General features: G+C 35.8%; 3 protein-coding genes across 6 annotated transcripts in view; all 3 read left to right on the top strand.

Moving 5' to 3' along the window:
* The window catches only part of adgrd1 (adhesion G protein-coupled receptor D1), an 85,000-nt gene extending 35,968 nt beyond the window's left edge, over positions 1–49,032 (top strand). The window contains exons 14-25 of the mRNA XM_073819413.1: positions 25,255–25,328; positions 27,131–27,254; positions 33,064–33,167; positions 33,629–33,740; positions 36,534–36,687; positions 42,473–42,539; positions 42,656–42,722; positions 42,812–42,903; positions 42,992–43,118; positions 43,327–43,368; positions 43,630–43,722; positions 46,831–49,032. Of these exons, the coding sequence (XP_073675514.1) occupies positions 25,255–25,328; positions 27,131–27,254; positions 33,064–33,167; positions 33,629–33,740; positions 36,534–36,687; positions 42,473–42,539; positions 42,656–42,722; positions 42,812–42,903; positions 42,992–43,118; positions 43,327–43,368; positions 43,630–43,722; positions 46,831–46,926 (1,152 nt within the window). The 3' untranslated portion in view covers positions 46,927–49,032. The remainder of the gene's footprint in view (positions 1–25,254; positions 25,329–27,130; positions 27,255–33,063; positions 33,168–33,628; positions 33,741–36,533; positions 36,688–42,472; positions 42,540–42,655; positions 42,723–42,811; positions 42,904–42,991; positions 43,119–43,326; positions 43,369–43,629; positions 43,723–46,830) is intronic.
* Positions 49,033–53,909: 4,877 nt separating this feature from the next.
* On the top strand, positions 53,910–83,865 carry ulk1a (unc-51 like autophagy activating kinase 1a). Its single transcript, XM_073819539.1, has 28 exons — positions 53,910–54,336; positions 54,438–54,530; positions 54,788–54,829; positions 61,528–61,560; positions 61,834–61,870; positions 65,314–65,487; positions 65,864–65,937; positions 67,087–67,188; positions 69,688–69,746; positions 71,498–71,580; positions 71,661–71,711; positions 71,801–71,889; positions 72,156–72,279; positions 72,382–72,427; positions 75,092–75,163; positions 75,455–75,562; positions 75,665–75,774; positions 77,267–77,335; positions 77,421–77,539; positions 77,695–77,870; positions 78,033–78,145; positions 79,129–79,257; positions 79,370–79,536; positions 79,825–80,000; positions 80,076–80,194; positions 80,338–80,495; positions 82,087–82,222; positions 83,808–83,865. Exons 1-28 carry the CDS (start codon positions 54,247–54,249, stop codon positions 83,843–83,845), a joined length of 2,787 nt encoding a protein of 928 aa, XP_073675640.1. The 5' UTR covers positions 53,910–54,246; the 3' UTR covers positions 83,846–83,865.
* Positions 83,866–85,738: 1,873 nt separating this feature from the next.
* Positions 85,739–138,179, top strand: ep400 (E1A binding protein p400). Of its 4 annotated transcripts, none has more exons than XM_073819536.1 (52): positions 85,739–85,866; positions 90,391–91,751; positions 93,750–93,857; positions 94,069–94,153; positions 97,068–97,465; positions 97,624–97,929; positions 98,026–98,211; positions 99,331–99,471; positions 100,197–100,275; positions 100,369–100,427; positions 100,527–100,581; positions 100,659–100,748; positions 101,606–101,719; positions 102,424–102,611; positions 102,715–102,892; positions 103,011–103,147; positions 103,305–103,474; positions 104,992–105,166; positions 105,283–105,419; positions 105,518–105,704; positions 105,785–105,954; positions 106,389–106,579; positions 110,026–110,187; positions 110,332–110,469; positions 111,938–112,011; positions 112,104–112,402; positions 112,488–112,690; positions 115,623–115,792; positions 116,051–116,247; positions 116,324–116,435; positions 116,590–116,883; positions 117,911–117,985; positions 118,078–118,212; positions 118,298–118,342; positions 118,499–118,649; positions 118,745–118,980; positions 119,074–119,247; positions 119,324–119,374; positions 119,443–119,579; positions 119,690–119,746; positions 119,901–119,979; positions 120,077–120,271; positions 123,305–123,350; positions 123,445–123,557; positions 123,694–123,886; positions 124,057–124,193; positions 126,106–126,318; positions 126,402–126,576; positions 133,085–133,236; positions 133,326–133,469; positions 133,614–133,667; positions 136,629–138,179. In XM_073819536.1, the coding sequence occupies exons 2-52, from the start codon at positions 90,423–90,425 to the stop codon at positions 136,953–136,955; spliced, it is 9,021 nt and encodes a 3,006-aa protein (XP_073675637.1). In that variant the 5' UTR covers positions 85,739–85,866; positions 90,391–90,422; the 3' UTR covers positions 136,956–138,179. The 4 variants fall into 4 exon arrangements, with proteins under 4 accessions (XP_073675637.1, XP_073675638.1, XP_073675639.1 ...); XM_073819537.1 differs by having other exon boundaries at positions 100,524–100,581; positions 110,026–110,178; XM_073819538.1 differs by having other exon boundaries at positions 100,524–100,581; positions 123,694–123,853.
* The last annotated feature ends 6,000 nt before the right edge of the window (positions 138,180–144,179 follow it).

Genomic DNA, 144,179 nt, shown 5'->3' with positions numbered 1-144,179 from the left:
AATTATAGTCATGCACTACCAGTCAAAGTTTTTGAACAATAAGATTTTTAATGTTTTTAAAGAAGGCTCTTCTGCTCACAAAGCCTGCATTTATTATCTTTAGTGTCACATGATCCTTCAGAAATCATTCTAATATGCTGATTTGCCTCTTAAGAAACATTTTTAGTATTATGATCAATATTTAAAACAGTTGAGTACATTTTTTGAGGTTTCTTTGATGAATAGAAAGGTCCAAAGATCAGCATTTATCTGAAATACAAGCTTTTGTAACATTTATATACCATTCAAAAGCTTGGAGTCAGAATAATATTTTTTTTTTTTAGCAAGGATGCTTTAAATTGATCAAAAGTGATTATAAAGACATTTATAATGTTTCAAAAGACTATGTTTTAGATAAATGCCGTTCTTACTCAGCTGTTTTCAACATAATAATAATAATAAGTTTTTTGAGCAGCATATAAGAATATTAGAATGATTTTTGAAAGTTCATGTGACTGGAGTAATGAAAATAAAATAAATAAAAATAAAAAAGTTGGCTTTGAAATCACAGGAATAAATTACATTTTAAAAAATATTTAAATAGAAAACAGTTATTTTAAATAGTAAAAATATTTAAAAATTTTACTGTTTTTGCTGTACTTGAATAAAATAAATGCAGGCTTGGTGAGCAGAAAAGGCTTCTTTAAAAAACATTACCAGTCAAAAGTTTTTGAACAGTAAGATGTTTAGTGTCTCGTTAGTATTTTAGGCCTAATTTATGATATATATGTCTAATGGTTTTGGAAATCTCATTTTTAAGCTTTCAATTTGTATCTTATGTTTCCATGGCAAGTGGGAATTTAAAACAGTGTTAGGCATGTGCAGAGAGACTGATGAGATTTCTAATGTAACCGCACATATTTCAGGTCATTTGTAAGTGTTTATTCTGAACATTGAGGTTTGATTGATACATAAATTTTTTCGGAGACATTTGTCTGACCAGAATCATCCCTTTATACTTCTTACACAGAACAGAACAGTAATGTTTCTTAATTTGTTGGAGGAAAACTTTCAAACACCTCTTTTTTTTTTTTTTTTTTTTTCCTGCTGTGTTTGGGGTTCTTGTGTAACACGGCTCACCGAAAGACAAAACCGCAGAGTTCAGAACTAACCATGGAAATCCATTTTGGTTTGCATCATCCCTTACATCCCTTTTCAGCTCTGAAACATTGAGAGCTTTCCGCCAAAAGAAAAGTGGTTCTGAATGCTGGAACCATAAGCCTTGAGGTCTTCTGAGATGGGAAAGATGATTTGGTTTAACAAGGAGCTTATTTGGCGTGTGTGCGCAGATGCTACGACTCAGTTGAGGATGCGTCTGTCTGCCAAATTTCCATGGGAAAACGATCAAAAATGGATACAGATGGCATGTAGACAAGTTAACCAATACAGCATGTTTTTGGAGAGTATTTGCTGTAAAAAAAAAAAAAAAAAAAGAACAGCAAGGAGTTCACCGTAGCATTGGATTTTACACACCACGTTACACACGTCATTCATCAGCTAACCCACATTTGACAGCTCACCATACTTTTGACCATTACATAAGATCTGCTAACCTTTGCAGTTTGTCATAACCCTCCTAAACAAAGACTTTCATTAAATAAACAAGAAACTCATATACAGTGTAATTCCCTCAAAGAAGCAAATTATTTAAATGAGCAGTCATTTCTTTTTTCATTGTTCTTTTTAAAGCATTTTTAAAGCCTTCCAAATCAAAACCATGCTGGCATGCATGTAACTATAGAGACTAAGGTTTGTTTTGCTGGCTTTTTATGGTTTTGTGAGGGATGTTTATTTCGGTGATGTTTGTTGATGGAAATAAGTCTTTGTACAAAGACCATTAGGCTAAATGAAAGGAACCTGCTAAAAGAGTAAATCCAGAAACATGCTAAAAAGGATAATTTGTCCCAAAATAAAAATTCTGTCATTATTTACTCCCCCTCCACTTCATGTTCCAAACCTTGTACGAGTTTCTTTCTCCTGCTGAACACAAAAGAAGATATTTTGAAGAACGTTGGTAACCAAACAATCAACAGTAGCCGTTGACTTCCAGTATTTGTTTTACAAGTCCCTATACTATACATTACTCAGGCATTTTAATTTCCTTTGGTCATGGTTTGAGTGATTATCCAATTAATCTAGGGACACTGACTTCCTGTGCGTGGGACTGTCCAGAACAGAAGCATTAGTGTCAGGCCAATGTTTCATGAGTAATGTATGTGAGCTGAATCACTAGATCAATAATCTGTCACTGCATCTGTGATGGAGTACTGTGATAAGACTGCTTAAGATAATGGTCTCGGTGTTGTGTTTTAGCCAATGTTAGGTAGAATGGTTCAACAACAGTTAAACATTAGAGAATGAATTATAAGTTGTTTTTGTGTTGTTGTTGGAGTTTTTTTTGGAGGATTTTACCGCTTCCCACGGTAAGTTCCCCCTGTGATCAGAGCAAGACTTATTGGTCTATAAGCTACATATTTTTAAAATCAACTGTTAGGGAGTTGTTTGAATGACTAGTCAACTATTTGGTCTTAAAGGAACAGTTCACTCACAAATGAAAATTACGCCATGATTTACTCACCCTCAAGCCATTCTAGGTGTGTATGACTTTCTTCTTTCAAACATGTACATCAGAATTATATTTAAAAATGTCCTGGATCTTCCAAGCTTTATAATGGCAGTGAATGGGTGTTAAGATTTTGAAGTTCAGTAAAGTGCATCTATTCATCATAAAAAGTACTCCACACAGCTCTGGGGGTTAATAAAGGCCTTTTGAAGTGAATCCATGCATTTGTATAAGAAAAAAATATCCGTATTTAAAACTTTATAAACCGTAATCTCTAGCTTTCGCTAACTGTTGTACACGTGTTTACGAGAAAGTGGCGTTCGAGTGGATAACGTTGGACGCAGACGTAGCGTAAGCTCCGGTGAGAAGTGACGATTGCGGAAGCACAGAGAAGAGAGCAAAACAAAACACTGATCATGAATTAGAAGTACAAAATGAGGATTTGTAAAGAAGGATTTCAAGTCAAGAGGAGACTAGTTTTCCTTTGATGTAAACAAAACTCAGTTCTCGCGAGACTAGCATATTCTCACCGGACTTATGCTACTCCTACATCTGGAATGCCACTCTCTCAAGAACGCACGTATGACAGTTAGCGGAAGCTGGAGATTAATGTTTCTAAAGTTTGAAATATGGATATTTTTCTTACACAAATGTATCGATTCACTTCAGAAGTCTCTATTAATCCCCCGGAGTCGTGTGGAGTACTTTTTATGATGGATTTATGCACTTTATTTTGCTTATTTTGCTTCACTGTCATTATAAAGCTTGGAAAAGCCAGGACATTTCTTAATATAACTCTGATTGTATTTGTCTGAAATAAGAAAGTCATATACACCCAGAATGGCTTGAGGGTGAGTAAATCAATGTTAATTTCATTGACGAATAATTTTCGTCAACCACATTTTTTCACAGACTAAAACGAGACGATAACTAAACAAAAACTCGCTTCAAATTACAAAATCTACGACAAATCTATTGACATTTTCGTCAACGAATAAAAATGAGACAAAAATTGGGAAGAGATTAATTCAGAACAAATCTGCTGCGTGTTTAGGACTGTATCATAGCCTATTGACACTCTTTTGTGTCTCACGAACGGAGAAATGCACACACAATGATGTCGAATTGTTCGTTTTGAGTATTCACGTAACACATTTGGTTACGTGTTAGGTGAACGTAAACATTTGGGAGACTATGGGACATGTATCAGTACATTGCATACATGCATTCGGTTTTAAAGGGACAGCAGCCTAATTTAGTTGCTATTGTCTGTGGCATTGATGTTAATTAAGCAACAAAAGTAAGACAGAAAATCACTCGCTGCTCTTGACTGAATCAGTTAGTAGCCCTATTAAAGATTAATCTAAATGTATTCATATGAATACATATGTCTGCTTATAGAATGAAGAATGTGGTAAACATGCTATTATAAAGAATGCATAATTAGTCTGTATAACCATTGGCTTTTTGTTAAAAAGACCATATTTTTGTTTCTTCATGAGAAGTGGTTTCATTTAATTGTAATATGAAGCATGTTGCGTGTCACATCAGTTAAATCTGTGTCTATCATGATAAAACCTTAATATCAAACCTATACATTTTAGAAAAATGCTTAATAAATGCATTACACTATAAATAAACCCATTCGTTTTTAGCTGACTGAGTCTACTGTAGATTTCATTGACTAAAATTGTGATATTTAGTCGACTAAAACTAGCGTAACTCAAACAATTCAGATGACTAAAATGTGACTAAGACTAAATGGCATTTTAGTCAAAAAACTAAGACTAAATCAAAATGTGCTATCAAAATTGACACTGGTGTAAATCATGGGGTAATTTTCATTTTTGGGTGAACTGTCCCTTTAAGGAAGCTTTTTATAATCTAGTTGATTAAAGATCTAGTTCAACAGACACTGTTCAGGTGCATTTCTTTGCAATAAACACTATCATGTAGTGTAAATTAATTAAAAGTGTTTCTTATGCTCATTAAGGCTGCATTTTTTTTTTATTAAAAGTGATCAAAATGTTAACAGTTGATATGAACACTAAATACAGCCATTCATGTAATTTATTGTTCAAGGCAGTGGATTTGTTACAAAACAGGTGCTTTGATGGCTATAGCTTGTTGTCTGGCAATAGACCAGCTTACTCTGCTAATTGTTTAACAACTAATCTGTCATTTCATAAATTTAAACAAAGTAGTGTCTCAATGTGTTTTATGCCTTAAAGCGCTGCCAATAAAATATTAAAGCGAAGTTGTTGGATGACTAACCCATCCCTAAACTACACAGACATCAACCTAAACAACAGTTGACCAGCTATAAGTGGCAATCTCTTCTTTTTGTCTTCCCTCTCCACTTCTCACCTGTCTGTTTTCTCACTGTTGAATCACATGGTACGAGGTGAACAAATGGAAAGAGTGATTTCATAAGGAACGCTGGCGATGCTCAGTGTCAAAATCAAGAGGATTAAAAAAAAGATTTCTGACAAGCTCTCACTGCCTTTACAACCTAATAAAGCTTTAGCTGAGCGGACATGAAACAGAGACGCCACGCATACTGAGCGTGAGCGCATGTCTGTCGCTCTGTGTGTGAGCGTGTACTTGCGCTTGTATGTTTACACTAACCAAAGACATTACTAGAGGCTGTTATTGTACTTATTTTAATACAATGAACCTCCAAATTCAGTGTATGTGAAGCAGCCTGGACTGGATTAATGTAATCATCCATTGTGCTGTGTTCATGTGAATGTGGTTTGGTGTCCAGTAAAGATGTTTATGAGTGAATTACTGAACCACAAGCGGCTTTTTGTCAAGAAAGTATTTCCGCTGTGGTTCAAATATAATCACAGATTCACACAGCCCTAATGGTATTACAACATATAAAAAATCTCAGCAAGTCCAACACACTTTTTGATGGATGACTGAGGACTTTTGTTGTCTACATATTATAGTACCTTTAAAAACAGCAACTGTACTGAGTAGTGCTCACCACCAGACACTTTTTATAACTCGCACACCCAGTTCCTGTCTGAACTCACTCACTCAAGCGCCTGTTCACACACTCCCTCACTCACCAGTCACTAACTAGGTCACTCGTTCACACAATATTTAATACTAACTTAATGACAGCCACTCATTCACTTAATTCAATCGTTCACTTACTTGCACATTTACTCAAATTCACTTATTCATTCAGCTACATATTCACTCACTCATTGACCAACTCACACTTAAGCCTCATTTACATGGACACTTTGTTTCATTCAGAATGAAGTCATTCATAATGATTTAATCTTTTGACATGTACACACTGCACAAATATAGAGTTTCCGGATTTTTCACAAAGTTTTGTGTTTTTGCATAATAACCATCCTCCTTTTCTGTTTTTAAAGGTGATATATCATGAAAATCAGATTTTTTTTCTGTGTTTAGGTCATAGACTGTAGAAAATATGGACGTCCTTGACGTCATCCGTAGGTTTCTGAAGAGCGATTTTGAAGCTCATAGTGGGCGGGATTCGGCCGTCGCCATCTTGGAATTGCGTCATCGCGCGTCACTCCCGGATAATCGAAAATGGGCAAATAGGCGGGATGTGGGTGGAGCTGGTTGCTGAAACCACGCCCGCCTAGCGCGACAGTGGTGACAGCAGCGGCATTCCCCTTTAACTCAAGTGGCCACGCCCTTAATTATGCAGAACTTTAAGGCTTAATATAACTTAAAAGGATGAGTTCTAAAAAAAATTCACCCCTCTCACAGTTGACATGAAGGCCGAAATTAGCTATATAGACCGAAACCACTTTTTGTACCAGGCTGTAAACATATTTTTTTCTGCTGTAAAGTTGGGCATTTTAACATGGGGCGTCTATGGGATTGACTCCCTTTTGCAGCTAGTCTCTAGCGGCCAGTCGATGAATTGTCACTTCCGTGTTGGTTTCAATAGAGAGAGCGGGAGGTTGCCGCTTGGTTTAGGTGCTATAATCAGGTCCCCATTGCCTCTACCAAACCCTGAAAACATTAAAAAAAGAACAACCCAGTAATTTTTTTTTGATAAGCCATTCTCAGCAAGCTTGTGAAAAACATAGAAAGGCGGATCTTAGTACAGTTCTAACCTTCACAGACATAACCAACTGTTTTTGTAATTCATGTGTGTTTTTAACATAAACTTGTGTGTAGTTGACAGATTAAGCACAATAAGACATGAAAGAACATAGTTTAGTACTTGTACGCCATATGACAGACGTTTTCTGTGTGCATGCTTCGGATGTTTTTTGGGAGAGTATCCGAGGTACAAGCTGTAAAGGCACAGCTCTATTTTGGAAAAGGTGGTGGGGAGCAACAGCTCATTTGCATTTAAAGAAACATGCACAAAAACAGTGTGTTTCTGCTTCCACTCAAAATAGGCGTTTTTAAAATTATATAATAGATGGTCGATGAGGTATTTTGAGCTGAAACTTCACAGACACATTTGGGGAACACCTGCGACTTGTATTACATCTTGTAAAAAGCAGACTTTAAAAAACAGACTTTATCTATTTCGTGTCCTAATTAGAAGACAAACATTTAAGCTTTGTGTAATGATTCCCGTGCCCAATGTTATCCTACAGCAGGTCACAGATGAGTGGAAAGAGAATTTTAGATTGACACGACAGTAGTTTATTATATTTAACAACAACAACAACAAAATTGTCTCATTCTGTGTGTCATTTCTACATTATTGCATGTGCGCAAAATTGTCTAGTTTCGCTTTTCAATCCAATCAAGTGTTTTAATGAGTGGATTAGAAAAGTCAATTTGGGCATTTCTATTCCAAAGGCGTTTACATGAAGCGTTTTCAGATTGGACTTTTGAACCAATTGGAATACAATGCTCCATGTAAACAGATTTGCTGACAGTGTTGGGAAAATAACTTTGGAAATTTAATATGTTACAGATGACAAATTACCCTATTTAAAATGTAATAAGTAGTGTAACTATTTCAACTACTTTATTAAAGTAACATAAGCCTCTTTTACACAGCGATTACGGAAAATACACAGATAATGTGTCCTGTGATTTGTTCTGGAATCATTTGATTTTGGTTCATTCACACTGCCAGTGATTTTCCGGAATCTGTTCGTGTGTTCACGCACAACCCATAAAGATCCCGTAAAGACATGTGACATTTGGATGTGACATGTAATGCGATGCGTACCGTTAAACTGGCAAACGATCTTGGCTTCAGCGCAGATAGTGAGGATCTCCCTGATCTCTGGGTCATTCCTGTTTACACACCCATTTTTTTGCCTGAACGTCGAACAGTGAGCTTTTTACAGCATTGGTTCTGCCTTTTGTTCACACAGAGCTCATTCCGGGACTGATCCCAGCATTGTTACTAGGTATCCATCCCAGGATCAATCCCAGAACGCGTTTGTGTTCACGCAGATAGCACTCTGGCAATTTTCTGGAATCAGCGTGCAGTCCAAAAGAGGCTATAACTGATTATGTTTGATTACTTTTTGATTACTTCTCTTTTACATTTATATTTAGTAATTAACCAGACACTTTTATCGAAAGCTACTTATAAAGGAGAATAGAAGCAATCAAACCAAGTTACCAAAAAACACTAAAAGACTTTAGCACCTCTACTTTGATATCATTCTGTGGATTAACACAGATTTAAAATCATAACAAGAAACAGTAAATATAAAAGCAAGAAGTATTCAGATGTAACCTTTGTAATCATTAACATTTTCATAATTAACTGTATGTAACTGTAACAGATTACAGTTACATTTATTTTTTAATTCAGTTACATAATGCTGTTACATGTAACCAGTTACTTCCCAACACTGCTTACTGATTCACTCATTCACTGACTGATTTCAATTAGTGGCAAAAATGTCATAACACAACTCTTTCAATCAAGGATCACAATCTACAGTTCTTTTTAATGTTAATTTTACAGACTGTTTTGCAAGTTACTGAGAAGTACAGCCAAACCAGTTTCTCTATTTAAAATTTTTTGCTGTAATACTAATGAAAGATTAAAGAAAAAAGCATGAGAAACTATTTAGGTTTGGGTTGGGTGATCAAAAGGTGGCCAAAAACTTATTTCACAATATGAGTACATTTCTCCTCTCAAAAATGTGGAATTACCAAGGCTGAATGTATTTGATCTGACATAATATTACAATTTAAAATAACCGTTTTCTTTTTAATATATTTTAGAATATTATTTAATTCCTGTGATGGAAAGCTGAATTTTCACCCTTACTCCAGTTTTCAGTGTCACATGACCCTTCAGAAATGATTCTAATTTGCTGATTTGTTGCTCAAGAAACATTTATTATTATTACTATCAATGTTTGAAACTGCTTTTCTACTTCATATCTTTGTGGAGATCACGCTCTGACTCACTCATTCACTCACTGACTCATTCATTCTCGCCTTCATTCACCTACTTAATCACAGATTCCTCACACACTCATTTATTCAAATATTAATCATTGATTCAACCTACCGCTCAGCTACTCATTCACTGGCTCACTCGCTCATTCTACTCCAGTTTTTCTTTGAATGTGTCTTTGAGTTGGTCTGACGTCCCCCTCTGTCTTTATTTCCCCTCCCTCTCTCATGCTTTCTCAGATGAATCGTTATAATCTATAGCAGATGGTCTGGCTCAAGCAATTCTGTTGTAGCCAACGGCTGCGGATTGTGTGGCCTCCTCCTTTTCTCCGTATCTCTTTCTTTCTTTCCTTTTGCCGCTCTTGTATTCTAAAATGCCTGCAAATTTAGCCTTTAAACTGTTAGTTCTGCCTTACTATGTTACTCTAATAGTTATATCTTTCGACATCTCTCCTATTATGATTTACAGTTAACAAATCCTCCAGCAAGCTTGTGTTTTCTACAAGGTTCTGATAGAAATACCAGTAAGCTCTTAAAACGTCCCCACGCGATCACCTGAGCACGTTCCACTGCATATTTAGCTTTGACTGGATCCAGGTTTTTAGTGTTCCACAGAGGTTTCAACCATTTCCTAGCTTTTTCCAGAAATCCGGAGGACGTCCGACATCAGCTAACCCCCTAAGCACCTCTCTGCGTTTTTTCTCTGACTATGCACAGATCCTATGCAGATGTTTTTATATGTATTTAAAAAGACATTTTTTAACTTTAACTTTTAAAATAAGCTCTCTCTCTCTTTTAAAGTGTTTCTCATGCTAATGGCATGTTTTTCCTACAGTGCATTTATATTCGAAACCCTTATATGACTGCAGTTTGTAAAAACGGGAATCACTTGTAATAAGCCCATACAATTTAGGTTACATTTACAATACAAAATGTGTCACGTTGGATATATACACACACACACACACACACACACACACACACACACACACACACACAAACAAATTAAACAAATTAATGTAGCATATATTTTTCACACTGGAATCACAGTCATAGGAAATAAAATTTTGTGTGCTAAAAATCTGTATCTTATGACTTTATCTCACAATACTGAAAAATTAAGTCAGAATTGTTCATGCTGTATTGTTTTCCATGTGAAACGGATGTTGAAACCCACTGAAACAGAATTCCCCCAAGGGGATAATAAAAGGTACTACCACTAATACAAAAATGTAATTTCTGACTTACAGTTCTGACTTTTTTCTCGCAGTTGCAAGTTTACATCTTGCAATTCACACTTTTTGTCTCACAACTACAAGTTTGTATCATGCAATTATGAGAAAAAAAAGTAAAAATTTACTTTATCACCGAATTCTAAAACAAAATTGTAAGTTTGTCTTACACAATTCTAAAAACAAAGATATAATTGTGAGTTTGTGTCACTCAATTCTGAGAAAAAAAGTAAAAATTGTGAGTTTGTATCTCGCAATTCTGAGGAAAAAAGTAAAACGTTTGTAGCAACGCAATTTTGAGAAAAAGTCAAAACTGTGTTTGTATCACGCAATTCTGAGAAAAAAAAGTAAAAATTGAGTTTGTATTACAATTCTGAGAAAAGTTAAAATTGTGAGTTTGTATCACGCAATTCTGAGCAAAAATGTCCAAATTGTGGGTTTGTATCATGCAATTCTCAGAAAAAAGTCTTAATTGTGGGTTTGTGTCATGCAAGTGGAAAAAGTCAAAATTGTTAGTTTTTTTTTTTTTCATGCAATTCAGGGGGGAAAAAAGAAAATTGTGAGTTTCATGCAACTCTGAGAAAAAAGTTACAATTGTGAGTTTGTTTCACGCAATTCTGAGAAAAAAAGTCAGAATTGTGGGTTTGTATCATGCAATTGGAAAAAAGTCAAAATTGTTAGTTTGTTTCACGCAATTCTGAGAAAAAAAGTCTTAATTGTGGGTTTGTATCATGCAATTGGAAAAAAGTCAAAATTGTTAGTTTGTTTCATGCAATTCAGGGGGGAAAAAAGAAAATTGTGAGTTTCATGCAACTCTGAGAAAAAAGTTAAAATTGTGAGTTTGTCTCACGCAATTCTGAGAAAAAAAGTCAGAATTGTGGGTTTGTATCATGCAATTGGGAAAAAAGTCAAAATTGTTAGTTTGTTTCACGCAATTCTGAGAAAAAAAGTCTTAATTGTGGGTTTGTATCATGCAATTGGAAAAAAGTCAAAATTGTTAGTTTTTTTCCATGCAATTCAGGGGGAAAAAAAGAAAATTGTGAGTATCATGCAACTCTGAGAGAAAAAAGTTAAAATTGTGAGTTTGTTTCACACAATTCTGAGAAAAAAAGTCAGAATTGTGGGTTTGTATCATGCAATTGGAAAAAAGTCAAAATTGTTAGTTTGTTTCATGCAATTCAGGGGGGAAAAAAGAAAATTGTGAGTTTCATGCAATTGGGAAAAAAGTCAAAATTGTTAGTTTGTTTCACGCAATTCTGAGAAAAAAAGTCTTAATTGTGGGTTTGTATCATGCAATTGGAAAAAAGTCAAAATTGTTAGTTTTTTTCCATGCAATTCAGGGGGAAAAAAAGAAAATTGTGAGTATCATGCAACTCTGAGAGAAAAAAGTTAAAATTGTGAGTTTGTTTCACACAATTCTGAGAAAAAAAGTCAGAATTGTGGGTTTGTATCATGCAATTGGAAAAAAGTCAAAATTGTTAGTTTGTTTCATGCAATTCTGAGAAAAAAAGTCTTAATTGTGGGTTTGTATCATGCAATTGGAAAAAAGTCAAAATTGTTAGTTTTTTTCCATGCAATTCAGGGGGAAAAAAAGAAAATTGTGAGTATCATGCAACTCTGAGAGAAAAAAGTTAAAATTGTGAGTTTGTTTCACACAATTCTGAGAAAAAAAGTCAGAATTGTGGGTTTGTATCATGCAATTGGGAAAAAAGTCAAAATTGTTAGTTTGTTTCACGCAATTCTGAGAAAAAAAGTCTTAATTGTGGGTTTGTATCATGCAATTGGAAAAAAGTCAAAATTGTTAGTTTTTTTCCATGCAATTCAGGGGGAAAAAAAGAAAATTGTGAGTATCATGCAACTCTGAGAGAAAAAAGTTAAAATTGTGAGTTTGTTTCACACAATTCTGAGAAAAAAAGTCAGAATTGTGGGTTTGTATCATGCAATTGGAAAAAAGTCAAAATTGTTAGTTTGTTTCATGCAATTCAGGGGGGAAAAAAGAAAATTGTGAGTTTCATGCAACTCTGAGAAAAAAGTTAAAATTGTGAGTTTGTCTCACGCAATTCTGAGAAAAAAAGTCAGAATTGTGGGTTTGTATCATGCAATTGGGAAAAAAGTCAAAATTGTTAGTTTGTTTCACGCAATTCTGAGAAAAAAAGTCTTAATTGTGGGTTTGTATCATGCAATTGGAAAAAAGTCAAAATTGTTAGTTTGTTTCATGCAATTCAGGGGGAAAAAAAGAAAATTGTGAGTATCATGCAACTCTGAGAGAAAAAAGTTAAAATTGTGAGTTTGTCTCACGCAATTCTGAGAAAAAAAGTCAGAATTGTGGGTTTGTATCATGCAATTGGGAAAAAAGTCAAAATTGTTAGTTTGTTTCACGCAATTCTGAGAAAAAAAGTCTTAATTGTGGGTTTGTATCATGCAATTGGAAAAAAGTCAAAATTGTTAGTTTTTTTCCATGCAATTCAGGGGGAAAAAAAGAAAATTGTGAGTATCATGCAACTCTGAGAGAAAAAAGTTAAAATTGTGAGTTTGTTTCACACAATTCTGAGAAAAAAAGTCAGAATTGTGGGTTTGTATCATGCAATTGGAAAAAAGTCAAAATTGTTAGTTTTTTTCCATGCAATTCAGGGGGAAAAAAAGAAAATTGTGAGTATCATGCAACTCTGAGAGAAAAAAGTTAAAATTGTGAGTTTGTTTCACACAATTCTGAGAAAAAAAGTCAGAATTGTGGGTTTGTATCATGCAATTGGAAAAAAGTCAAAATTGTTAGTTTGTTTCATGCAATTCAGGGGGGAAAAAAGAAAATTGTGAGTTTCATGCAACTCTGAGAAAAAAGTTAAAATTGTGAGTTTGTCTCACGCAATTCTGAGAAAAAAAGTCAGAATTGTGGGTTTGTATCATGCAATTGGGAAAAAAGTCAAAATTGTTAGTTTGTTTCACGCAATTCTGAGAAAAAAAGTCTTAATTGTGGGTTTGTATCATGCAATTGGAAAAAAGTCAAAATTGTTAGTTTTTTTCCATGCAATTCAGGGGGAAAAAAAGAAAATTGTGAGTATCATGCAACTCTGAGAGAAAAAAGTTAAAATTGTGAGTTTGTTTCACACAATTCTGAGAAAAAAAGTCAGAATTGTGGGTTTGTATCATGCAATTGGGAAAAAAGTCAAAATTGTTAGTTTGTTTCACGCAATTCTGAGAAAAAAAGTCTTAATTGTGGGTTTGTATCATGCAATTGGAAAAAAGTCAAAATTGTTAGTTTTTTTCCATGCAATTCAGGGGGAAAAAAAGAAAATTGTGAGTATCATGCAACTCTGAGAGAAAAAAGTTAAAATTGTGAGTTTGTTTCACACAATTCTGAGAAAAAAAGTCAGAATTGTGGGTTTGTATCATGCAATTGGAAAAAAGTCAAAATTGTTAGTTTGTTTCATGCAATTCAGGGGGGAAAAAAGAAAATTGTGAGTTTCATGCAACTCTGAGAAAAAAGTTAAAATTGTGAGTTTGTCTCACGCAATTCTGAGAAAAAAAGTCAGAATTGTGGGTTTGTATCATGCAATTGGGAAAAAAGTCAAAATTGTTAGTTTGTTTCACGCAATTCTGAGAAAAAAAGTCTTAATTGTGGGTTTGTATCATGCAATTGGAAAAAAGTCAAAATTGTTAGTTTGTTTCATGCAATTCAGGGGGAAAAAAAGAAAATTGTGAGTATCATGCAACTCTGAGAGAAAAAAGTTAAAATTGTGAGTTTGTCTCACGCAATTCTGAGAAAAAAAGTCAGAATTGTGGGTTTGTATCATGCAATTGGGAAAAAAGTCAAAATTGTTAGTTTGTTTCACGCAATTCTGAGAAAAAAAGTCTTAATTGTGGGTTTGTATCATGCAATTGGAAAAAAGTCAAAATTGTTAGTTTTTTTCCATGCAATTCAGGGGGAAAAAAAGAAAATTGTGAGTATCATGCAACTCTGAGAGAAAAAAGTTAAAATTGTGAGTTTGTTTCACACAATTCTGAGAAAAAAAGTCAGAATTGTGGGTTTGTATCATGCAATTGGAAAAAAGTCAAAATTGTTAGTTTTTTTCCATGCAATTCAGGGGGAAAAAAAGAAAATTGTGAGTATCATGCAACTCTGAGAGAAAAAAGTTAAAATTGTGAGTTTGTTTCACACAATTCTGAGAAAAAAAGTCAGAATTGTGGGTTTGTATCATGCAATTGGAAAAAAGTCAAAATTGTTAGTTTGTTTCATGCAATTCAGGGGGGAAAAAAGAAAATTGTGAGTTTCATGCAACTCTGAGAAAAAAGTTAAAATTGTGAGTTTGTCTCACGCAATTCTGAGAAAAAAAGTCAGAATTGTGGGTTTGTATCATGCAATTGGGAAAAAAGTCAAAATTGTTAGTTTGTTTCACGCAATTCTGAGAAAAAAAGTCTTAATTGTGGGTTTGTATCATGCAATTGGAAAAAAGTCAAAATTGTTAGTTTTTTTCCATGCAATTCAGGGGGAAAAAAAGAAAATTGTGAGTATCATGCAACTCTGAGAGAAAAAAGTTAAAATTGTGAGTTTGTTTCACACAATTCTGAGAAAAAAAGTCAGAATTGTGGGTTTGTATCATGCAATTGGAAAAAAGTCAAAATTGTTAGTTTGTTTCATGCAATTCTGAGAAAAAAAGTCTTAATTGTGGGTTTGTATCATGCAATTGGAAAAAAGTCAAAATTGTTAGTTTTTTTCCATGCAATTCAGGGGGAAAAAAAGAAAATTGTGAGTATCATGCAACTCTGAGAGAAAAAAGTTAAAATTGTGAGTTTGTTTCACACAATTCTGAGAAAAAAAGTCAGAATTGTGGGTTTGTATCATGCAATTGGGAAAAAAGTCAAAATTGTTAGTTTGTTTCACGCAATTCTGAGAAAAAAAGTCTTAATTGTGGGTTTGTATCATGCAATTGGAAAAAAGTCAAAATTGTTAGTTTTTTTCCATGCAATTCAGGGGGAAAAAAAGAAAATTGTGAGTATCATGCAACTCTGAGAGAAAAAAGTTAAAATTGTGAGTTTGTTTCACACAATTCTGAGAAAAAAAGTCAGAATTGTGGGTTTGTATCATGCAATTGGAAAAAAGTCAAAATTGTTAGTTTGTTTCATGCAATTCAGGGGGGAAAAAAGAAAATTGTGAGTTTCATGCAACTCTGAGAAAAAAGTTAAAATTGTGAGTTTGTCTCACGCAATTCTGAGAAAAAAAGTCAGAATTGTGGGTTTGTATCATGCAATTGGAAAAAAGTCAAAATTGTTAGTTTGTTTCACGCAATTCTGAGAAAAAAAAGTCAGAATTGTGGGTTTGTATCACGCAATTGGAAGAAAAAAAAAGTGAGTTTGTGTCACGCATTTCTGAGAAAAGTTAAAATTGAGTTTGTTTCACGCAATTCTGAGAAAAAATGTCCGAATTGTGGGTTTGTGTCATTCAACTGAAAAAAAGTAAAAATTGTGAGTTTGTATCATGCAATTCCGAGAAAAAAAATTGAGTTTGTATTGTGTCAGAATTGCAGGATACAAAAGTCGCAATTACCTTTAATTTTTTATTCAGTGGCGGAAATTGGCTTCCAGAGTATCCTGTTTCTCATGCATAATTGGCGAAAAAACAAGACCGCAACTTTAAAAATTCCAGATTGTATCTTTTTAAATGACCTAAATCCATGAGGATTAAACATTTTATGGCAAAAGTAAATGAAAAGTGGGATAGATTGCTCAAAATAACACTATTGTCATCAATGCAACTCTTTTATCTATGTTTATGCATCATGTCACTGTTTGTGGGCAACTTTTCTCATGGTTTATCATTGGTTGCGATCAAGAACAGCCAAGTATAAAGCAATCACAATGGCATATATTGACGTTAAATTTAGTTGTGTGGCTTGGGCCTCATTGGGATTTAGTGGGAATCGGATTAAAATTTGTGGTTAGCACTTCTACACAGTGATCCATGTTTATTTCAGTAACACTAGTTCAAATCTGGCTTGCGATATTTCCTATTCCCGTCTCATTTCCAGGTTTTTGATGGAACAGGTCTCTACATTTTTTACTGACTTTGCACATACATTATTCTTTGTCTGCAGAAGCAGCTGCTCTAAATTACAGCCCAGCCTGTCCATAGACTTTGTAATTACAGAGCCTGTGAATAGAACGGGAGAGACCGAAAACCTACATTTACTTTTCACCATTTATCTTCTGTGTTAAGCTTGGACTACGCTCCTCTGCACTGTCTTTTTAAATTTAGCCCAGCCAGGCTTTATTTAGATTGAGCAGTGCTTTAAATATACCCAAGCCCAGTGCCATTAACCAGCATACCTCACAGAAACCAACAGCAGCATGTTTCATACAGTGTGTAACAGGGTTTGGTCGCAATCAGAAAGAATGTGTGAGGAGATGTTTAGCAGGCCATTCCCAACATGTGCTCTTACGTATGTGTGTGAGAGAGAAGGAGAGATATTATGTGAATAAGAAGTATTTTAAGACACGCCAAACCTTAGCATTTCCTAATTTACTTTACTTACCTAATATAAATCTTATTGATCCAGAAGAATTATAATATAGCATATGAGACATTTAAACAGCTTTTCTGCTGTTTTTTGAAGATAAAAAAGACCACTATTTTACTGCTCTTTTAACACTTGTGAAATACTGTAGGCTTCTTGTGTTGCATAAATGAAATATAGACTTTATTGTATTGCTGGTGCTCAGTTTTTCCTTTAGTTAGTCAGTGGGTTAGTCATAAAAGTCAGGAATCAAGGGTAATGTCCCAAAAGTATAGACACAGTACTCCCACTTCTCCATCACACTGTCAGCCCTTCAGATACACACTGCACCCTATTGCCTTTTTCGGGTAAAGTTGTAAATTGCGAAGATAAAAATTAAGTGTACAAGTTTTACTTCAGTTACAGTATGCCTCTCATATTTAAAGCCAAAATATTACGAAAGTGGTAGATGTAGGAATGAAGTCAGATCAATAAATTCAAATTTATCTATTAAGTTTATTTGAGCACTTGAATAGGTCAGTGCAATGAGAACTAGCTTTATTTAAAAAAAAAAAAAAAAACAATATGCTGTTTCAATTATTTTATTTAAATATATTATACTAGAATATTTCTGATATTATTACAACATTAATAGTTACACTAAAGATATTTATAATCTTTTAAAATATTTCTAATTTAAAATAAATGCTGATCTTTTGAACTTTCTGTTCATCAAAGAATCCTGAAAAAATGGATATCCACAAAAATATTAAGCAGCAACATTTTGTTGTTCTGTTTTCCACATTTATATTAATAAATGTTCCCTGAGCAGAAATAATTCTAATATTTGAGCAGTAGCTTAAAATGCAGCTTTTGAATCATGCAATTTTAAGAAATTCTAATATAAGTTTGAATAATGCAATTCTGAGGAAAAGTCGTAATTGATAATTGCGAGTTTGTCACGCAGTTCTGAGAAAAAAAGTAAAAATAGTGAGTTTGTATCATGCAATTCTGAGAAAAAAAGTCAAAATTGTGGGTTTGTATCATGCAATTCTGAAAAAAAAAAAGGTCAAAATTATGAGTTTGTATCACGCAATTCTGAAAAAAAAAGTAAAAATTGCTAGTTTGTATCTCGCAATTTTTGCAGAAAAAAAAGTAAAAATTGTGGATTTGTATCACGCAAATTAAAAAAAGGCAAAATTGTGGATTTGGATTACACAATTCAGGGGAAAAAAAATGTAAAATTGTGGTTTTGTATCATGCAATTCTGTGGGAAAAAAAAGTCAAAATTGTGGGTTTGTATCACATAATTCTGAAAAAAGTCAAAATTGTGGGTTTGTATCACATAATTCTGAGAAAAAAGTCAAAATTGTGGGTTTGTATCACATAATTCTGAGAAAAAAGTCAAAATTGTGGGTTTGTATCACATAATTCTGAGAAAAAAGTCAAAACTGTGGGTTTGTATCTCGCCAATTTTGAGAAAGACGGTCAAAATTGAGTTTGTATCAAGCAGTTCTGAGGTAAAAAAAAAAGACATTGTGAGTTTGTCATGCAATTCTGAGGGAAAAAAAGTTCAAATTTTAATTTTGTATCACGCAATTCTGAAAAAAAGTCAAAATTGTGAGTTTGAATAATGCAATCCTGAGAAAAAAAAGTCAAAATTGTGAATTTGTAAAAAAAAAAAAAAAAATCTTACCAACCCCTTTTGAATAGTAGTGTTAATGGCAGGGTTATTATTATAAATCTTAATGTTAAATAATATGTGCATGTTTTAAATAATATTCACAAGCCTTTGCCATGTTGTGATTTTACAGCCAGCACATCTGTGCACCTCCCACCCTCAAACAGTCCCCAACAAACAGTGACACAGATGGAGAGATCACTCAGGCGGGTGTGAAGTGTGAGGAAGTTTGGCACCCACTTGAAGCTTTGAGGGGAACTTTGAAAAAGACCCAAATAGAGCAAAGCTGTGAGGTTGTTTTCTATTAACGTCTGGCACATTCTGGTGGAAGAAGTCTCATATTTTGACAAGAGAGATGAGAGGAGGGCTAAAAGAGACTATTTTACTCAATTGTTGTGACTTTTGGTGATTTAGAACAATTTTAACCATATTAAACCAAATCTGCAGGGCTCAACCCAGCTTACATGCCTTATGGTCCTCGATGGTTGTCCAAAACAGTCAGTTTAATGCAGAATGCTGATACGTATTCACGTTATTGTCATTCTCCACATACCTCTCAGCGACAATACAGAATTCGCATATGCTTGGAATTACACACGTCGTCCAATCAGAAGAGAATCTAAAGCGCCAGTTGGCAAAGTTGACTGTGTAAACCATTCCATCAGCATGACAGGGATGAGTGTTTTCTGCTTAATTATGAACACATGTCAGTCAGGCTGAATAGACCTGATGTGTGATTACACAACCTGCTGCCATCTGATAGGCCGGTGAGAATGATGTCATAGCAGCTGCCAAATACCCCAAGCACCCCCCAAAAACCGAAGGTTACGTAACATCTAACCAACATTTAACCCCTACGATGAGTTGTACCAGTACAGTTCTGAGCGGCTATAAAAGTTCTGAAACTCGAGGACTCCTTCCAAACCTGTACGAGCTTCTCATAAAAACCTGTACTTAATCACCTACCTGTGATTTTGCATGTATTCTAAGTGTAATTTCGTTCTATCTGTGTCTTAAGATTAGAAAGGGAGCTCCTCCAATACTGCATGCTCTTTTGCAAGCCCTTTGTTGTTAATAAAGTGTTGGAGTGCTTTCACGCTCCTCTGGCAAGTGCAGAGTGCTGCGGGGCAGGGGGGAGCCGCAAACACCAAGCCAACCCCATCTGTGTTCATTTGACTGGAGAGAGAGAGAGAAAGAGACTTGCTGATAGAGCTGTAAAAATTACCTGCTTTTTTTAGTAATGAGATTTTGGCCTGGAGAGAGAGTGTGTGACAGCGATAGACTCTGAAAGAGAAGCTTTAGCGAGTGAAAGTGAGAAACTTTGGGGAGCGCAGAGGAGAACCGCACTCATAGCCGCTCCTCTCTACTCATCACACAGCCTGTCTTGTCCCTGTCAGGATGGCTCAAACTTTCCATCTACTCGTGCTTAGACTTTTGACACGTGGAATATTGTATTCTGACCCAAAACTGTCTACAAATTTTTTATTCAGAAATTGCTAATTACTTGGTGTTAATATATATGTATATATATTAGGGCCGGGACTTTAACGCGTTAATTTAGATTAATTAATTACACAAAAATAACGCGTTAAAATTTTTTTTCCGCATTTTAATCGCAATACGTTTTGCACCGCGGAACGTTTCTCACTAGATGAGATTCGGCGGACCGATTGTACTGGAGCACAAACTAGCGTTCAGACAAGCCAAAGACGTCCGTCCTAAATAGTATTGTATGTCCCAAATCGTAGTATGTTTAAAAAAGTATTCCAAAGATTCCCGGATGGTCTACTACTTCGATCAATGCACACTCTTAACTGCTTATATTGCCCGCAACACACTGCGCCGTGAACGAGGATTCGATTAGAACTACAAACACGCATAAAAAGTGTTAAAAAACTACAAACATGGAGGATATACGCGACCAACGGACAGATAGAGAAAGGGGTTTGAGTGATAAATAATCAGTGTGTAACCTGATAAAAACTATTTTTTAAATGTTATCCGCGTTATATTCCATGTGCAGCAACATTTATAATGATAGGTTTGGTCATTAAAGTTTAAATGCATAATTAAGCAAACACAAGAGCTGAGTTCTCGGAATGAAAGACTCGTTAAAGAACGTGCCTCTTGCTACACTTTTAATGGCAATATTGTACTGGTCTGTTGGACTTGGTTGAACAAAAATAAACAATATTTTGTTGCTTAAGCTTATGTATTCAGTCATTATTCAATGGTATACTAAAAATCCATGTAAAAATCTTAATTCTCACTGTTCTCAGGTCAAATATTTACATGCGATTAAAATGCGATTAATTTCGATTAATTAATTACAAAGCCTCTAATTAATTAGATTAAAATTTTTAATCGAGTCCCGGCCCTAATATATATATATATATCTATATATATCATTTTGATATGTGAGAAGTTGTGAGAAAAATATAGCTTTTTACCACAGAAATAAATTATAATTTTGAATATATTAAAATAGAAAAGAGCCATTTAAAAAAATATTTTACAATAGTATTGTTTTTAATGTATTTTTAACAAATAAATGCAGTCTTAGTGAGCATAACAGGAATTTAATTTTAAAATATATATTATAATAGAAAAGAGCCATTTAAAATAATAATCTTTTACAGTATTACAGTTTTTACTGTATTTTTCATGAAATAACGTAACAAATTAACTACATTTTAAAATAATAAATAGAAAATAATAATAAATAAAATAATAAATAGAAAAGAGCCATTTAAAATAGTAATATATTACAGTATTGGAGTTTTACTTCATTGGTGAACATAACACGAATAAATTACATTTTAAAATATATTAAAATAGAAAAGAGCCATTTAAAATACTATTTTACAATATTAGAGTTTTTACTGTATTTTTTTTAACAAATAAATCTGGCATTGGTGGACATACCAGGAATACACTATATTGTAAAATATATTAAAATAGAAAAGAGCAATTTAAAATAATAATATTTTACAATATTAAAGTTTTTGCTGTGTTTTTTGAACAAACAATTGCAGCCTTGGTGAACATGGCACGAATACATTACATTTTAAAATATATTAAAATAGAAAAGAGCCATTTAAAGTAATATTTTGCAATATTATAGTTTTTACTGTATTTTTGTAACAAATAAATGCCACTGTGGTGAACATAACAGTACTAAATTACATTTTAAAATATATTAAAATAGAAAAGAGCCATTTAAAATAATAATATTTTACAATATTACTGTTTTTACAGTTTTTTATTTTATTTTTTTTTTACAAATAAATGCAGCTTTGGTGAACATAACAGGAATAAATTACATTTCAAAATGCATTAAAATAGAAAAGCCATTTAAAATAATAATATTTTACAATATTAAAGTTTTTGCTGTGTTTTTTGAACAAACAATTGCAGCCTTGGTGAACATGGCACGAATACATTACATTTTAAAATATATTAAAATAGAAAAGAGCCATTTAAAGTAATATTTTGCAATATTATAGTTTTTACTGTATTTTTGTAACAAATAAATGCCGCTGTGGTGAACATAACAGTACTAAATTACATTTTAAAATATATTAAAATAGAAAAGAGCCATTTAAAATAATAATATTTTACAATATTACTGTTTTTAGTTTTTTTTTACAAATAAATGCAGCTTTGGTGAACATAACAGGAATAAATTACATTTCAAAATGCATTAAAATAGAAAAGCCATTTAAAATAAGATTTTACAATATTACTGTTTTTACTGTATTTTTTTAACAAATAAATGCTTTTTAATAGTATTAAATATAAAGTTTTATCTTTATAACATTTCACATTTTTACATAAATTTTCTGTTCAAATTAAGATTACAGTAATCATTTATGTATTAGACCTTTTAAAAAAATCATTATTTTTATGTATCTGTGTTTCTGTTTGTTTCCCTTAAAATGGTGCGTGCGTGCGTGCGTGCGTGCGCTAGAGCTGGGCGGTATGACCAAAAATTTATATCACGGTATTTTTTTCATAATTATACGGTATGACGGTATTTATTTATTTATTTATTTTTTTTTCCCCATGCATGACTAGGTGTTAACCACATTTCCTAATAAATTAGAGAATAATTACTGCAGTATATTGGCTTACATTGACCGGACTAGTATTAACTCAGGTTTGATTGGTCTCACAAAATGCTGCTGTTCACAAAGAAGTGACAGTGGCACTCATAATTGTAATGAGGTGAAGAAATCAGAATTCATGACTTGCAGTCAAAATACACAACACTTTATTGTGCATTCTTCATATTCCAGGACATGTTTGTGGCGGAGGTGGTGAAGCAAATTGCTTGTGTTGCCTCCTGCGGCTACAACTTTAACCTGACCACATTTACATATGATGTAGTGATGCACCGAAATGAAAATTCTTGGCCGAAACCGAAAGAATTCAGTCAATTTAAACAATTATTATCAATCAAGTATTATATTACTTAAATAACATATACATATATTTTACTGCCTTTGTTTAAATTGTTTACATTTTTATAACACATTATCTTGTGGATCCATCAGTTCACATTTACAACTCTACTGTTTCTCTTCCAGCAGGAGGCGCTGTCAGAATGGTAGTATACAAAGCAGCGCGACAAATGATTTTGAAACGTGCAGCGCTCATATTTATTCAATGGATAGGCTTTTGAAGTTTCATCGCAATTCTTGTCTTTCAGTCCCCACATTTTAGACCACCTGAAATCATAATTATGACTTTCATAACCTCCTAATAACACTGCAGTCATCAATGAAAATTAAGAGCTTTATTTAAGACTTTCAAAAACAAACCTTACACAAAATACGTTTCTTTTTATTTTTTTCCCCACCATGTTCGGGGCACAAGAAAAATATTAAGGGACTAAATTAATATCAGCATATGAAGTATAATCGTCTCATTGTCTCTGAAAGAATACACATCAGATGCTGAAAGTCAGTTTTTACTTTCACTTTCACATATTGCGCAGTTTTCACGTTGCATGTGTGATATCCATTGGCTCACCTCCATGGTTTAAAACATAAATATTTATAATACAGTATATAGAAAAGACACATTTTAAAATATTGCGACCTAACTGAAAGCTACATCTGTCTGCGCCCAATGCGCCGGTCTCTGCTCTCATCACTGCACGCACGACTGCAGACACACCCCCTCTTGAAATTTCGGCATTACAAGTTTTGCAGATTGCTAACCCTGGGTCTTTCTCAGATATACTGAAATACGTCCACACCGCAGATGTGTTGCTTCAGACAAGCACGTGCAGGCTGCGGTTTCTGTTTGCGTCAACATACCTGTTCTTGACGCTTTGTACGCACACACTCACCGGTATTGGGGTATATGAAAAATGAATATCATTAAAAAAAAAAAACACCGGTATTCGGTATGAAAAGGTATACCGGCGCCTAGCCCTAGTGTGTACCTGGTATTCATCACGTTATTGGGACCAAATGTCCCCACAAGGATAGTAATACATTTAGTAATACAAGGACATTTCTCAGGTCCCCATGAGGAAACAGGCTTATAAATCATGCACAATGAGTTTTTTTTTGAGGAAGTAAAAGTGTGCACAATCTCCTGTGAGGGCTAGGTTTAGGTGTAGGGTAGGTGTAGGGCCATAGAAAATACGGTTTGTACAGTATGTAACTTTAATTACATTTTAATCACACATTTCCCTCTCTGAAACTCTTAGACACCCTTCTGACCATTTATTTCAGCCATACAAGTATTACAAAATTGAAAAAACTAAGTACCAGGTTTGTGTCTCCCAACACCCCTGCAGTCACACTGTTCTTTCCTTTTAGATGTTAATAGTTTGTTCTGTTCCCTTCAGGCAACAACACAATTTCCCACTTACATTTAAACCACCATTTTATTAGTTTACCATCTTCTTAAATTAATTAACCGACTTAGTTTGTAGCATTTTCCAAATCTCTTTTGCCTGGACATGGCTATGAACTATGCTTATTATGACCAAACAATTTGTTGTGACCATTAGGGGTTATTATAGTAAAAAATAAAATAAAAAACATAATAAACATTAACTTTAAAAACTTGAATAAAAAACGAATAAAAAAACTACAAGCACATATTTTAAAATAAACACAATAACAAATATAACAGCACAAAACAAAATTGCCAAAAGTTTAACTAAAAATAAAAATTAATAAAAAAAAAACAAAAAACAATTCAAAACATTAAGAAAAACTGTCATCAGTAACTGAAAATGTCATATTATCGTTTCACTTGTCATCCTCAATGTTCCTCAACACTCACCACATTAATAATATCTTTATTTCCACCTGCTGTCAAACGCAACCACGACTGGTTTACATTTTGAAAGTTCAGGGTTGGTATGTTCTTCCGATTCTCTCAGTTCTTTCCTGTCTTAAACTATCACCAGTTTGACCGGATAATATCCTAGAGGTAAATTCCGAGCTGTTTCCGAACATCCTTCATCCACTCCACCAGCTCGTTTCCATTCATGTCTGAAATATGGCTCTGTTCTTTACTCCATCCCAATAAAGTCATGCCATTCATGCAGTCATTGATGTTCTGAGAATCTGACTATTGGAAAGAGATGAAACGCGTTCTTGTTTCTGAGTGTATATTTGGTTGAAAGGACTGTGTTTGTGTGTACATTTTAAAATGTCACCTATTGATATATTTAGCAATATGGTACCACTGATTCGGAAATACTTATTTCAAACCTCTTGTGTGACAAAGTAAACCTTTCTAACTCAATGAGTCTCAGAAGGACTTTACTGTGTTAACTTACAACGTATCAGCTGATATGATGTTTCATTCTTAACTACATTGTTCCCTGTCTTTCAGAGTAAAGAACAGCAGCTCCAGGCCTTAAACAACAGCAATAAAGTGTTCCTGTACTGCGCCTTCCTGGACTACAGGTGGGTCTCACAGCTTCAAATATGTATTTATGCACACAAATGTTAATTTCATATGGCATGCAACAGTTATTTGTTTGTAACTTGCAAGAATAGTTAAAACATTTATATTGGCCTTCATGCACTTTAAAGTTTGGGATCAGTAAGACTTAAGAATTCTATGCTCATCAAGGCTGCATTTATTTGATCAAAAATCCAGAAAAAACTGCAATATTGTGAAATATTATTACAGTTTCAAATAATGGTTTTCTATTTTAATATATTTTATAATATAATTTATTCCTGTGATGCAAAGCTGAATTTATATCAGCCATTACTCAAGTCTTCAGTGTCACATGATCCTTCAGAAATTATTCTAAAATGCTGATTTATTACTTTTATTATCAATTTTGGAAACATTTGTGCTGCTTAATGTTTTTTTGGAACCTGTGATTCTTTTTTCAGGTTTTTTTTTTAAGAATTCTGCTTTGCATCAAAGGAATAAATTACATTTTAAAATATGTTCACATAGAAAACAGTTATTTTACATTGAAATAATATTTCATGAGCATGAGAAACTTCTTTAAAAAACATTAAAAATCTTACTAATCCCAAATTTTTTAATGGCAGACATTATGGGATGCCATTTGGTGCTTGTATGTTTTTTTCTTTCTCAATATAATGTTAAAATCACAACTTCCTTGAATTGTTAAAATCTGCTGTGTACTTTAAAATACATACTAATAACCACCGTGGTAACAAAATAACAATATTTGATTTAAATAATAACTATTTAAATAACATATAAAGCCAAATGTGATGATGACTTTTTTTTTTTTTTTTTTTTTTTTTTACATACAATAAACATACAAAAACGTAAAGTACTTAAACATAAAAGTTTATGGTAGCTTTTTAACATTCTTTTAAAACGATTAAGATTGCAGTGTGGGATTCATGTTTACATTTTTTGATATTTATAGACATCTTTCACTTTATTTATGGTCTTTTATGTTTCTCTCTGAGTGTGTCCCAACTTTCACTGTTCGAAGATATTTATGCAGTCCTTCCTGTATATTCTTTCTCTCCCATCTATCTCTCTCAATCTGTCATTTTTAGTGTCTCATTTCACATTTCCTGTTAAAGCTTGTCAGGTAGTGCTTTATTACATCAGTGTGTGTGTGTCTTATATTTATGTCCCACTGTTATCCCATTACCTACGTAAGGGCCAGAAATATGCTACGTTTAGGATATTTAGCACAGCTACATTGTGTTATCCAGCTATTTTTATGTTGACTATTTAAAGAACAGAATCTGCAGTCTCGCAGTCTAAATCTTTCTGTCTGTCTTCCAATTCGTCATTCAAACATGTCTTTTGGAAATCGTGAAAGTCTGTTTTTAATAAAAAGCAATTTTATACCATAATAGCTATGCCCGAAAAATCACTTAAAGCCAATGAACAAAGCCAGTTTTTAGGATCATGTGAAAAATGTGAATAATTTGAAATGGAGCATGTTTGATTTGGATTGAGAGCCCTTCCTCTCGCTCTCTCTCATTCTTTCTTATGCTCGTTTGTTCTTTCTCCCATGTGGGTATTTAATAAATGACTGCATCTTTAATGGAATGATGAAGCTGGAGTATTGGCTCTCGCTGAGATTAATGGGGTCTTGCGTTAGTTTTGATTTAGTTTGGATCTGATTTGATTAATAACTCGCTGGTAATTGCATTAACGCTGGGCGAGGGTGTGAATGTGTACGGTTTCAATATAAACAATGAACAACTCCAGCAACTGTAATGCTCAATTAAACCTGTATGTATGTGTGTTTCAGCTCCAAGGAAGGCGTGTGGTCCAATGAGGGCTGTGTGAGAGCTGATGGAAACCTGTCCTTCTCTATTTGCTTGTGTAACCATTTGACAAACTTCGCCATCCTTATGCAAGTGGTTCCAATGGAGGTGAGACACTCTCAGTGTTACTATTTCTGGTGGCAACTTTATTTGGCGCTATAGATGAATTACCATTCGTCTTGCTTGTTTTGGCAAATTATTCGGTATTTAAATAATTCAAGAGCTTTACAGCTCATTGTGTGTGCATATATGTGTGTGTGTGTGTGTGTGTGTGTGTGTGTATTTAGGTTTTACACAATTCTGTCTGGATGCTCCATGGAACATTAAATTGAATAGTGTGACAGTAAACCCATTTATATTTCTATTTTAAATAAATGCTGTCCTTTTAGACTTTCTATTAGTCCTGAGAAAAATCTTATCGACCCAAACATTTGAACAGTTGTTACTTTTGCAGAGTACATTGTTAGGAAAAACACATTTTACTGATTTACTGTACTATTTAGTTGCTTTCATTATTATTGATTCTGCTAAGTTTCACTGTGACAGCCCCATTCTGTTTCAAGTAAAACAAGCATTCAGCATAAAAAAATGCATCTTGAGACTTTCTCCATTCCATCAGGTTACATCTATCTGGTACCAATGCAAGAATGCATTTTGTCTAAATGGCCTCTTTTAAATAAAACGTGCAATATGAAATATTTCTAATTTCAAATGCAAATAAAAGAACTGAATACTGCTTTACAGAGATATGCAAAAGCAGACATCTTTGCATATTCACCTTTAGTGGCTAGGGTTGGGTACTGAACTCTGTACTTTTAAGGCTCTGCCAATTTTGATTAATTTAATGCATCCTTGTTGAATAAAATGATATAAATACACTTCTTAAAATAAAATATATATTTATATTTATATATCACTGACCCCACACTTGAACAGTACTCTAAGTAGGGCCCTATGAAACTCGTTATATTTTTTCCAAAATTCCATTTGGTTTATTTATATGTTTAAAATTCTGTTTTTTTCCCCTTTAAATATTTCTGGAATCAGTTTTTTTTTTTTTTCCTTTTTAATTTTTCTAGACTCTGTTTTAATGGTTAATTTAAAAAATATTAATCAAAAAGCATGTCTAATTAATTTAAATCATGAAATGTACACTATTTAACAGACTTTTAATTTACCAGTAGTTACATTTTTACCAAAGTCTGTGTTTCCATCCATTTTCTGTATTCCAATTTAATTGTTTCATTGAATTTTAATAATCAAAAGCATCACTAATTAATTTTATAAAAAAAATATAATATTATTATTATTATTATTATTATTATTATTATTGTTGTTGTTATTATTATTATTATTATTATTATTATTATTATTGTGTGTATATATATGTATGTATGTATGTGTGTGTGTGTGTGTGTATATATATATATATATATTTATATTAGGGGTGGAACGGTTCACAGAAGTCACGGTTCGGTTCGTACCTCGGTTCAGACGTCACGGTTCGGTATGATTTCGGTACAGTGGAGGGAAAAGCAAATCAAAAATGCAGAAGGCAATTAGATGTATTTCCACTCACATACCCAACAACCGCTGAACAGCGGCGACACACAGTCCTCGTCTTTTCCACCACTCTCTCGCCTGTACTACTGTAACTGACTGGAAAAGCGAAGTTTTCCCAAACTTGCGATCTTAAAGAGGCCGGCGGATCCTCTAACTCTTGTGGAACACCACCACTTGCCATACTCGCTGTCGCTGCTATCTCTGACTCACTCACTGGATGGACCATCGAGCTGACAAAAAATTGCAGAGTGCCAGAGAATGTAGACGGGCTCTGATAGAGCGCATACATAGGCGGAGCTCGGCTGCATCGACTTCAATCAGAGCTTCAAAGCTAAAGCGGGGCTAAATATTAGCTGTCCCTAAAGAACCCGCGTACCTAACAGTAGTTCCGCATTACATTAATTATTTTGCAGGCAAGTTTTTTTTTATTTTCATACCGTGTATTCTCCGTTTAAATTCATGCACCGAACCGTGACCCCCGTACCGATTCGGTTCGAAACGAATACATGTACCGTTCCACCCCTAATATATATATATATTTATTCATTCATTCATTCATTCATTCATTCAAAAATACTGTGTAGTGTATTTACATTTTTCTGGTAAATAATTTTTGGGGTAAATATATTCCTAAAAAAAAATTGTTTTAATAATTTAATTTTTAATTAGTAGTAGTAGAAATTAAATTAAATCATATATTTCTGTCACAGATTCTTTAAGTTAAGCTGAACTTTTATTTTGACAGGTTGCTGTGAAGACCTTTAAGTCTCTGATTGTAAATGGTATGATGATAGTTTTTCTCAAAAGAAACAGTAAAATGCTCATAAAATGACTCTCAGAGCAGTTCCAGAGATTGTTTATGTGTTCATATACACCGCAAGCCCCACACGCGCTTCAGTATGTGTGTGCCCTGCTGAAAAAAACAGCTAAAACCAGCCTTGGCTGGTTGGCCGGTCTTAGCTGGTTTAAGCTGGAAGTAGCTGGTTTTAGCTGGTCTCCCAGCCTGGCCAAGATGGTCAGGCTGGTTTTAGCTGGTGGTTTCCCAGCCCGACCAGCCTGGCCAGGCTGGGAAAGTGGCCAAAACCCCTCTAAAACCAGCCTGTTGACCAGCTAAAACCAGCCAACCAGCCCAGTTTGTGTTTTCATAGGGCCCTATGTAAGGTCTAACTTATACATATTATACTCCAAAAAATATTTAAGAAATGTACCATGTTGCTAGTATATTGCAACATTATTCTAATCAGTAAACCACTCATTTACTCATTTAGTCTGACTAGCTAAGCTTATCCAAGCTGTAGACATCCAGAAATATGCATGTATAATACAAAACTGGCAGCGAACTCTGATGTTAGTGGAATTTCTCAAGATTCCTTGATTGAGCATGTAGGTCATTTCCCAGCAGGGATCTCTGAAAACACCAAGGCACTGCGATGAATGCGATGCTAACTGTGTTTCTCGTCTTCAGCGAGCCAACAGCATGCAGGGCTTGAGGTTTTGTTTGGCCGGGGCTCTCAGTAAATCAGCAGCAGAGCTTTAAGAGAGAAGACAATTTGGACGTAGTTAAGACACTTCTCCAAGGGTGACGTGCTGGATTTTGTTTCCAGGTCATTCGAAACCCGTCGTTGTGTGTGAAAGCGTCTCGAGGGAGGCCGCTAGTCCCAGGCTGTGCGGGTCGAAGACTGTGGGCTGGGTTTGGGCGGACAGATGGATTGTCATTTGTCAGAGAAAGCTTGTAAATAACATCTGCCTTTGAAATAGCGAGCGACAGGAACAGCTAGATATTTTGGTAACCCTTGTCCTGTTGATTTATTTAAAGGGAGCTGAAGAGCGAATTTAACTCAGGGTAAAGACCTTGTCAGCTACAACTACGCGCTAAGTAGGGACATGTTTGTGTGTTTGTGAAGATGAGAGACGTATTGCTTCACACGACGGCAGGTTGCCGTTTCGAGATTTCGAGATGCGTGAGCCAAAACCGAGGCACCCAGGTGCAGCTTGGCTCTTCTGCGTCTATCATCTGCATGTGTTTGTTGAGAAAATCTGTCCTCGCTCAGTCATATAATCATCTCCTCTGGAGCTTTGATGCTGATGCCCGCCTCTGCCTGGGCCTCAATTAGCGGCTCACCTCAATACTTCAAGCCTGGAGGAAATCGTGCTTTCTCCACCGCTCCGCAGATCCTCGATATTCTGGGCCCACGATAATCACAAGGCAGGAAGCGGAGTTAATGTACGATCGAACCCACGCACGGAAATAGAATTATGGGGGAAAACAACTGCCGATGGGTCCGGCGTGCAGATGCAACACTGAGTACCAATTACTGGCACTGGGTCAGAGAAACCGTAACAATACAGCTCTATATCATGACAGATGTTCGGGAATTAATCAGTTCACTCTTTACCGACACATGCGTAGAAGGTGTCGTAGCATGGAAATCTTTCCACCTGTAGTGTTAGTTGCAGCATAGGCTTATTGGAAATACGTGCCTCTATATACATTTCTGCAAAACTTAAAAAAACATACCTATATGTACAAATCACTGCAGTTTCCAGTTGAAATGAACACTTGAGGCAGTAAAACTACTACAACTTTTTTTTTTTCACACAAAGTATGATTTACACACAGATTTTTGATTAATAAAGCAGAATTTTCACACAATTACTTAAGAATATTAGACTAGGATAGAATAGAATACAGAATATTACATTATGGCTTCAAAATAATTTTTAACATCCTGAGTGATTTGAAAACTGATACTTCTGAATCGTCACACATACAGCTTCATATGGTTAGTTTTCTAATTTAGTAGGTTTGCTCGATAGCTCACGTGATACGACGTTGCACTTAAATGATGAAGAGCTCCGGTAAAAAAAAACTGGTAAAACTACGGTTCGACAAAACAGCTAAAAAAAACCCAGCTTTTTTATCAGGTAAGTTTAGGGTTGGGTGTCGGTGTATAGGGATATTTTCACCACAATAGAGAATTAACTTTTAGCGACACTACCTGGATATTTGAATTCTGAACAACCACAAAATGTACCTCAAACACAATATGTACCTCAAACGAATATGTGCCATATTGCTATGCGAATATGTGCAATGTGTTTTTTTTTCATGAACGCGCTCAGGACAGTTAAATGTTGCGGTGGATCAGAGGTAAATAATAATATAAATACTGTTCAGTTTCTTGCACAGACCAATCATTTTGTGTCTTAACACCTCAATGTATCGTCACGAGCCACAGGGTTTAATTTGGTTTTGTCTGTGTATGTTTTTTTTTTTTTTTTACTCAATGATTTGGTGCCCATTGACTGCCATTATATGACTGACAGACTGCAACGGTTTGAGTTAAAAATCTTTGTTTGTGTTCTACTGAAGAAACAAAGTCACCTACATCTTGAATGCCCTGGGGGTAAGCAGACAATCCAATTTTCTTTTTTGGGTGAACTATCCCTTTAAGGTATTTCCAATGAGCTTGGGTTGATAAGTTTTTTTGGTGCCAAAAATGTGATAATTTATTTTTTATGATCATTTTACAATTTCTTATTTAACTGGTGATAAACAAAATCGAGTTGTGAAACGTTTATGAACCATCTGTTTTTAAACCAGTTGTGATTTCAGCAAATGTTTTAGTAGTAATCTTTTTTTGTTTGATTGTTTGTTTACCAAGGCTGCATTTATTTGATCAAAATTGCGCCCAAACAATACTCTCGTCACATGGACTATTTTAGCGATGTCCTTACTACCTTTCTGAGCTTTAAACGTTTCAGTTGCATTGCTGTCTATGCAGGGTCAGAAAGCTCTCAGATTTCGTCAAAAATCTCTTAAAATGCGTTCTAAAGATTAATAAAGGTCTTACGGGTTTGGAATAACATGATGGTGAGTAATTAATAACAGTAAATAATTACATTTTTAGGTGAACTATCCCTTTAATGTGCAAAGAGACTGAATATAGAGATATTTGTTTACATTAAGAAAGACTGAGGCTGTCACTAATCATCTTGTCTCAACCGTTGGTCTACCATGTCTGTGAATAGTTAGTGCGCTCTATGAAAAGCGACTCTTTCCAAGAATTTATTGGATTGATTGTCAGGCTCATGCAGGTCTGTTCTGATGATATGATCTTGAAATTTTCAAGTCATTTATAATTATGCGAATGTCAATCCCAGTGCAGCTGGTCTTCGGTAACCTTTGACTTTTCAATCAGTGCATTGTTGCTGTGGTATTCAGTTTTTCTGATTTGTGGTTACATCTGGGGTTTTCAATTCCTTGAAACCTCCTTCAGTGTTGTACAATAGTCCAACTTCAATCATTTTCATCATCTCATTGCCTGTGCTGTCATTTTTGTCTCCACCTCAGCTGTCAAAGGCCCACCAGGTTGCGCTGTCCACTATTAGCTACATCGGCTGCTCTATCTCCATTTTCTGCTTGGCAATTACACTGGTCACCTTTGCCGTGCTGTCGTAAGTATCCCACAACAATCTATGGTCCCACTATATAGTAGGTGGCCTTAACTACTATGTACTTACATTTAAATGAATCATTTGATACAGTTCACTTAATGTGTACATTGTTGGCCCATCCCTTACACTTTAACCAACCCATAACCCTACCAATACCACCAAACCTGTCCCTGTACCCATATCCCACCTTAGTAGCAGCAAAAGTTTGTGTTTTGCAAAACAACATGAACACAGAAAGTACATTGTATTTATTTTTGATGTAAGTACATAGTAGTTAAGGCCATCTAATATAAAGTGGGACCCAATCTACTATTTAAATATGGTCAAAAATGTTTTATTCACATGGCTAAACTTCTCAGTTCCTTTTGGATTTATTAAATATAATAACTTGCAATTTCAATTAATCAAACACTATACGCTTTTAATGTTTCTGCACAATTTCTGTTTTTTTGTGCATACAGGTCCGTTAACACCATACGTAACCAGCGTTACCATATTCATGCAAACTTGGCATTTGCAATCTTAGTCGCTCAGATTCTTCTGCTCATCAGTTTCCGCTTCAATCCCGGCACGGTGAGTCTATCTAACTCTCTGTTACAGGTTAAACCTAAATCAGTGGTTCTCAGCTGTTTTGACTCGAAGGCCCTCCGTTGTCAAACACAATAACAGATAACATAATAATGATGACTCTATGTTCTTCACCTACAAATAATAGAAATATAGGCAAAAAATTGTATCTATTAACCCTTTCACACGTGAGTTTAAAATATTCTATCTAACCCCAAAGAGAGAGTTTTTTTAGGCGACCGTTATTTTAGAATGTTTAGCATTACTGTTTCAATGTCGACGCGTCATGTGACACACCGCAGCCACAACAGCACTGTAAGACACATGGATCGCTTTTATTTCGTTTTTCCTTTTTTATTATTAATATTCACAAGCATGCTCACTATATTATGAAATATCTGATATTCCGATTTCAAAATATGTACAAGTAAATGTATTTAAAAGTTGAAACACTTTTATAATGACCGCGTTAGTTAATCTATACCGGGTGATGGGCGCCGCCATGTTTGTTCGCGCTGAATCCGAGCTGTGGGATTTACAACACGCAAATTCATTCTCTCCTCCCGAAAGACATTAAAGTAAGTCTCTGGTGAGCTGGGAGAAGAGGAGAGTGAACTTTGTAGTTACCTACATAATCTGTATATGATATCAATAAAATATGTTGTCAGAATATATTTGTAGGATCATTATTGCCGCTTCCATAGACATCAGTGTGTATTTTACAAACTATAAATGTATGGTTTTGCTAGTACGTATGCGTATTTAAATGTCTGAAACCTAAAATAAGCATTATGTGGTTGAAAACAGCAGCCGATCACGTGATGCGGCGAACGTTCGAATCACACCGGTGTGATCGTACGCTTCAGGGACCAGCCAAGACAAATCGCACGGGTGTGATCGTACATGCTAAAGGGTTAATAATAATGTATTAATTTATTATTTATACTAGCAATATTTTGAATTGGCTTTTATTTATTTTTATGTTCTGTTTTCATGGTAATTTTAGTTACATTTTTAGTCAGTTTTGTTATGTGCTTCTGTCCTTTAACTCACAACTGAGTTTATATCTCACAATTCTGACTTTATATCTCACACTTGCGAGTTTATATCTTACAATTCTGACTTTATAACTCATAATTGTGAGTTTATATCATAATTCTGACTTTATAACTCGTAATTTTGAGTTTATATCTCACAATTCTGACTTTATGTCTCAAAGTTGTGATTATATCTCACAGTTCTGACTTTATAAATCACAATTGTGAATTTATCTCACAATTCTGACTATAACTCGCAATTGTGAGTTTATACTTAAATTCTGACTTTATAACTCACAAGTGCAAGTTTATATATCGCAATTCTGACTTTATAACTCATAATTGTGAGTATATATTACAATTCAAACTTTATAACTAACAAGTGTGAGTTTATATCTCACAATTCTGACTTTATAACTCACAGTTGTGAGTATATCTCAGAATTTTGACTATAATTTGCAATTGTGAGTTTATATCTTACAATTCTGACTTTAACTTACAATTGCAAGTTTATATCTCACAATTCTGACTTTATAACTCGCAATTGTGAATATATCTTACATTTCTGACTTTAACTCACAATTGTGAGTTATTATCTCACAATTCTTTATAACTCAGTTATCTTAACTCTATCAAACTAGTTATTTTACTAGTCAATTGCAAGAAAAAAAAGTCAGAATTGAGATAAAGTCTCAATTACCTTTTTTATTTTTTTAATCGGTTGCGGAAACGGGCTCACTGCAAAAAAAATGCTTTTCTTACTTAGATTTTTTTGTCTTGTTCCCAGCCAAAATATCTAAAAATTCTTAAATCAAGAATTATTTTCTAGACAAGTAAAAATTACTGTCTTGTTTTCAGAAAAAAGAAGTCAAAATTAAGTGAATTCTTGCTTAAAACAAGCAAAATAATGTGCCAGTGGGGTAACCAAAATAATCTCATTTCAAGCAGACAACTAGATTATTTTGCTTACCCCATTGGTAGATTATTTAGCTTGTTTCAAGCAAAAACAAACTTAATTTTATCTTCTTCTTTTTTTTTTCTGAAAACGAGATTTTTTGTTTTGCTTCATCTTACAGTACACTAAATGAAAATTAGAAATGAACTTAAAGAAAGTGTAGATTTTCATCTAATATTTATATTTTTTATTTAATCTCTATTTTAAATAACAAAAATGTTTTAGTTTTAGTTAATGATAATAACCATTATTAAGTCATACATGTTGTAGAGTGCAGTTCTGCACTAAAAACAGCAGGGGGGGGGGGAATTATTAACTACAAAAAAAACTGACATTATCCACACAAATATTGATAGAAGATACTTGCTTATGAAATGTTGGAATTACATCAGCCTCTCATTTACAATGTGTGATTGTGTTTAATTTTGTTTGTTGTCTGTGGTGATTATCGTATCCTCATCAGTATCAGAAACAGCATGTTGTCATTACATAAAGAAATCTAATAAGCTGGAAAGAGCCGATGACTCCACTGATCTCCTAACAAGCCTCCGGCATTACGGTCAGATTCATTTGATTGTGCTTCCTCTGTGTGAGGACTTGGCTGAAATCTTGCTATGGTAATGTCATTGTTGAGATCATCGAGCTCAACCACGCTGTCGCCCATATGTTTATTTTAACATCATGTTATGCTTTAGCTAAGATTCACAAAATAGATCAGTTTTCACTGCAGTGCATTTCGTCTAGACGCTTGTCCTGATCCGAAAGGCCACAGTGAATGAAACTGTCCTCTCTCTCTCTCTCTCCCAGCTCCCGTGTAAGATTATGGCCATATTGCTGCATTTCTTCTTTCTGTGTGCGTTCGCCTGGATGCTGGTGGAAGGGCTGCACCTCTACAGCATGGTGATCAAGGTGTTCGGCTCAGAGGGCAGCAAACACTTTTATTACTATGCCATCGGATGGGGTTAGTACACCACAGAATGGCCACAGATTCATATAAACTACACACTTCATCTGAAAAACATGCTTGAACTGAATAACAGAATCACACATGCTGAGAAGGAAAACATCAGATCACTTTCGTTTGCCTTAAACGACCCAATACGGCGTAATGTACAAACCCAAGGGAGTCAAATGAGGTTATCCCACGGCAGGCATTAGCACTAAGAGAAATCAGCCTCCTCCCTCAGCCATGACTGATGTGGCAGTGTCATTGGAAAAGGGAGGAAAAGAAGACATTTGTGCGTTATGGTCTGTCTGAGATGTCAATAGATGAAAGGACAGTGAGTCTTCAGTGGGTCATCGCTAATGATGCCGTCACTGTTATTAATTGACCTGATCTCAAATGTGCATATGTGATAATAGACAACATGTGCTCTCCCGTGCTTTTGAGAACAGTTTATGATTGGCCTTTTGTGTTTTTTTTTTCACATAAAATGAGATTGCCAGAGCTACAAGAGGCCTTGAAGTAAATCAATATACTTTTAGTTTTATTAGTACATGCGAAGTTGGCATCGTGATAACCGAAGGTGTTTTTCATTATTACATATGATAAAGTGTTGAATAAATAGACGTGTTTATTTGTATCCATAGTGACACTGGTGATACGCTCAGTGTGGATGAAGAAAACAGGCTTTGTTAAACTTAAGTCATTACTTTAGATTGAAGTTTACTCCCTTTCTAAAAGCCTTTGGCACAGCCAGACTGCTCTTTATTTATGGTGGCACGAAACAAGCGGCTACAGTCCAAAAAGTTCTTATTTTAGTTCCTACGACATAATCTGAAAACTTCTATGCTGGGTTTTACAACAAGGTATTTTTAGCTCCAATGCGTTCCAGGTTTTTTCCCACAAACATTTGTCTTTTGACACGTCATTCCTATATAACAAAAACATATGGTGTGAGTGAGAGAGGGATTTGACAACACTACTAAGCCAGAAACTTTTTATACTTTAAAGTGTAATTTATTCCTGTAATGCAAAGCTGAATTGAAACTTAAATGATTCTGAAATGAGGAGGCAAATGTACAGTTGAAGTCAACTTTACACTCCCCTTTCAGAATATGCAAAATGTTAACAAACAAACTAATTAATTATTTTACTAAAATAAGAGGGATCGTACAAAATGCATGTTATTGTTTATTTAGTACTGACCTGAATAAGATATTTCACATGAAATACATTTACATATAGTCCACAAGAGAAAATAATAGTTGAATTAAAAAAAAGAACCTGTTCAAAAGTTTGCATACACTTGATTCTTAATACTGTGTTGTCACCTGATGTCACGCGGGTGTGCAGGACGAGACGAGACGATAGACGAGATTAACAATCAACAGTAAATTTAATAGAATTCTCCAAGATGAACAAGGCAGGAACAGGCAGGAACACAGAGGGCTTTCACACACATCCAGATAACGTTAAAGACCGACAAAAGACTAAACTCAAAGACAGACTTATAAAGGGCAACTAATTATCAAACACAGGTGACACAGATGACTAATGATTACAAGGACAGGTGAAACAGATAATGGCTAAACACAGGGCTAAACCAAATGAACACAGAATGGCAGGGGAAGACAATGGGAGAAACCAATGACAGACAGGGTTGTGACATCACGCCCCCCTCCGGAAAGGCGCGTCCTCGCGCCGTGGAAGAAACGAGAGGGGCGGAAAAACAGAGTACATAAGGGAGGAGGCTTGGGCGGAGGACGGTACCCCTGGAGGGGGACAACAAACAAAGTCATTAGAGTCCAGGGGGGCGACGAAGGTGGGAGGAGCCAGGGAGGAAACAGGAGGGACCTGAAGCAGGAGGAACTGACCCAGACCACAGCCATGATGATGGCCCACGGTGGAGCCGACGGAGGGAGGAGCCATGGTGGAGGAAGGCGTGCCGACTCCATGGGGCCGACCGACAGAGGCGGAGCAGATGGCGGAGGAGCCCGAGGCGGAGACGGAGAGCCGATGATCCGGGGTGACGCCGAGGATCCGGAGGGCCAAGGTGGAGCAGGCTCTGGCGCCCGAGGCGGAGGCGGAGTCCCGGAGATCCGCGGCGGAGCCGGAGCGACAGAGGATGGAGGCTGTGCCCGCAGGAAGGAGGAGTCCCAAGGAGCCGGTGGGACGGCGCGACGAGGCACAGCCGGAGGAGCAGAGTCCTGAGGAGCCGATGGGGTGACGACTGACCAGGGCGGAGCCGGAAAGACGATGGAGCCCGGTGGAGCTGGTGGATCGACGGGCGACGGTGGAGAGGAGGGCGTCGAGAGCCGTGGTGGAACCGCGGGGTCGAAGGGCCGAGGCGGAGTCCAGGACTCGGAGGCTGGAGGCGGAGCTGAGGAATCCTCCAGCCGAGACGCCGATGGAAGCTGGCAGTCCCGCGGCGAGCCCACTGCACAGGTGGATGACTGAGGGTGAGCAGGGGGACTGACAGGTGATAGCGGAGATTCAGGACGGCTGGACGGGACCAGCGGAGATTCAGGATGGCTGGACGGGACCAGCGGAGACTCAGGATGGCTGGACGGGACCAGCGGAGATTCAGGATGGCTGGACGGGACCAGCGGAGACTCAGGATGGCTGGACGGGACCAGCGGAGACTCAGGCATAGGCAGAAGAGGGCGGGTGGGTGGGAAGTTCAGGCAGGCCAGTGGTTCTGTGGAAAAGTCTATTAAGTCCCCAGAGTGTTGCTCATTCTCACCCCCAGTGGTGGTGCAGTGGGCAGGGCTCTCTGTAGCCCTCTCTTGCTCCACGTCACACTCCACCGTCGCGGATGTAGCAGTCGGCTCTCGCACCTGGTCCGATGGGTCCGGCTCTGGCTCTGTCGCTCTCGGCTCGGGCTCTCCATCGTCGGTGGGCTCGGGCTGCAACTCCGCTTGTCGGGGTGATGTTGGGCTGGGTTCTGGGTCTGGAGTGGGGCTGGTGTCATCCTTCGCGGTCAACAAGGCTCTGCTGGACACCAGCACCCACTCGATGTAGTCGGCGAGGCTCTCTCGAGGACCCTCCCCGGACAGCTGCCTCTGGATGTTATCATTAAGTCCCACGCGGTAGAACGTGCATAGGCAACTGTCCGGGTAGTGCGTAAACGGGGCGAGGAATATAAAGTCTCTGGTGTGGTCCTCGAGAGAGCGGTTCCCCTGCTTCAGGAGGAGGATGAGGACGGCGGGATCATTCATGACGGGGGAAAAAAAAATAAACTAAACACTGATACAAAAAAAAACGGAAAATAAACGCAGGGGAAGACGCCGTGAATTTTTTTTTTGGGTCGGTCTTTCTGTCACGCGGGTGTGCAGGACGAGACGAGACGATAGACGAGATTAACAATCAACAGTAAATTTAATAGAATTCTCCAAGATGAACAAGGCAGGAACAGGCAGGAACACAGAGGGCTTTCACACACATCCAGATAACGTTAAAGACCGACAAAAGACTAAACTCAAAGACAGACTTATAAAGGGCAACTAATTATCAAACACAGGTGACACAGATGACTAATGATTACAAGGACAGGTGAAACAGATAATGGCTAAACACAGGGCTAAACCAAATGAACACAGAATGGCAGGGGAAGACAATGGGAGAAACCAATGACAGACAGGGTTGTGACACCTGAATGATCCACAGCTTTTTTTTAGTAATAGTTGTTCATGAGTACCTTGTTTGTCCTGAACAGTTAAACCTAAATCCTTTAGGTCCCACAAATTCTTTAGTTTTCCAGCATTCCATTCGGTACAAAATTTTTTACCCCCTCCCCAGATCTTCATGTTTTATAATTCTTGTTTTTTTTTTTTTTTTTTTCCTTCTGAAGCATCAGTGAGCATTTAAACTGAAAAAATTTTGTAATAGTTGCATATGAGTCCCTCAGTTGTCCTCTGTGTGAAAAGATGGATCTCAAAATCATACCTTCATTGTTAGAAAAGCATTCAAATACATAATGCTGGAAAACCAAATCATTTGTGGGATTTTTCTGAAGAACAGCGGGCAGTTTAACTTTTCAGTACAAAACAAAGGACTCATGAACAACTATCACTAAACCAAAAAAAAACACACAGAGCTGTGGATCATTCAGGTAACAACACAATATTAAGAATCAAGGAGATGTCGGTGCCGATAGCCTCGTGCACAGTGCATCGACATACAGCACCGGTGTGCTTTGGGCGTCCCGTGTTCGAGTCCCGGCACGTGGACCTTTCCCAATCTCATCTCCCCTCTCTTTCCTACTTCATTTCCTCTCACTACTGTCCTATCAATAAAAGGCAAAAACACCAACAATAAATCTTTAAAAAAGAATGACTTTTGAACAGGGTAATTTTTATGAATTAAATCTTATTTTATAAATCTTATTCAGGTCATTACTAATTATTCCATGGAATGTCTGGATACTGGATTCTGATTGGCTGGCAGGTGTGCAGTAAAACCGTTTAATGCACAGGTAGTTCCAAGTCAGTTTAATCACCGTTCTATATTAATGCGCTGCTTTAATTGATGCACACAAACGCAGAGAGAGAGACAGAGAGAGATCAGAGATCGCATTGTGCTGCGCACATACATAAACTTCTTGTCAGCACTTCCCCGCGATTCTGTCATCTCTACCTCTCTCTCGGTCGATGGATAATTTACTGAAACAAATGCTAGATTTCATTCAAATAAATGTGATCTTACCGCACTATTTCATGTCTGTGTCTGATTTGAAGCAGGCAGAATGCTAGAGCTGCGTGTCATAACTGACGAAAATAACCGTCTTTTTTTACCTATTCAGTCAAATATTGCGCTGCAAAGAGCAGGACTAGTTTTAACTTGCCTATAACTTAGCAAATGACCATGGAATAAGCGGGATAATCAACGGCTTGCCGTGCATTAAACTAAAGGATTTAAAATGCACTTCGCGGAGGCAACCACCCTCCGCTTCGCGTCGGGCGGTTATTAGCCTCCACGTCGTGCATTTAAAATCCTTTAATGCACGGCAAACCGTTGATTATCCCTTACATAAACAATAACATGCATTATGTATGACCCCTCTTATTTTGATAAAATAATCAACATTTTGCAGATTTTCAAAGGGGGATGTAAACTTTTGACCTCAACTGTAAATTAATGTCCCAGTCAAATTTTATTGGTTAAATAAACATCAAGTACAGTATAAGAAAACTAACTATTTCTGATTTTTTTAGATCATCAGTCATCAAAGGTTTCTAAATATTGGTCACAGACATGGAGATTTACTTTAAATTTCACTAAGCTGATAACTCACTAAAAACTCCCACAGATTATGTTTCCATGCCTTTTTTTTTGGGCCACATTTGCCTGCAGTGTGAACATAGCCTCAGATTGATTCACGAACACAGAACGCGCACAAACAAAAACAAAAAAACAGTATTTATCTTATCAGAACCAGTCATATCCAATCATATCGCGATGGAGGCATTCTCAATTGCCCCCAACAAACCCACTACACACTTTAGGAGGTCCTTTAAAACTCACAGTAGGCTCAGGGGAAGCAAAAGAGACGCGGACTGCCGCTTTCTCTTTAACTGCTGGCGTCGTTGTTGGGCAATGTTTCCTTAGAGAAACAAGTGATTATACATTTTTTAATGTTATATTTTGTAATTTTACTTTTGTACAAAAGTTTGTAAAATAGTCTGTGTATAATAATTATAAATTAATTAGAAAAAAATGGTTAGAAATTCTTTTCAATAAATTACACTGCTTAAAATTCATACGTATTAACCTTCCCTCTAAAACTGTTCATATCTTTACTCAGGTTGTCCTTTGGTCATATGTGTGGTGTCTATGACCTCATCACTAAACAGCTATGGAGAGGTTGGCAAGTAAGTTACCATTTCAGCATCATGGGTCATGTCATGGTAAACAGATGTCCAGTCTGAAGAAAAAAGATGACTTGTCTGACATCATTTGTCTCTCGTTTTGTCCTTCTCTGTATTAGTTGTTGGCTCTCACTGAAGAATGGGGCGATTTGGGCTTTTGTAGCCCCTGCTCTGTTTGTTATAATGGTAAGCAGCTGTTAATGAGGTGTGTTAAATACACTACATTAGGTAACCACGAGAGAAACACTTGTAATGTTGAAATCTCTGCTGTCCAGGTGAACATTGGCATTTTAATAGCTGTGACGCGGATCATATCCAGGATCAGCGCTGAGAACTATAAGGTTCACGGAGACGCCAACTCTGTAAAGTGAGTTTATCTCATAATTGTAATAGCCATCATGCATATTTTTTTTTTTGTTGTTGTTGTTTTCCCACATGCGTGTTTGTCTTTCTAGGCTCACGACTAAAGCGGTGGCGGTACTCTTGCCCATTCTGGGCATATCGTGGATCTTTGGGGTTCTGGCAGTGAATGACCACTCTCTACTTTTCCAGTACATGTTTGCAGTGTTTAACTCACTACAGGTCAGATATCACTACTGTGTAACATAACAATTTCACCAGCAAACTGATTGATTTCCAGGCTCCAATGTCAGTCACAGCTTTACAAAATATGGGACATAACAATGTTTGAAATGACTTTGGACCTGGACTGACTTGTAAGAACTTTCGCAGATGTGAGTTGGAGCGCAACATTTAGTGTTATCTGTTGTTTTTCTTTTATTCCTCAAAGGGGTTCTTCATATTCCTGTTTCACTGTCTGTTAAACTCTGAGGTAAGAGTGTGTTTGTGCAGCTGTGTCAGAAGTCTGTGCTGTATGTCAAGGGAAAATGTCTGACGTAGCAACAGCAGACTGATGTAAATAATAGTTAAAGTGTCGCCATCTAGTGGTGATGATTTGATTCTTCATTATGTGAATGTACTTATAGAGAGATACTTTCAAACTATTACAATCTCCTTTCAATATTAAAACCAGAGCAAATTTGTCAAGCATGCTGTTTGTTAACAGAATTAATGTCTTGTTACTGCTCTTCAGGTGAGGGCTGCTTTCAAACACAAAACCAAAGTGTGGACTTTAACCAGCAGCTCAATTCGCAACATCAACGTCAAACCTTTCAACTCAGATATAGTGAGTAATTCCATGCTTTTCATTTTTACACTACAGATTCATTTCAAATAAATGAGCAGCAAAACAGAATATTAAAATGATTTCTTAAGGATCATGTGAATGATGCTAAATATTCAGCTTTGAAATCGCAGGAATATTAAATGCAGTTAGTTAACCTCAAGAGTGCTTTTTGACCTACTCGAGTTGGACTTAAGTTCATCTCATGTACTGAAAAACATTTATGGTAAACAAAAAATATACTTTTATGTCATTCCTATTGAAACTTGTATCATGTATTTAAATGTATTTGTGGTCGTACATTTTTTTTTAATAATGTTGTAATTTAGAACATTCACAAAATGAACTTTAATATCAAATAATACACTGCAGTTAAAATTATAAACAAGTGCTTCACATGTGCTTTACTATGTTAGTCAACACATCAAAATATGTGTACTTCTTTAAAGCTTAATTTAAATGTACTTTACAGTAAATCTTTAAATTTTACAAGATTAAAAATGCACGTTTTAAGTGTGCTAAAAAACATAGTTATAAAAGTGTTCTCTCTTTACTTAAAGGATTAGTTCATTTCCAGAATAACAAGGTCCAAATTGCAGTTTCAATGCCGCTTCAAAGGGTTCTACACGATCCCAGCCAATATAGGTCTTATCTAGCAAAATGATCAGCCATTTTCTTTTAAAAAAATTTAAATCAAGCCCGAAATTATTCATACCCCTGGCAAATTCAAATTCTTAAAGTTACTTTTATTCAACCAGCTATTTTTTTTTTTTTTTTTTTTTTTTTTTTAGAAATGACAGACGTCTCCTAAAAGATAAGACGATGTACAAGAGGCATCATTGTGGAAAAAAATATTAATCATCTTTTGTTTACATCTGAACAAAAAGTGGCATGTCCAAAATTATTCATACCCTTCTCAATAATCAATAGAAAAGCCTTTATTGGCTATTACAGCAATCAAACGCTTCCTATAATTGTAATCTTTAGCGATCTCTTACAGGTTAGAGGGTCTTCTTGCCATCACCCTGATCTTTAGCTCCCTCCACAGATTCTCAATTGGATTTAAGACAGGACTAATGTTTTTGTCTGCTAACCATTTCTTCACCACTTTTGCTGTGTTTTGGGTCGTTGTCATGCTGAAATGTCCACTGGTGCCCAAGGCTAAGTTTCTCTGCAGACTGCCTGATGTTGTTGTTGAGAATTTTGATGTATAGCTCCTTGTTCATGCTGCCGTTTACTGTGATTAGTTTCCCTGGTCCACCGGCTGAAAAACACCCCCAAAACATTAGGTTCCCACCACCATGTTTGACAGTGGGGATGGTGTTCTTAGGGTTGAAGGCTTCTGCTTTTTTACGCCAAATGAAGGCTACATCATTGTGGCCAAACAATTACATTTGTTTCATCTGACCATAAAACAGAACACCAGAAGTCTTCTTTTTTGTCCAGATGAGCATTTGCAAAGGCCAAGTGGGCTTTTGTGTGCCTTATCTGGAGAAGTGGTGTCCTCCTTGGTCTGCGTCCGTGGAACCCAGCGGTGTGCAGTGTCTGTTGGACTGTCTGCCTTGAGATGTTGCCACCAGCAGAGCCCAGATTCATCAGGATGGCCTTGGTGGTGATCCTTCGATTTTTTTTTTTTTACCTCTCTCACTATCCTCCGGGCCAGCACAGGTGTCACTTTTGGCTTCCGACCACGTCCTCTGAGATTTTTCACAGTGCGGAACGTCTTGTATTTTTTAATAATACTTTGCACTGTAGCCACTGCAACTTCAAAACATTTAGATATGGTCTTATAGCCCTTTCCTGACTTGTGAGCAGCCACAATGCGCAGCCGCAGGTCCTCAGTGAGCTCCTTTGTCTTAGCCATGACTGTCCACAAACCAACAGCAGAGAGCTTCTGTTTTTCACCTGTTGAGTTGATTAAAACAGCTGTTCCCAATGAATCATGGTAATTAGGATACTTTAGAACAGCTTGGACTATTTGGAATGGTATAGAACTTTGGATTTTTCCATAGACTGTGACAGTTTGCAATAATTTTGGACATGCCACTTTTTGTTCAAATGTAAATAAAAGCTGTGAAAAAATTTTTTTCCACATTGATGCCTCTTGTACATCATCTTATAATCTTTTGGGAGATGCCTGTGTCATTTCCGGGTGAACGTGATTTAACCAAGTACAACATGTTACTGGATCAACATCCTTGTTGATCCTGGAACAACATTCCAATCAACCAATCAGAATTAAGGGATAACTTTTCAGGAAATGTCAGTTTTAGGCTTTCGATCAGGGTTAGGTGCTTGTTAAACAGCTATCATATCATTTTAGGAATAAATTATAGGTAGGGTTAGGTTTAGGGGTAGGGATTGGGTTAAGTCTATATTTTGGACAGTAATGTTGATCCAGGATTAACAAAAGATGTTGATTCAGGAGCATGTCTTACTTGGCAAAATCACAGCGACTGTCATTTCCAGTTAAAAAACACTTGCTGGTTGAATAAAAGTAACTTTTAGTTAAAATTTGCCAGGGGTATGAATAATTTCAGGCTTGACTGTATATACCATTTAACCATAAATGCTCGTCTTGCATTAGCTCTGCGTTCCGCATCTGCAACTTTACGTATTACGTAATAACGTTAGAAAGGTCACACATGGTTAGTTCTTTATCTGTGTACTTTGCTTCAAAAAGGTAGGGTAGGGTGTAAAACTCTCAATTCCTCCAACTTTAAAATTGTCTGTCATTTTAACTGTCATTTTTTTAAAGGGCATTTAACTTTTTTTGCACGCTCACTTTGTAAACACTGGGTCAGTATTTCCACCTATGTCATGCATGCATGCTTTCCACTGTGAATGTACTGCGTGAAGTCGAGCTAATGCAAGATGAGCATTTATAGTTAAAAAGTATATAAACAGTATATATTTTGAATGAAATTTTTATTCTGGAAGTGAACTAATCCCTTTTATTTCATCACTGTTACTTTAACCGTAGCTATTTTACAAATACTTTTTTTTAAAGATTTAAAGAACACTAAAAGTGCACATTTAATCAAATGAAACGCTTGTTTTTCATAAGCATATTGGAACCCAAAGCTGTATTAATCTGGTTTTCTTTCGCAGATGAACGGCAACAAGGGCGGCGTGACTCCCACAAAGATGAACACATGGGACAAAAGCACCAACTCAGCCAACCGCATCGATTTGTCAGCAGTATAATGGCTTCGGGCCCAAAGAAAGCAAGAAGACAACAGCGCAGCATTTCCTCTAGAAGATGTGACCCTCTGACTTTCCAAGTATTGAAATGGCTACAAACACTTGCAGCCAGTTGTATAATAGTTAACTCACAACATGAAGTTCTCTGATGTCATTTCCTCCTGCTGATGATCTCTCTAATACAAACATAGGACAAACCGCCCATTGTTGGGATAAAGGAGAGTGTGACTTCTTTTTGATTGTTTGCTAATAATGTGGTCTGCTAAGGAATCTGCATTCAAGAAAACACATTAACTCTCACAGACAGGAGATTCAGTACCTGTACTGTATCAGTGTTTCCTTGCTTTGATTTGTTTTTTTGGACAACACACTAGACCTGTGCTACATTTGGACCACTGTTTCGCCGTCCCTTAAACAGAGGAATCATCAAGTACAAATCTGGAGTGTCTCAACAACAGTGAGAACGCTTCTTTGCAACCAGTCCAAGCAAACTAGCAGCTTCTATTAATTCCTGTCCATTTGTTTATCTGCTGTGGCTTTAAATAAGACATGGAACAGAAGTACAATACGGGGCAAATTCTCTTTTTTAATCTAGTATTGCAAATGGAACTTGTTTTTAACCAAATAGGGTTCAAATGGGGAATGATTTCCTAGAACAATAAACATGGGACATGTCTCTTTTAAAACACTAACTGAACACCTAAATTGTACTCTATTCATGGACCATGCCAGATAGTTTCCTCATGATCTCATGTATCAGTATGCGTCATTTCATAAAGGTGGACACTTGTGTAGTGATGTACATAGCACAGAACTGACACTAAGTGCCTTAAAGCCAGTGTGTGACACACACAGCAATGCAGTGTCTGTAATTGTGACATATTTATTGGTACCACAACAGGTCAGTGTATTATTAATGTGTGACCACATACAGTATATCTTTAAATTATTGTCGTCGTCGTCGTGTTCCAACAAGACTTTGATACTGCTTGAAAGATCTTATACAGTATCATAACACTGTTGTTATCAACATTATAGCTTAATCAGCTATTGTTTGTAGATTATAAGTGGATGTCTCAGTGTTGATGCTTTCTGCCAAGAACAAATTGCAAGGTACTTTGAAGACCAAAGTTTCTCCCAAATTAACATTTTAAAGGCCAAGTGCACTTCTTGATATTTAATATTTGAAAATAATTGTTTATGTCTCTCAATCAATGGACGTTCACTATATTTGTTTGTCTTTAACACATTCACTAGATGCTTTTCTTATGAAAATGCTGACATGATAGTACACCAGATTACACATGCTTCATAAGTATTAAATAACACAGTATGATCTCAGAATACACACACACACACGGCCATAGCAGTGTTTTGAGATTATGCGGTATATATATAAATATTAAGAGACTTTTACAGAGGAAGTGCCTTTGCTCTAAAAATTCCAGTTAAAGGAGAAGTTCACTTTCAGAGCAAAAATGTACAGGTAATTTACTTACCCCCTTGTCATCTAAGATGTTTGTGTCTTTCTTTCTTCAGTAGTAAAGAAAATGTTTTTTGAGGAAAACATTTCAGGATTTCTCTCCATATAGTGGACTTCTATGGTGCCCCCGAGTTTGAACTTCCAAAGTGCAGTTTAAATGCCTTTTCGACTTACTCTGTCTTGAACCAAGACGAGCATTTGAGGTTAAAAAGTATATAAATTGTAATATTTTTTTTTAGAAAATAACTGATTGTTTCACTAAATAAGACTCTTCTTTCTCGGCTGGGATCGCTTAGAGCCCTTTGAAGCTGCATTTTGGAAGTTCAAACTCGGGGGCACCATAGAAGTCCACTATATGGACAAAAATCCTGAAATGTTTTCCTCAAAACACATAATTTCTTTACGACTGAAGAAAGAAAGACAGGAACATCTTGGATGACAAAGGAGTAGTTCTGGAAGTGAGCTTCTCCTTTAAGAGTGTTGTTTTTCAGTGTATAATGTGAGAAATCTTTCTGTGAAGTTTTTATTTGATTGATTCCGTTTTCTTGATCTCTTCTGTTCTAATGCAAATGGATTTTTCACAGTTTTCTTTTATGCGAAATAAAAACTTTATTTAAGTCTAAAAACTACTGTGATACGAGTTGTACATATTTGTAAGTCCTATATTCCAACATGAATCTTTTATGAGAGTGTCATTTATTTAGAGATCTGATTATTAAAGGATTAGTCCACTTCCAGAATAAAATCCTGATCATTTACTCACCCCCCATGTCATCCAAGATGTTCATGTCTTTCTTTCCTTAATCAAAGAGAAATTAAGGTTTTTGAGGAAAACATTCCAGGATTTTTCTCCATATAGTGGACTTCAATAGGGATTAAGGGGTTGAAGGTCCAAATTGCAGTTTCAATGCAGCTTCAAAGGGCTCTACACAATCCCAGCTGAGGAATAAGGTTCTTATCTAGTGAAAGAATGGGTCATGTAGTATTTACTGGCACTAGCTCTGCAATGCCCGTCCGCATTATGTAATCACATTGGAAAGGTCAGTTCGGTTAGTTCTTCGTCTGGGTACTTTGGTTCAAAAAGGTAGGGTAAGGTGAAAAACTCCATCTCATTTTCTCCTCTATCTTCAAAATCATTCAATATCATTGTTTTACCCTTTTTTTTGTAAAAGGCGTTTGACTTTCTTCACACATTTGCTTTGTAAACACTGGGTTGATACTTCTGCCTACGTCATGCGTCGAGATAGTGCAAGACAAGCATTTGTGGTTAAATATATTTTTTGAAAATTAGTTTCACTAGATAAGACCCTGATTCATTGGATGGGATCATTTAGAGCCCTTTGAAGCTGCATTGAAAGTGCAATTTGGACCTTTAATCCATTGGCTCCCATTGAAGTCCACTATATAGAGAGAAATCATGTAATGTTTTCCTCAAAATCTATTTTAGATTTTTTTCAACTGAATACGTTGTTCTGCTAATTTATGCTGTCTAAATCACAGAAAAAATGTGCGGAAGCTGCTAAATCATGTAGAGAAGGACTTAGTATGCAGGAAAGGGTGGAATATTAGGGTGGAACTAAAGTTAATAGGTGGTAAAGATACGTACAAGCAGTATTAATAAAGATATTAGCCTAATATTTCTCCTACCTGACCGGGTGTAAGAACAAACACGAATGTTGGCAAGATTCTTGCCCTGGAAGCTGGTTTAGTTTGGCCAATTACAAACGCCTTTTGTTCCTCAGACAGTTTTTTTTGCACTCTTCTCATTGATTTGTTATAACGTCTGGCAGTCTATAGTACTCCAAACATTTTTCCCGATTAGTACAGCCCAAAACATGACAATAATTGACCATTTTCAGCCGCAGTAATCAGCAAAGTATGCGAGTTTTGTTCGGCTGAGTGGCATTGTTTATGTTCAGTGCCGCCAATATGGCTAATTAATGAGGCGTCTGAAAACACTCTGGAGAAAAATCCTGGAATGTTTTCCTCAAAACCGTAATTCTTCTCCACTGAAGAAAGAAAGACGTGAACATCTTGGATGACATGGACAATGATACATCGAAACCGAGCCCATGCTGACTGTCTTCACATGTAAAAGAAATACTGATGATTTTCATTGTCTTTGCCATCCATTACATTTTTTATGACGGTCACTGTGCCCTGTACAGCGCTGTTTTGGATTAAATTGTCAGTAGAATGAAAAACAAACAGACAGGCTGGACATTAGTCTCATTACGTTTTCCCACTTTTTCGCCAAGAGAGGACTGGAGAGAATGACGCTTGTTCATCAGGAAGTGTCATCGATGGCTCAGAGTTAGTGATACACATTTAAAACCTCTTACATGCTCAATGTCTCATAGATTTGGCAGATGAAAGCGTGACCGGGTGGAGTCCAGATGAGATACAAAAGCAGATTATGCAGATTCATCGATTACGTTCACTGTACATGACAGATGAAGCTCCCAGGCGGCTTTTTCAAATGGAAGTTTTAAGGAGTGCTGCTTTATCATCGGCACGTGTTTTATGGGCAGAAAGGGAGCAGAAGATGAATAATGATGCACCAAGATATCATATATCGTTAGGTTTGGGGTGGAGGTGGTTTGATGCCAAACGTTCTATTTAATACTATGAATGATATAATAACCTAGGCACAGTGCTCACATAATGCTCTTATTCATTCAAGACAATAAACAGGGTGATGCAAACAGCATGTGACGTCCAAAGGAGAAGACAATGACCAGGACTCCTTAATGTGATTTACTGAAAAACAACATGGAAAACGCTTTCTGATCCTGAAGTGGATCGTTCGGGAATACTGCCTCTTTTTAATGAACTCCTTATGGACTACATTTCCTGTTACATGGATGGGGGAAAGATGCCATCAGTCTAATTCCTTCCAATTAAAATAAAAAGGCAGAGCGAACACGATTATAAACTACATTTATAACTAGTCCTACAGCATATCTCTCACAAGGCTAGAGATTTTCTGCCCTGTCATTTCAATAGGCTTTAGCAAAAACACCATTATCTTAATAATAAATATTTTTATCTTAATAATAGGCCTATCTGACAAATCACACAACTTTTCATTGGCTAGTAGTACATGTAGTAGGCTGCACTAAACGAGCTTTTGTTTGATAATTTTTTACATTATATTTACTGATTAGTGTGTACTAGTGTAATAATGCGATTTTACCACAAGAGGGCAAGGTTTTCATGTCTAAATGGCCTTAAGTTACGTCATGAAAAGAGGAAAACTGCCTTTTTGTTTAGACTCGTGCTCCACAAGCTGTTATGCTTGTTATGTTATTATATGATTTCATAATTTGTTATCCCTTGAGGGCATCTTGATAATGTTAAATTTATATAATCTTCTGACTCTATCTCCTGTGATGTTAATGTGTAACTCTCTAAATGGCACACAGACAATATCATTTAACATAATGCACATGGACAGGTTATGTAACATTTGTTATAGTGTACAAAATACACATATATAGATACGTACATGAATACGTACATAAGCTGGGGTTTGGTTGTAGCTATATTTGAATGGAAAATAATAGGTTAATTGTTCATTAACTTTACTGTTTTTAATCTGTAGTTTATTCATGATGTTTATGTACATCATGATATATTAATAAATGAATAACTCCTGTTAAATTTGTATTATTATTATTGTAATTTATTCATGTGATGGCAATGTTTTCAGTGTCACATCATCCTTTAGAAATCATAATATGCTGATTTGCTACTCAAAAAACATTTCTCAATATTATCGATGGTAAAAACAGTTTATGCTTCTTAATATTTTGTGGAAATTGTCATACCCAAGTTTTGAATGGCATTAAATTGATATAAAGTAACAGTTATTTGGACTAGGCCTATCCGTTCATCAAAAAACTTTAAAAAAATGATCATGGTTTCCACCTAAATTTTAAGCAGCAAAATCTGTTTTCAAATGTGTTTTTAATAAAAAGAAATGTTTCTTGAGCACCAAATCAACATATTATGATTTCTGAAGGACTGAGTGACACTGAAGACTGGGGTAATGGAATAAATTACATTCCTAAAATATATTACCATAGTAAACAATTATTTAAATTGTAATAATTACTGTTTTACTGTATTTTTGATTATACAACACTAGTCAAATGTTTTTGAACAGTAAGATTTTTACTGTTTTTAAAGAAGTCTCTTCTGCTCACCAAACCTATATTTATTTGATTCAAAGTACGGCAAAAACTAAAATTCTGAAATATTTTTACTATTTAAAATAACTGCTTTCTATTTAAATATATATTATAAAACATAATTTATTCCCGCTATCAAAGCTAAATTTTCAGCATCAATACTCCAGTCTTCAGTGTCACATGATCCTTCAGAAATTAATCTAATATTCTGATTTGCTGTTCAAGAAACATTTTTTATCATTATTATAAATATTTAAAACAGTTGAGTACTTTTTTCAGGATTCACCATTTATCTGAAATAAAAAGCTTTTTTTTGGGACAGAAATGATAGAAATGAATACTTTTATTTAGCAAGGATGCTTTAAATAGATCAAAAGTTATGATAAAGACATTTATAATGTTACAAAAGATTTCTATTTCAGATAAATGCTGTTCTTCTGAATTTTCTGTTCATCAAAGAATCTTGGAAAAAAGTATCATGGTTTCTACCAAAATTTTAAGTAGCAAAATTTGTTTTTAAATATGTTTTTAATAAAAATAAATGTTTCTTGCGCACTAATACAACATATAATGATTTCTGAAGGACTGAGTGACACTGAAGACTGGAGTAATGGAATAAATGACATTCCTAAAATATATTACCATAGTAAACAATTATTTAAATTGCAATAATGTTTTACTGTATTACTGTTTTTTTCAGGATTCAGCGTTTATATTAAACAAAAAGCTTTTCTTGGGACAGAAATGATATAAATAAATACTTTTATTTAGCGTGGATGTTTTAAATTGACCAAAATGGATAACATTTATAATGTTACGAAAGATTTCTATTTCAGATAAATGCTGTTCTTCTGAATTTTATATTTTTTTAGATTTTTTTTACTCTATTCTAAAAAAGCTATACTAATGATGCTTTAAAATCACAAGAATAAATTATATTTTAAAATGTATTCAAAAATAAAAAATGTATTTTAAATAGTAAAAATATTTCAAAATTGTACTTTTTTTCTGTACTTTGAATCAAATAAATGCAGGCTTGGTGAGCATAAGAGACTCGTTTAAAAAACATGAGAAATCTTACGGTTCAAAAACTTTTGACTTATAGTGTATGTAGTCTTGGTGAGCATAATAATTCCCAGTATTTTAGCAGTAGTGTCTATTTGTCCACATATAACACTAAAGAGAAGGCAACCTCAACAGTTCATTGGGGTTAACATTTTGACATGCGCGGAAGTGTCGATAGAGCGGTAGTGCGCATGCGTGTAATGAACACGCCAGTTCAAGCTTTGTTTGGAAAGTGACGACCAAAACAGCGCAGTATACAACTCTGAACCCGAGGCGTCACCGACCGAGTCTGTTTCTGACAGTTACCAAAACTAACTCAGTTCACTTTTGTACACTCGGTGACATACTTTTGAACAACAGCGTTTTAAAATAGTACGCTCAAGATGACAGTGACTTCGTTTTTATTAACAAGTAGGTAGCGAATACCGATCATGACCGAAGTGTCAGATTGTTTGGGTGCAAAGCAGCAGCGGGTGGGAAGGGATAGACGGGTCCAGTTGTCCTGTGCTGGGCACACACACGGATCCCTTACACCTTGAACTCACCTGTGGATTTACTGAGCAGTTTTAAAGTCTATACGCGATGGAAAGCGTTGGAAAATACGAGTTCAACAGGAAGGACTTGATAGGACACGGCGCTTTTGCTGTGGTGTTCAAAGGAAGGCATAAACAGGTAACGCTAAGAAGCCTGTGAAACTGTATACCGTGGCTTTTTACGTGTTAATAATTACTCCACACGAATGTCATAAGGTAAATCAACGTCTTTATTCACAGAAACATAATTTTGAAGTGGCGGTGAAATGCATTAACAAGAAAAATCTCGCCAAATCACAATCGCTCCTAGGAAAAGAAATCAGAATATTAAAGGTGAGTTTCCTAGTTACACTTTGACGTTCGCTTGCTATACTTTTAATGTTGTTTGTTTATTTATTTACCTCAGAAGTATAGTAAACATTGCGAAATCCGATTTGCGAAGTCATTTGAGTGTTTCTCGCTATGTGAAAGGCTTAAAGGACGTTCAGCTATTGTTATAAACAGTGTAAGCGGTTTAGCAAAAACCATCACCTTCTTATTAATGACTTCTGCTTACTAATATAGTGAATGTGTGTTTGTGTTTTCGCCAGGAGCTGAAACATGAGAACATTGTCAGTTTACTGGACTTTCAGGTGTGTATATAACTTACTAATTGTTTGCTAACTCGATTTTTAAGTTATCAATTTTAAGTGGTTTCGATTCTGTTAAAACATGGCGCTTTGTCCATGTTACTAAAGATATTTATAACTTGAATATCGCATGGCTCGTTGTTGATATTATGGGTGCAGTTCCTTTCACCTGATTGGTTAGAAGTTAAGCCCCGCCCCGCCCCGACGTCACGCACTGTGGGCACTTTATCAGCAATTTTAGCCATGGTGAATAGATGAAGTCTATATATGACTCACTATGAGTAATGATTTCACGTTGCATTCTCTTGCATCAGAAACCGGCGAATCATGATCTGAAATCTCCATGATTTCAAGCTGCATGAGAGAGGCTGAAAATCTCTTGTGGATAAAGTACTAAAAGTTAACAGGCAAGAAACAATGGCAGCTGTGACAGGTGTCTATATGTCTGTTGGACTATACACCTGACACCTGTGCATGCATTAGGCAGCAGCTGCCAGCCCAGCACACCCTTTTAACTGCCTGTCTGTATCATTTGCATACAGAACAGACGTTGTCTGATGTAGGATACCCTTATCAATGTATCTTAATGAATAGAGGACAGGACTGCAGCCAGTCAGGCTGATCTGATGACAGGTGGTTGTCTCAGGTGTGGAGAGATTAAGAAACACAACACAATGTGTTACACCTGCGATCCTGCGGTATTGTGCCCTTGAGCAAGTATGACAGGTTTGCTTCAAATTGTTTGTACTTGTAAAATACCATAGGACAAGATGAAAGATTTATATTAGTTTAATCCCATATAAAAAAACTTCTCCTTCTATATTTATAATATATAATTGTGTTTATTTATTAAATCAAATATATAAATGATACATGTATTTAAAAAATACAAGTAAAATCCAAATATTTTATTTTTATATATTTATATAATTTTATTTACTATTTATTAAATTAAATATATATATGATACATGTATTAAAGAACAAAATACAAGCAAAATCAAAATAAAACACTAAATATTTTTATTTGTTTACCTGTCATTGATGTCATAAGTTTAAAGACATATAAAATTCTATAATATAATTTATAATATTTAATTAAATGTATTTATTAAATTAAATATCTAAATATTATATATATATATATATATATATATATATATATATATATATATATATATATATATATATTAGGGCTGTCAAAATTAACGCGTTAATCGCGCGTTAACGCAAATTCATTTTAACGGTACTAATTTTATTAACGCGCGATTAACGCAGCGCGCATTTCTGTTTGACCCACTACCTAGCCCATAGTTAAAGAAATGGATGCAGTGCTGCCAACCTAGCAAAAAGTGTCTAGCAACAATACATAAACACATAATTGGACAAACCTAATATAGTTTCTGAGGCTCTTCGGTTTTGCTGAACGTGCGTGAGGTCTCCCAATGAATGCGCGCGCACCTCCCTCTCTTCATATCTGCGTCTGCTCTGTTCAGCGAGCGGCAGTGGAGCAGCGCTTTCAGTTAAAACTGATGTTATGTTCATTCCAGTGCTTGAAGTGGGCCGGTACGCAGGTACTTCTGTATTTTATCCTTTTGCGTACACCGGCACTTCTGCCATATTTAATGAATGCAAGCGGAGTCGGGCTACGTTAGGATTGTTGCTGTGGGGTTGATGCGTAAATCCACATACGAGTATGCACGTGAAAACGGCGTATTAAATGCACGTCAAACACATGCATAATTGCATATCATATGTACGCCAAAGTTAATTTCAGCTTGTTAATAGCACGCCAAATAGAAACAGAAAGTCGTGCTAGTGCGCATTTGCATGAGACCAGGCTCTCCAATCAGTACATTATAACCAAAACAATACATTAAAACATAAAAGAAGCAGGTTTTTGGGATCACATAACTTTAAATGGCTAAACTCCTAAAAAGTCAAAGGATCCTGAAGGCATTCAAACAGGAAGTTAAAAACAATGATAATAATGCAGGGAATAGTGACTTATGTCCAGATGCCGGTAAATGATTCTTTTCAGTGATTGAATCATGATCATAATTCAGGATTTTTTTTCAGTTATTATTTCACAATACTTTGGTTGTCTGATAACAGAAATATTACATCAAAACAATGGAAACAGTTTTGTTGAGAACTTGGCTGCATCAAATGACAGTATGTGGGCACCGAGAGGCAAACAAATGTAATAATAAATGTAGATTTTGCATGTTCAGAAGAAGTGAGCTGCCCTGTCCGGCAAATAATGTTAACAGGCTTGTGTAAGTAAATTGCTCAGTGCAAAGAAAGAGAAGTAATGGGAACCTGGTGTTTCTATGTTCTTTTTTTCATGTGTCTAATAGACATGAACAAGTTATTTGAAAAACATCTATGACATTTGAAACAAGTTAGTCTAGTCAAGTATGGTTTCACTGATAATAAACACATATTTGCTTAAAGCATCCATGCCAATGTTGATTAGAGTATTAAAAACTTTAAAAAGTGTTAATTTAAGGTACATTTAGAACAGATAAAAATGTGTGATTAATCGCGAGTTAACTCAAGACAACCATGCGATTAATCGCGATTAAAAATTTTTAATCTATTGACAGCCCTAATATATATATATATATATATATATGTGTGTGTGTGTGTAAGAATACTGTATATATAAGAATATAATACAAGTAAAATCAAAATACAACACTTATGGCAAAATATTTTATTTGTATATATTTATAGAATTTTATTTTTATTATTCATAAAATGAAATATATAAATGCTACATATATGTGTGCGTGTATAAATAAAAGAAAAATTACAAGTAAAATCTGAATAAAAATATTTTATTTGTATATTTTTATATAAATTTATTTAATTATTTATAAATTAAATATATAAAAAAGAATACAAGTTAAATCTAAATAAAACACTTACGACAAAATATTTTATTTGTATATATTAATATAATTGTATTTAATTTATTAAATTAAATATATAAATGATACATGTATTAAAGAAAAAAATACACGTAAAATCAAAATCAAATTTACGACAAAATATTTTATTTATTTACCTGTATGTCATGATGTCATTAGTTTAATCACATATAAAATTCCTCTTCTAGAATTGATTATATTTAATTATATTTATTTATTTGTTAAAATATATCAAAGAAAAAAGTAAAATGAAAATAAAACATGACAAAATATTTTATTTATATATATTTGTATAATGTAATTTAATTATTTATTAATTATATATATAAGTAATACATATGTGTTTGTATAAATTAAAGAAAAATACATGTCAAAATGAAAATAAAACACTTACGACAAAATATTTTATTTTTATATATTTATATAATTTCACTTAATTATTTATTAAATTATAAAATTTATATAGTAATATGTAATTTTGATTTTGATAAATTATCGAAATATTAAATTAAAATTTCAATGGGAAACAAAAGTTCGGAAATCTCAGATCTAAATTGAGGTTAACAATTAAAACAAAATATATATATATAGTGTAACAGCAGTACTCCTCTACACAAGACATCCAGTTTAAGATTGGTCTTTTAAATGCTAACTTTTAACTGAATTGCAGTCAGTTGAACCGCATTGCATAGTTAGTCAAACCTCTCACCACAATATCCTTAGCGAATGACCTGACAGTGAATGCACACTAATAATTCATGCTCACTCTATCATGCTTCATGCACTGTTAGAACCGACACAGGTGCATTTGATACTACACAAGCCTGCGATTATAGGACCACCCCCTTTAACTGGCTCCAATATCAGTCTAATTTACATCTGGCCAGCACTACAGCATTTGCCATGGCTTCATCCACCAGGGTCGACCAGCAGCCCAGCAAACAGCCGCCAAGCAGTGGGTTCACCTGATGAAACAATGTGCACAGGTGGCTGCCTGCTGTCCTGAGTTAAAGCTAAACAATAGCACAAAAAAAGACACTTCTGCTTAGTCAGTGAAACCTAACACTGGTCCCCGATCTGACACTCACGGAAACCTTTAACTGTTACGCTTCATGTTGTCTTTTGTTGTTGCGAAACTCCTTTCCTTTGTGTGTTAATGGCTCACAATGTTTTGACACTCGTCTCCAGGGACTGGTAAATATGTCTGGAGAAGATAATTGAAGTGTATTTTGCCCTGTGTGTGGTCTATAGCCTTGGGCAGGGCTTACTTAGTTTACTTTGCATTACTGCTGATGGCCTGGTTTAGTTTCTCAAGGATTCTGCACACACACACACACACACACACACACACACACACACACACACACACACGCACGCACGCACACAAACAAGGGAAGCTTAACGTTAAGCCTTTGTCCACAATGATTGTCACACTTATAAAATTAGCTGTTACACAACTTTAAAGTCATAAAGGGGTTGTTGTCTTTTATGAAACAAGTTTTTTTGCTTGTGTAAGATGCTATTTAAACACACATGTTCACGAAAGCACACTCTGTCACGCCGGCCGGCTGCCGTTCTGTGTGTCAGTCAGCTGTGGGTAATGACACCTCCTGCTTCTGTCCTGACTGTGGCAACACGCAGGGCCTGTATGGAAATCAGCCAAATGGGATTTTTGTTGCACAACAAGTGGGCCATGTAAATGCCTCTTTCAAAAGTGGTCACTATGGCACTTGGCCTGTGTGTGTACATATTGATCTGCTCTATTAAATCTTTCTGGAACAGAAACAGTAGAATTTATGGACATTAAGGGGTAACAAATCACCTAGAATGCACATTGGGTTTGATTATGCAGGCTAGAGGACAAAGGCCATTTTTGAGATGGTTTCACCTAGTGACTGCTGCACTTTAAGAGCCTCTCAATATTCTTGATTTGGCCAGGACCATGATGTTGCACTGTGTGCTTTTATTTTAGGCACCAATTAGCATAAAAACATAATATCTTAAGTAGTCTTAGTAGCTTTCAAAATTGCTTGGTAAACAGATGGTGGTTTGAAATGTGGCCAAAAAGTAATTTATTAATACTACTACTACTACTACTAATAATAATAATAAGTAATAAAAATTAATTGTTTTTATAATTATGTAAATGAGTTTATTATTAATTATTTGTAATGGTTTTTAAGTATAATATTTATTTTTAAATACATATTTTTATTTATATAAATATTAGTATCATATTTATTTTGTAAAGATTATTGTAATTACTTTATAGAACATTTTATAAGTAAATAATTTAAATTGTAATAATAACAGTTATAAGAATTGTTATTATTATTATGTGAACAAATATTATTATATTTAGTAATTCATACTTTTATTATTTATTTATTATAATTTATAGAACTTTATAAGTAATTTATTTTATAATTAGTAATAATAACAAATATTTATAATAAAAATAATAATTGTGATAAGAATAAGTATTATAATTTTGTAAATGAATTTCATTATTGTTAATTATTTGTCATTGTTTTAAATAAGTATAATATTTATTTATTTTAAAATAAATATTATTATAATTAGTAATATTTTTATTGTTATTAATTAATACTAATATAAAATGTATATTGTTCTCATATTTATTTTGTACAGGTTTTTGTAATTAAACATTTTATAAGTAATTCATTTTATAATTATTAAGTAATAATAATAAAAGTCATATTTATATTAATAATAATAATAAAACTTGATTGAATTATTATTATTGTTATATAATTTGATTTAATTAATATTATTGATTATTTGTAGTAAATAGTAAATAGTAATATTATTATTAGTAATATCATTTAGTTATTAATTAATGCTATTTTTAATTTTAGTAATAATTATTTAGTAATAATAATAATAATAATAAGAATGATTATTATTATGAATGTGTAAATGAATTTAATTAGTATGAATTATTTGTAAGTTTTAAAATAAGTAAAATATTAATGTTATAATAAATATTATTATAATTACTAATTATTTTACTTTTTTTAATTAATACTTATTTTAAATTCATATTATCATATTTATTTTGCAGAGATTATTGTAATTAATTTATAGCATTTTTTAAAGTAATTAATTTTATAATAATTATTATTAATAATATATAATAATGATAACAGTGATAAGAATTGATACTATTTTTGTTGTTGTTGTTGTTGTTGTTATGTAAATGAAGTTAAACAATAATTCTTTGTATGTTCATTTATACAACTTTTTATAAGTAATTCATTTCATGAATAATAATAATTATTATTATTATATTGTTTGGACTTTACACTGTTAAGCAGTTTTATTTTTAGCTTTAACTTAAACAAAAACTGCTATCAACCTCCTGTGCATGACTTTTTCAAAGTTTTCACAAAATAGAAAAATTAAACTTACTAAATAAAAATAAATAACTCAAACATAAAATGAGAAATGTCCGCACCTGAAAGAGTGCATCAAATTTAACCTGTCATGAAATGCAGGCACACAATGTGATTTGTGTTGCTTGTGAGCTCACTCTATAATGACAGACTATTCGTAGAAAGTCTGAGTAATTGTAGGCTTTGTATGATGAGTCAGTGTGACTCACTGGCATCTGTTGTGAGTCCAGCCCGAGGTCCATCCTGATCTAAACAATGAAGAGTTTGCGTCATGTGGCATGTTGGAGCGTGTTTCTTTCACATAATCAATTGTAAATGCTTAATAATGTGTCACATGTCTCTCCCTACAGGAGATATCAGGATGTGTCTATCTTGTCATGGAGGTGAGTCCAGATGGCATGCTGCACCTCTCACATACCCACTGTAAACCTCAAAATAGACTTGCTGTGAAGTAGAGAAAAAAAAATCAGAGGTCAAATGTCACCTCGCCTAGCAGAATGTCCTTAATGCTAAGCTTTAAATTCACACGGCTCTGTTATTATTGTCAGCACAAAGCCATTTGAAGCCCAGGTGTTATTGTGATCACTCTTTCTTTTGATGAGAGTTTGTTTTGTGTTGACTGGACACTGACAGTGTTTGTCTGTCTCCTCTTACAGTACTGCAATGGAGGAGACCTTGCAGAGTATTTACAATGTAAGTACACTAGCCTCATTTCAACATGTCACCTGCACTTTATTATATAAGTCACTGATTACTACAAATTAGGTAGTTGTTATTGCAAATTAAGAAATGGATAATTATGCAAAAGAGGTGTATCATTTTCCCATGTTATTATGCCTGCTTCTATATGCTTTGTTTTTGTAGACATATTTTAGTGCAGATTTTTTCTGGAGTCTTTGGATGCAGTGTATGCAGTTGTTGCAAGAATTAAAATTCTTTGTTATTTTATCTAAATATATAAAAATATGTGCACTGATTAGCATAAAAGCATTATATCTTTAGCAGTCTGAGGCAGAAATGGTTTAAAATGTGCCCAAATATATATTATTATTAAATAAACACCATAGAACATCCACACAATTAATAATAATAATATTAATAATAATAACAGTGATAAGAATTATTATTACTATGAGTATTTTTTTTTTATATTTAATCATTTAATATATATATATATATATATATATATATATATATATATATATAATTTTTATAATTTTAAAATAATTGTATTATTATTAATTATTATTTGTAGTTTTAATGTGGTTTTGTGGTTTTAAATAAGTATAATATGTATTTATTTTAAAATAAATATAATTTGTTATAATTAGTAATTTTTTTTGTTATTACTAAATACTATTTTTCTAAAGGTTATTGTAATTAATTTATAGAACATTTTATAAGTACTTTATTTTATAATTAGTAATAATAAAAATAACAATCATATTATTATTGTTTTTTTTATTATGTAGTTGTTGACAAATTGAGATGCATCAAGAATTAAAATTCTAAATAATGCTGATAATTATTTATTTCGTGGTTAATGTTAAAAGTGTATGTTATTTTATGTAAATATCAAAAAATATGTGCACTGATCAGCATAAAAGCATAATATCTTTTGCAGTCTGAGGCAGAAATGTCTTTGTATACGGACGGTGGTTTGAAATGTGGCCAAATAAATTATTATTGATAAACACAGTAGGACATCCACACAATTCATTATTAATAATAAAAATAATAAATAATATCAGGGGTAAGAATTATAATTATAATTATGGAATATTTGTATAAATATTTATAATGATTTATTTAATATTTTAATATTAACTTTATCATGTATTATTTAATTATTCTTAATTATTTGTAGTTGGTTTTAAATAAGTATATTTATTTATTTAAAATAAATATTATAATTAGTTATATTTTTATTGTTATTACTTAATACTATTTTTCTAAAGGTTTCGAAAAATAGGTAATTAGGTAGTTAATTTATAGAACTTTGTATTAATACTTTATTTTATAATTAGTAATAATAATGATAACCATGATTTTATTATTATTTATTTTATTTATTATTTATTTGATGTAGTTGTATGCAGTTGTTAATTGAGATTCATCAAGAATTAAAGTACTTGATAATGCTAATAATTATTTTTATTTCAATTTAATTTCAAAATTGTATGTTATTTTATCTAAATATATCTAAAATAAAAAATATTAAAAACTGAAAAACTAGTCATTTTAAATGCTACAAGTAAATTTAGACATCACAACATTTAATGTACATTATGAAAAATGTATATTTATTTTAAGAATTTGCAATGTAAAATAAGCATGAACAATTGAATATCCAATACTAGAAAATATATTCAATAGAAGCTGATACAAAATAAATATTTTATATTGTCCTTGATATAGTTATTTTAGTATGTTTAATATGCTTGTGTATATATATATTAAATAAAATTTTATAATTTTAACTTTATAATTGTTTAAAATATAATTGCTAACTTTTCTATACTTTTTTTAATAAACGTTTGTTTTCCTTTTCTTCGTTTTCATTTCATAGTCATTAGTCATTTTAGTGCTTCAGTTAAGTCACTAAGTCAAAATTAAAAATTTCCGTGTAATATTTACATTTTATTTTATTTTAATACAAACATTTTGATAGTTTTGATAGTGAATGATAATAACCATGTTTGATATATTGTCCATCCGTATCCTTTTTAGTAATCTAACTATTCTATTTTTCTAAAATTCGACTTATTAGGATGATCCATTAAATCGACAATTTTAGCATTGTTTATTCATCAACATTGTGTTTATTCCCAAAGGGATAAAGTTTGTATGATAAAAATAGATTGTTAACAGAATTGTAGAGTTTAAGTCCATTTCTCAAAGGTTGAAGCCTTGAACTTGCTTTAGTCTTGGTCTCAGAGACATTCACCAAACAAACAACTTGCCTGATCTTTCCTCAGAAAGATAATTCAGGACCTCTGAGAATAGCTCGTTTCACACTTGTGCCACAAATAGAGCCCCTTTGGAAGTGGTCTCATCTGAACACACACTTCTTGGGGGTTAAAATACACCTTCATCTAACCACAATATTTCCAGCATGCCTATATTTACCATGTTTGCGTTAACCGCTCTATTTTAAGCTGTCAGACTTTGTAGCGTTGTTAGGTTCCATGCCAGCCTCATCCGGGGTCGTGTTTGCCTTCACCCGCTCACCGCTTGCCACAGATTTGCTGGCACAGAACCAAGATCCCCTGCTGAAACTCAAGCCACAGTCTGACCTCATCCATCTGTCAGTCTGTTATCTGCCCTGTCCTGCATTGGAAAAACATGAGGGCTAAAAATAAGACTCCATGAAACAAGCATGTTTTGAGGGGAAGGAAAGTGGTGACCTGAGAGATGGGGGGGGGGCATGGGTTTTTGGAGTTGGATGGCAGCTGGAATTTGTTTTTGATTAATTGCTAACTCAATGATGTAATATCCCACAATTCAAAGTGTTTTCATCAGAATAATCCTTAAGGTGAATATGGTAAAAAAAAATTAACTAATAGTTATCACCTTTCTGAATGAGGTCACTGAATGAAGTCAGTTTCAAAATTCTTGTTTAATATTTTTGACATTAGAGTCATAAGTTTTTACCGAGGGAATTTTGGGAATCTCATTTTGTCACTCCTTAATTCAGAAAATACTTAGTACAGACAGAAAACAATATATTTTTTTACATTTTAGGGGGGAGTAAAATATTTTATAAAATCAAGCAAATTATATATGAACAAATCCCTCTGTAAAAACCTTCTGGATATAGGCAGAAATAAAGATGTAAAGTTTGGTGTGTGTAAGTGCTACTGAAGTGGAGATTTATGGCTCAGTGTAGGAGAAAAACTAATTTTGATAAAACGACCATTAAAAATATGTATTGTATTTGAAATCTATTGAGACAAAAAGATTAAGTGCTATAAAAGAAACAATTAACAGTGTCTTTTTGATGTTTCAAAACACTTTATGAAAAACCAAAAAGCCCAAAATCTCAAACTTGACAGGTGCCTAAAAAAACTGCAGTGTCTGCCCTTAAAGTACTAAACTGAAATTAAATCTGTTGTTGTTCTTAACTTTCTCCACAGCTAAAGGCTGTCTGAGCGAGGACACGATTCGTGTTTTGCTACAGCAGTTGGCAGGAGCCATGAGTGTTTTAAGGAGTAAAGGCATCATCCACAGAGATCTGAAGCCCCAAAACATTCTTCTTTCATACAGCGCAGGGCGCAGGTCCAATCCCAACAACATCTGCATTAAACTGGGTGAGTGCTCCAGGTCAAAGTACACCATTTCGAACCCTCTACTAAAGGAAATGCTAAGACTGGTTATGGATCAGTGTGTACTGAATACTGATTATGAGGCTGTGAGATTATGAGTTATCAGTTTTGGCAGTGCTTGGTTGGGGTGTGTTTGTTCTTGTGTTATGACTGTAGTTTTAGGAGTCGACCACGTTGTTCCGTTTGCTCTTGAGTGTTTTGAAGACACTACGTGTCACTACACAGCTGTGCAAAGTCAAACAGCTGAAAGACACTTTCTGTAAACATTTGTGCATCACTTTTCATTACAAAAACAAGCGCTTAGATTTAGTTCTCAGCAACGTACATTAATTTTTCTTTCTTTTTCTTCCTCTCTCTCCAGCTGATTTTGGCTTTGCGCGGTATCTGCAGGGAAACACGATGGCTGCTACACTCTGTGGCTCTCCAATGTACATGGTGAGTGCTTCACTTCATGTTCTATTATCCAGATGTTCAGGGCTGCATGAGTTGGGGAAACAATATAATTGCTTAAAAAACAAAGTATTATTAAAAGTAAAATATTTACTGTCATTATAGGGATAGCTCACCCAAAAAAAGAAAATTCTGTCATTTATTACTCACCCTCATGTCGTTCCAAACCCCTAGGACCTTTGTTCATCTTCTGAACACAAATTAAGATATTTTTGATGAAATCCGAGAGCTTTCTGACCCTCCATAGACAGCAATGCAACTGAAACGTTCAAGAATCAGAAAATTAGTAAGGACAATGTTAAAGTAGTCCATGTGAAATCAGTGGTTCAACCTGAATTTTATGAAGCTACTAGAATACATTTTGTGTGCATAGAAAAAAGGACCGTTGCTGTCTATGCAGGGTCAGAAAGCTCTCGGATTTCATCAAAAGTATCTTAATTTATGTTTCAAAGATGAATGAAGGTCTTACGGGTTTGTAACAACATGAAGGAGAGTAATTAATGACACAATTTTCATTTTTGGGTGAACTATCCATTTAAGATTATTATTATTATTATTATTACTAAATAAAATTATTAAACAAAATAAATAATAATAATAAATATTGTAACATTTCACTGTAAAGTAAAAAAAAAAATATTTAAGAAAAATAAGAATTTTATTTTACAGCACAAATATATACAATATTTATGGTCTTAACTGAACCTGACCTTAAAGCATTTATAAATCGGTTGTTGCCAACCAAAGCGCACGACACATGTATTTCTGTAATTAAATTGCATCATTTTTGTATTATGTACAGTACATTTCATAACCGGGATAGTCACCTTAATTAGAGTTTAGCAGAGTTTAGCTCCAACCCAAATCAAACACAATTGCCTGTAGCTTTCTAGTGATCGTGAAGACCTTGATTAGCTTGTTCAGGTGTGTTTGATTAGGGTTGGAGCTAAACTATGCAGGACATTGGCATTCCAGGACTGAAGTAGCCCATCCTTGTGTCATAACAAAGTACCGATTTTGTTTGTCAAAATAATCAAGTATTAGATAGTCAGATTCTGTATGACTTACTACAGATATTCTTGAGTGAATAGAGCAAAATACTGAGACTGCTACTTGTCTTGTTCATCTTTACAGGCTCCTGAGGTCATCATGTCAAAGAATTATGATGCCAAAGCTGACCTGTGGAGTGTAGGAACCATCATCTACCAGTGCTTGACTGGCAAAGCCCCCTTTCAGGTCAGTAACATAGACACACTAGTAAAAATCATGTATGACCCTGAGAGAGAAAGTGATACATTCACACTCACATCTCCCTCTTTCATTTGTGGATGCTTCTGTGGTTTTAAATCCTCTGCTATATATTCCTGGACTTCGTCTTTAAACATTGTGGATTGATTTAATAGAAGCCAAAATGAAAATCTTTTCATCAATTACTCATCCTCATGTCTTTGGAACAGACAAGAATTTAAGTTATTATTCACTGAAAATGTTTTTTTCTCCATCTCTCTAAAGAATTACTACACATTCAGTATGAGGTTACATTGAATATAATAGCTATGCACCAAACTTAAGGTATTTTAGGTACATTTAGGCTGTGTACATTTTTTAGAAAACAAAAAGTGTTCTATCTACAGAAGTCTGTGGAACTCAAAAACTTGAAGCTCAATATCTCAAAAGTGCTCAGAATGCAGATATATATAAACCGTGAATTATGTATTTTACTGAAATATGTAGTATAAAACCTATGAAAGATTGACATTATTTAAAAAATCCACATCATTTTATACATATTTTGGACTATGGAGGGTGCCATTATTTTGATGACGTATGATGGTTGCAATCTGTGAGCTACTGAAAGAGCTTATAGGTGGCGATGGATATAAGTGTAGGCTTAAAACCATCATTTTTCCTCACAAGGAGTCTAAATGCCCCCAACATCAAGTGAAATCTGTGCTTAGAAACTCCTTCATTGGCTGCGGCGTCATGACATATTTACATCCTGCCAGGATGGCATCTAGCGTTTCTTGTCTCTGCCATTTGTAAGCTCTTTCAGTAGCTGATGTCTACTAAAAGCCTCAAAGGCATCAAGGCTAAAGTGTAGAGAACAAAGACACGGCTCTTTAGAAAGTTTTATTCGTCCACAAGCATCTTCCTATTCTTTTGTCCTCTTTTTATCGCTAGGAAAAGCAGTGAAGACTTATATCGCTTTTCTCGCCTTTTCAACTGAAAATTACAACCAATAGCCGCACAATTTGGCATCAAATAAGTATTTTATTTTCCAAGTTGTTGCAGAAAAATAGCAACAGGTAGTACCAGTAGCTCATTGAGTACAGCCATTTCACCTCATCAGAATAATGGTGCCTCCATAGTCCAAACTATTTATAAAACTATGTTGATTTTTTTAAATAATGCATATTTGTATTGGTTTTTCTACTTCATATTTCAGTAAGAGACATAATTTAAGCTATAGTAAGCCATACAAGCCTTAAAAAACATAAACTTTTGAATGGTAGCATATCGTCATCAAGGAGAAATGCAAGCAGTGTCACTGTGTGATAGTTTCTACTGCGTCAGTCCTGATCCCTCTGGAATGATTTAATTGCGAAAGCGTAACTGGCTGGCACCCTTGGTTATTAATGCCCTGTAGAGTGTGAAACATGATTGTGACATCTCACTGATAAACAAAACCACATGTCTCTGGAACTAAACACACCCTTTGATTTACTAACAAACACTCACACCCATACACACACACACGTCCATTCACATGGTATCTCTGTGGTTTCACTACTAGAACAGGTTGTTTTTGTTTTGTTTTTTCTGTGATGATCATGTTGCAAAATATGCATGTTCGTGGAGCTTGTTGCTGCAATACTTCCGCTTAATATTGCCACAGACTGATCATCAGTTTGTTAATAAATTCATAACAGAATCCTGAAAAGGTGACGCGAGTGCCATCAAGTATTATAGGGATCCTTCAGCTAAGCTTTTAGCCAAGTGCTGCTGTTAGCAGGGGTGATTTGTAGGTGGAGTTTACCCAGTTGACCTCAGCTTCCAGAGTCCAGACGGCTAACATGTGAACCTCGTCTGATCGCACGGTCACAACAAACGTGTCTATTTATGGGTTCGTATTTTTAGTCTTCAGAAAGAGTTGGTAATTTATTAGAAATTCCTGACAGTCCTGTAAAGCAACGTCAGTCTATAAATGTGTCAAGACGGGTCATTGAGTTCATTCAGAGGACAGATAAGTTCTCATTGTGTTTACCTACTCCTGCATGGAAATAGTGCTTTAAGTGCTTTCATAAACAGCCATTATAAAGCCTTTATGATTTGTAGAAACAGACCCTTGAGTGAAAGATTTAACCTCAGACCTGGAAAAATGTGTTTACATCTCAAACAGCCAGAGTTTACGAAAATGAATGTAGTTAAGCCATGGGATAAACTACTCAACCACAAACTATAACTCACTATTAAATGTTAGTCTAAAAATATGTATTATGTTTGCCTGCCATGCAGTTCAGAGTGAACCAACAATATTAAACTAGATTTGAGTGGTATTTGATCTCGCAAAGCACTGTTATGCGAATGCTAGTGTTTTTGTTGTGGTTACAGGCTAAAGTCAGACAATATTCTGATTCAGAGATTTTTTTTATTGCCTATAACAATTGTTCAGATGTCCATTAAGTAATAATGTTTTCAACTCAGTTTCTCAAATTATCTAAAATATTTTTCCAGGCAAGTACTCCTCAGGAACTGCGGCAGTTCTATGAAAGAAACCGGAGCCTGAGTCCCAGGTAAGTGACCCTGAGGACTGTATGTTAGTCATCTATCAACATGATCCAGTTTAGTTTGGGCACAACAGGCGCAAAGGTCCCTGGTGTCGTAAATTTTACAACTACAGAGGTACTTTCCATTTAAAAATTTGCGGTTGGAAAGAGATGAACATATTTATTCATGAATGGTGCATTAAATTGATCAAGAATGATGGTAAAGACATTTATAATGTTACAAAAGACTTGCTGTATCAGAAATACAGATTTGTTTATATGTAGTTGCAATGTAAAATAACTGTTTTCTATTTTTAATATACATTAAAGTATAATTTATTCCTGTGATACAAACCAGAATTTTTAGCATCATTACTCCGGTCTTCAGTGCCACATGATCCTTTAGAAATCATTCTAATATCCTGATTTATTATCAATGTTGGAAACAGTTGCGCTGCTTAATATTTTTTTGGTACATTTTTGAGGATTTCTTTAATAAATAAAAAGTAAAAAAAAACTACAGCATTAAAGTAGGCATCAGGGCTAAAATTTAAATCTCAATTTCTATTTCATTTCATTAAAATAGAAATCTTCTGTAACAATGTAAACTACAATTTAAAAATGTGGGGTCAGTAAATGTTTAATCTTTTTTTTTAAGGATTTAATACTTTAATTTAGCATGCGTTAAATTGATAAAAAGTGATAGTAAAGACTTCTATAAAATAATAAATGCTGTACAAATAAATAAAGAATAAATGCTGTTCTTTTAAACTTTTTTTTCATTAAAGAATCATTAAAAAAAATATTAAGCAACACATAATAATAATAATAAATCAGCATATGAGAATAATTTCTGAAGGATCATGTGACACTGAAACCTGGAGTAATGATGCTGGAAATCAGCTTTGCTTCAGAGAAATAAATTATATTAAAATAGAAAACTGTTATTTTAAATTGTAATAATATTTCACAATATTACAGTTTTTCAGCATTTTTGACCAAATAAATGCAGCCTTGATTAGCCTAAGACATGTTTAAAAAAACATTACAAATCTTGCAGATCCCAAACTTTTGAACGGCAGTGTAGATTTCAAAAGTCTTTTAAAGAACTTCCTGTTTATATAAGAATATTGGGAAAAAATGTATCTCAGTTTCCAAAATGGTACTGTTTTTTGAGCATCAAATCAGCATATTAGAATGATTTCTGAAGGACCATGTGACGTTGAAGTCTGGAGTAATGGCTGCTTAAAAACCAGATTTGGCACCACAGGAATTTCTTAACATATATTAAAATAATAATAATAATAATAAACAGTCATTTTAAATTGTAATAATATTTTAGAATATTACTATTTTTGCTATATTTTTTGGTCAAATAAATGCTACCTTTTCGAGCATAAGAGACATGCTAAAGGATTGCAAATCTTACCAACCCTAAACTTTTGAACAGTATGCGACCATAGCTAATATTTATTTATATTATGAGTGTAAATTTAATTTGATAGTCTCCCCCACAGGATGGTGCAGTAGAACTGGTTTCTTTTCTCTCATTGTTTTTCTATCTCCAATCTTTCATTCCTTTCCATCATTTACAATGAAGTTTTGTTTATCTAGACTGTTGCGATGTTTAAATTCATGAGTATCACTTTTTCACTCACTCTGTCAATTACAGAGTAACTCTGGCAACTCATTGAGCCCTTGCACAACAGTATAAACATGTACAGATAACTCTGTAGATTGTGATTCCTGTCAGTATCTAACTCCGCTGCTTTTCCCAGTATTCCACGGGAAACCTCCAGTCACCTCAGGCACCTTCTACTTGGGCTGCTGCAGAGAAACCACGGGGAACGCATGGACTTTGGTTAGTGGACAGACGTGTACAATCACAAGCTTGACTTTATAGCACTATCTAGAAATCATTATTATTATTGCCTATTCTAGATGAATTTTTCCACCATCCTTTCCTGGAGGCCAGTACATCCATGAAGAAATGTAAGATTGTAATGTATATCACTTTGTTTCTGCTATTCTGCTATAATTTTGGTTACAGTCACATTTCATTTTGTTTATTATTCTCGTAGCCTCTCCAGTGCCCATGCCCACATATCCCAGCTCTGGCTCAGGGAGCTCCAGCAGCGGCTCCTCAACGTCTCGCCTCACTCCTACTCAGGTACCACAATGAGCACATGATGCATGAATTTTAGACTCTATTTGAGGTGTACTGTGATTTTCATGATCCCTATATAGTGTATACAATACCATATAGCTAGGTCAGAGATCTTTTTATACTTTTATTCAGCAAGGATGCATTCAGGTAATCAAAAGTGACTCTAAAGATATTTATAATGGTACAGAAGATTTCTATTTCAAATGAATGCTGTTCTTTTGAGCTTTCTATTCATCAAAGAATCCTTTTGAATGCTTTTTTCTTCACAGTCTGAAACTGAAGCACCAAGGCCCGTCCCTCAGACGAACCCCACACCACCTCCAGGTTCCCTGCTGAAAGACTCGTCTTCCTCAGACTCTGATGACTTTGTAATGGTGCCGGCTCAGTTCACCAGTAAGATGAGCCCTCACGCTTGTTGACCTACATTGGATTATGTAACAGACAAAACCGCTTTATTTGCACAAATACTAAATCTCAATCTGATAACTCTTGCAGGTGAAATAGTCAGCCCAGTAGGGCAGGACAGTCTGATGCGCAGCGGGTAAGTGAGTTTACATTTATCAAATACTTTAAGTGTTAAAGTGACAGGGCCCACATACAAAGTGTATACGGTTACATGTGGCATGCTCCTCAACTGTAACCTGCATATTCATACAACACACGTGCATAAGCAGTTTGTTTCTGCACTTACTATGATGCACTTACTTGCCAGCATGTCACAAGTCATCAATATTCATTTTAACCCTTACGCGGTCTTCGTTTTGGAATCACACTCATGGTCTTTGGGGTCTCTAGAGACCCCAGGCAACAAAACTTAAATTTTGTAACAAAATAAAAGGTAACAAAAAAAACGAAAAAATGTTTTTCCTGTTTATTAATGTTTTTACTCCACATTTGTGCAGTTTTCGCAGTTTTTATGCTATTTTTTAAATATATATAAATTATTAAATAAATATATATTTTTAATAGGTTTATATGCAAAAACAGCTTTTTATGTAAAATTCACTTTATAAAATACCCACATTTTAAACTTTCATTCATGGGGATAACATGGATAATTTGATATGGTTTAGTGTAAGATTTTTGCCCATTTTTTGGAAAATGCCATTTTAAAAGTAAAAAAATATAACTTTTACCACTAGATGGCTGCAGAGCACTACTATTAACTAATTGCTATTTGACCAACAATAAGATATCTTTTCACAAGTTTTTTCAGTTGAATTCATATCTACATATTATGAAATCACAATTATTACAATAAAAAATACTTTTTGACAAAGTTAAGCATTTTTTGTACTGAAACAAAACCAGTTCTATTACATATTGAGTTGCAGTACAAAACATGAACATAAGAATGCAACAACAACATCTTTTTTACTTTTTATTTGACAAATTATAAGAGAGCAGTTTTTATGGTCTCCAAATGTAGTCCTGTGTGTTTCATGATATGTAGATATGAACTCAACTGAAAAAAAACTTGTGAAAAGACATCTTTCAGGTGGTCAAATAGCAAAAAGCATATAGTGGAGCTCTGCAGCCACCTACTGGTAAAGGTATTTTTTTTACGTTTAAAACTGGATTTTCCAAAAGATGGGCAAAAATCTTACACTAAACCATGTGAAATTATCCATTTTATCTACATGAATGAAAGTTAGTCATGTGAGGTTTTTATGAAAGGGAATTTTACAAAAAAAGCTGTTTTTGTGTAAAAACCTATACAAAATATTTGTTTATTAATTTATATATATTTTAAAAATATCCTAAATCCTCCAAAAACTGCACACATGAGGAGTAAAAACATTAATAAACAGGAAAATAACATTTGTTTTGTTTTTTTAACTATTATTTTGTAACAAAAATTGCATTTTTGCCAAAGACCACGAGTGTGAGTTTTTTTTTTACACCAAGATAAAATCATGCTATCAATCCAATTTTTTTTTTTTTTGTAGATCTACAAAGTGTTTACAGTTTTACAGAGTCTCATGTCTCTTGGACAAAGAGAATATTTTTTACATTTTTCCAAACGTCATTTGGGGTAAAAAATACCCCGAAGACCGCATAAGGGTTAAGGGTGTCAGTTGACCTTCTGACCTGTTGGCCATTTTTATGGTTCTGTGAAAAGGGCTGTTCATGCATTGACGCATTTGTGCAAAGAAAGAGGGAACACCTTACAGTCACGATAGCAAAAACAGTTTTTCTAACATGTCGGTTAACTTATACATTTATAACATAGTTAAAAGACAAGTTAAGATGAACATGTTTGAAAACTACTGTTTAAAAGTTTGAGGTCAGTAAGATTTTTTTAATAGAAGTCTCATGATCATCAAAGCTGCATTTATTTGATCCAAAATACAGTAAAACAGTAATATTGTGAAATATTACCATTTTAAAAAGTTTTCTATTTTAACATATATTTTTAAAATTTTTAATTTACTCCTTTTTGGCAAGTCTGAACGATTCTTTTGCAAATACGTCTAAATCAAGTTCATTTTTACAAACTATTATCAAATTTACAATCCGTGTTGTTACTATTAACTAAAACTGCTATTAAAATGTTTAAAAAGTTAAATAATTGAACTTAGTCTGAAGTAAAATATAAATTTTAGATATAAAAGTTAAACTAAACTTAATTTTATTTTATTTATTGATTTATTTTTAAGTTAAAATTTAAGTACTAAGATTTTTGGAAGCCCTTTCTGCCACAAAAATAAAAAAGGTTTTTACTAAAAAAGGTAAGTTTTTATCTCACAATTTTTTTTGCAATTTTGTCTTTTTTTCCCCTCAGAATTGGAATTTATAACTCGCAACCGGGAGTTTATATCAAACAATTCTGAGAAAAAAGTCAGAATTGCAAGTTTATATCCTGCAATCGTGAGAAAAAAGTCAGAATTGCGATTTTATATCCAGCAATTGTGAGAATAAAAGTCAGAATTGCGAATTCACATCCTGCAATCGTGAAAAAAAAGTTGGAATTGTACGTTTATATCCAGCAATCGTGAGGAAAAAAGTAAACAGGTTTCCATAAAAATTGCTAAAACTGAATTAAAAATTACATAATATACTCCTGTAATAGCAAAGTAAGCATCAGATACTTCTTTCAGATACATTGAGAAATCTTACAAACCAAAAGTTTTAAACAGTAGTGTGTATTATTCAGCTGGATGGTTTAAACATAACTGTGTACATGTATGTGTACTATTTCTAGAAGCTTACTGCTGGGTGTGGGTCGGACACCATCATCCTCCCCATCTGTCAGAGCCTCCCCAATCCCTTCCAGGTACTGTCTGTGTTTTAGTATGGAGATTAGCAATTAATACTGTAGAGGCTGTAAAAACACACTCTCCCTGAAGGCGAGCTTCTCACATTAAACAATAGGCTTTGTTTGCATGTGTGAAGTGAGAGACAGCTGCTTGAGTTAATGTGACTGGAGAAAGCAGGAATTCTAGAGATGAAAGTAATTCACCGATCACCAGGGAACAAATGGTTTAAATATATGTTTGTGAACATGACGTGTCAATCATTCACCCCCCCCCCCCCCCCCTCTCTCCCTCTCTCTCTTTCTCTGTAGGCCTCTGGAGTCGTGTGGCAGTAGTTACGCTCAGTCTGTGCCTGTTCCAGTGCCGACACAAAAACGCAACTACCAGAGGATGGAGCAGAACCTACAAGTGTCTGACAGGTTGGGTTTATCTCTATATCACTTTCTCAGACCTGAATTAGATACATGAATTCATAAATGTGCTTATGTATCAATACATGAGCTCTGTTTCTCTAATTTTAGGATGGCAGCACCTGTACAGCACTGCTGTTCAAATGGGCTTCCAACATGTGGGAGAATCAGAGCTTCTCCAGAATCAGTAGGATCCAGACCATATCTACCATCCCCACAGGGTAAAGAAACAGCTCACTGCAGAGTTGTGTTTTGATTTGCATACTTCACTAATAGAGGAAGAGATTGTAACGGTAGTTATAGTAGCAGAAAACTTATGCAAATCCATCTGAATCAAAATTTTTAAAAATCCTTAAAGCATTAGTTCACTCTTGAATTAAAATTTCCTGATAATTTACTCACCCCCTTGTCATCCAAGATGTTCATGTCTTCAGTCAAAAAGAAATAAAGGTTTTGAGGAAAACTTTCTAGAATTTTTCTCCATATAGTGGTCTTCAGTGGTGGCCAACGGGTTGAAGGTCCAAATTGCAGTTTCTGTGCAGCTTCGAAAGGGCTCTACACAATCCCAGCTGAGGAGTAAGGGTCTTATCAAGCAAAACGAATGGTCATTTTCTTAAAAAAATTACAATTTATATACTTTTTAATCACAAATGCTCATATTGCACTAGCTTGACTATTACAGAATCATGTTGGAAAGGTCATGTGTGGTTAGTTTTTCGTCTTTGTACTTCGGTTCAAAAAGGTAGGGTGGGGCGGAAATCCTGAAATGTTTTCCTCAAAAACTTTCATTTCTTTTCGACTGAAGAAAGAAAGACATGAACATCTTGGATGACATGGAGGTGAGTAAATGATCAGGAAATTTTTCATCTGTAACACAGAAAAGTAATGGAAATCTGTTTTGTTTTTCTTAACTAAACTGCTAAAATTCTTTTCAAAAATTTAAATAAATCTGAAATACGATATAATTATTAAATAAAAAAAATCTAAACAAAAAAATGTAAAAGTGGCCTTGACAGCCAATTGATATAAAACTACAACCTGCTAAATCTGAAATATTACAGCTTTTATATTAATTATATTAATGAAATGTTAATTACAGCTCTCTATATAAATATAAACAGTATATATATATATATATATATATATATATATACTATATACTGTATACTGTATAATAAGCAAAAACATTCAAATTCAAATTAAACTAAAAATATAAAAATAAAATCTCAGGGCTTTTTTATTTTTTAGGGCTATTCAAAAATAACATACTGTAATATATACTGTAAATACTGTATGACAGATGGAGGCACAGGTGCGGTCACTTGCTCTTAAAATACTCATAATTTTTAGTCATACAGATATATGTAATGCATCTTTTAAATCTATAAAGACTAAAATACGTTTATTTGTGTGCACTTAGAATAACAACGAAACGCTGCACTTTTGTAAAATAATGAAAGCAAACAAGATGTTCTTTCTGCCGTCTTTGTGTTGAAATTCGAAATTCTGTGTATACTTGGCTTATGGACATGAAAAATATATCTATAGAGAGTGAAATAGAAAACAAATATTCTCATAAATCATCTTATAAAATGAACTGCTAGTTGACTAGAAAAATCTTTAGTCAAGGACAGCCCTAGTCAGATGTGAGGAGACCGTGTGTATTCGTTGTTCATATGGAGGATGCTGATGAGTTGTTGTTTTCTTTTTCAGTGGGAAATGTTCCTCAAGCGCCCAATCAGCCTGAACCTGTTGCCAGCAGGACAGGGTTACATGCCACAGGTAAAAACCCTGTTTTACTGCATATCGATTTTATTTTTACGACTTCTTGTTCCAACTTTCCAACTGTATCTCTTTTGTCTCTCAGATGTGTGTAAACAGCCTGGTCAGGTGTCTCCTCTTTTCACTGACATCACAGCCATGGACAAAAACCTCACCCACAGACTCAGGGGTCATCGGCACAATCCAGAATCTGTCATGCACAGAGTGAGTAACTGTTGCATAACGTAACGTAACATAAAAAGCAGCTCCACTATCATAATGTGAAAACCACAGCTGTTCCTGTATATAAGAGGAAGTCATTAGATCTAGCACTAGGTAGAGCTATGTATAATGCATGTTTTGTCAAAATTTTATTTCAGTGGGATTTGAATCGGCGACCAGTCTCTGGTCAAACTCCAATCACAGCAATGGTTCAAAGAGGCCTGATCACCCGAAACAAGACCATGTCTGACCTGAAAGATCTGGCACAGTATCCAGCTACAGGGCCCCGTGTGCCACTTCTAAGGCCAGCGGAAAGAAGGGACATTGTCAAAAGGTATTAGTCAACTCGGCTTTAGTTCAGGGTGACGAAAGCTTGTGACGCAGTAATGATGATAATTTGTATTTAATAATCAGAAATGGAATCACTGCTGTGATATGATTGCTGTGAGATGAGTTTGTTCTCTAGAGCTGTGTTTATGGGTCATTTGTGTTTCAGGTCATTAAGTACTGGCCGTCTCTCAGATAAGCTGCTGAAGGCTGTGTTTGGACATCAGTTTGACAGGGGCAGCTGTGAGAGCTTAAATTCAGAGAAACCCATGGACACAACTGGTACGAGCTTACGCTAACAGTGATGTTAACCATTGCTGTTTTTCGCCAAGATAATGGTTTAATGTTTAAAAATCAATTAACCAGATTTATTTTTTATTTTTTTCAACATTTTTATGCAGCCCTATCATTAGCTATAATGATTAAATTCACAGCCAAATTCTTTATTTTATTTTATTTTTTATTTAATTTCTAATAATGTTTTCACAGCCACAATCTTTGTTTTTTTATTTTATTTTATATTATTTAATTTTTCGAGTAATCACAAATGACTAGAATGATTACTAAAATGTTGTTGAAATACATTTATATGTTTTCTTTATTTTATTTTATTTTATTTATTTATTTTTCTAGTAATCACTAATTACGAGAATGATTATTGAAATGTTGTGGACATTTTTTATGTTTTTTTTTGTTTTGTTTTTTTTACAAAGCGAAATTCACAGCCAAAATATTTTTTATTTTATTTTATTTTAGTTTAGTTTAGTTTAGTTTTTTATTTTATTTTTCCAGTAATCACAAATGACTAGAATGATTATTAAAATGTCGTGGAAATTCATTTATATGTTTTCTTTACAAAAGGAAATTCACAGCCAAAATCATTATTTATTTTATTTTAATTTATTTCCAGTAATGTTTTCTTTACAAAAGGAAATTCACAGCCAAACTATTTTATTTTATTTTATTTTTTTCAGTAATCACTTATGACAAGAAGGATTATTTAAATGTTGTGGAAATTCATTGATATGTTTTTTTTTTTTTTTTCTTTATTAAAGCGAAATTCACAGCCAATATCATTATTCTATTTGATTTTATTATTTCCAGTAATCACAAATGACTAAAATGCTTAATGAAATGTTGTGGAAAATCGTTGATATGTTTTCTTTATATTTGCAGTTAGTCATAGATAATGTTTTTAAAAATACCATGAGTCACTCTCAGTGTATCTGCTATTTAAAAAGCTATTTTTTTCCTTATCTCTCTAGCACCCCCTGGTGGCAGCGATGGCACAGAGCCGGGCTTAGGCAGTCCTGGAGCTGGAGTCGTTTTCACGTTGGGCTCTCCTGAATATGGACACACACCTCCTCACGCCACTCAACCTAGACGCCTCTCAGGTGACACTTCAAGTATTTTACCTAATGAGACTGAAACACAAGTATTGTATTCGCATGTTACAGTATCTGAGACTCACAATGCATCTTCAATTTACTTCATTTGCTCTTGAAGTGGGCACTTCCAGCCCAACAAGCCCTGGCTTGACCTACGGTCATTTGCACGAGGCTTATGGCTCGCCTGACAGCCTGCGCTATGGTTACACAGATGCAGTGGCAACAAATCTACATGAGAGTGTCGCCTTTGTGCCACCTGAACTGCCAGAGGAGACGCTCATGGAGGTAAAATAATAAGGCTATACATTATGTATGAAGGATACAGTCATTCTGACAGTCAGCCAGGTATCATAATTATCATATTACAAAAAACCCAGATGACTAAGATGATCTTGCATCATCCTGAAGGGTTTACCTTGTGATAATAACTGACTGACTGTACATTATCCCGAATATTACACAACTGCTTACTATATAAATGCCATTTTTAGTTGTTATTGTGGCACCTGGTATTATGTGTTTTATTGAAACAAGTAATTTCAGGATGTGACATCTACCTCTTATTCACCACAGGAGGGGCATGCAGACTTACTGAGCCAACTGCGCTTCATTCTAGCCTTTTCCCACTGCATCACAGAGGTCGCTGGAACAAAGGACAGTGGGATTGAAAGAAATATGGCACTTGATGCTTCATCCTTAGAGCAGAGCGTGGTGGCCGACCAGATCAGCTTGCTGAGCCGTGAGTGGAGGTGAGATATTAATCAGTCACTTAAACATATGCGTGTTTTATGAACACGGTGAGTGATGTGCAAATGTGTATGTAGCTCTGCAGAGCAGCTGGTCCTCTATATGAAGTGTGCTGAGCTGCTGTCCTCTGCGCTTCACACAGCGATGGCTGGGATCAAAGAAGGCAAACTCTACCCGTCAGGATCTGTCAAACAAAGTAGGTCATAAAAAGTTCAAAAGAACAGTCTTTATATAAAATAGAAATCTTTTGTAGCTTTATAAATGTTTTTAGTGTATCAAAAATTGCATATATTGTAATTAAATATTCATTCCATGTTATGTTGTTTGTTGCACTTGCAGTAGTGCGTAAGCTGAACGAGATGTATAAGAAGAGTGTAAACTCCTGCCGTTCTCTCACTGAGAAGCTCCAGCTCTTCTTCAGCAGCAAACAAAGACTGATGGACCGCATTAACAGCATCACTGCTGAGAGACTCATCTACGCACACACCATTCAGATGGTATGCACATATTCACATTATGTTTCTTATAACATGAAGAGAAACATATAGGTATCATACAGGGTCAGCAATTAACTTTTCCATTATGGGGCAATATTTGCCCCTGGAATTGATTTTTATGATCACCTTACTGTTATAAAAACCATATGTTGTCTTTAATGTCAAGTACTTTACCCAGTTACTTTAATTAATATTTTAAACTGTTTTCAACATCTGTTGACTGTTTAAAATTGTATCTAAATAATACATATTATTGCGCTATATTGTTGTAATGATTATTAATTTCGATTTAGAAAATGATGCACAAAGTTTTTGTTTCGTTTTCATTTTTGAGTCACATTCTGGCTTCACAGACAAACACGTCAGTTCATTTCGTTAGCCGAGTCTAGCACAAGTTATGCAAAAACTTCCGTTAGAATCACTTAGATTTTTTTTACATCGTATCTGCACTGTGTTGTTTATGATGAGGTAATTTGCGTGTATGCGTACTCCACACAGCTCTGGCGTTTTCATCCCTGACTAATCTAAGCCCTTCTGATTGGCCAATGCATCCCTAAATTCAAGAGAAGCATGTCTGATTGGTTATAAGGCTCAGCTCTGCACAAAACAGCATGCAAATGCAATCTGATGCAGTGTGAGCGAATCTAAATGTAATTCCCCGAATTGACACTTTTTATTTATTTTCACATTTAATTTGTGTATCGTGCAGGGGCATTTTTGTCCCTTTTTCTTGAAATTGTGGGGTATTTTGTTCATTTTGGTAGCATTTTTGCCACAAGCCCTCGTTAATTTCTGACCCTGGTATCAGTATCAGTAGCTATGCTTCCATCAACCTCTTTTTATGCCCATATTTGAAGTATAACATCGGAAATGAGTGATTGAAATGCCACACAGCTCTGGCGTTTTCAGTGCAGTCTAATCTAAGTGCCTCGTATTGGCCGATGCATTCCTTAATTCAACAGAAACGTGTTTGATTGGTTATAAGGCTACGCGCTGCACATAACAGCATGTAAAAGCAGTCTGATGCAGTGTGAGCGAATCTAAATGTAATTTTCATTTACTTTTCATTCATTTTCACATTTAATTTTAATTGTGACAGCCATAATATGTTGTTTAATTTTGCTGGGGTATTTTTTTGCCCCTTTGTCTTGAATTTATGGGGCATTTTTGTTCATTTTGGTGTCGTTTTTGCCACAACCCCTCGTTAATTTCCAACCCTCGTATCATATCAGTGGCTATGTTTCCATCACCCCCTTTTTATACGCATCTTGAAGTATCACATCAGAAACCAGTAATGGAACAGCCAATTAAAAAAAAAAAATCGCATAATTCGAAAAAAGTTCCACCTCAGAAAGCTATGAACCACATTTATTGTGTTTTATCTGGTCGATCTGATGCACGAGTAATTTATTGTATATGAAATTATTATATTCAATGCCTTCTCCCACTTTTCTAAGTGATATTCAGTGCCAGGTTTGTTTGACTCGTTGGATGGATTTTCCAGTTTTGCGTTTAAGTTTAATTCATGACTTTGAATGGAAACCCAATTCTAGTATAGAGTTTGAATTGTGTTCCTTTCTTATGTGATCAGGTGCAGACAGCAGCACTGGACGAGATGTTTCATCACGGAGAAACCTCTGTAGAGCGATACCACAAGGCCTTACTGCTGATGGAGGGCCTGTCCTTAATTATAACAGAGACTACAGATCTAAACAATATCAACAAATGTGAGTATGACACGCATACAATACTTTTTAAAAATTCGGGGTCAGTAAGAATAATAATTGAGCAAAGATGCATTAAATGGATCAAGAGTGACAGTAAAGACATTTATGATATTATAAAAGTTTTCTACAGTTGAGGTCAAAAGTTTACATACACCTTGCAGAATCTGCAAAATGTTAATTATTTTACGAAAGTAAGAGGGATCATACAAAATCCATGTTATTTTTTTATTGAGTACTGACCTGAATAAGATATTTCAGATAAAAGACTTTTACATATAGTCTACAAGAGAAAATAATAGTTGAATTTATAAAAATGACTCTGTTCAAAAGTTTACATACACTTGATTCTTAATACCATGCTGTTACCTGAATGATCCACAGCTGTGTTATTTGTTTCGTAATAATAGTTCATGAGTCCCTTATTCGTCCTGAACAGTTAAACTGCCTGCTGTTCTTCAGAAAAAAAATCCTTCAGGTCCCCAAAATTCTTTTTTTTTTTTTTTTTTTTTTTAGCATTTTTGTGTGTTTGAACTGTTTCCAACAATGACTGTATGATTTTGAGATCCGTCTTTTCACACTAAGGACAACTGAGGGACTTATATGCAACTATTACAGAAGGTTCAAACACCAGGTGGTGATAACTTTTTGAATTTGAAGACCAGGGTAAATTTTAACTTATTTTGTCTTCTGGTAAACACATACGTAGTTTCTGAAGCCCTGTACTAAATGAAAATAAATGATATTTAGACAAAATAGGAAAAATGTACACATCTTTAATCTGTTCAAAAGTTTTCACCCCTGACTCTTAATACGTTGTTTTTCCATCTGGAGCATCAGTGAGCGTTTGAACCTTCTGTAATAGTTGCACATGAGTCCCTCAGTTGTCCTCAGTGTGAAAAGATGGATCTTAAAATCATACAGTTAAGGGTTCAAATACACAAATATGCTGAAAAACCACAGAATTTGTGGGACCTGAAGAATTTTTCTGAAGAACAGTGGGCAATTTAACTGTTCAGAACAAATAAGGCACTCACAAACAACTATTACTAAACAAAAAAACACACTGTGGATCATTCAGGTCACAACACAGTGTTAAGAATCAAGTATGTAATGTAAACTTTTGAACAGGGTCATTTTCATAAATTCAACTGTTACTTTCTCTTGTGGACAATATGTAAACATTTTATGTGAAATATCTAATGCAGGTCAGTACTAAATAAAAATAAAAAAAATCATGCGTTTTAATATTATCTCTCATTTTGGTAAAACAATTAACATTTTGCAGATTCTTGACCTCAACTGTATTTCAGATATGAAAAGTATAGCGGTTTCAGCAAAAAGCACAACTGGTTTCAACATTTATAAATAAGAAATGTTGCTTAAGCATCAAATCCGCATATTAGATGAATCATGTGACATTGAAAACTGGAGTAATGATGCTAAAAATGTAGCTTTGCCATCACAGGAATAAATTACATTTTAAAATATATTAAAATACAAAATGGCTAGTTTATACATTTGTAATAATATTTAACACTATGACTCATCTCTGATGTATGTTTGCTTGTCTGTTCTATATCTGTAGGCAGACAGTGTATTGAGAGGCGGCTCTGCTCCCTCTAGCCCAAAGGATGTGTGTGCTACATCTCAACAGCTACATCTCATTTCATCCCAGTTGCCATTTGAAATTCTGTAAAAGGAAAAGCTCACACTTACCCACTTACTAAAAATGTGATACTTGGCTTTCAAAGCCAAAACAGGTGAGAAAAGACTCTTTCATAATAAACAGAGATGAAATCTCTATTGATATGAGTATATAAACAGAAGCAACATCTATTTTGTTCACTGTAAAAGAATATTGAGTGAAACAGAATCAAGACAGCATCGTTGGTTTAATAGATGCCATGACGTGTGAATCTACACTAATGCATGATGGCACTTCTTTGATTAATTTAATCTTAGTTCTACAATGTTAAAGCCAGTGTTGGAGTCTGAATGAGTAACAGCTTGGATGCTTTGCATTCAATCGTACTAAAACATGCCTGTAGCATTAGTCTCATGAAGTTACATGGAATGATCCTGTTTTTGACAGACTGCATGTTTTTGCATGATTCTGAGGAAATGATAGTTATCTAAAGGGAATTCATAATAATGAATAATAAGTAAACATCTGTGGCCACCAAAATGTTGTCAAAAAAGCAGCCGGTGGCAAATGTGTAGTATTCAGTGTTACATCTACACAGCTCTAAAGTGGTAATTGACCAAAATCGTGGCAAACCTTTGTAGACCTACTGATAAAGACCGTCAGTTTCATATGTTGTCATATGAAGGTTGAGAAAAATACTTGAGATTTGTATTATAGTGACTATCATACTGTTATCCATGTGTGTGTGAATCAGTGAAGCACTTTATAAACCCATTTGCCTTCTGGATGCCTGAAAAAGAACCACTGCAGAGAAAAGCCTAACAGCTCATTTCAGGTAAATTCACACCTGAACGTCACAGGAAATGCAATACGAAGACAATCAAATCCAAAGGCAGTCAGTATCTTGTGTGTAGCGTTTTATATTTACCTGTTTTAGCTGTCAGTCTGATGTTTAGATGTTTTAGTTTTCTGTTTGCTTTGCACAATTTGCTAAGATGACTTAGTCTTTGGTTTTTGTAGTGATTTGATAGTGCCTTAAATGACCCAAGCTGGTGAAATCTCACACTGGACACTCTAAAACTTACAATCGGTTATACTTCCAGCATTTTCATGTCATGTCTGTTCGTTACTTGCACTATTTTTGCATTTCCCAACGGCGATAACTCTAAAGGTGTTTTTTTTTTTTTTTTACCTTATCTGATAGTAGTTTCATATCAAGGTGTTTTTAAGGCATTTAGTCAGAATTGTGTGTGGTAGAATGATTGTGATGGATGCACATGAAATGTTTAAACTAATAGTGATGTTAAATTGAGGACAATGAACTGTTTTGTATATGTTGTTACAGTATTTATGTGTTTTCTGCTATGTTTGTCTTTTTATTTCCATTTGCGAAGCCAAAATCAAATATATGTGCAGAATGCATGTTGTATGGCTGTGTGTAATTGAATAAATTTCACTTTTATATTTACTCTGTTGAATCATGTTGAATCGTGTGTGTTGAATCATTTCGAAATATACTATGAAAAGTCTTGTCTTTAAACAGTTACTAAAATTGTGGGCCAATAATAGTGAAAAGATTTGATATTCCCAAGTTTTAAGGTATGAAACTGTTTTATAGTGTTTAATAGCCACTAAATTATAATTTCTCCTAATCCTTAGTTACTCGTGCTTCAGCGCTGCAAGAAAACGAAGGGAAGCGTAACCTACGTTAGTCCCGCCCTCCCACACACGTTACGCTTTCATTCTGTGCTGTGATTGGCCAAGAGCCCGTCAGTCAAGTTAACGTCACTCTCCGAGTCGAGTGTTTCCGGGTATTCCGAGAAGAAAGAAAAAAAAAAATCAGTCTATCGCCATGTTTCACACAGAAATATCTGTCAAACGCTTATAACCGTTTTATTGGGCGTTGTGTATGTCAGAGTGGAAACATAGGTGTTTTCTCACTTAGACTCTGAAGATAGAGCTACAGTGGATGGTCGCAGCGCGGGACGGTGATTTTACAGTAAGTGGCGCGTGTTGATGTTTGTGTTTAGCAGCGAGCTAATGCTCAGCGAGCGGAAACTCAAACATATTTTGCCCTTTATGCTCGCATAAACTACACCACTGCATATACATGAATAATAGAGACTGGTGTGTTAAACGTGTTCTCAGTGGACAAGAAGAGCTAGGTGTTGATTAGACGAGAGTGGGTGGGTTTGTTAGCAGTAACTGTTAGCAGGCTGTGGCTCACTGTGTCAGTCAGCCTCAGGAGCAAAGAGGGCTTTACTAGTAGTAAACACTGTGTTGTCAGTTCCACAGTTGGCATTATTTCTTGCTAAAATGTGTTATGGTAACTATGTTGCTGCTTAAAATACCTCGATTATTAGTGTAAAATCATAAAAACGTCATACGGGATCTGATTCAAAGAAAGTAAACATCTGTCACATTTTTTTCTGTTAACGTTACTTTATTTCATTTCTTTTTTTTTTTGTTGACAGTGGCGAATAATTAAACATTTAATGTAATGACAGCATCTGTAGTGATTGTAATTTTTTTTAGCTGAGGCCATGGTGAATGTCTGTGAGAGGTGATATGGATGACAGTCAATAGCTAATCGATACAATATCGATTGTATTGAATGGTTCGATCAAGTCAGTTTTATTTATATAGCGTTTTTCTCAGTGCACATTGTTTAAAAACAGCTTTATACAAAATCCTACCCAAAATTGTTATGGTTTGATTTGATGTATGGTTTGTAATGATAGGGCTTATATAGAATATTTGGTCGAGATACAACTATTTGAAAATCTGGAATCTGAGGGTGCAAAAAAATCTTTAAAGCCTTTAAAGTTGTCCAAATGAAGTTCTTCGAAATTAGCTTTTGATATATTTATGGTAGAAAATTTACAAAATATTTTCATAGAACATGATCTTTACTTAATATCCTAATGATTTTTGGCATAAAAGAAAAATCGTTAATTTTGACCCATACAGTGTATTGTTGCTATTGCTACAAATATACCCATGCTACTTATGATTGGTTTTGTGGTCCAGGGTCACATATTTTAATAACATCATGCCCTGTCATTGCATTTAAAAGAGTTATGTTAGCAATAATATAGTTTACATTACATATAATAAAGTTCATATTTGCTTTGACACAACTTGTATTGTAAAAAGCGCTGTATAAATAATAATTTTGACTATAATGTGCAGTCGCCTTGGATGAGTAATATATTTAGTTGGTGAAAATAAATATTTTCAATAGCTGATAATGATATTTAGATTCAGATATATTTAATTAAAAATATATTAAAATTAAACAATGGGTTATTATTTATTGACAAGGCTGTTTGTAGATTTCATAACTGACACAAGGAGGTAATAACGCTTCAGTTTATTACATGGTTATTATATGAGGATGAAAATCTTATGATGACCAGTTATCGGTCTATTAAAGGGATAGTTCACCCAAAAATTAAATTATTTATTATTCAAACCTTAAGGATTTTTTGTGGTCTTCGAAATACAGAAGGACTGTGCGACATGAACAAAAAAACCTATCACGATTTCTTGGGATCAATTTTGCTCACAGTTTTGACACACACAGACCTGCTTTACAGTAATAAATGCATATTTTCAACATATTTTCAAAAGAAAACCAATTAGAGCTTTTTCAAAAAGCTGTAACATGTCTCTATAACAGACATAAGGCAAAATAATCACTAAGTAAAGGTGTAAAAAAAAAAAAAATCCTGTGTCTATGCATTGGTCATAGAGTTCTTTGTGGCACTGCCTCAGGTGTTGAAATAGATTTGCTGTGTTACACCAGTTTCATGCATACTCCTTTTGCAGTGCGTATACAGTATGTGTATGTGGTGCAGAAGCAGGCCGGACTCATTGTGCTTTCACACGGGACATAGTTGCAGTTCCCTACTGATCCGCGGCTGTTTACCACAAACATAACATTTATCCATTATTTTGATTTTTAAATCCAAACGTTGCTAAAATCGTGATTTTTTTTATGATGATTTAGAATAATCGCACAGCCCTAAAATACAGTTCCACCAAAACTTTCATGCATCAGAAATTTCAAAGACATTGTTAAATTAATCCATATGAATCTGAAGAGACACAATCACTTAAATGATGAACAGATTTACCTTCCGGCTTTATATATATAAGTACACTGCCATTCAAGTTTGGGATTAGAAAGACTTGTAATGTTTGAAAAGAAGTCTCTTATGCTCATCAAAGCTGCATTTATTTGATCAAAAATACAGAAAAAAAACAGTAAAATTGCAATTGAAAACAAGGGTTTCTTTTTTTAATGTACTTTAAAATATAATTTATTTATGTGATGAAAAGCTGAATTTTCAGCAGTCATTACTTGAGTCTTTAGTGTCACACGATCCTTCAGAAATCATTCTAATATGTTGATTTACTATTAGAATGATCTATGTTGGCTACTGTTGTGCTGCTAAATATTTTTTGAAACCTGTGATTCTTTTTTCAGGATTCTTTGATGAATAAAAAGTAAAAAAGCGTTTATTCAAAATAGAAATCTTTTCTAACAATGTAAGTCTTTGCTATCACTTTTTAGCAGTTTAACACACCCTTGCTGAATAAAAGTATTAATTTATAAAAAAAAAAACATTTGAATGGTAGTGTAAACTGTTAGAAAAGATTTCTTTTAAAATAAATGCTGTTCTTTTTCAAATTTTATTCATCATTTATTCTGAAAAAAGTATGATGGGCTCCAAAAAAAATTAAGCAGTACAACTGTTTCCAACATTGATGATAAATCAGCTGAAATATCTGAACGATACCAATACTAATTTCCTGAAGTATCGATACTAGCCGACTTTCACTTCTCCACAAAGGCGCGTCTCTCGTCTCATTCAAGTGAAGCGAATAGTAAGGCGAGTGCGGTGCCCTGCGACCAGCTTTGTTTGTTAAAGAACACAGCAGGAGTGCTATCTTGAAATATTTTGGATATGAAACAAATGAACATGGAAAGTCGAAGTACACAAGCAAGCCAATATGTAAGAGTTGCTACAGAGCAGTGCTAACAAAAGGCGCTAACACTACTAATTTCTCAAAGCACCTGAAAGACAGACACCCGGATCTATATAAAGAAGAACTGTTTTCATTTTAACATTATCATCTGAATCCTTAAATAAGATTGCCTATTATTGTTGCTGATATGACTGTTGTCCCGTTTTTTACCGTAGTTCGTTAATATAATCAGATTGAGGAATCTTAGACGAGTAAATACCTTAACTGCGGTCAAATGTAAATTAACTGCGCTTATTTAACTTTATTTAAAAAAAAAAAAAAAACATTACTTAAATTCTGCAATTTGTCTAAATGTCTATCCAGAGCATTGTTTTTGTGAGTGATGCACGCATGTTTGCTTGCGTGTATCGTTGATTATGAATCCGGCATTAAAATCTGTTCGTCAAATAATGTTAATGTATTAACCAGCATTTAAGAACGATGAGCAATGCATTTGTTACAGTATATTTGAATCTTTGATAACGGTAGGTAATAAAAACACAACGGATCATGTTAGCGCTGGTCCAATAAAAAATATTAACAGATATAACTTTGGATTTTAATTAGTTAATGTAGTAGTAAATTATAGTTTAAATTAACTTTAACTACTAACTTTAAATTAACTAAGATTAATAAATGTTTTGGAAGTATTTTTCATTGTTTATTCATGTTAACTAATGTTAACAAATATCTTTTACCATTAACTTAAGTTCTAAGATTAGTTAGATCAGTTCAGTTAATTTTAAAAGTGTGGTCTAAAAAGAAAAGAAAAAAAGTTTACGACCTACACTACCAGTTGTATTTGAACAGCAAATAAAGTTTGAAGCTCAAACTCAAATGAAGCTAAGAAGCTGAACAGGGCTGTAGCAGTGTACATATGCATATACCTCATTGTCATGTTCTAGACTATATTTATCTTTAAATTAAAAAAGAAATTTACCTCCTTAATATTGTGGCAGTTTTTTTCTCTGTGGTATCGGAAATAGTATCGAATATCGATATTTTTCAAGGTATCGTATCGAAGTTAGAAATTCCAGTATCGTGACAACACTAATTAGAATGATTTCGGAAGAATCGTGTGACACTGAAGACTGGACGAATGATGCTAAAAATTCAGCTTTGAATCACAGGAATAAATTCTTTTAAAAGTATAATATATTAAAATACAAAACCACTATTTTAAATTGCAATAATATTTCACAATATTACCATTTGTTCTGTATGTATAATCAAATAAACGCAGTCTTTATGAGCAGAAAAGACTTCTTTAATGTTTAAAAAACATTAAAACTTTTGAACAGCAGTGTAAATGATGACAGAATTTTAATTTTTGTGAAAACTATTGCTTTAATTGGCCTGAGTAAATATTGGTATGTCTCTACAAATGATTAATTACTTTTTCCATTGAGTTTTAGTATGCATTTCTATATCTTTATCCAACCGAAATATATTTTCACAGTAGAAACATTGCTCTGTTGTCTCCCCACAGAGTGTCTTTTAATACAATTGAAGTGGCACGCAATGCACCATGGAGGAGGCCCACCAAATGTGCAGAGGAACCTTCAAAGATCCAAGTCCTTCACTGGATCTGAGGCAGAAGACCAACAGCCACAGCAGTCCCAACAACAACCGCAGCCCATGCCGGTTACCCAACAACAGCCGGCAAATGCCAATCACCCCCAGTCACCGGTGACATCTTTTGCTCCGTCCGCCAGCCCCTCTGCACCACAGTCTCCCAATTATCAAATCATCATGAGTCGGAGTCCAGTCACAGGCCAGAACATGAACATCACTTTACAGAATGTGGGACCAATGGTTCCTGGGAACCAACAGATCACCCTCACCTCTCTTCCTCTTCAGAGCCCAGCATCCCCTGGTTTTCAGCACCAGCCCCAGCAGTGGAGGTTCGAGCCTGGGTCTTCGTCATACGTGGTGACGTCACCCTTGCCCCAAACCCTGCAGCCGCAAAGTCCGACCCAGCACAGTCCGGTCCCCATACAAACTGTGCCCAGGCCGAACGCTCCTGGGTCGGCTCTGGGAGTGTGCGGTCAGAGCCCAACGCGGTTTGTGGAGGCCGGTATAATGGTTAGGCAAATCAACCTAGGCAGCCCACCCGGAAGTGGTCATTTTGTATACCAGGATGGAACAGGATTGGCTCAACTGGCTCCGACAACTGCAGGAGCTGTTCAGCTGACCTCACCTGGGACACCAGGGGGTGTCAGAGAAAGACGGCTGTCCCAGCCGCACTCTCAAACTGGAGGTACCATACACCATTTGGGGCCACAGAGCCCTGTTGCAGCAGGGGCTGCTCTCCCAACACTGGGCAGCCCTGGGCACATCACCACCTCCAATCTGCCTCCTCAGATCAGTAGCATCATCCAAGGCCAGTTAGCACGTCCCATGATTTTTGAGAAAACGGCTCAAGGTGTTGTGGCTGGGGTGGCGGCCTCTGCGACCGCCTCTTTTGGGGTTCCATCTGCCATCCCTCCATCCAGCCCATCCAGAAGCAACCCTCCTCAGGGCCTCGCCAACCAGTCCCTGACCCCCACAAGTATGAAGAAGATGCAGCCGAAGAAGCTGGAGGAGATTGCGCCCTCAAATCCAGAAGTGGCGCAGTTGAGGAAGCAGTGTCTGGAGCATCATGCGAAGAAGATGGAAAGTCTGAAGGAGGTGTTTAAGGAGTACCTGATTGAGCTGTTTTTCCTGCAGCATCTGCAAGGGAATATGATGGACTACCTTGCTTTCAAGAAAAAGCCCTGTGTGCCTCTCTTTACCTACCTGAGGCAAAACGATCTCGACCTTGAAGATGAAGAGGACGAAGAAGAGCAGTCTGAAGTCATCAATGATGAGGTAAAAACGCATTGAGCTCTTACCTGTTTTTAAATGCACTGTTTTTTGTGTAAAGGTCAGTGTTAAGTAAGTGTGCATGATAAAGAAAAGAAATGCATAAATGCATTAGAACACACAGTCAGATACATTTATTTAGACACCTTCAACATTTCTCACATTATCACAGCTTATTCACTATAGAAAATGGTAATAAAATATGACAAACTCAGAGTTAAACTGTGTCAGAACAAAAATAATCTTGATAGAAAAATAATGAATTACAATCAACCAAAAAAAATCAGACAACTGTATGACAATATTTACACAACTATTAATACTTGATCAAGCAATGCCTAATTTTGTTCAGTCTGTGGTGCAAAAAGGTCACAATAGCAATTAAAGAAAAAACACTTAAGCAAAACATGGTCAGGTCAAACTATCTGATTTGTGGTCCCAAATTTGTATTCATTTTACTGGTAGTCCACTGTATGAAGAATTTTTTTGGGCTATAATTTGTCACAGTTTACTGTATATTGCTATTTTCACTTACATAAATGAACTATAGTGTCGTGCACCCACTAGTGAAAAAAATATCAAAAATTATATCTGGTGTCTGATTTTTGGTTTTACTGTACATACTTTCTGCAAGGCTGAAAACATGGACAGAATCACAGAATCCAGTCATAAAAATAGAATATATTGAATAACGCTGAATGTCACAGGATATGCCAAATTTTTGATGAATAAATCAAACGTTGGTCACTACTAATATAAAGTATTACCAAAACATTATTGTATAGGACTATTTACCAGAAAAATTATTTTCCAGAATTTGTTTACCAGAAAAAAAATTATTATTTTTTGTAAATATAAAAATCAATTATTTAAAAACGCTTTTGCTTATTAAAATTTAATTAAACTATTAAAATTGGATTCAGAAAATTAATGGAAAACACAGAATTTCGTAAAAAAAAAAAAAAAAAAAAAAAAAACGTATTTCATGGGGCCATAAAATATTTTTTTTGTAAAATGTTTAATAAATTGCTAGTATATTATGTAAGTTTCATGATTTTAATTAATTAGCAATGCTTTTTGATGAATAAAATTAACTAATTATTTAACTATTAAAACTTTTGTCACATGATCATTCAGAAATCATTCTAATATGTGACCTTGGACCACAAAACCAGCCATAAAAGGGGAAATTTTTTTGAAATTGAAATTTATACGTCATCTGAAAGCTGAATAAATATAGATAAAACTGTTTGAAAAGCTGGAATCTGAGGGTGCAAAAAAATCTAAATATTGAGAAAATCTGCTTTAAAGTTGTCCAATGCAATGCATATTTCTAATCAAAAATAAGTTTTGATTAACTTACGGTAGGAAATGTACAAAATATCTTCATAGAACATGATCTTTACATAATATCCTAATGATTTTTAGCATAAAAGAAAAATCAATAATTTGACCCATACAATGTATTTTTGGCTATTGCTACAAATAAACCTGTGCTACTTATGACTGGTTGTGTGGTCCAGGGTCACATATGCTGATTTTCTGCTCAATAAACATTCTTAATTATTATCAGTGTTAAAAACAGTTGTGCTGCTTAATATTTTTGTAGAAATTCGATATTTTGAGGATTCTTTACATCAAATCTTTTGTCATGTTTGGTCAATTTAATGCATCCTTGTTGAATTAAATTTTTTTTTTTTTTTTTTTTTTCAAATTATTTACTAGCCCCAAACTTTTCAACTGAATATCGTTTACTTTTCTGTTTTGCATGTTTCTTTTTTTGTCCCACAACAACCCTCCCCAAATATAAAAAAAAATATCAATTCGGAAATGAGGGTATTTTTAAATAAATGACTACATCCATTTAATAAAAAATGGGCTCCTTGTGACCCATAAAACAACTTTTCTTTGTAGGAAACTCTTGGTCTCTCCTTCATTTAAAAATATCAAGATGTATTTTCTGTGGCTTTGTATCTTTTATCTGTTTCTATGACAACCTCTCAGGTGAAAGTAGTGACTGGAAAGGATGGACAGACGGTGACTCCTGTTGCTATAGCTACACAACTCCCACCCAACGTGTCTGCAGCGTTCTCTGCTCAGCAGCAGTTCCAGGTGATGGAGGCTTCCTTACTAGAAATGTGAAGGAGGATTCATTGAGAACATTTCAAAGATTTTAACCTTCAGTATGATAGCGCTTTCATTATGTTGTTTGACAGAATTGTGACATTAGACATAATCAGGCAAGATTTTAGCTAAGGTCGACAGTACTGTTTTTATTCTGAGCGAATGAGATTCTCACTTTGGTTGGTTTTCTGTCTCGCAGACCCATGCCGGGGTGGCAGGTGGCAGCATCACTAACCCTGTGGACATGGAGGCTTTCAAACGGCAGCAGGCCATGGCACAAGCAGGTAGGGCGACATTGACGCAGGGCAAAGGTGGAAACCTGTTTTGTTTTCGTTTGTTTCTTTATTCCCCCTTTTTGTTTTCTACTTTTCCGTTTGCTTTTCCGTTCTCCCCTTCCAATTCGCTTCTGCTTACTCAGTATTCCAGCATCTTTTCCCAGCTCTGTGTTTGAAGCCTGTAATCCAGAAAACGGGGAGCGGAGCTTCTCAACAGCTACCTGCTGGTGTGCAAATGTCATTGCCGTGTGTCAAGTGTTTTTTCTCCTTCTTTTGGTTTTTCCTGTTCTCTATCTCCTTTTTTGGGAGGGAGTTTTTTTTTTTTTGAGGCATTTTGAGGGTATTGTGTGTTTTGCATCCCAGATCAGGCTAAGAGGTCCCGGATGGAAGTGGGTCGGCATGGGATGATATTCCAGCACCCCGCTGTAACTTCTTTAGGATCTCCCGGCGTTCCCCTCCAGCAGCTCATGCCGACAGCGCAAGGTAGGAGCGCCGTTGCGTCTCGGGACAGATCCGTTATTCAATGCTGCTGGAGGTCAGGGTTCATTCCAGAGTTCCCAAAGTTGATCCCACCTTTTTATCCAAGCATCATCTTACCAGTTGTGATCCACTTGTTGGGACTCCGTTCAGACTTAGCCCTCATTTAAAACCTTTCTCTAACCATCAGAGGGACAGAAGGCACAGCAGAAGATCAATTTGGAAGACATCACATTTTTTCATTTATGATTTGCTCATTAGTTCCATGAGCCATTCACCTCATCTGTTTACGTTCTTCTTTGCCATAACGGCATCTCTGATTCCATCCAGGGCTCATCAGATGATGACCCCCCCCCAAACTGTCTACTGGGATGTCCTGTTTCACATAGTGTTTTGCGTTTAGTGCGATTGTATAGTTGACATCTCCTCTCCTGATCCTACAAAGCTCCTCCTTCACTTCCCTAAATTCACTGCATTGTCAACTTGGAATCTAAATGCATTTTCAGTCTTGGTTTTCTTCATGTAGCGAGTTATTTTCGTTTCTCCTCGTTTTATCGCCACCATATTTTTAGTTCCCACCCTCATCTTCGGTTTCCATACCCTTCCTTCATGACCTGATGGTGAGGAGCCGAAAGTGGCTCTCAGGAAAGGTCTTATAATCAAGCAGCTTAAACTCAGAAAGCTTCGGAGTTGACAAATTGAAATAGTTGGTGATTTATGATGAAATGCTAAAAGAGGGAGATACTTAGTGTTTACAGCTGGGCTTTACCTTCCTCTGTGCTTAACTTCCCTTGTCATTCCTCTGCTATACCCTTTGCTTTGCTGTTGTGTAGCTTGAGTATTAACGCAGATGTTCCAAACATTGCCTGCTTCATGCATGTTCATGAAGTGTGTCAGTGCTTCAGTCGTGTCCATTACCTTTCTGTGCTTTTTTCCTTTTAAGTTCTTTCTTGTTTTATTTCCTTGATTTGTTTCTTTGTATATCTAGACTTTTCCACTTATGAATAGTTCAATGGTAATGCATGATTAGTTTTGTTCTTCATAGTAGTATTCTTAAGCATTGAACGAAATATTTTAATTTTTACATTTACGAGTTCTAATTTTCATTCATTAGAACATGTAAATCTTCCTTGATTTTTGTTATGTAGTCATTGTGACATGAACAGTATTTTTCATTAATGTTCCCTTTTCTCCAGCATTGTGTAACACATTGCTGGTAGTTCATAACATCATACCCATAAAATCAAAAGAAGTTTAGATGAAAGATGGGAAATGGGAAAAGCCATGTCTGAGTTCTATTGCACCCCACAATCAAAATAGATTTTTAAAACCATAAAGAATGCAATACTATTTTCATAGCAATGAAAAACCTTAATTATAATGTTACAGTGATTTAATTTTTCTAAATTCAAATTGCTGGCACTTCAACATAATTTACATCAACAAACATGTATAAATACACGAGTGACGTGCAGTTCATTAATATCAGTCGTCATGGCAGAGTCAGTGAAGCGTACAGCTAATCGTAAATACGAAGATGAGCGCAGAACATTTTTATCTGTATGGGAGGATTTATCGCTTTGTTCTTACTGACACACGTGAAAGAGTTACTACGAGTAAGACCTGAAAAAGATTGTGGAAACCAAGGAATGTCAGGTGTCCCACTGAGTCAAGTAAAAGGAGGTAGGCTAATTTAAATCCATGAAAACTATTGCGTTATATAATTAGGTGTATAAGTTATTGTGAAAGATATACTGTTGTTTGCGCATCTGTTGTGTGGCTCTTTGCAGTGATATTTTTTTTTTTTGGCTCATCATGTCAAAAAGGTTCGCCACCCCTGATCTAGAGCATTAAATAGAAATGTTCTTGAATGGTTAGTTCACACAAAAATGAAAATTTTCATTAATTATTCATCCTCATGTCGTTCCAAAACAGTAAGACCTTCATTCATCTTCGAAACACAAATTAAGATATTTTTTTAAGAAATCCAAGAGCTATCGCTTTAATTGCCATACAAATAATATTTCAGTTAAAATTGTAATGCTAATCTTTGTATTTTTCAAGCTAAGTATAATTTCTTATTTCTTCTGTTTTGCGGGTGAATTATGACTCAGACATGTTCTTTTCATTTTATCTAAAAAACAGGAAAATTATGTCAGATATCAAGTGTTATATAAAGTTTCAAACACAACATTCTGGCCTTTCAGTATGGGCCTATAGGGTGCTTATAAAGAAACAATAACAAAGATTACAGAGACGGCTGGTTGCTATTCTGTTAAATGCAGTCAGGTGGTCTCTGTAAACCGACATGAGCTAAGACAATATATTGTGTTTCCAATTCTTCATTTTCTCCTTCTATGGAACTCTTCCTTGCCCTCCGTATCCCTCTTTCTCTCCTCTCTTTCCTCTCTCTGCTCTGTTTCCTTCATCTTGCACGCCATAACAGGAGGCATGCCCCCGACCCCCCAAACGGTCCAGATTGGTGGGCAGAAACAGAACCAGCAGCAGTACGACCCATCCAAAGGTCCCCCGGTCCAGAACGCCGCCAGCCTCCACACGCCACCCCCACAGCTTCCAGGTCGCCTCCCCCAGGGTGGGCTCCCTATGGCCGGCCTGCCTCTCTCCCTGTCTCAGGGCCAGGCCATGGTGGTGGACCAGCAGGCTCCGGTGGCTGGTGGTCAGCTCCAGGTTAAAGTTCAAGGTGTGCAGGGTGGCGGAGCCGTGCTGGCTTCGGTCAACCCACATGCACAGTTGCAGGCACAGCTTCAGCAGATGCAGTCAGGACTCCACCTGATGCAGCAGCAACAGCAGATGCAGCAGTCGGTCATGCAGCCTGGACAAGCAGTGAGTATGCTACAGAAAACCTCATTAACCACATTGAGAAGTTTGTCTTCCTTGTTTAAAAAACCTTGTTCTGCTTACTGCGGTAGTAGTATATTGCACAGTCCTACTCGCAGCAGTAGATTTTGTTACAGTTCATCCTCTCTCTCTCTTTTTTTCAGACTGTTGCACTTGTGCGTCCTGGATCAGATTCCTCCCAACCTGGCCAGCGTTTGATGTCCAACTCTCTCTCCAACCCTAACATGTCTCCTGCTTCTCTCACATCCCCGTCCTCTCTCTCCTCCCCACACCCTTCTGCCCCAGTCCGCACCCCCAGTACTGGCCCCAACCTCTCTCCCGCTGCCCAGTCCAAACTTGCTGTCACGAATGGCACCACTGGGCTGAAAATGTCTGCTTTGGGTCAGAGTCCAGTTGGACAGAACTCACAAGAAAGCTCTCAGGACAAGCAAGCAGAACAAGCCAAGCTGGTGAGAACTGTCAGATCTATAATTATGCATTACAGTAGCACATTTTGTAGTATATGCTGCATGTATCTCACACAAGATTGTAACGTGTCATCGTAGGAGAGCCATGTGCACCAGCGCATCGCAGAGCTCCGTAAAGAGGGCCAGTGGTCAGCTAGCCGCTTACCCAAGCTGCAGGAGGCCTGCAGGCCCAAATCTCAATGGGACTACCTGCTGGAGGAGATGCAGTGGATGGCTGCTGACTTTGCCCAGGAAAGGCGCTGGAAGATGGCTGCTGCCAAGAAGGTGAGAAGACTCACACTTAGACTATGATGGTCTATGAACTGAGCCAATTACAGTTTAAGTCAAAAGTTTACATTAGCAGAATCTGCAAAATGTTCATTCTTTTACCAAAATAAGAGTAATCATACAAAATGCATGTTTTTTTTTTGTATTTATGTTGTTCTGAACTGAATAAGATGTTTCGTGTAAAAGACATATAGTCCACAAGAGAAAATAATAGTTGCATATATAAAAATGACCCCGTTCAAAAGTTTAAACACACTTGATTCTTAATACTGTGTTGTTACCTGAATGATCCACAACTGTGCTTTTTTTTTTTGGTTGTTTAGTGATAGTTGTCCATGAGTCCCTTGCTTGTCCTTAACAAACTGCTCACTGTTCTTCAGAAAAACCCTTCAGGTCCCACAAATTGTTCTTTTTTTTTTTTTTAAGCATTTTTGTGTATTTGAACTCTTTCCAACAATGACTATATGTTTTTGAGATTCATCTTTTCAAACTGAGGGACTCAAATGCAACTATTGCAGAAGGTTCAAACACTTACTGATGCTCCAGAAGGAAAAACAATGCATTAAGAGCCAGGGGTTCAATTTTTGTAATTGAAGATCAGGGTAAATATAACTTATTTTGTCTTCTGGGAAAAATGTAAGTATCTTCAAAGTATCTGTTCAAACGTTTACAGCCCCGGCTCTTAATGCATAGTTTTTCTATCTGGAGCATCAGTGAGTGTTTGAACCTCCTGTAATAGTTGCATATGAGTCCCTCAGTTTGAAAAGATGGATCTCAAAATCATACAATCATTGTTGGAAAGGGTTTAAATACACCAAAAAAAAAAAAAAAAAAAAGACTTGAAGGATTTTTCTGAAAAACACAGCTGTAACATATTTTATGTAAAATATCTTTTTCAGGTCAGTGCTATGTAAAAAAAAAAAAAAAAATAACATGGATTTTGTATAATTCCTCTTATTTTAGTAAAATAATTAACATTTTGAAGATTCTACAAGGTGTATGTAAACTTTTGACTTGTGTGTATTCAACCACATGTTCTAGTGCCAGTGAACATTCTTTATGGAGTAGGCTAAAATTCAACTTTGATGTAAAGTTAAGCAATTTCTCTTTCTGTAGCTTGTGCGCACATGTGCACGTTACCATGTTGAACAGAAGAAGATGGAGGAACGTGAGAAGAAGGAGGAGGAGATGAGGCTGCGGCACATTGCCAGCACCATCGCCCGTGGGGTTGACTATTTCTGGTCCAATATTGAACAGGTACATTTACATAGCATTTACACCAGTGTTATTTTAGTTATGTTATTTTGTAGTTTAGTCATTTTAGTACTTTAACTCATTTTGTTTTAGTTACTTAGCAAGGCAACATTTCACATTTTTTCTATTTATCTTATTCTTAAACACAGAAGTAAGTCTATGGGCGAGACTTCACTGTACGGAAATAACACTATAAACCAAGTGTGTTCATAAATAAGATAATACATTAAAATAATATGGTAAGACACCAATTTGCTAAATAAACTGTTTTGTACAGCTAAAAATAGCTGAACGTGGATGAGACCGGAAACAAGACCCATAAAATGTACAAATGGTTATGCTCACTCTTATGGAAAAAATAAGGTGGATAATTGTGTTAATGAGTTTTGTTTTTTTTTTTAATGTTTTTCATCCTATGTTTTATTTCAGCTTTATTTCAAATAAAGATAATGTAATAATAACTACTTTAGTACTGGAACAATAAAAGTAAAAAAAAAAAACTAATAAAATCAAGGAATTTTATTTAATCTTAAGATGTTCAGGAACCTCAGAGGCATTCACCTGTGTTTGGGTTCATTCCCTTTCACTCAGTGTCAGTTAGATAACTAGATAATTATAAATCAGCATTCAAATTTATACACAAAATCTCACTGTGATAAATGCTATTACACTGTATGTGGAGGTTTGTATCACTTCCTCATGTAGAGCTTTTTTTTTTTTTACCACAGGTTGTGGAAATCAAGCTGCGTTTTGAGATTTATGACAAACGGCAAAAAGTTCTTACCTTGCAGAAGGCTGTGAAACAAGGTGAGATTAAGTAATAGATAAGTAATAGACTTTACTAATTGTTCATTAATTGTCAAACATTATTAATTCAGAAGAGATTTTGTATTGCTACAGGCCAGTGTGGTAAAGTGACCCAGTCATCTGGAGAGAAGTCAGATAAAGACAGTAAAGGGGTAAGATCTTCTCCATGAGTTTTCCAAGATCCTTTCTCATTGCTGCTTCACTCATCCTCTAATTGAAAAATTTTCTTACCTTTTTTATCCTTTCAGCAGGAGACGGGTTCATCCCGCAAGAGAAAGTCAAGCAACTCCCTGTCAGATGTAGAGGGTACATATTGCATTATACATAGTTGATTTCCGGTTCTCTGTGTGCATGCTGCTGATTGCTCTGTTACTGTCTTGCAGTTGAAGATGAGGAAAGTACAATCGAGGAGCAGGAGGCTACGGAGGTGGCAGCTGATCAGAAAGCAGAGCTGGCCGAACTGACAAAAGAAGGTAAGTACATCTTAAACTTATTGTAATGTCTTTCAACGGCAATGCATTTTTGCTCTACTCCTTAAAGGATTAGTTCACTTCCAGAATAAAATGTTCCTGATAATTTACTCACCCCCATGTCATCCAAAATGTTCATGTCCTTCTTTCCTCAGTCAAAAAGAAATTAAGGTTTTTGAGGACAACATTCCAGGATTTTTCTCCATATAGTGGACTTCAATGGGTATCAACAGGTTGAAGGTCCAAATTGCAGTTTCAATGCAACTTCAGAGTGCTCAACACGATCCCGGACAAGAAATAACAATCAATGATTTTCTACCAAAAAACAAGAATGTATATACTTTTAACCACAAATGCTTGTCTGAAGTGCATTGAAGTACACTATGTGGAGAAAAATCCAGGAATGTTTTTCTCAAAAACCTTAATTTTTTTCAACTGAAGAAAGAAAGACATAAACATCTTGGATGACATGGGGATGAGTATATTATCAGGACATTTATATTGGAAGTAAAACAATACATTAATATTTTGGAAATATATCAGATAGATTGAAATATAAAATACTGGTTTTGGGCATTTTTTTAAGGTTATTGATCATGACGCCTTAAAAATATTTGAAACATTATGTAGCTTCATACATCTATTCATACACTTTGCGAGGCTTTTTAAAAAATGTTTTCAAATTTTTAGTGAATTTTGAGATACAATTGAATTTCTGAAACTTTTTTAAGGCTCATAATTTATTTTTAATGTTTTCAATATGGTTAAGTGAATTTTGAGGTAACACTTCTGGAATTTTGTTATCAGCCACTGAAAACTGGTACAGCCACTTCTATAAACTGTGTGTCTGTGTCTTGAAGCCGAAGTGCCATTGGATGATCTGGTGAAGAAGTACGCTGGTGCTTACGCAGAGGGCTTTGAATGGCCGCAGCCTTCCAGCCAGAGTGAAGATGAAGACAGAGAGGAAGCTGAGGGTTTGTGTTCATCTGCTGCTTAAGAACTAAATTTAAAATCCCCATGAAATCAAAACTGAAGTTGGCTTTTTGTATGAATATGTTAGCCTTAATGTTATCTGTAAGCTAGTGTGCTTCAAAACAATGGCAACATTTGCATTTAGAAGATAATTTATGCAATTATGGATCAGCGGTTTTGATGACATCACCCTGCACTTTAACTTCTTATCAAACTGTCTGTCCAATCAAATGCTCTGTAGAATCCAAAGTGTTCTGCCCCCAACACTATAAATAGATGTTAAAGCTGTGGATGAAATCTGTCACTTGTTAACAGAATTAACATTTTATGTATGGTAAATGGCACGTAGTGCACTATATAGGGGATAGGGAACGATTCAGACAGTGTAAATATGCATTCAATTTGGGCGAAAGAAATCTGGTTTCGCGCTGTGTCACACGAACCGCTGCAGAGCGCACACAGCCTGCTCAGGTCCAGAGACACAATAGTGGATCATACGCACGAGTCAACGTATACCAACAAAACGTATTGGTCACATTTGAATACTACGCAGAATGCTGTTTTATATATAGATTATGCAATATGCATGTCATGCGCTGTCAAATGCGGCTTTACCCAGCCGGACTGTCAAAATCAGAACAGTATATTTGACAGTATATTTATTTAATGTCATATTAACAGTGACTTTATGCTCTTTTCTGCTCAGACGTGGATTCTCCGTTGGACACTCCACATGATGCAGTGCTGATAGACTCTTTGCTGAGTATGGATCAGTACCGTGGTGCTGAGCGGACAGCTTCCGGCCCTGATGGGAAGCCCACAAAGGACATCGCTGAGGTCGCTGCAGCAACAGACCTGATTCTCCCTAAAGGCAGCGCCAGGACCACTCTAAACGTTAGTCATTTATGCTCTTAAAGATTCAACTGAGCAGCTGTTTAATTCAAATTGGTCTCACAGTGTCTGATTGTATTATGACTCATGAACCTTTTCCTCTCAGAGTCGTTTGTCCCCTCCTGCTCTGCTGCACGGCTCTCTGAGAGAGTACCAGCAGGTCGGGGTGGAGTGGCTGGCAAGTCTCCACCGCAAAAACCTCAATGGCATCCTGGCAGACGAAACCGGCCTTGGCAAAACAGTACAGACTGTGGCTTACTTTGCTCACTTGGCCTGCAACCAGGGTACAACCACATTTACCACCTTTATAGAGATGATAAAATTAGTTTTTCTTCTCAGCATTTGTTTGCGTATTTTTAAGAATAAAATGCAACACATTATGCGGTCATGTGATTGCTGCAGGTATCTGGGGGCCACATTTAGTGGTGGTAAGGACCTGTAAGCTGCTGAACTGGGAGATGGAATTTAAACGCTGGTGTCCTGGATTGAAGATACTCCTGTACCTCGGCAGCAGAAGGCAGCGCAGATACAAGAGATCGGTATGAAGCACAGAACGCATACTGACACCTTTCTATCCATCCCTGTGGTTTTCAGATCAGTTTGTAGGTCATTAAAATCCATGATTGAGTAAGTAGCTTTTGTCCATGTTTTTTTTTTGTCTGTCCTCACTTTCCCACTGTTGTCTAATGTGTGCAGCGGTGGAGTGAGCCCAACAGCTTCCACGTGTGTGTGACTTCATACAAGCTTCTGCTGAAAGATCAGTCTCACTTTCTGAGGAGGCGCTGGAGGCACCTGGTGCTAGACGAGGTGCAGCTCATCAAAAACATGACAGAGAAACACTGGGAGACCATCTTCAACATTAAAAGGTTAGGAACAATGCAACTGTTTTCTTTACAGTATTTGTTGGTATCATGTTTTCTACTTTTCTTTTTCATTCAAGAGAATGTTCACAGATCTGATAGATTTGTAGTTTTCTACAGCTGTTTATGAGGGATGCACAAAAAGATAATACAATTGAAGTTAATCTTCACTTATAGCATTTAAAATTATTTTTGTTTTTTAGCATCTTATATTTAAACAAAATGGTATAGAAATTTAATATTAACCATTTATTGGTTGATGTGTGCTTAATATCAGTGCATCCTTACTATATCAGAGTTCTGTATCAGGGTTATTTTAGTATTATTTGTATACTACTATATTTTTATATTAGCTTTTTATGTTTTTAGTTTATAGTTTTAGTACACATATTAGTGTTAGTACATTTATTATAGTTTTTTTAATGCCTACTTAGCCCTTTTTATTTTTTTAGTAAATTTAGTATTTAAACAGTCAGGTTTATCAATCATTTTTCATCTTTATATCTATGTTTTAGTTTATTTAAATTAACCAGAAATGTTTTTAAAGGCAATCCTGGGTTTTTAAAACTTATATGGCTTAGAATAATGCAAATGATGTCTCTTACTGAAATTTGGAGTAGAAAACCCATAGAAGACTTACATTATTTAAAAAATCTACATCATTTAATATATATTTTGGACAATTGGGAACGCCACTGACGTGAAATAGCTGCACTTGGTGAGGTACTGGCGCTACCTGTTGCTATTTTTACCACAACTCGAAAATAAATGTGATGCCACATTGTACAGCTTTTCGTTGTAATTCAGTCGAAGGGCAACAAGAGTAACTCTTCACTGCTTTCCCAGCGATAGGAAGAGGAGAAATGAATGGGAAGATGCCTGTGGACAAATAAAACTTTCTAAAGACCCACGTTTTTTTCTGTCCTCTGAAGCCATGATGCCTTTGAGGCTCTTAGTAGACCACAGCTACTGAAAGAGCTTACAAATGGCAGAGACAAGAAATGCTAGATAGCATCCTGGCAGGATCTATTGTTGACGCTTGTTTCTCAGCATAGATTTCATTCAATATCCAGAGGTGTTTAGACTCCTTGTGGGGAAAGTCGATGGTACGGCATTTGGTTTAAGCCTATACACTTATATCCATCACCACCTATAAGCTCTTTAAGTAGCTTCGGTCATTGTGTCAGTATTTTATTTTCCGAGTTGTGTTGTGATAAAAATAGCAACAGGTGGTGCAAGTAGCTCTCAGAGTGCAATCAATTTACATAATCGAAATAGTCCAAAATATGAATAATTTAAATAACGTAAGTCTTTTATAGGTTTTCTATGATGTATTTCAGTAAAAGACATCATTTGCATAATATTAAGCCATACAAATCTTGATACCTGGGATTACCTTTAATAGTTTTACTTTTGTCTTCTGTAACACTATATTGTGTGCAAGCTCAAAAATACTTTGTATGTGTTAATATATTGTAATTGCTGTTAAATATGCATGTTTTTTTTGTCTGTCTTTTTAACAGTCAGCAGAGGATCCTCTTAATCAACACACCTCTGCAGAACACTCTGAAAGAGTTATGGACCATGATCCACTTCCTCCTGCCTGGAATCACTCACCCATATCTCAACTTCCCCATCAAACCCGGCACTGACCAGAACCAGGACTACTGCCACAAACTGGTCATCAGACTGCACAGGGTGAGGCTTGCTGGAAGTTGTTTCTGCTGACTTTCACCACAGAATGTTGCACTTTTGGTTAACTACCTTGCTTGAGAACCACAATCATAGTTTTGCTTTCTTTCTCTCTGCTGTAGATGATTCAGCCCTTCATCCTGCGCCGTTCCAAGAGAGACGTAGAGAAGCAAATGCCTAAGAAGTATGAGCACATTCTCAAGTGCCGTCTGTCCAAGAGGCAAAAGAGCATGTATGAGGACATCCTCATCCAGCCCAGGTCAGCACAGAACACATTTAGTCAAACACGATCTTAACCAGCTCTTTTCCAATTCATCTGTCATCTGAGTAATATTCTGCTTTTCTTCTGCCCTCTAGTGCACAGGAAGCACTGAAGACAGGACATTTTGTCCGAGTCCTAGAGGTTCTTATGCAGCTGCAGAAGATCTGCAACCATCCAGACCTGATTCAACCCAGAGACACACACAACTCTTATATATGTCAGCCACTGCAGTACAACACCCCATCATTACTGCTCACAGCCCTGCAGCGGGACCAGTGGAAGGTAAGGAAAAGAAACTTGGAACACTTGGAATGTGGAATGTAAAAGAAAATTGTTTGTTGACTGATTGTTTTCTTTTCCAGACTGTAGATATGTCACTGTTTGACCTGATTGGTAACGAGGGCAAAGTGACCCGTTATGAAGCAGAGGAGGCTCTGCCAAAACTCAAAATGACCAAACAGCTGATCGAAGAAATCTACAATGCACGCGACCCACCAGCCAGACCCAGACCATGCAAGATCAAACCTATGAGGTGTCCATTCGTAGACCTATTAGCTCTGAAAACTTACCTATCGTAATCATACCATACTGATTTCTGTAATTTTATTAAAAAACAGGTCATATGGTATTTTAAAGTGTCCTAATATTGTGTTGGAGTCCTGTACAACAGGTTTGAATGCATCTAAGATCAGAAAACATTATAATTTTCTTAGAATATACATTCTATGTTAGAATCATTTTGCAATGATTTCGAAACGATTCGTTCTAAGCAGTTCTGAGCTTAAGGTCTGTAAACCCCTCCCCTCAATAAGCCTACCTTCTTTGATTGGTCAGCTGCCCAAGTCTGTTGTGATTGGTCTTCCCGCAGAACACTGCATCTTCTCCATACAATATGAACCCATATGACCTGCTTTTTAATGTACAACAAGATTGAATTGATTCTTACTGGCATATTTGTATTTTCAGGTTGTTCCTGCCGGTGCAGTATGGGACTAAACCAGAGGGGCGTCTGGTCCCCATGACTAGCAGCACCACTCAAGCACCTCGTGCCCCTGCTGTGACTACTGCCCCCACCACCACTACCAACCCTGTTACTGCAGCTCCAAGCACACAGCCCAGAGGCAAATCACCTCTCACCACAACCACTTCTGCACAGGGTAAGACCCCTTTCTTGTGTAACTTCTTACACAAATATGTTCCCACACTGTTTCACAATCTGCAAGTTTTTGTGAAGTGGTATGATATATTTTTATAGTTGCTTCTTCCCTAAAATATGCTCACCTCAGTTCTTGACACATTTAGAGTGGTCAGCTCAGATCTGTCAATTTCTTTCCAACTGAACCTGCAACAGAGTTTGGGTCATGGCTAATGTAACAGGCTGAGTCAGAGGGTGTTTACCCAGTGTGGGACAATAGTTGACACGTTAAATCGGTTGCAGATGTGCAAGCCAAAGTGTGAAGACTTGCCAAAATATGCAGATACAGACAATGAGGAAGAGAAAACGGGATGCTTTTACAAAAATTTGATTAAATGTTTGAGTTACAATTGAGGTATTATTGTAACTAATTCTAAACTTCCATTTCAAATAATACATTTCATAAATCTGTTTGCAAACTGCCCTTTTGCAAGTAAAAATAATATTTGTTGATGTAGGTTCACTTTCTGTAGGTTCACTAAAATCCCTAACCCCAGAATTTTCATTTTTGGGTTAACCATTTCTTTAAAGTTGACATTAAATGGAAATTACGATCAAAATGTAGGGTGTATTTGATTTAATCAATTGGGATTTGATTGGATTTTTGTCATTTGTTAATTGTTTTGGTTGAATTGCTTCAATAAAAAGCAATTTTCCAACAGCAGTTTTAATTTCATAACCAATCACATATCAATGTCCTGGTACTGTAGCTGTGAGTTTTGCATGGGCAAGCACCACTCATTACCCAACAATAATAAATATTTGACTAAAACATTGTAATTAGGGGTGTAACGGTACATGTATTCGCCCTAAACGGGCACGGTACGGACGTCACGGATCGATTCATGTAGTCAGATGACGAATACAGTCAGTCATAGGCGATCAATCCAAAAAGGGGCACGCACAGTAATGCAACATTAACTGTCACAACAGGAAAGAGCAGAAGAAGAGGTTATCTATGCACCAACCCAAAACAAGAACAGCGAGTTCAGATGGCACATGCGCATGAAGAACCGCCTGCTTGTTTTAAATCAGCAGTGTGGGAAAGTTTCGGGTTTTAGAAATAAACTGGTTAACAAGCCATAAATCTAAAAAAAAATTCTTTCAATTTTATTTTGGCTGATCTCTATTCTGGAATTGCATACAAACTGCATTGCAATTATTTCCTGAAATGTAATTTGAGTAAAATATTACAAACAGACTTTCCACTTACCTCTGAATAATGCATATTAAAGTAGTATTTATAAGTGCAGCTGCTTTGTTTACAGCTGTAACCAAGCAAATGTTATATCGCTGCTGTTCTAAAGTCAGAGCTTTAAATCTTGAAATTCTACAATCTAATTCAGTAGGGATGCACAATATTGGATTTTTGCCGATATTTTTCAACAAATTTAGGCGATATCTCATACCGATATATTTCTTTTGTTTGGAAACAACACCAAGTCTCTCCTGTGCGAAAATTATAAGCAAATTATTTTTAATTTTGGTTTGTTCTTTTAAGATCTTATTTGTTAGAAATAAACAATAATGAAGTTCTTTTATAATGACAGTAAAATGAAGCTTTGAACATAACTATAAATAAACTATATCAATCGCTGCTTTTTTTTTTTTTTTTTTTTTTTTTTTAGAAAAATACTGTGGTAACCTTAACATTTTATCTTAAGATTTAACATTTGTAGATGGTTTAAAGCAAAAGAGTTGTAAAAATTCTGAAAATCTTTTAGAGCTCATAATTTGCTTAAAATATTGTAACTTTATATCATTAAATCAGTATATATAAAATGATTTCATTTGTAAGTGTCATGTTTGTGAATATATATATATATATATATATATATTTTTTTTTTTTTTAATTGATGTAAGCTATAGCTCCTGACCTTTATATCAAAACGGAATGCTTCATTCTGTGCGTGCATTCTCAGATTAAATGCAGATCCAAAACAGTGAATCTAATCATCATTCAGACAAAGCTTTGCTTCAAGACTGAGCCACACTGATGTAATCTAATCACCCTGAGCACATGTGAATTATTCATCTTATCGGCAAAACATATCAGCATAATTTTTCATATTGGGCCAATGCCGATATTTACATCTAAAGCCATTATGGGCCGATTCCGATATCGTATAAATGAAAATAATCAATTTTCTGTTGTACCGAACTCATGTCGAACCATGACCCCAAAACTGAGGTACATACTGAATTGTGACTTCTGTGTACTGTTACACCCCTAATTATAATATTGTGTGTCCCAAACAACTTTCTATTTAGAGGATTGAAAAAAATGTATTCTTCAACTCCATTACACTCGCTCTGATTGGTCCATTTAGACTGTTAACTCCTCTTCCTCTTTAGCCTCTGCAATCAACAGCTCATCAGGATCACTCTTAAAAGGAGCCACCCCTAATCCCCCCTCTACCCCTCTGGCTGTGGGTGTGACCGGGGTTGCCACTATGCCTGCTGTGGCCCCCCATGCCCCTGCCACCCACCCCCTCCAGCCCAGTTTGGTATCCCAGAGGCTGGTGCTCAGCTCCCAGGCCCAGGCACGCTTGCCTAGTAAGTGGCCTCATCATCACCCACCGCAGATCGGCCCTCTCCTTTGCGTTCTCTCCCTTGTGCACCTGTTTTTCCTTCTTATTATGCCCCCAAGCACAGCAGTGAACGACCTCAGTGATGATCAGAGACTACAGTACGGCTCTGCTGAAGTGGGCTAACATGCATACAGAGTTGCACCAAAGAAACCAATGGTGATATTTAACTCAAATTCAACCAAATAAAGCTGGCGTATTTCCAGTCTGATTTAAAATGCAGAACATCTTCAGCAGATGACCTATGGTGGTTTCTCTCCTCACTCTTCGTAAAAAGCATGAGGCCTCCAGATCTCTCTCTGGACTGCACCCGCCGCCTCCAGTTTATTCACGTCTTCTTTTTTTGACATGTTTATTCCCTTTTTCTTTTCTTTTTTCCCTTCTGCATTTTGATGACTAATCGTTGTTTTTCATGCAGTACAGCTGAAGGATGATCCAGAAGCTTTCTAATATGGTTTTGCCTCCCTATCTTTTCAGTGCAGCTTTTCTTCACAGCCGTTTATTTTGTCGTCCTTCTGTGGGTGTAAAAAGCGTCAAGCTTGTGGGCGCTGCTCCCCATGTCACATGTAACCGCTGTTACATGGAAAACCTTTTAAACAAGATTTTCTCCCACTTTGTTTTGCTCTGCTCTGCTAAACGAATCAGTTTGGTTTCAGGTTTTTTTGAGGAAAAAGTGTCATTCTTCCTGTTTAACACACCGTGGTTGTGCATGTCCCTTTCCGTGCTCACCCTAAAACTAACTGAAATGTTTTTCCTTTCTCAGAGATAAATTGTCAGCCACTTCGCGCTGTCATTTACCATTAGTTGTTTTCTACTGAAGGTGGAGATGTAGTGAAGGTGGCTCAGTTGGTTGGCCAGGGTCGTATCGCCCAGCCAGAGACCCCTGTGACCCTGCAGTTCCAGGGCAACAAGTTCACCTTGTCTCCGAGTCAGCTGCGACAGCTCACCACCGGCCAGCCCCTGCAGCTCCAAGGTACACTCGGTAATGTCCAGCCCATATTCATCCTCTCTCTGTCTCATTTCACTTCCATATCCAGTCGTTTGTGTCAGCTGTTTTTATGTGTGTTCAGTAAATCCTCATTATATGGCTTAAAGCGATGCTCATAAGTTTATGTGTCTGCTTTAGGCAACATTTTGCAGATTGTGTCTGCCCCTGGACAGCCTCTTCTCAGGCCGCCCATGGTGATGCCTACCATACCCCAGGCCGTGCCTGTCCAGAACTCGTCAGGCACCCCGCCCCCTGCCACCTCCACACCGCAGCAAGGTAAGGCACTGCTCTGTCCTGAAGCTGTCATCTCAATCAGTGGTTCTCAACCTTAATTTTCAGGACCCCGTGTAAGCTAACTACTTCTGCTTCTTGCTGTACCAGTACCTGCTTATTTTCAATTTTTTCTTTGTTTTTTTAATTATACAAACTAGGAGTTTCAATATAATCAAATAATTTAGTATATTAATACTAATTTAGTATGTTCTTTAGGGTTTGCACACTTTATTCCCAATAAAATTACATTTTCTAAATTCCAGTCTTTCAAGACCATGGAGACTCTGTTTCTTAAAGGGACAGTTAACTCAAAAATTAAAAATTCTGTCAATAATTACTTACCCTCAATAAGATGAATGAAGGTCTTACAGGTTTGAAATGACATCTTGTAGCCTCCTTAAAATTCTTCTAAGGTATCCTAATTGTCTTTTAATAATTTAGGAGCACAGTCAAAGATTTAAAAAAGCAAAATTTTCTAATCAATAATCAAGAAATCTGATTTAAAAATTAGCCTTCCCATTGCGAGGTGATATTTGAGTCCTTAAAGTGATCTACGGGGGGTTTTGTGTTTACCTTTGTAATGGCATTTTTCTAACTAACTATATATAACTATATATAACTATATATAACTATAACTATATATATATATATATACACACACATTTATAAGCTTTTTAAAATTTCTAATTAAAACAATAGAATAGGAAGAAATAAGAAGACTAATGTATCGATCAAATGAAATCAGTATTAACAAAATTAATTTGTACTACAGAGGTGGCACGGAAGAACACAAAAGTGGCTTGTAGGTGTATTTTCAGATGTTTAATGAGGCTCAGAGGTGGCATAAGTGCAATTAAATTTATAAATTAATCTTGAGAGTAATGTTTTAAATATAAAATTTGTAATATAGGAACAATAAATGATTTATGAAACTGAATTTATGAAAATGAAACTAAAGTTGCCAGTAAGTGGCGGCAAGTCACTGATTTTATCACTGAATCATTCATTCAGGAATAAAGCAGGTGGTTGTCTTTAAGAATGGGTAATTGAATCATTGACTCACTAGATTCATTTAAAAACGCATGTTCATTCATAAACGAAACACGGCTGTGTTAGAATGGAGATGCACACTGGCTTAGCTGTGACTTTGTTTCAAACTATTTTCAGTGACGAAATATAGCAAAATCAGGCAATAGTGTTATAGTCAGACAATGTAAATCGCTTAATATGAACTTTTTGTTTATTGACCTGTTGTATTAATTCAATATCTCATTTACAAACTACCTTAAAATCATTAAAAAAAATTTCTCCCAAATATTTTTTCATAGTCACACGCAGTATTTTATTTTCAGTCGCACTGTAGAGCCCTGCCTAGTGGTTCCCAGCCCACTAACCTAAGTATGTCATGTTCTACTGCTGTCCTTGTGAACTTAAACTTAAGTTTTTGTGTCTCTGCCTGTTTCCATTAAAGCAAGCACCACAGTGACTGCAGCTACCACAGACATGGAAACAAATGCTAAACACTCAACAAATGCCACAACACAGGTAGATGATTTTAAAAGACAAGATATTGATGATGTCCATTAAATAGTTAATAATAATGGTGAATTCTAAACCTTGTGTGTGTGTTTATGTAGGAGTCAACAGAGGAAAGAAACAGGCAGCTGAAAGAGCGTCTGGCCAGTTTATTTCGTGCCAACGAGTGGCGATCCTCTCGCTCTGTGATGTACGGTTTAGACCTGATCAAGACCTGCTCTGTTTATGAGGGAAGCCCTCCACCAGCCTTCCCCGCACCCCAGCACTCCCGCTGGTCCTGGGTCGGCAGAGACAGCTGTATTAGGGCTCAGCAGACATGCGTGTCCACGGTGGCCTCACTCCGCTCAGCGATTCTCTCCAACACGGAGCAGGAGGCAGCAGCAGGCACCTTGTTGAAGAGGTTTGGATTTGTCGATAAACTCCTTGCTATGAAAGCTGTTTTGTCAGCTTTTCGTGATCTAATGCTTCTTCCTGTAATATTAAAGGTTCTCCTGCGTACTTCCTGCTGCTGTGGCCCCTCCACCTCAGCTGTATGCATGCAATCCTCCACCATCTTACAGCCTAGCACAGAAATCATTCAGGCGACAGCTACAGGAAGTGTCCGCTCCACAAAACGCAGAGATCCGTAACTTAGTGTGTCCTCCTGTCGTCAGCTTTCCTGATGTTCACATGTTGGAGATGGATTCAGGTGAGCGCCACAACAGCAGCTCAGCTCTGTTACCTTCAGATTTAAATGTCACAATTATTAAGGATACACACTATTGTATGTTTCCCAATAATTTAAACTCTAATGCAACATCTGCATTTTTTTCACTGCATTATATAATATAATAAATGCAGCCGTAGTGAATATAATTTTTTTTTTAAAGCAACAAAAAATATATTACTGACCCAAAACCTTTGAACGGAAGAGTACAGTTGAGGTCAAAAGTTTGCATACATCTTGAAGAATCTGCAAAATGTTAATTATTTTACCAAAATAAGAGGGATTATACAAAATGACATTTAGGTATAGTCCACAAGAGAAAATAAAATATAAATTTATAAGAATTACCTTGTTCAAAAGTTTACATACACTTGATTCTTAATACTGTGTTTAGGGCTGGGCGATATGGCAAAAAAAATGATCACGATAATTTTTTTCATATCAGTCGATATCGATAATTATCACGATAAATGTCAAATCTTTATATCTATCAATTTTAAGAGCAGATTTTTACTCCTGAATGAAAGAAAAACCAGACAGTTAATTATTATTTATGGTTTATTGTCTGAACATGAAAAATACTTTCCAAACAATGATCAATTGAGGTAGAATACAGATTAGAATATTACTAGTAAAATCAACATCAATAGAATACAATATTATTAATATCAATAGAATATATAAAACGGCTGTAAATGCAGAGTTAAAGTGATTTTTAAGTATATTTATCATTCAACAAAAATAAGAATAGACAAATCTTTTCAGCATGCCAATCCCTTTGTGTAGCTGATTTAACACATTCTGTAAAATGTTTTAGCTGTCTGACAATATAAATAAAAAAATATTGGCTCAGGGCTCTACGCTACACTTTTGCTCCTAACTTAAAAGATGTAGGAGCACAGTCCAAATTTTAGGAGAACATTCTAAACAATAATCAAAACTCTGATAAAAATTTGCCTTCCTATTACGAGGTGATATTTGACTCCTCAAAGTGATTTACAGTGGAATTTTGTTTTCACCTTTTCATATGTTTAATGAGGCTCAGAGGTGACATGAGTGCAATCAAAATCATAAATTCATGTTGAGATTAATGTTTTAAATAAAAAAAATTTGAATACAGAAATATCAAAGATTTAAATAACTGAACAGATCTGCCAGCAGGTGGCGGTAAGACACTGATTTAATTACTGAATCATATCATTCATTTGATTCCTTTGAACGGATGGTTCATTCGGGAATAAAGCAAGTGAATGTCTTTATGAATGGGAAATTGAATCATTTCACTAGATTTGTTTAAAAACGCACGTTTCATTCATAAACGAAACACCGCTGTGTTTGAATAGAGATGCGCGCAGTTGTGACTTGTTTCAAATTACTTTTGACGACGAAATAGAGCAAAATCAGGCAATAGTGTTGTAGTCAGTCAATGTAAGTCACTGAATAATAATTTCTTGTTTATTTAACTGCTGTATTAAATCAATATCTTGTTTACAAACTCCCTTAAAAATTATTAAAAGCTGTCACTCATCTTAGTTCGCAATCTCACAAAGCTCTATTATAAACAACGACGCTCTCTTTACTGCACAATCAGTCTCTTATTTACACTTTCTCTACACTTTATTTATGAAAGGATTTGTGAAATATGTCTGTGATACATTACTCAATGTTGCAAAAACACATAGAAACCTTTGAAGCTCCGCTGAGCGCAAACACAAATATGCTGATCGGGTCAGTCGCACATGGTGCTCCTAAATATTTTTTTTACAGTCGCACGTACAAATTTTTAGTCGCAAATGCGAGTGAAATGGTCGCACTGTAGTCTGTAAACTAAATACTGAGTGCGGCATCCGGAAGTGCAGGCTGCAAAATGCTTGTGCATAGTGCGTAAACATTATCGAGCGCTTATCGAACTGTCATTATCGTTTTATCGAAAAAACAAAAAACTACATCGTGATAATTTTCGTTATCGAATTATCGCCCAGCCCTAACTGTGTTGTTAACTGAATGATCCACAGCTGTATTTTTTGTTTATTGATAGTTGTTCATGAGTCCCTTGTTTGACATGAACAGTTAAACTGCTGTTCTTCAGAAAAATCCTTCAGGTCCAACAAATTCTTTGTTTGTTTGTTTGTTTGTTTTTAGCATTTTTGTGTATTTGAACCGTTTCCAACAATGACTGTATGATTTTGAGATCCATCTATTCATACTAAAGACAACTGAGGAACTCATATGCAACTATTACTGAAGGTTTAAAAGCTCACTGATGCTTCAGAAGGAAAAACGATGCATTAAGAGCCAGGGATGAAAACGTTTTAAATTTGAAAATCAGGGTAAATTTTACTTATTTTGTCTTCTAGGAAAGATGTAAGTATCTTCTGAAGGTCAGTACTAAATAGGGGGGAAAAAATCATATTTAGGCAAAATAAGAAAAATGTACACCTCTTTATTCCGTTTAAAAGTTTACAATCCCTGGCTCTTAATGCATTGTGTTTCTTTCTGAGCGTTTGAACCTTCTGTAATAGTTGCATGTGAGTCCCTGTTCAGGACAAACAAGGGACTCATGAACACCTATCACTAAACTAAAAAAACAAAAAAACACAGCTGTAGATCATTTAGGTAACAACACAGTATTAAGAATCAAGTGTATGTAAATATTTGAATGGGGTCATTTTTATAAATTCAGTTATTATTTTCTCTTGTGGACTATATGTATGTCCTTTATGTAGAATATCTTATTCAGGTCACTACTAAAATAATAACATGCATTTTGTATGATCCCTTTTATTTTGGTAAAATTGCATTTTGCAGATACTGCAAGGTGTATGTAAACTTTAGTTTCAACTGGATATATAAAGAAAACTGGTATAATAGTATAAATTTTGATGTGATCTAATGTTCCTGTATCTGTTCGCAGGAAAACTGGAGGCATTGTCCATCCTGCTGCAGAAGCTGAGCGCTGAGAACAGGCGTGTACTGATCTTCACCCAGATGACCAGCATGCTGGATATACTGGAGGCCTTCTTAGACCACCGTCACCTCACTTATGTACGGTTGGATGAGAGTTTGTCACTGGAAGAGAGACAGGTAAAAGACGTGGAGTAACATATTCTCTATTGCTTTCTGTTGCCCTGGCCAAGTCCATGTCCCACTCAGGCTGTGTGGGTGTCTGGGCTGTATTTAAAAGGGCAGATCAATGAGCGTTCTTCCCTCCCTGTTGGATTTTGTTCCACACAGGGCCTCGAATGATGCTTACATATCAGTAAAGTGCTATCATCACCATTACATAAACATCTGAGCTTGATCATCTTATTATCTTGTTTCTCATGTTCCGACCACTTTCAGGAGCATGTCAAGAGGTTTAACCGCAACAGACAGATCTTCTGCACCATCCTGACCAATCGCTGCTGCTCAGCCATGGGCCACGTGTTTGACGCGGACACCATTGTGTTTTACGACACAGACCTAAATCCCAGTATGGACATGCGTACACAGGAGTGGTGTGACAAGATTGGCCGCTCCAAAGACATCCACATTTACAGGTCAGACTGATGGACATATTAACTATTTGTAGGGTTTATATTTGTCAGCTTGTTTACTGACCCTGTGCTCTGTCAGGTTGGAGAGCGGGAACTCAATTGAGGAGAAACTCTTAAAGAATGGCACTAAAGACCTTATACGAGAGGTGGCTGCGCAGGGCATGGACTACACTCTAGCCTTTTTAACACAGGTGAACACTTACAGTCATGCATGCACTGTTACCTTTGACTGTTTCAAAACCTAGCCTGTTAAGAGGTTGACTTTCAGGAACCAGAGAGGCAGCTTACTAGGGTTTAGAACAAAGCCTGATGCTCGTATTATAAATATGTGTTGGACTTTCGCAGCGCACCATTCAGGATCTGTTTGAGGTGGAGGCTGGTTCCGGAGAGAAAGTGGAGGAGTTTGTAGTTCTCCACCAGGAGCCATCACCGTCCGAAACCATCCCCCCTCATGTGGCCAGACCCTATATCCAGGCCCTGAACACCATCCGACTGGAAACCAAGTACGAAGATGAGGAGGAGAAGACGGAGGTAAACACCAAAAGTGAGAAGGTGGGAGGAAAAGAGGAGATGGATGTGGTGGAAGGGGTGAAAGAGGAGGCGTCACAGTTAGAGGAGTTGGCAGCAGTCATGGAGCAGGTGAGGTTATTGAAATTGTGTTGCTGAATTTAATTGTTCTTGTATGTGCTTTTTTTTTTTTTTTTGCACCTTGCAACTGTGAACTTTTGGTTTTGTTACTTAACATGTAAATTCTGTTGATTAAATTTAATATACTACTGTTTTTGAAAGAAAATGCTACAACTCATAATCATTTCTCATTAGTATCTATGTTAAAAACATTTAAATTTGTTCATCCAATCAAGCACTTGATTTAAATAAAAAATTATTATTACTCAATTAATTAATCGTCACAATAATCGATCGATTACTTCATTACCAAAATAATTGTTAGTAACAGCCCTACATTTCTTTTTTTTCAAGGACAAAAAAAAAAACTAAATTTAATTACCCAGTTACGCTATTAATCGTCAGAATGATCAACCGATTACTCGATTACCAAAATAATAATTTGTGACAGCCGTAACAAAATTTCAGGACCAAAAAAACAAACAAATTATAATTACCAAATTACTCAATTACTCAATTAATTGTCAGAATAATTGGCCAATTACTCCATTAAATAAAATAAAACTAATTATATTTACCTAATTACTCAATTAATCGTCAGAACAATCAAATGATTACTCAATTAGCAAAATAATAGTTAGTGACAGTCCTACATTTTTTTTTATTAAAGGAAAAAAAGAATAATATTTACCCAATTACTCGATTAATCGTCATATAATCGACCAATTACTGGATTACCCGAATAATAGTTAATAGCAGCCCCACAAATTTTTTGAGGACAACACCCCCCCCCCCCCCAACACACTCATTTTTTTACACAATTACTCAATAAATCGTCAGAATAATCGACTGGATTATACTGGATTATAAAATAATCATTAATGACATCCCTACATTTTTTTTCAGGATTCTTTGATGAAAAGACAGTTTAAAAGAACAGCAATTGTATGAAATAAATCTTTTGTAACATTATAAATGCTTTTAGTGTAAATTTTGTAAAAAATATAAAATTGTACTGACCAGTTTGTTTATTGTCTAGCTGACTCCTATTGAGAGATATGCACTGCACTATCTGGAGTCCCTGCACATCAGCGAGGATGAACAGGTTATAAAGGTATGAAACATTCTTACATATTACAAGACATGTTACACTTGCTCTGGAAATAATACAGACTGCTTAATTGTGAATGTTTGTGTGAGTTGCAGGAGCGCGTGGAAGCTGCTAAGAAAGGCTGGGAGCTGCAGCAGCAACAGAAACTGAAGGTGGAGAAAGATGAGCAAATGATCCTCGAAGACGAGGAGGACCTCTTCACCTATACCAGAGAGGACGCATACAACATGGTATATATATATTCTAATAATCTAATGTGCTTTTTAGTAGGAAGTGATTATGTGTAGATTTCATACCCTGTTTCCCTGTTTACAGGAGTATGTGTTCGAGAATGAGAATGGACAAACAGAAATCATGCCGGTAAGTTTAAAACTTTTAATTTTCCATGTCCCGCTTTACTCCTAAATAAAAATGCATTTATTTTTTATTTGATGAGTTCTGTGTGATTCACACAATATTTCTTTTTTTAAAAGCCTGTAGATAGTTTCTAACTCTTACTATTTCTCTTTTCTGTAGCTGTGGACTCCCCCAACTCCTCCGCAGGATGATAATGATATCTACATTGACTCTGTAATCTGCCTCATGTATGACACTGCGCCCATGCCTGAATCCAAACTGCCTCCAGTCTATGTCCGCAAAGAGCGCAAGAGACACATGGACGCGTCAGGTTAGACTGTTCAAAAAACACTCAACGTCTGAACTTACTGTGTTCAAAGCATGCTAAAATTTTCTTATTCTTTCCTCTATCCTCTCTCTTGTCAGCTCTGGGACGTAAGAAAAAGAAGGGCCATGGAGAATCTGTGATTCCTCCACGTTCTCTATTCGATAAGGCCAGTCTGCTCAAAGTGAGGCGGGAGGGCAAAGACCAGAAGAAGAACTTCTCTCTGAAGCAACAGGCTCCATTTGCCAAACCGCTGCCCTCACTGCTCAAACCAGCCATGGAGGCCGGGCAGGACAACCCTGAGTGGCTCATCAGTGAGGATTGGGCCTTGCTACAGGTAGTTGATCCATCACATGTTATTGCATTATCACTGCCTGTGTTAAATGGATAAGCTCAGGTTGTAATTCTGTCTTTTTCCCTGTGTTCACAGGCTGTGAAACAGTTACTGGAACTTCCTCTGAACCTGACCATCGTGTCTCCAGCGCACACTCCTAACTGGGACCTGGTGAGCGATGTGGTCAACTCTTGTAGCAGAATTTACCGCTCGCCAAAACAATGCCGTAACCGCTATGAGAATGTTATCATTCCCAGAGAGGAGGGCAAGGTGAGAGATTGTACCAGTAGTTGTGAATTTTCTTTAACATTTTCCTCATGACATAACTGTACAAACTGTCCTACAGCTAATATATGAAGCTAACCCTAAGAAGAACAAGACCAAGAGCATTTATAAGGTATTTAATAACAATTATCAGTACATATTATCAGCCGTTGCTTTGCTAACACTTAGTTTTCTGCACAGTCCAAGAATAGTCGTCCTCTGCGCACGTGTCAGATCTACACACAGGACGACAACGCCACCCAGATCCAGCTTTACAACAACCGCTTTGAGCTGATGAAAATCATTGCTAGCAAGAGGAGCCCACCAATAAAACCACTGTATGTGCAGACAGTGTCCAACACACAGACCTCATTAAAAGCAACTCAAACATTGCGTTTAGATGTCAGAATGCTTTAAAATCTGCTTTTGTTCATGTTTTTGTTTCTAGACTGGGCATGAATCCATTCCAGAAGAATCCCAAGCATGCTTCTGTGCTGGCTGAGAGGTATTGACTGAAGTACTGAAGTAATCTGCTTCCAATATTAGCCAGTTTGAAATTCATCATTAAAAACAATATGTGACTAAAAACCTTTTGTCACATTTGATATTTATTTGCGGTTACACGACATCTCATTCATTTTTTCTTTTGTGATTTATAGCGGGATAAGCTACGACAAGCCTCTGCCTCCTATCCAGGTCGCCTCTCAGAGAGCTGAGAGAATCGCTAAAGAGAAGAAGGTGAGATTTAGTTCAAATACATTTATATTGTTCATTTTTATTTTGTTTTAGTTTTTATTTTAAACCTTCTCTCTTGTCCTCCATCCATCCTTCACAGGCACTAGCTGAACAGCAGAGGGCTCAGCAGTTAGCCCAGCAACAACAGCAGCAGACTACAGGAGCTGCCCAGCCTCAGGGAGCTGCTGCCCAGCCTCAAGCCCAACCACCAGCCACTGCAGCAACCGCACAGGCGGCGGGAGTGGCCCAGACCAACCAACCCGGAGCAGCAGCGGTCCCCAACACCGCCGTACTGGTTAGTCTTCTTTAGCACTGCGTGTTAAATAGTTTACCCAAAAATAAAAATTCTGTCATGACTTTTCTACTCAACCTCATCTTGTTTTAAGCTTGTAAGAGCTTTGTTCAACTTTAGAACACAAATTAAGATATTTTTGATGTAATCCCAGAGCTTTCTGACCCTGCATAGACAGCAACGCAACTGTTCAAGACCCAGAAAGGTAGTAAAGACATTGATAAAATAGTTCATGTGACATCAGTGGTTCAACCATAATGTTATTAAGCTACGAGAATACTTTTTGTGCGCAAAGAAAACAAAAAGAAAACAATTCTTCTCTTCCATCTCAGTCTTTAACGCACGTTCACGAGAGTACCACACTCGTGCCACAACGCATACGTAACATTACGATTGAACCACTGATATACTATTAGTCACATGTACTATTTTATCAATGTCCTTACTACTTTTTTGGGCCTTGAACGTGGTAGTTGCATTGCTGTTTATGCAGGTTCAGAAAGCTATCAAAATATCTTCATTTGTGTACTAAAGGTGAACGAAGGTCTTATGGGTTTGAAAGGGTGAGTAATTATTGACAGAATTTTCTTTTTCGCACACACTTGACCTTCGGTTCGATTTAACTTGACCGAAATATTACTTAATGTAATGATAGTACTACTACTACTATTAAAAATATTATTAAAATGATATTAAAGGAGTATTTACCAAAATTTATTTACAAGAAAATTGTAAATACACAAGATTAAACAAACTAATCTTTATAAATTAATTAGAAATGCTTTTGGTTATTAATATTTAATGTAAGTTTTCAAATGGAATGCAGAAAATTCACAGAAAAGAGATTCACAGAATTTGATCAAAATAAAACTGAATTCATAGGGCCTTAAAATTTAATTTTTGTCATTTTAAAAAAAAATTGCTGTTAAATCATGCGTGTTTCATGATTTCAATTAATTAGACATCCTTTTTGATTCATATTTTTTAATATGACCATTAAAATGGAGTCAAAACTGGAAAAACAGTTTTAAATTTAAATTAATTTGGAAAAAATAAAACTAAATTTGGGAATAAAACAAATTTCATAAGGCCCTATTTATTTCATTTGTGTCTTTGTTTTATTGTATTTCTCCTTTAGTTTGTTACCTGCATGTTCTTATTATTAATAACAAAGATAAAATAACAAAAATTGACTATATCATAATATAAATTGTTATTGTGAAATAAAATTACTATATCATGAAATAAGATTTGGCTTTATCCTTTTAGCTCTTATCAAAGTTGCAAAGATCTCAGTAGTTGCTCACCATGGTCCTGTATAGTGGCACTGGCATGTGATTTTTATTCATTTATTTATTTTTAAAGGGGGATTTTATTTTTATATTTATTTTTTTAATAGATAAAATAACTATAACCTCTATTTGGATCATCTGTTATTAATTTACTTGACCTGTCATTCTATGTTTTTGTTTATTTTAGTCAGGTATTGTATCTGAGTCCAAATTTTGGTATAGTGACTAGAGCTGCACAATTAATCGTTAAAAGACCGCGATCTCGATTCGACCCCCCTCACGATCTTAATCCAGCATTTATACGATTCAGACAATTATATTTTATTTGTATTTTACAAAACTTTTGCTAGCCTAATTACTGCACAGACTGCTGTGAGCTGATGCAGTGACAGATTCGCCGTTCTCTTCAACATTACATAACCATTTAAACTTCATCTTCAGCGCGCATTCTGTCAGATGCAATTCATGGCGCCTCCGTCTCAATATACGCGGCATTCATTCACATCAAATGATAACTCAGCGGCAGAGTTCCACTCACGCAGCGGCGTAATTTCCACTGGGGACACGCTTTTCAAAATCCCGTTGGTGTCTACCCACTTTCAAATGGTTTTGTTAAAGTAATCTCTTGTATACGCTCAGCTCCGTCGAGAGTTTCGCGGGATCGTTAAAACGAAACCAAAAGTAAAACCCGCACGCGCATTCAAAAGCCATTTTAATACCCTGTGTTTAGAGAGCGACTCCCCAATGCACGCAAATTAAGCTACATAAAATATCTAGGCTGTTATTAGTATGTGGGCTATAATAAGTTGTGTAGTTTTTTAGATAGCTCTGTATCATGCTTGGAAAATTCGGTCTCTATTAGCACTTCGAATATCGAAAGAGTACTCGTGCCAGATTTATGGACCAGCAGAGCAATGGAACCATATATATGAGCATGACGATCCATTAACCCCTTAACTGTTACTCCCATTTTTGAACAGAGACGTGAAAATGAAGAATTGAATCTTAAATCTTTATAATTCATGGACAAGAACATTTAGTAATATGATTTTGATGTACATTTTCCATGTTAATGCAATTTTTGATTTTAAAATGGCATTCCAAAGGATGAAAAAAAAAAAAGTTTTCATCTGATATATCATTTCTTATTATTTCTAATGTGTCATAGGGAAAAAGGCAACAAGAAAGTCTGTTTGTGAAAAAGGTCAGAACTCTTGTCATAAATTAATCTATGAAACTCTTGTCATAAATAATTTTCCTACATAATTTGTAACACAAAAAAAGTCAAATATTTATTTAGGAGCCTTAGACCTTTCCAACGATATATAGTTCGTCATGATTAGATTAGGATTTATTTGTAAAATGGTGAAGTAAACTTGGGCATCCCACAGAGTGGACGGTGATGTTGATAGGTGTCTGACACCTTTGTATGTTTATTTTTTAATGTTTAATGGTGATTTTTTTTTTTTGTTTACATTATTACATTATTTTTCATTACATTTCTTTATATTTAAAGCAAAGTTTATTTAGTCTTATTTCACTGCTATTTTACTGTTGTTTGATAACCTAATGTTCAGGGGTAAATCTTTCAAATAAAAAACTTCTCCAGAATCGTGAGAGAATCGTGATCTTTATTCTGAGCAAAAAAATCGTGATTCTCATTTTATTCAGAATCGTGCAGCTCTAATAGTGACAACACTAATAATATGTTGATCTTATTTGTGTTTTGTTGTTTTTTCTCAAGACTGGAGCTATCAAGACTGCTGCAGTGGGCACAAGCATCCAGCCTGGTATTATCACATTGCACAACTTTTATCTGTACTTGTTGATACAATTGTGAGTTCTGAAAGTGCTCATCTATGTATATTTCTGTTTAAACTTCAGCGACAGCTACAGTGAGTGGAAATGTGATTGTAAACACTGTGGCTGGAGTTCCGTCCGGTCAGTTCCAGGTGAACAAGCGCCTGGCATCTCCTGTCATCCCTGGAGCCCTGCCTGTGAGTTCTGACCAAATTATAGAATGCAAAATATATTTAGTTTAAACTGTTATTTTATTGTCAAATTACTTTTTCAACTGATTTGTGTCATTCTGTCCTGTTTATGTGTGTGTTCAATATTTATTTACTCAAACAGACGGCAGGAACTGCCACAGCTCAGGTGGTTCACACTCAGCAGAGAGCAGTGCCCGCAGCGGCGGCCCCAGCGGAGGTCGTTGCGATAGCGACGGGTCAGAGCGTGAGAGCCGTTACCCCAGTGACCGCATCAGCTGTGGTGTCCACTAATCTGACTTCGGGTCAGTCCCAAACACGCACGCTGGTGGCTCCAGGTAGACCAAATGCCATCCTTAGAGAAGCCATGCGTGTTTTGGGTTCTCTGGTGGCGAAATCGATTCAGAGAGTCACACTTGCGCATTGTTTTTCGTTTCATCATATATATATATATAGCTGGGATATCTACCATCGTTGTATTCTTAAACCATTATTTTTGCTTCTTTAGCTCCTGGTATGCAGTTGTCTCAAGGTAAACCACTCACGCCAGCTCAAATCCAGTTTCAACTCAGACAGCAACAGATACAGCAGCAGCAACAACCACAGGCTGCATCTCCACAGATCAAAGCAGTGAAGCCACAGCAGGTACACACACTCGTAGTATGGAAGATGGCATATTCGCATTTTGCGTTTGCTCTTCTATGAGGTTTTAATATTGTAAAGGAAGTCTAAATGCAATTACAGTAATGCCCAGTGTGTCACTCAACCCGTCCTCCATGTGGCTTGTTGACGTGTCCAGAATCAACCTATATGTTTCCAGTTGTAGTTGATCATAACTTGGTCAAAGTTCAAACAATAGTGTGGCGTGAGCTCACTAGGTCAGATGTGTTCACTCTCTGTCACGCTAGGACTAAACAGTGCTGTGAGATCCAGTGTGAAGTGCTTGAATTCAGCTTGGTTTATAGTCAGATGATACAGCGCTGACAAACAGGAGAAACACTTTGCGCAACAACACAGTCAGAAGGCTTTTCAATCTCCAAATCGCCATCATTGAGCATGAATTTACTGTACACTGCACCATGGTATTGTATCAGAAATGTGGTTATTCATATCAAATTTTATTATATTATTAATGTTTTTGTGATTGATTAATCTATAGTGTTTATGCACTTATACTAAATGTATTTAGACTTGTTTTTCATACAAATACCTAGAAACCATATTACATTTTTACCATGGTATTGATTTGTGATATATTGATATATTTGTGGTTTTAACTGTGGTTATCATGATCTAAATGTATGCTAATGTGAAAGACAAAAAAAGCCCTCAAACAGTCAGAATAATTACATTTCACCATATAAAACTAAGGTTGCTCCAATTTTTACAGATATTAGTGATTTTGTTAATAAATCTGCATCCTAACTCAAGCTACTATCAAATATGTATTTCTAAGAGACAAAAAAGTTATATCATTAATATTAACAGGCAACAATATTACTTATTAAAACATGCAGAACTAAGAAATAGTGTTTTGTATTAAGATATTTATTGACTGGAAAGGTATGAAAAAAAAAAATTAAAACGTGAATTGTGTTTCTTATTTTTACCATAAATTAACTGTCTGGTTTCTACAATTTTCACTTTGGAGTAAAAATCTGCCTTTAAACATGACTGATATGAAAAAATTATTGTGATATTTTTTTTTTTGCCCATTTCCCTAATCATAACTTCAGCTAACAGTTGCGGTCGACTGATATGTTGACCAATAGTTGGCATTGAGGCATTACCTGGTCTATATTTGAGAAAATATGGTTCTCTGTGCACTCTCTGAAATAACTGATTTCACTGTTGCTTACAGTGTTTATTTACTTTTTGTGTTTTTGTGTTTTTAACAATTTCTTTATTTATGAAACATGCTATATATATATATATATATATATATATATATATATATATATATATATATATATATATGGTTTGAAGAGTCAAAAGTAAAAATTATATATACAAAAAGTATAAATGTTAATTTTATAGGTTTATTTTTCATCAATTTTTTAAATAGTTTACTTTCAATATAATAAATATATGTAGACAGATCATATTTTAGTAGTATAGAAAGCTTATTAGCAAAGATGACTTTGGTTATGCTACTTAATGAAGTGTGAAAATCTTTTAAATAAAAAACACTTTATTTTTAATTTGAAAAGTGGCCAAAAACAAAGAAAGAGCTTTCTCAGTTAAGCCATTAGTCTGTTGTTCTTCAGAGAGATAAAGGCTATTTCATGCGTGAGGGCTTCACATAAATCATTAGACAAGAGGATGGATGCAACCTCTGTTTGAGGTGTTGTTGTTGCCAGAATTGCTTGATCGTATGTTTAATGAGCAGTGACCTACGAGTCAATCACACCTTCAGAAAACATCCAATTAAACCACCATAATCCACTTCAGTGCAGAAAGTCAGTGTAGCTGTCAGGGAGTTGAAAGAAGAATATAGTGATTAATAGTCATTTGTAAATATCTGCTTACCTCTCTGTACTCCACTTGTTCTCTCCAGGAATTGTTGAAGAAGCAGAAGCTGCAGATGGCCCAGCAGCAGGTTGCGGCGGCGGTAGCTGCAGCTCAAGGTCAGCAGGCAGCATCTACTCAGCAGCCGCAGCAGGTTCACGCCACACCGGCGGCTACGTCTAACCCTCAGATAGCGACCGTCGCTGCGCCCAGACCAGTGCTTACTGGAACTACCGTCACCAACGTACAGGTGGCCAGACTGGTAAGCATATATATACACACCCAGACTAACCTTTTCACATATATTTGAATGCACATTAATTCTATGTATGTCTTGTTATTCAGACACGTGTCCCAGCCCCAGGACCCATTCAAGCTCAGCCAGGTCAAGCTCAGGTGACTCTGACCAAACCACCTCCTGTCGTCTCAGTTCCTGCTGTAGTCTCCTCCGCCGGAGTCACAACCCTTCCCGTCACTGTGGCCGGCATTAGCGTCGCCATCGGGCAAGCGCAGAAAGCAGGTACACACTTTCTCTGAAACAAATAGGGGATTTTGGTAAGAATTTACAATAACTAGTAGGGGTGTAACGATACACCAAAGGCACGATTCGGTTCGGTTCACGGTTTTGGAGCCACGGTTCGGTTCGGTTCGGTTTCTTGACTGCAATGCTAAGGAACAATAGATTCACTTAATAAAAAGAACAACTAAACTTTTTCTTTATTAACATTAAGCTTTGAAATGGGCTTGTCCTTCGGACAAGTAAACTAGACATTCACTTGTCCAAATGAAAAATTTACTTATCCGGGGCAAAAAAATGCCTTTTTTTTGCTGTAAATTAATCCATTCTGAAGCAATAGTCTCATCACTACTCTATAAGGTCTTACTTTAATCTGAATACTTGTGATAATTGCCTTAAATTGATTTCTAGGACACCATTTTAACCTCATTTTCCTAACCTTACTAACTGTATGTGTCATCATTCACATCAAATTCTTAAATTATCAATACATCAAATTAGAATATTATAAAACTGAATATTAAATAAAAAATATATAAAACTGTATTTACTTAGACTGTTTAATGAAGATAAAGGGTTCCAAAAAAATGCATTTACACAGTAAAATTGCACTGTTGTACTTTTTTAAACAATCTAAAATATTGGAAAAATGCAATACCTTTAAAAACCGAACCACCAATAGGTGGCAGTAGTCACTGTCTTAATGAGCGAGTCACGGATTCAACCATAGATGGATTCAACCAGTTCGTTCACTGACACCATTCATTAAAAAATGCTAAATCATTCAGTACTGAAACACCGCTGTGTTGCTCGGAGATTCAAGGAGTTTCTGCTGTTGCTTAGAACTATTTCTTTTGCAAAAACGGTTGATGTGTCTAATATGTAAGTCAGTTAATATAAACTACTAGTTTATTGAACTACTGTTGTATAAAATCAATGTCACGTTTGCAATCGTAATGGTGCTTTTCTACCGCAGTATGTTTGTTCCTGCTTGTTTCTTTGTGTATGCTGTTGAGCCTATATTAGTGTTGATTTTCTGTGAGTCAGATAGCCTGCACCAGCTTGATACTGTCTGTTTTCAGTCATCTTAAGTAATAAAATCAGAATTATGCTCACCAAAGTTTCATTGCTGCGCTAGTTATTGTTTGTCATTGATGTCCGGTCGGGCCAGTAAAATACTCATTCACTTGAGTCCCTTTCATAAAATCCACTGGTCCCGGACAAGCGTTAATGTCGAGTAGTAACCGAGTTTGATCGCTCACTCAAGTCACATGACATGACATGCAATTGGAAAATACTAACTTTAGAATATAATATTTAGAACTAAATTTAGAACAAAAGTTCATCATTACTGATACAATTTAATCAAATGAGATCAAATAAAGATGTTTAAATTGGTTAAATTAGTTAGAGACAAGTGACGTCAACCTCAACAATTGGGCAGCAAGGGGCGTGACAGTACCGCGGTACGCCACGAGAGTTTCGCGATACGTATCGTGGTTGGTGTATCGCGATATTTCGGTTCGGTTTGTAATATCGTTACACCCCTAATAACTAGTCAGTTATTTGACTCTGGTTGCATCAATATTGTTAGCTGAAACTATTACATGGGCGAATTCCAAACGGCTATTTTGCGCCCTTCAAGGGCACTTCTAGAAGGGGACGCCATTTGTAGGGACGTTCCAAACGAAAGTGAGCAACTTAATCCCTTCACGAAGGGCCCTTCCAGAAGGCCGTTAGCGAAGGGAACATTCCATGGTCACTTCACGGAAGTGATTTCCGTTAGTGATCACGTTTGCGCAGCGTTGTCAAGGTAACATTTCGTCAGTCATTCCCTTCGCCAAGGGAGTTCCAAACGGTTAAAAGAGACAGAAATGCCCTACTCCCTTAAAAGAACTCACTTCAAAGGGATCTGCCCTTCGGAGGGAGTAGGGCGTAGAGATGCGCACTTCCATTTGGAATTCGCCCCATGTCTTATCTGTATTAAAAAAAAAAAGCATTGCTGGTCAGCACCACCTAGCATGCAGGTGTGAATTAGCAGAAGGCAATCAATTGTGCTCAATGTGAAATGGCCTTTAAAAAATAACAAGTATGGAAGCCCGTTTCGGCCACTAAATAAAAAATTTAAAAAGGTAATTGCGACTTTCTACAATTTTGCTCGCAATTATGAGTTTAGATCTCACAATTCTGAGAAAAAAATATAAATTTGTTTCTGAGAACATCAGTCATTTCCCCCTCAAAATTGGACTTTATATCTCGCAATTGCAAGATTGTATCTCACAATTTTGAAAAAAAAAATCATAATAATAATTGTGAGAAAAAGTCAGAACTGCGAGATACAAATTTGCAATTGCGAGAATAAAGTTTGTAATTCTGACTTTATTTCTTACAGTTGACTTTTTCAGTCATATCATATGTCAATACAAAAAAAGACAAAAACAGTCAGTATTGCGAGAAAAAGTCAGAATTGATATGAACTCGCAATTTCAAGAAGAAAAATCTGAATTGAAGAGAAAAAGAGAAAAAATCGCAATTCTGACTTTTTCACTGTTGTGAGTTTATATCACGCAGTTCTGAGGAAACAAGACTTTATATCTCACAATTCTGACTTTTTCACTGTTGTGAGTTTATATCACGCAGTTCTGAGGAAACAAGACTTTATATCTCACAATTCTGACTTTTTCACTGTTGTGAGTTTATATCACGCAGTTCTGAGGAAACAAGACTTTATATCTCACAATTCTGACTTTTTCATTCGCAATTGTGAGTTTACATATCGCTATTTGGAGAAAGTTAAGAATTGTGAGGTAAAAAGTTTCTCTCACAGTTCTGACTTTTTTTCACAATTGCGAGTTTATATCATGCAATTCTGAGAAAAAAAAAAGTCAAAATTGTGAGATAAAATAGCACAATAATATAGGGCTGCAACAACGAATCGATAAAAATCGATTACTAAAAGCGTTGGCAACGAATTTCATAATCGATTCGTTGTGTCGCGCGACGCAGAGACATTTGGTTGTTATTATATATATTTAAAAAAAATTGAGCGCAGAGCGGAGTGGACACATTCGGTCTCTCTCCCGCACTGATGCCAGCAGAGTTCGGCACCTCATAAGCTGTGTTTCCATCCAAAAATGCTAATTTAACTTATGCGCAAAACTGGAACATTTGAGCATAAAGCACCGTTTCTACATTATACATATATGCTGCCCCGATTTATATCAAACATGTTTGATATTGAAGCCTACTTTGGCAGCCAATGCTGCCCATGCTCGATCGCAAAACAGCTGCTGTACGGGTCGTTGGATAGTGGAGATGGAGAAAACTACTTCTATAGTTTTTGTAACACTGTCTGTCTGTATAATGTGTCGAAAACATACCACAACCGTAAGGAGAAAGAGGAGCTCTGCTGAGGTGAAATCGTCTCAGTTTTGAATAGGGCTGTGACGGTGGCACGTTGTTTTTTATATATAGCCTACACTTCAGTCAGCTAACAAGCAGCCTAAAAACGCTAAAATAAATCAAAGAAATAATATATTTAATTAAGAAAGTAGCCTAAGAGTATTATATAGGTTATTAAACAAACATTCCTTGTAAAAATGTCCGACAGCTCATCAATTTTTGGCCGACTGACTTTCCAGTCCGACTGTCTTTTTTTCTCTTCCTCTTCCTCATTACACAGCTGCTGATTTTAATAGCAAAGTGATTACATTTATTTTCGTTCCTTTAGTTTATAAAGTTAATTTAGAGATATATTTGGAACACTTTTTGTTTGTTAAATTCAAGTTTTTGTTTTTTAAAGTTATACCTCGCAAACAGCGGCAGACAGATCAAAAGCCTGCTTAATTCATCGCGATTTAAATTAAAATCCATTGATATAAAAAACTTAAAACATATCACAATATTAGTTTAATCATTCAATCAATATAAATCCAAAGTTTGTGCGGAGAGAAGCGCGCTTTGCAGCGCATGGAGACGCCAGTGCAATGTGGAATTTCTTTTTTGCTCATAAAGGTAAGAGTAATTTACCACCCGGGCCGGAACTGTAAAGGGTCTACCTTAGTTTGTGTGTACTAACAGTATCAACAAAATGTGCTCTTAAAGAAAACAAACAGAATACGCTTGATATCTTTGGTTTAAACAGGAGCGCTTCACAATAATTAACCGTAACCCAGGTAATCAAACCCCTCACAAACACAATATCTATAGAAAGCTTTAAGTTATTATTTTACTATAAAACGAAATAATTAAAATCGAAAACAAAACTCTTTCATTAGCTAATCCATAAAGATGCATTAGGCATTAATGAGCAGATGGCAGGATCGTCAATTTCATCTTTGCAACACTGAATCAGAAAATACTAGTTTATTAATAAGTAATTCGAATATTTTCTTAATTTTTGCCTTGACACATTCATGGTAATTACTTTTGCTGGGGCTTTGAGGCCAGTTTTGCGTGCATTTGAATGCGGAACTCTTCCAGCTGGTCGCTGCTGATGGCAGGACACTAAACACCGCCATGGCAGAATGAATGTAGCAGAAAGTTAGTCAAGTTATCCCGTTCCAGCGTGCAAAGTCACATGACTTTTTTAATGCGCACTGAGGAATTTAATTTGAGAGGCTTCTTGATGGGAAATGGAGCATGTACACCACAGCAAGCCGCTGTCTTTACGGATAGTAATTTTAGTTTATTTAGTCTATATATTTGGCAGATGTAAAGCATACATGTGTATGTTTTTTGTCTTAGTCCATTTTTATTTTATTATTATTATTATTATTACAGTTCAAGGAGCAACATGTTCGTGCACTTTCTAAAGATTTTAGTTCTGTTTTTGAACAAAGGGTTGTAAATCCCTTGTTTTTTTTTATCCGATTCATCGATTAATCGAAAAAATAATCGACAGATTAATCGATTATTAAAATAATCGTTAGTTGCAGCCCTACAATAATATATATTTTTTAAAATTCAGTGGCAGAAATGGGCTTCAATACAAAAACACATAAAAAATGACTAAAATTAAATTAAAGGAAAGCTGGGAACAAAAATGAAAGCTAATTCAAAATATGAATTGATAATATAATAGTACAGTGCCTTGCAAAAGTATTCATACCCCTTTATTTTTTCACATTTTGTTTTGTTGCAGCATTATGTTAAACTGCTTTAAATTAGTTTTTCCCCACATCAATTTACACTCCATACTCCATAATAATGACAAAGCAAAAATCAGATTTGCAAATTTGACAAACATATTAAAAATAAAACACTGAAATAAGTACATTGCATAAGTATTCATACCCTTAACTCAGTACATAGTTGAAGCACCTTTACAGCCTCAAGTCTTTTTGGGTATGATGTGACAAGCTTTGCACATCTGCATTTGGCAATTATCTGCCATTCTTTGCCTCACCTTTTCACCTCTCAAGCTCTGTCAGCTTGGATGGGGGCTGGCAGACATTTTCTAGAGTCCTAGTTGTTCCAATCGTCTTCCATCATGGATAATGGAGGCTACATGCTTCTGTGAACCTTCAGTGCAGCAGATTTTTTTCTGAACTCTTCCCTAGATCATTGCCTTAACGCAAGTCTGTCACTGAGCTCTACAGGCAGTTATCTTGACCTCAGGACTTGGTTTTTGCTCTGATATGCATTTTCAGCTGTTAGACCTTTTCTGAGAAGTGTGTGCCTTTCTAAATCAGACTCATTCAAATTAATTTGCCACAGTTTAACTCCACTCGAAGTGTAGTAACATCTAGAAGCAATATGAATGCTCCTGAGCTAAATTTCGAGTGTCCCAGAAAAGGGTATGAATACTTATGCAGTGGGACCTTTTCAGTTTTTTATTTTTAATAAATTTGCACAAATGTTAAAAACCTATTTTTTGCTTTGCCATTATGGAGTAGGGAGTGTAGATTGATGTGGAAAAAGTAATTTAAAGTAGTTTAACATAAGGCAGCAACAAAACAAAATGTGAAAAAATGAAGGGGTATGAATAATTTCTCAAGGCACTGTATACACTGATGACTAGAGTAGTCATGGCTTCACAAGTGCTTATTTTATACCAAATATTCCATACATTCGGAATTTGGTGAATGTTAAGTAGCGCTGCATGATATCTATCGAAATAAAATTAATTTATCGAAATAAAGTCAGTGTTGCGAAAAGGCTTTCTGTGATTGTCAAATCCCACAGGCATGCAAATTTAATTGAATAAATAAATTTAACCAGTTTCAAACATGGCATTTATATGTTTAATTGATCAAAAACAGTGGGCATGTAGCCAATGAATCTCTAAGAGATTAGAGATTTCAGTAACTTATTGTGAAACACGTTAACCTAATCAGTTATCAGACAGAAACTGAAGTGACTGGCGCAAGACTGTTTATTTTTTTATTAAACACCGTTTATGACCACAAATCTAGCAGTCTGCTTCCTTTCTTTACTCGCCCATATCGTCTGTGTCAGTAACAACCTTTTAGGGGCTCCTGTAGACTAAAGCCTGTGTGTGTTTCTGCAGGTGGTCAAGTGGTGACCCACCCATTCCAGGTGCAGCAGGTTCAGCAGGTTCAACAGCTGTTGCACAGACAAAAGCAGCAGGTAGCTGCGCAAGCGGCTGCGGTCCAGAAGGCAGCACAGCCACAGCAAACACAAGCTGCTGTGCAGCAAAAGGTACCAGTCGGCTAATGTGATTTATTTCTTAATGAAGCTTTATTTGTATAAATGTACCTTCAATCTCTCTCTGCTGTTTCTTTGTTCAGCTGGGCACACAGCAAGCCGCTCAGACCACAGCCCAACAACAGAAAGTGGCATATGCCGCCACCACCACTCAGCCCGGCATTAAGACCCAGTTCTTCACCTCCATCGCACAGCCACAGAAACCTGCTGCAACACAGCAGATACAAGTAAGAAATCAGGCTTTCATAGCCAGCGCCTCTCTAGCCTGATGTGGTGTATTTTGAGTATTTTGCAGTGCTATCTTGTGCTTTATGTGTGTGTGGTTTTAGTGCCCAGCTTGGCTTTGTAGTGATTTTCCCTTTTGCTTGTAGGTCACTAAGCTCCCTCAAATAGTTCAGCAGCAGATAATATCCTCACCTCAACAGGTAAGTGTTTCAGTGTTTGCTGTACTTTGTGTTTGATTGCCTAAATTCATTTGGTGTCTTTTTTTAAGGGAACATGAAGTCAAAAGTGATCTTGTTTCCTTTCTTTGTTTGTTCCTGATTTTGTTCCACCTCTGAAATGCATTTTTCGATGATTTTGTTTTGTTTTATTGTATAATATTGACATGTACTGCTGTTAAACTGTTCGGGGTCAGTAAGATCTTTTTAAAGACATTTATACTTTTATTTGGCAAGGATGCATTAAACTTAACAATAATGACAGTAAAGACATGTATAATGTTACAAAAGATTTCTATTTCAAAGTTTTCTAATCAGCTAGCTTAACTTTTTTAAACAGTGATACTAATGAGAAATGTGTCTTAAACCGCAAATCAGCATATTCTAATGATTTCTAAAGGATAATGTGACAGTGAAGTAGTAATGATGCTGAAAATTCAGTTTTGCCATCACAGGAATAAATGACATTTTAAAAATATATTCCAACAGAAAACATATCTTTCAAATTGTAATATGTGCCGTATTGCTATTTTTACTGTATTTTTTATCAAATAATTAATTAGTGCATTAGTATAATTAGTTTTAATGGGTTTTTTAAGAAGAATTAGAATTAACTTAATCCCGAAAAAAACTTTCCACTGCATTTCATTGCTGTCATTAAAGGACCTGCTGAGATCATTTCAGTAATCGTCTTGTTAACTCAGGTGAGAATGTTGACGAGCACAAGGCTGGAGATCATTATGTCAGGCTGATTGGGTTAGAATGGCAGACTTGACATGTTAAAAGGAGGGTGATGCTTGAAATCATTGTTCTTCCATTGTTAACCATGGTGACCTGCAAAGAAACGCGTGCAGCCATCATTGCGTTGCATAAAAATGGCTTCACAGGCAAGGATATTGTGGCTACTAAGATTGCACCTAAATCAACAATTTATAGGATCATCAAGAACTTCAAGGAAAGAGGTTCAATTCTTGTTAAGAAGGCTTCAGGGCGTCAAGAAAGTCCAGTAAGCGCCAAGATCGTCTCCTAAAGAGGATTCAGCTGCGGGATCGGAGTGCCACCAGTGCAGAGCTTGCTCAGGAATGGCAGCAGGCAGGTGTGAGCGCATCTGAACGCACAGTGAGGCCAAGACTTTTGGAAGATGGCCTGGTGTCAAGAAGGGCAGCAAAGAAGCCACTTCTCTCCAAAAAAACATCAGGGACAGATTGATCTTCTGCAAAAAGTATGGCGAATGGACTGCTGAGGACTGGGGCAAAGTCATATTCTCTGATGAAGCCTCTTTCCGATTGTTTGGGGCATCTGGAAAAAGGCTTGTCCGGAGAAGAAAAGGTGAGCGCTACCATCAGTCCTGTGTCATGCCAACAGTAAAGCATCCTGAGACCATTCATGTGTGGGGTTGCTTCTCATCCAAGGGAGTGGGCTCACTTTTGCCCCACTTTTTCTCACAATTTTGCCCAAAAACACAACCATGAATAAAGAATGGTAAAAAAACACCCTCCAACAGCAACTTCATCCAACAATCCAACAACAGTTTGGTGAAGAACAATGCATTTTCCAGCACGATGGAGCACCGTGCCATAAGGCAAAAGTGATAACTAAGTGGCTCGGGGACCAAAACGTTGAAATTTTGGGTCCATGGCCTGGAAACTCCTCAGATCTTAATCCCATTGAGAACTTGTGGTCAATCCTCAAGAGGCGGGTGGACAAACAAAAACTCACTAATTCTGACAAACTCCAAGAAGTGATTATGAAAAGATGGGTTGCTATCAGTCAGGATTTGGCCCAGAAGTTGATTGAGAGCATGCAAAGTCGAATTGCAGAGGTCCTGAAAAAGAAGGGCCAACACTGCAAATACTGACTCTTTGCATAAATGTCATGTAATTGTCGATAAAAGCCTTTGAAACATATGAAGTGCTTGTAATTATATTTCAGTACATCACAGAAACAACTGAAACAAAGATCTAAAAGCAGTTTAGCAGCAAACTTTGTGAAAACTAATATTTGTGTCATTCTCAAAACTTTTGGCCACGACTGTAGTGTATATTAGAAAAGATTTCTATTTTAAATGAATGCTGTTCTTTTTAACATTTTATTCATCAAGAATCCTGAAAAAAGTATCACAGGCTCTAAAAAAAATTGATAAATCCACATATTAGAATGATTTTGGAAGGACCATGTGACACTGAAGACTGGAGTAATGATGCTGAAAATTCAGCTTTGCATCACAAGAATAAATAACATTTTAAAATATATTCCAACAGAAAACATTTCTTTCAAATTGTAATAATAATTCACAGTATTACTGTTTTTACTGTGTTTTTGATTAAATTGTTTTTAAGAAGTCTAATTAAGGCTGTGTTCATTTGATTAAAAAAATACATAATATTTTTTAAATATTATTGCAATATATAAAATATAATTTATTTCTGTGATGCAAAGCTGAATTTTCATCTGGCTTTATTCCAGTCTTCAGTGTCACATGATCCTTCAAAAATCATTCTAATATGCTGATTTATTTAACAGTTGTGCTGCTTAATATTTCTTTTGGAAAATGTGATACTTTTTTCAGGACTCTTTAATGAATAAAAAGTTAAAAAGAACATAATTTATTCAAAATAGAAATCTTTTCTAACAATGAAAACAATGAGTAATGATGCTGCAAAATTCAGCTTTGCATTACAGAAATACATTTCTAATTTTTTAAAGTGTATTAAAACAGACAAGCACTATTTCAAATTCCTAAAATATTAATTTTTTTCTGTATTTTTAATCAAATAAACCGCCTTGATTAGCAGAAAAATCTTACTGATCCCAAAGTTTTAAATGGTGTATTGTTGAAATGTGTATTTTTTTTTTTCAATTGATCCTAGTTCCTAGATATTCCAACTCCTAATCCTGACATCTGAATTGATCTGTGTGTGTGTGTGTGTGTGTGTGTGTGTGTAGATCCAGGCTCAGCCTCAGACAGTGGCCCTAACCCAGGCATCACCGGCAGCAGGTTCGGCACAGACCCAGGTGCAGGTCGCCGCACAAGTGGTGCAACAGAAGCTCCTCCAGCAACAAGTTGTTACGGCAGCAGCCGCCTCTCCTCAAATCCAGACCCCACCGCCACACAGCCCTGCCCAGCAACAGAGCGCCGCAGCCACAACCGCCTCCGAGTCTCCAGCGCAGCAGGCCGTCGCCACCCCACAGCCACAGCAGGGCAAAGGAAACACCCGCACTGGAGCGGCCATGCGCTCCAAAACCCCCGCCAAACCCAGCGGTGGCAGCTAAAGAATCAGAGAACGGGGAAAAAGTACTTGGGCACAACATAAGGCTGTGTTTTATTTCTCTCTTCATTTGTTTTGGAAAGACTGACCCTTTGTAATACAGGAACTCACGATTGACTGTCTGGATTGAGCTTTTTACAATTTGAAGTAACACTCATAAGCTAACCACGTCTCATGCTAATCAAACATCACTCTGCCAACGGCCTTCACTTGTATGGCCAATCCGTTTTTTTGTTTTTGTTTTTACAGCTTATTAACTGAGGCTCCTTCCTCAGGATTCAAGCATGACGATGGCTCGTTTTCATATTGAACTCTTTAATGAGCCACTAAATGCTCGCTTTTTTTCTACCGTGCTATGTGCTCTGTTTATACAGTGTTTAACATGTCATCACATCTTTAAGGTCATGGATCAAGTGCGTTTGGATCACAACAGCCATCGTTTCATCACTTCAACGCTTCGTTTGGACATGCCAGAAACTCTTTTGGCAGGTCGTCTCAACATTATTCATAATGGTCAATCAGTCGAATCTAATATGTGTCCCCCCTATGTTTTTTTAATAGGGGTGTTGTTGTTGTCCCTTTGCTGTTTGTGTCAGTAAATATCCCTTTATTTAAGCATCTAATGACGATAATCAAGATTAGCAAGGCTCGGCGAACTAAACTCATCCTTTGGGGATATAGAAATGGCAAACTACCGTAGTTTGAGATGTGTGACCCATTCGAATATAGTTGTATCATGAAAACCCCCCTAAAACGAATTCTTGTCACCATATACACAAGTTCAGCTGCATGGATGGATACCATCTGAAAATTGTCTAGTACGTGTGCTTGTGTGTGAAGTGTTTGTGTTAAGTGGTACAATTCTGACAACAAATTGGTAGAAAAACTATCCCGCGCTGTAGCCATTTGGTGGTAGCGGCAGCTGTGGGAAGTATCGCCTCCCAACTTCGATTTGGAAGAAACGTCATCGCCGAAAACACATCTGTGAAATATTTTCCTTTTTTTATGCATAGTTATGAACAATGTCACCATTAGTCAGACCTCAGCTTGGCCGCTAGTGTGTTTACGTTGGCCTGCTATCAGTAACGAACGGACTTCAATCAAGACTTTCCGCTCTGTGTATCTAAATCATATAATGTCGGGGCTTTCGGTCATAAATGCGTCTTTTTGTATTGATGTTGGGTCAGGAACACATGTAAATAATTCGGGAGGGGGGGTGGGTTGCGACGGCATTTGTATTTGTAAAGTAGTTGTGTATTCATTGAATTTTTTTTCAGCCTACTTGTATAAAGTGTTATGTTTTTACACACGTCTGGCTTATGCCGTGTCTTTCTTCTTTGTCCGGATGCGTGTTTGTATTTTATTCAGTAAGACAAGTTTCAGATTACATTAAGTCAGCGGTTCTGCCTGGAGTCCATAGATATGCATTCCTGTACGTCTGTGTGTGGACTTGCTGAGTGTGGTGTATGTGTCAGCACACTGGCCAACAGGGATTTCAGCAAGATAACGCATTGAATCTTGCCTGCTCTATGCAAAAACACATTTTGTTCCAGCTGCAATGGTTCTGCTGCTGCTAGTTCTCATGTTTAGCTGATTTCAGCCATAGTCAATGGTTATTTTTCTGTTTAAGAAGCTTACTAGTGACCTAATGAAGGAATGTTTGGTACTGCAAGGTGAAGCGTTCATATCTTGGGTAATCCATAGGAGGGCGCTCTTTCATGTTTAGTTTTTGTGATCATAGCTGGTCTATTGCAGATTGGAGCAAAGTAGTGGTGTTTGCCAATTGAACATCACTAGTTTTGCTTATACTTATGGGCTGTGATTTGAATAAGACTTTCATTTAACTCCTCTCGCACAGTTTGTGCTACACTGGCAACCGCGTGGGAATGCAGTTGAATTGCGATGAAGAGCACAATGTGCAATTCTTTGGAAAACATAAACCTGTAATAACCTGAAATGATTTTCTAATTTTATCTGTATTATTTTAAAACAAAAAAAGTAGTCTTTTACAGTGTACAAAACAATCATCCCTGCAACACTATTACAGTAATATTTATTTACTTATAATATTTATAATAATATTTCACCCAAACAACCAGTATGACTGACTTTCCTCTGTGGAATGTACATTTATTTATTTATTTAAGGGCAGATAAAATTAATGATCACTTTTCATCAATTGTTTGGTTACCAATGTTCTTCAAAATATCTTCTGTGTTCACATAAAAGTGTGGTCACATTAGCAAAAAAAAAAAAAAAAAAAAAGGAGGTACACAGCACCACTTGCACTTAAGTCACTTTACAACCAGTCCTTTCTGTTGATCAATGTGGCAAATTCATGTGGAAAAATCTGCATGAGGAAAGCTTTCACCCTCAAGGTGTGGTCATTTACTGTTGTTCTGCCTTTTTTTATTTACTTAAATATTATTATTATTTACTGGCAAAATCCATTCATTTCAATAGCAATCCCCGCAACAGCGAAATATTTCTCCTTGCAGATCTCACAGTTGTTTCAACTTAGTTACTTGAATTTTCAACACTGACAGAAAGAAAGCTGCTTAGTTTAAAAATGACTTCTGTGTTAGTGGTGCTTTATATGTTGCTACACTTATTGGAAGCCTGTTTCTGCCACTGATTTAGGGGAAAAAAAGGAAATTGTGACTTTTTGTCACACAATTCTGACTTTTTTTCACAATTGTGAGTTTACATCTCAACTTTTTTTTTTTTTAAGATTTATTTTGGGTGTTTTTTTATCTTTATTTTGATAGGATAGTGTAGAGCAGTAAGGAAGTGAAGTGGGAGAGAGAGAGGGGGGTGGGATCAGGAAAGGTCCTTTAGGTAAATTTGAACTTGGGATGCCGCTTTTTTTTTCTCTCAGAATTGTGAGATTTAAACTTGCAATTGCGAGTTATAAAGTCAGAATTTCAAGATATGAAATAAAATAGAAATTCTGACTTTTTTCTCCCAAATGCGTGTTTGTCTCGCAATTCAGATTTTTTTCTCACAATTCTGAGTTCGTCGCAATTCTGACTTTTTTCTTGCAAATGCAAGTTTATATCTTGAGATTCTTTTTTTCATGCAAATGCGAGTATATCTCACAATTCTGACTTTTCTTGCAATTTAGAATTTTTTCTCACAATTGCAAATTTGTATCTTGCAATTCTGACTTTTCTTCTCTCATGCAAGTTTATATCTTACCATTGTTTTTTTCTCGCAATTGCGAGTTTATATCTTGCAATTCTGATTTATGTGACTTATAAAATCCAATTCTGATGGGAATAAAACAATGTTCTCAGAATTGAGTTTATATCTCAAATTTGTGACTTAACTCACAATTGTGTGTTATAAAGTCAAAATTGCGTGATATAGACTTGCAATTCTGACAAAAAAAGTTGACAAAAAATAATTATGAGTTGATGTCTCACAATTCAGAATGCGTTTGTATCACGCAATTTTAAACAATTCTAAATTCATTGTGAAAAGTCAGAATTTACTTTTTCAGAATTGATTTTTTTCTCTCAAATGCAAGTTTGTATTTCGTAATTCTGACTTTTTTTCTCGCAGTTGCAAGTTTATATCTTGCAATTCAGACTTTTTTAGCTGTTCAGAAAAATTGCAAGTTATAAAATCCAGTCCTGAGGGGATAAAACACTGTTCTCAGAATAGGCAATAGACAATGGATATTTTAGCCGTAATTTCATTAATGTGACTGCACCTTTATGCAAAATTCCAGATCGTGTGGATTCTTATTGAAATGACTATAATTTAGCCCCTAAAATTTTTACTATGCAACCGTAAATGTGATCTTAGTAAAAGAGAAAAGACAGTCAAGTTTGAAATGACATTAGGGAGAAAAAATAACAGCCTGGTCTCATGGCGAAAACATACTTGTAGGAACGTTTTCGCAAGACGCGAAATACGTACAAATAAGTACATATCACTGCAGTTTCCAAAAGAAATGTCCACTGAGTGGCGCTAAAAGAGTGTTTGGTTTTTTTCCGGAACAGATTAACGTACATATGGTACAAGCCTGGCCTAAAACTAATTTTTTGCCACACCTGCCAATGGCCGGTGATGGGAGAAAATTCACCAGCCAAAATATTTTTTAACCGGCAATGAAACTCTTTTTCCAAAAATAGGCAGTTACTTTAATTATATGCATTTATAGTGTAATTACTACATTTTCATGTCAGTCCATGTTCATATTTAGTGCAAACAATGAGCTGTCACTTTAATTCAGAGCGTCCAGCACAGCAAAAGTGGCCTGCAATACTATGTCTTCCATACTGTCCATGATATACTATCCTAAATGTGCATACTATCCATCCATACTATCCATGATAGTAGTAATTTTCAATACTATTTAGGGCAGATAGGGTGGATAGTATGCACACTGGAGACGCAGGGTAGACTCGGTGCGGAAACGATCGCTGTACTGCAGACGCACTGAGAATATTTTCTCAGGTAAAAGTTATAGAACTGTGTCTAGCATGCCATTTTAGCTTGTTTTTCGAGCTCTCATCTTTCAACTCATGTCATGTTTTTCGCGAGATTCGTACCCAAGGATTCCACACCCTAAATCCAATTCAGTTAATGAGCAAGCTTGTTACCTCCGGTGCTGTGCCCATTTTCGACGCGCTGTCAAATTATTACTCCCTTTAGTTGAAATCGCTACATTATGGCTAATCCTTACCCTGGAAATCCAGAGGTCTCACGAGAGCACAATTTGAATTGTCTTTGCAAGACACTCTGGCATCGAGCAATGATCCACATTACTGCATTACGTAAGCAGTTCTGGGAACCAATCAAATCGGTGTATCTGATGTAGGCGGGCCAGAGGCGAGCTAAAATGATGACGACAGCACTCTGACGTCCAGAATAATTTAGTAGACAGATGAACACTAGTTGCTTGAAACGGCTTTGGCCGCTACAATGAACGAGTTAGACTTGGCTTTTCATATAAAAGAGGAACAGAAAACCGCGCTCGAATCGTTCCTTTGTAAGAAGGACTTTTTTGCTGTTTTGCCGACTGGATACGGCAAGAGTTTAATCCTTCAGTTAGCTCCGCTGGTAGCTAAGCGTATGGGGCTTAGTGAAAACTTAGTGATTGGTCGTGGCGTTATCCAATTGCGTGCATTGAGAGTTTCAAATGCGTGCTTGGTGCCGCCCCCATGAGTTAGACCCTTTTCATTGCTCGATGCCAGACCCTTAATCTTAATAGATTAGGGTCTGGATTTTTCCAGGCTAGCTAATCCTAACATCGGGTCCTAAATAAATACACACAACGCAAGGGATGCAACAAGATTCCAGCGACAAGCAATTTGGCTGTCCACACAAACGTGACACGATAGAATCACAGCCATTCAGAAGCGCAGAAGTGCACTGCACTCCCAACGAAATTGACTGGTTTATAATCTAATTCATAAATAATACTGAGTGACTGATACCATCTTTGTCATGGTAAACATGGTAATGGTAATGTTTGTTTAAAGGTATTTTCAAGATCTGAGGTAAACAATCTGTTGTTGCTTTCAGTATGGCTATAAATGTCACACAATATGATATCCAAACTCACATTAGACACTTTTAACATTGAACAAAGCACATAATCAGTACCTGAAATTTTCGTCTTGAGATCAGGTAGGTAAATAATGCTAAATAAGTGAGTGAACTATCCCTTTAAAACAGAAATTCTCCGAGGTAATTTACCTGAAACTCAAGATGGCGCTGTTCAGTAACCCAGATGAGTAGAATGTTAACGTTAGGGGCCGTTCACATGTAGCGTCTTTTGCGACATTTCAAATGTAGACGCGCGGCTTGCGCGCACATAATGGAAGCGACGCGCACGCGGTGCGACGCACTCGTTTTTTCCAGGCACGTCCGCGCCGCATCGAGATAAAAGGTGCGTTCGAGATGCACTACACTAGCCTGCCGCCGGCTGGCGAGAGCAGCCGCTTGCAGTCGGGGGAGGAGTGAAGAGACGGCCGTCAAGTCGGACACTTATAGACGATGAGACTGTATTTCAAACATACACAAAAAAAAGGAATAAAGAAAAAGAAGAAATGAAACTACATAAGATAAATAAATAAAAGAAAAAAAGTTACCCTATCATTTATTCTATATGCTACAATCGTTTTGCTTTTTTGTTGATCATATCAAGTATGTGAGTTACTTTAATGTAATGAAATATGACGCTTATTATTTGTATCTTGGTTTTGTAGTTAGCTATAGGACATTTTTCAATTTTTATAAGCAGTTTATTCAGTGTAGTGAAGCCTCTCACAACATCCATTAAAAAACGGCCTCTGGTTGACCAGTTTTTTTTTTTTTTTTAACTCTTATACAATAAGAATATATATTTACCATATCGCCTAGTCTTCATTTTTATCAATAATGTTTTGTTTGAATATCAGATATTCGATATAAAGATTGATTACACACGTGAACTTTTTTAAGAAAAACACGCAGCACACGACGTGCTTGTCATCACATAATCTGACCAATGAGAATAAAGTGTGTCGTCATCAAGGCTTTCGCAGTCGGTTTTAAGCAACTGCAGCGCCTGACCTCTGCGACTGCTCTCGTTTTGCTCTCACGTTACTTTGATGGCACACGTGATCGAAAGGCGGCTGCAGCGCCGATCAAAGTCGGACAAATGATCTTACCAGAATGCATTGTTTTGTAAGGCGGCAGCCGATTTCTTTCGGCGCCGCATTAAGTCGAACGCACCTAACAACATCTCAACTTTTCAGAATGCCGCAAGCGCACCGCAGGTCATGTGACATGAACCAACCAATCAGCTTCCTCACGTTTTTCCGTTACATTGAAACCTCAGCAGAAACATGGAGGAGCAGCTCATCATTGTGGTCCAGGGTTTTCCTGAACTCACTAGCCTTACTCACTAGCTCATCTGCAATCAACTGGTTAATTGATGTCACCTGAAGGAAACCATTTTAAAGTCTGGGACACATGCTCTCACTCTCTCTCTGATCCTGTGGCAAGCCTGGCAGAGCTTACCCTGTTTTTTGTCACAATCCCCTTTTTGTTTTCTTTTGTCATTTAATAAACTTCTTTTTTGTTTGGTAAACTTGTTTTGTGTCCTTGATGTTGCTTCCCCAGAGTCAGGGTTGTAACATTTATGATTTGTCAAGCCCCCATTATTTTGACGCTAATAGAAGAAACAATGCATGGAGACGCCTAGGCTTGGAGCTAGAGCGCAGCTGATGGT

Source organism: Garra rufa, chromosome 15 (assembly GCF_049309525.1).
Source record: "Garra rufa chromosome 15, GarRuf1.0, whole genome shotgun sequence".
NCBI classification, from domain to species: Eukaryota; Metazoa; Chordata; class Actinopteri; order Cypriniformes; family Cyprinidae; genus Garra; species Garra rufa.
This window is presented reverse-complemented; position numbering and strand designations above follow the sequence as displayed.

Excerpts from the sequence above, each read along its gene's own strand:
- ulk1a (XM_073819539.1), top strand. The coding sequence starts at position 54,247 with ATGGAAAGCGTTGGAAAATACGAGTTCAACAGGAAGGACTTGATAGGA. Across the intron at positions 77,871-78,032 it reads AGAAGGGACATTGTCAAAAG|GTCATTAAGTACTGGCCGTC; the intron begins GTATTAGTCAAC and ends TTTGTGTTTCAG. Across the intron at positions 80,496-82,086 it reads ACGCACACACCATTCAGATG|GTGCAGACAGCAGCACTGGA; the intron begins GTATGCACATAT and ends TTATGTGATCAG.
- ep400 (XM_073819535.1), top strand. The coding sequence starts at position 90,423 with ATGCACCATGGAGGAGGCCCACCAAATGTGCAGAGGAACCTTCAAAGA. Across the intron at positions 100,428-100,523 it reads CAGATAAAGACAGTAAAGGG|CAGGAGACGGGTTCATCCCG; the intron begins GTAAGATCTTCT and ends TTATCCTTTCAG. Across the intron at positions 116,436-116,589 it reads CTCTAGCCTTTTTAACACAG|CGCACCATTCAGGATCTGTT; the intron begins GTGAACACTTAC and ends GGACTTTCGCAG.